Below are 121,896 nucleotides of genomic sequence, written 5' to 3'. Positions count from 1 at the left end.
TTTCCAGTGCTCACTAGCCTATGTGGCTAATGGCTACTATATTGGATTTGGAACGTGGAATATTCTCACCATCTCAGAAAGTTTGACTGCAGGCGAGCACTGCTCTGGACTCGAGGTAGGCATAGAGACATACCTGAGCGTGGAGTAAAATCACAAATCAAGAATGCGTGTGGTTCAGGACCCGGCAGCTTCAGATTCTGAATGACACCTGAACAACGGGCACTTTCAAAAAAAGACAGAGGCCCGTGGCTGGGCCAGGACTGAAAAGGGCTTGAGAGGCGTGCTAACTGAATGAGTGATTGAAGAGCAACTTGTCTTTTGCAATCCTTGCTGGTCTGACAGGCTCCTGCAGAATTACATCACTTCCTAAAAAACAGGCAAACACTTCTCCTTCAAGTTAGCACCTACCCAAACAAGCAGGAAACAGGAAATGTTCACGTCTCAGGGAGGCTGAAGCCAGCGCAGCATCGTGCTGGAGGGAGAGCCTGGGCGTGCTGACATGAAGGCTCCCTGTGCTGCCCTCGTCCTGGCCCTGATCATCGCGCTGCTTCCCGCTGGCCGGGCTCAGGGTAAGCTACCTCCACCCCGGGGAGGAGGATAATGAAGCCTTGTTTGGTGCCGGAGGTTACAGAACTCTGCCGGGGAGGCTGACACCCAGAAAATGTAATCTTTTTTGTGTGAAAGAAGTGGAGAAAATGAGAACTGCTTTTTTAACGTGTTGCGGTGGGAGGGTGAACTTGGCTTTGCCTGCAGCAACCGAATTGCACTCCAACCCGCTCACTTAATGTAACCTTCCTGCAATCTTTGTCTTCTAACATACGCGGGTCCCTGTAATTTACAGTTTTAGTAGGTGTATTAAGAAAAGCGTAAGGTCTTCAGCAGTTCATGTAAAAGGACATTTCATTCAGCTGAAACAGAGAAATAATAATAAATTTGCTTTTTATAATGTGGACTGAGAAGTCTGCTGGTTTCAGAAACTCTTGGAAAAGCTGGGTTAGGGAAATTTATTACTGGAAAGTATACTAAAGAACATAAGTTTAAAAAAATGTAAACAGGAAATTATCTGAGGAGTTCTTATCCACTTAACTTTTCAAAAAAGTTCTTTTATCTGTTTTTCTTTGATCTTGTTACTTCGGGGGATATTTTCTTTGCATTGACTGTTACTGATGAAAATTTGCTTAAAAAAGTAATGTGATTATAGCAAACCAGCGGTATTGGAAGAGGCAAAAGATTCTAAGTCTCATTTTTTTGAACTGTGGGCAGCTATTGGTTTATATCTTTGACAGTTGTTACAACAAGGGTAGTCACCCTCAAATGCCTCTTACAGTTTTGTTGACTTGCCCTTGGGTAAACACACTTGTTACCCGTGGTTTCTTCAGTGAACACTACCTGCTTCTAGCATAGAGAAGGACTTCAAGCAAAAAGAAGGGTTCCAAGCCACACTTCTCTAAATAGGATGGGGGCATCAGGCACTGCTGACCCATGCCACAACTTCCTGGAAATTAGCAGTCAGCATCCAACCACCCCGACCCCAACAACCTCTCTTCTCCTGGGTGCTCTCCCTGTGGTGTCTCTCCAGGCTGTGAGATGGAAAACGAAGGGCGACGGGCAAACCATTCCAAGTGGAGAGATGTTTGGTTGAAATTGAGGTTAGCATTCAAAACAAGTTAGCATTCACAACACATATTCAAAACAAGTGTGTTGGTTTATGCTTCAAGTTTTGGAGCTGGAAGGGAGCCTAAAGATTTTGAAGCTCAAGCAGCACTGGGGATGCAGGTGGAGAAACTGAGGCAGAGGAAGTCGAGATGTCTGAATCCCACTGCTAGCCAGCTCTACTAACCGGACTCCAGGGTCTGTCCTCTTCCCCAGGGGGCCAACCACACCCCCTGCCAACACCGTGGGACTAGTCTCCTTTTCCCTCAGGGCCGCCCCCAGCACACCCAAGGAAGTGGAGCCCAGTCCTCCCATCCTGCCTCTCTACCTCTTACAACTGCCGCAAACATGCCCCGCCAACAGGGCCCTGAGAGTAGTATTTAACCTTGCCTGAGGATTTTCTTGAGCTTCTTGACAATGATTGAATCAAGTATTTGCAATTCAGGAGATGGAGAAAGAAAATCTGAGGAGACTCAAGCCGTTCAATTTTCTTCTGAAGCCCATATCTGATCATGTGACTGCAGCACTTGAAGACCTTCAGTGGCTCCTCGTTTATGCTCCTTGGGCTGTCAGTTCAGTCTCCTTTCCAGTGGCACCTCCTTCCGCATGTCCCCCCACTCCCAGCCATGGCCCTCTTCTCACACTGAATGCAGCATGTGCTCTGTGCTTCTTGCCACAAGTGAATGACAAGTTCTCTTTTTTCTACTTAGTGAATTTCTGTATCACCTCTTTCTTGATGTCTCCCTTTACTTCACCCTCTCTGATGCTCTGCCTTTAAGTGCCCATAGACTGAAATGTATAATATATAAACTCAGCTTATCACTTTGTCGTTCCACTTATTTATGCATTCACTGTTTGATTCTTGTATGTGCCCTGACCGAGGATCGAACCCCCAAACTTGGTGTATTGGGGTGGCTAACTTACTGACCTGCTCTGCCAGGGCTTTCTGCTTATCACTTTGAATCATAATTGTGTCTATGTTCATCTCTTCCACCAGACTGTGAGCACTTCCAAGGAAAATCCTCTTTAGTATTTGACTTCCTAAAACCCAAGGGGTCAGCATAGATTAGAAACTCAGTAATTGTTAATAAATACTAAAATCACAAAATACAGTAGTATACAGAGATGTGTTGTAGAATTAGGCAATCATCCTAGAATGGATATGAGGCTAATTACTAAACACTGACGGGTCTGTTGATAACAGATAGTGTTAGCATGTCAGGAGAAGTCAAAGATTAAAAGCTGCAATTTAGAAGACCTCAGGGAATATCTAGCTAATTCAACACATTTATTGGGCCTTTCCTGGATTCCCAAGGTCTGAGAATTCAAAAATGCCACCTGCAAAAAAGCTGTATAATCAAAGCTTATTACTTTGAGGTTAGTCAAGGGAAAGGCTATTCTAAATTAAGGACTGTATATATATATATATATAAAATTAATGTATATCCTTTTGAGCTGATGGTGCCTAAGACTTCCAGGTATGAGTTAGTTTATAGGTGTCACACTTGAATTCTTCAAAAAACACCTTGGAGATGTTTGGTGGAAGAATCCAATCTACTGAACAGCCCAACTCTCTCCTTTGCAAGCATATTATGAGACATCTCTCAAATCAAGCCTTTACTAACCACAATCAGGCAACATTATCTGATACCTGCAGTTACCTGAGACCTACATCATTACCTCTGAGTCAGCACCTTTGTCTTTAATGTAGATTGAGAGCCTGATGCAGAATTGATTACTATCTCAAGTGAATAATCCACTTAGAAGTCACCAAGAGAGAAAGAGGAAACAGCTTTTCTGGGATTTTGGCCAAACAGACAAGCACAGCTAGAGGAAAGCTCTGGGTTGAGGTGTCTTGACCAGTGTAGAATGCTAAGAAAGTTCAGACTCCAGGTGACATTCTGCCTGTGGAGTGAAGGAAGGCATTCCCATCTCATTCCTCACTCTGGGCCCTGTCACTGTCAGCTTAGCCCTACCAGAAAGCTAAAGGCAACTTCCCAGATACCTGAAGCATGGGATTTATTAGCTGCTGCAAGCAGAGTGGTCTGTAGGAGGAAGAGTGACAGGCATAAGGCAGAAACAGGGTGACTGTTTGGGTGGCCAAACACTGGGTTTAACAGAGAGGACTGGGAAATTTTCTGGGCTGTTTCAGAAGAGTAAGAACCATATAATTATTGATTGATGAACCCTGAGGAGCTAAAGAATAGAAGGAAATGTTAGTTGCATAAGATGAAGTGGCACTTGCCGGCGCTGTTCTCATTTCAATGACCGTGACTGACTGCCACCTGCTATTTTCTGGGATAGTCCCAGTGAAGTAGTAATAATGACGACAGGGAATATATCCAGTGCTCATTATATGCCAGACACTGTTCTGAATACGTTCCCTATCAGAACTGATTTAATTCTCCTAACAACCTTGAAAATGGGGACTATTTTATCTGTTTTACATATGAGAAAACTGAGGCACAGAGATGTTAAATGACTTGCCCAGCTAAGTAAGTAGTAGATCTAAGTAAGATTCAGCTTCAGGCCTCCATGCTCTAACCGTATACTATTTTACCTCTGGGTTTTCAGGCTATGTGGCTTGTTTCAGGTTTGGAAAAATATGTCTCTGGTGCCTTCCCAACTGTAGATAGACACAGAAACTCTTGGCTGGACTCTAAGGTTATTTACCACGTGCAAATAAAGGAGCTGTATTTGGTGTGGTGAGAGTCTGGCTAACAGGAAAAGGAGTGGCGAGAGTTGGGTTAAACTTGGGCCTGAAGAGGGGGGAAGGGATGGCTGAACGGTGCAGAGTGAGCAACACAGAATCTGGGGATCAGCACAGTTCAAACCAGAAGTCACTGGATCAGAGGTTTCAGGGTGTGGGAACCAGGGCGAGGAAGCCCAGCCTTGCTGTGGGAGAGCCCTGCTGAACACTGACCCCAAGGACCAAACACACACACACACACACACACACACACACACACACACACACACACACCAAGCAGAGGGATTTATTGAGGCTTACAGTCCCTCTGTCTCTAAAAGGCTGACCCAGGAACCAGAAGAGGACAGGATCTTGGCTGGGATGAGCTTAGTTTTACAAAGAAACAATGCATCCTGCAAGTTGCCTACCTGTGTATTGTGGGTACTACCCTCAAATGTTGGCAGAGATGGGGAGAAAGGGAGCTCTGCACTGCTGGTGGGAGGGCAGATCAGTGCCCTCTCTAGTCTGTCTTTCTGCTTAACCCATCCATTGGGCTTTCAATTTCAGTTATCATATTTTTGCTTTAAGAAAGATCCTTTTTTATTTCTAGAAAATCCCTTATATATGTAATATACATTCTATAGATTGTCTTGGTTTCATTATTTTCTTATTTTCTGTCTTTATTTTAAACATATTATTATTTGATAACTTTTATCTGAAGGTTTTATAGACCTAATCTTGCTGCTTGTTGTGTGTGTCGACTCCCATTCATGAAAAAACTCACTCGGGGGCACGGAAGGCAGATCCTGGCAGAGGATGACTCACCCTATTGAGCAGAACCCCAAATTTTCTGATTCTATCACCAAGCTACTGTCAATGCTTAACCAATACAACCTCTGCCCCCAATCCTGTCATCATTTGCATTTGAAAGAAACTCAGACAAGGTATGTGCTGGGCTTCAAAAGAGCCAGTGCTTGGACCTCAGGCTTAAAGCTCACCCTGGGATGCTGTGAGGGCAGGCTCCTGGGGTCAGCCTTCAAGAGTCACATGAGCAGGTTCCAGAGCCTTATTAAGAGTGCAAGCCAGCAAGCCAGAGTTAGCAGTGGGGCCAAGTTGGTAACCAGAAGCAGGTAATCAAGGAGGCCAGACTGCCAAAGAGAAAGAAGTTGACAAAACCAAATTCAAAATCAGAGGAGGGGCTAGGGTCACGGTGTCGAGATGATGGTGAGGTCAGCTGGGGTAGTGCACCTGATTCTGACTTTGAACTTTGCCCAAATCATTGCAGTTGGGTTTTTTTTCTCTCCCTTTCTCTCTTTCCCACCCACCCACTCACCCTCCCTCTCCCTTTCTTTTATTTTACTTTATAAAGCTAGACTTACTCTCTGAACACTCCTATAACAACCTTCCTCTTAGTTCTCCCTGCCTCAACCAACTCTATAGTGACTCTATATTGCTCACAAAATAGTAACTGACCTTTGAGCTAAGAATGGTGTTTATATTTTAAGTAATTATATTTTAATAGTTATATAAAAATGTACATAACAACCTGTATTTTGCCTCTTGGCCTCAAGATCTAAAATATCTACTCTGTGACCCTTTAAGAAAAAATTTGCCAACTCCTGCTGTAGTCAATATGGAAAAATTTAATATAATTAGTGATGAATACTGCGTTATTCGTTACATGAATCTCTGTTCTTTTCGGTGGGTCTGTGTTCACAATGAAAAATAGTGCACGGGCCTGTGAGTTCGTCCCTAGCACTCCTGCGTCCCCGTCTCACTCTCCATCGTTCCTGCCCAGAGATTGTCCCAGTCTCTTTGGAAGACATGTCCATCATCATTTCCTCACTTTCCATTCATTTCTCAACCCACAGCAATCTGGCTACTGCGTCCACACAGCACCTGCTCTATCTAGGGTACCAGTGCCTCCTAATAGCTTAACCCACAGGATCCGTTTCTGTCCTTATTTTATGTTCTTCTCTATAGCATTTAGCATAATTAATCACTGAGACTCTCTATCCTTAAGTCTTACAGTGCCATTTTCTTCTTAGTCTCCTGCGACTCTGATGGCTCCTTTCCATTTTTTTGGTCAAGAGTCTTTCTCTTTCACCTGCTCATTTCACATTAATGTTGACCTTTTCTTCTCACATCGTTCCTGGGCCTTGACACCCACTTTGATGGCTTTCCTCTCACTCTTTGGCTAGTGATTCCCCAATAATCATCTTTAGACCTACCTGCCGAAGTCTAGACCCACGTTTTCATCGTCAATTCTCTGTGGGTACGTCCCAGGGCCCTACACTCAGCGTGTTGAAACAGAGGTCATCACTCCCTGCTAGTTTAGGTCCCCATTAGCTTTCTCGAGGCTACTTCCTGAACTTTTTGATTGGTCTCCTTGCCTTTAGACTCATCTCCAATCCATTTTCACATCTCCTCTAGAGTAATTGTTCTATAATAAATACATAATCCTTTCCCTCCTGCACTATCCCTTCAGTGGTTTTTTTCTTCCTTGGGATAGATCCAACCGCTGCCCCTGCCCCCAATCATCACAAATCCCTCGTGAGCTGCTCCCAGGCTCCTTTCCCACTTCACCCTCGACACTCCCCACTGCACAGCCTCTGATACAACTACTTGAATGTGCCAAGCTCTGTTGGGACACAAAGCTTTTCTCTCTGCTCTGCTTCTACTGTGATGTCTTGCCCTGACATCTGTGCTCCCTGAACTCCTGCACTGCAAAGATTTTCTGGTCCTTTATCCTGATGAATGTATTCCTTTCCCATGTCCTCATGGCACTCTGTTCACAAACACATTATATAATACAGTTTTTAGTAAACTATATTATATCTATTGATCTGTGTGCCATTGCACCTACTTAGTAGTCACTTCCCTGGGAGGTAGGGGACTGGTCCTATTCACCTTTATATCCCAGCGCCTAGAATAGTGCCTGACACATACTAGCCCCATAGCTGACTGACTGAGTGACATGAAATTTACCTTATAACCCAAGACTTGTATTCATGACAGATTATAGTCAGTTAAAGAATGAAGTCGGTTGGCTCAGCGGTAGAGCGTCGGCCTGGCGTGCGGGGGACCCGGGTTCGATTCCCGGCCAGGGCACATAGGAGAAGCGCCCATTTGCTTCTCCACCCCCACCCCCTCCTTCCTCTCTGTCTCTCTCTTCCCCTCCTGCAGCCAAGGCTCCATTGGAGCAAAGATGGCCCGGGTGCTGGGGATGGCGCCTTGGCCTCTGCCGCAGGCGCTAGAGTGGCTCTGGTAGCGGCAGAGTGACCCCCCCCCCAGGGGCAGAGCATCGCCCCCTGGTGGGCAGAGCGTCGCCCCTGGTGGGCGTGCCGGGTGGATCCCGGTCGGGTGCATGCGAGAGTCTGTCTGACTGTCTCTCCCCGTTTCCAGCTTCAGAAAAAAAAAAAAAAAGAATGAAGTGACACTGTAGTCATACCTGGATAAATGTGATTTTATATAACCCAATTTTGTTTCATTCAAAAAGGTAAAGTAACTACCATATTTGCCCATGTATAAGATGTACCTTAATTTGGGGACCTGAAATCTGAAAAAAGAAATGTATTACATAAAGTTATTAACTCAAGTTTTATTCATCATAAAATTCATACAACTCCTCATCACTGTCAAAACTCCTGTCCATTAGCTTGTCCTCATCTGTGTCTGATGATGAATCACTGTCATCATATATTGCCTCTTCCTCAGTTCCATCGATGGCATTTGAAATGCCACAACCACTGTATAAAACACACCCAGTTTTTAGACCCTAAGTCTTTCAAAAAAGTATGTGTCTTATACATGGGGAAATACGGTATTCCAAATATTAATCATGAATACTTTCCTTCAGCCTCCTCGCACCAAAACAGGCGACAGAATTGCTGCACTTACGGGCCGCATGCACAGAGGACCGCTGTACCCATCTTCCTCTGAAGGGGTGGCTGGAAGTTCAGCCCCACAATGCGTGTGTTGAGCTGCAGGACAAGTTGCAGAAAGGCCAGGAAGTTACAAACATTTTGGGGAGACTTTTGAAAAAAAAAACACAAAAAAACAAATGGAATACAGGTTCCATTAACACTAAAGTTCAAGCCAGTATAAGCTGATTTGAAAACTTGAAGAAGAAATAAAAATTACGTAAAACTAATAAAAAAGAAACCTGCCTCAGGTGATGAGAACAGCACTGAAGTGTTTCCTGAGAAATGACAGAAGATGATTAGAGGTGGTTTTTCCATTTCCTTGGGATAGAATGGAGTCTGAGATGGGAGGTGAGGGGGTAGGGAAGGTTGGGTTTCTTTTCCTTAAAACAAAACCAGGTAATCTAGTTTGGTTTTGAAATTTGACATTTTATACTATATCTCTTTATTTCATATGAATTAAGACAGATTTCTTAATTCCTACATCCCCACCCCGTTGTTTTCAGAAACGGGAGCCTAGTGGTCACAACTAGGGTCTCATGACACTTTTTTCTTCCTGACAACACTGTTTATTAACTAAAAAATTCATTTATTCTCTAAAAAATGTTCTTGTTTATTTGTTTATGATTATTATTGCCAGACTTAGCAAGGAAAAAATATAGGACACTCATCCAGTTAAATGTAAATTTCAAATAAACAAAATTTTTTTGGTATAAGAACATCCCATGTAATATAATATAAATATAGGACATACAAATATTGCATAGGACATATTTATACTGAAGATTATTTGTTGTTATACTTAAATATAACTAACTGGGCATCCCTATATTTTATCTAGTAACTATTCATCATAATGATTATCCTTTGTCAAGCAATGACCATCTCTAAACTAAGAATTCAAGAATGGACCAACTTTAGAGAATCTATTAATGTAATTCATCCCATTAAAAACTAAATGATGCCTGACCAGTCAGTGGCGCAGTGGATAGAGCATTGGCCTAGGACGCAGAGGACCCAGGTTTGAAACCCTGAGGTCGCCAGCTTGAGCGGGGGTTTATCCAGCTTGAGCATGAGGTCACTAGTTTGAGTGTGGGATCATAGACATGACCCCATAGTTACTGGCTTGAAGCCCAAGGTTGCTGGCTTCAGCCCCAGGTCACGGGCTTAAGTAAGGGTTCACTGGCTCGGCTAGAGCCTCCTGGTCAAAGCACATATGAGAAAGCAATTAATGAACAACTAAGATGCCACAATGAAGAACTGGTGTTTCTCATTTCTCCCTGTCTGTTTCTCTCTGTTTGTTACTCTTTCTCTCACTAAAAAAAAACAGCAACAACAACAAAAAAAACAACTAAATGAGAAAAACATCATAGAATTACATTAATAAATGCTGAAAAGAGGGTAATTAGAGTGAGACTAGCACAACCTCAGTGTTCAAGCTGCAGTACTGAAATTCGACTACTGGAGGCTGGTTAGCCATACAGGATGGAGGGGCAGGATTGATTCTCTCTCAAGATAAAATAGGACCAGAGGGAAATTAGCCTTGGAAGCCTGTTAAGGGACATTGCTGATTCCAGAAAATCTCACCCACCACTTCGCTTCCCTAACACCTCAGGAACTTGCTTCCTTCTTGAGGCTCCAAGAAGCCTTCCCACAATAAACAAACACTTGCTCTCTGTTCAGCCATAGTCAGGCGATGCGGAACTTTTGGTAGCACCCTCTCCGGTTCTTCCTGCAGCTCATGGTGAAGGTGCATTAGCCACTGAAACAACAGGCCTCGTCTTCCCTCCCAGCTTGCCTGCTCTCTGATCTATCACTAACATACTTCTACCATGTATATATTATTTGTTGTGTCTCTGTCTTCCAGTTGCCCATCCAGCAAGGCTGAGCTTGTGCTCATCTGAGCAAGGGTGCCATGCAGGACAGAAGGCCTAGGTGGGCCACACAGAGCCCACCCACTTTATCCCATGGGCAGTGTGCGTCCCTTCCCTACTCAGAGGGAGGCTGACATAGCAGGCCAGGGAGAGGGCAGGTCAAGGTGAAGAACATATATTCTCAAGCTACTCTTTTCAATTGTAATTGTTATTCAGGTGAGTAATGATCATAACTTCATTTAACAATCCTTGATCTTTTTGTTTGTAAAGCACTTTTGTGTCTGCTCTCCCACTGGTGGTAGGAAGGAGCTTTCAATGTTAAAAGTGTGTATGTGTCCTGTCCCATAGAAATACATTCCTTTAAACTTCCAGGTACTTCAGGTCAGAATAGGGTTCCAGGGCACAAAAATACAGTCGGAGGGTGAAAAAAGCAGCTTCCCCAGGTAGGTTTACCTTGAAATAAGAGATGGCCTTAGGGGCTGGGCAAGTCTGATTAGACATGGGCAAGCCTTCTCTGAACAGGATATCAGAATAAAATAGAAACAGACATCAGAGCCTCGCGTGCCCTCAATGTGGGGTGGTGGGTTTTTTTTGTTTGTTTGTTTGTTTTTATTCAATGAGAAGAGAGGAGGCAGAGAAAGACTCCTGCATGCACTTTGACCAGGTTCCTCCGGCAAGCCCACTAAGGGGCAACACTCTGCCCATCTGGGGCATTACTCCATTGCTCAAAAACCAAGCTCTTCTTAGAGCTTGAGACAGAGACTATCCTCAGTGTCTGGGGGCAACTCACTCCAATCGAGCCATGGCTTCAGGAGGAGAAAAGTGAGAGACAGAGAGAAGTGAGGAAGGAGAGGAGGAGAAGCAGAAGGGTGATTCTCCTGTGTATCCTGACTGGGAATCGAACCCAGGACATCCACATGCTGGACTGACGCTCTACCAACTGGCCAAGGCTGTGGGGTGTGTTTGATCTGGTAGTAACTTGCAAATACAGATGTACTTTCTCAAGGAAATGAGGTAAAAATACAACCTGGCTTCATAAGTCATTTCCTAGAGCAGGTGAAGGCATAAAAGCTGTCCTTCTCAAAAGGAGCAAAAGGAGCATTTCTAAACATTCTTTCGATATAAAGCATGGTCACTGTCAGATGACTGAAGTGAAAGTGTGTACAAAACATCGACACCACGTTACCCAAACTGCCCTTCAACACGTAAAATTCACCATTAACTTTCCAGGCTTTTGCCTTGCACCTGTTCAACAAGCTACTGATTCTGACCCTACCTTCTTCCAGGGACTGTGTCAGAAAGCATATTGAGTGAATACTTTTATTGAATTGAAATGGTCACACACAAAGTACAGCAGAGCTTACAATGGAACGAACACCCTCTCCACGTCATTCACCCTCTCCCCAGAGAGTAAACTCACTTGGCCTCTACCATGGCAGCCACAGAAAACATGACATCCCCCTGCCAAAATATCAAATAAGCAAAAAAACCCAACAGCAAATAGACATATAGTTTCCTCATTAGGAAGTCACAAGTTTACATTAAACAAGTCCTCTCTCAGACCTGGAAGGGGGTTGATAGAGGGAGGAGAATATCAGACTGTTGATAATAAGGTGAGAGGTGTAACATTTTGCTCAGATTAACTAGGCCTGTTTTACATTCCCTAAACTACCATCTGTGAGTGGCCACTGAGTAGCAGACAGGGTTCCAGGTGCTGGGGTAGACATAGTGAGAAACGGCGGAGGAGACAAGCAGTAAGCACTTACGTGAGTGATGGTTTCAGATAATCAGCCGTAAGTTAGTACTGTTTTGAGACCAAGTAAACCAGAGAACGGGCAGAGCACTTTGGTACATCCTCTGAGGTCCACGCAGGAAGGTGTCCCAGTGGCCCAACACCACGTGCCCTCTATCTACATTGTGTTAGCTCTCCCTGAATCAAACACCGTCACCCTCCCACAGCCAGGCTGGGACATGATGAGTATGGTAAGGTCTTTTGTTCCCGGTTTGTTCCAGTTTGGTCCCTGACCACATCATAGTCAGATTCCACAGATACTGAAAAACTGATTTTTAAAAAAGACATCAGAGCTGAATAGATAGACTATCTGATAGGTGCACATACCTATTCATTGTGCTCCTAAAGTCTTCTTTCTGAAGACAGGCTTCACTGATCACCTTTAAAGCTAATCAGGATTGCTTTCTTGAATAACAGCAAGTGAAAATAAGGGCAGTTGAGTTATGATTTAACTCAGGAATTCTTAGCACATATACTTGGTGGAATCATTTGGAGAGTTTTTAAAATACACTATTGAACTTGAAACTAATATAAAATAATATTGAATGTCAACTGAAATTGAAAAATAAAATAAAATAAACTGTTGCCCAGGCCAGAGCCACAGGTGCCCTCAAACAAACTAATTTGCATGAACCTTAAAAACCATCACGTGATGTTGGTGTACTGTAAATGTTAAAAACAACAACAGGGGTGACTGATGATGAAACACAACTAAATGAGATTGTTTGGCCAACTTAAACCAATGATTCCCAAGTATGGCTTGGGGATTAGCAGCGGCAGCATTTTATTAGAAATGATAATTCCTGGGCCCCATCCAGACAGACCTATGAAATCAGAAACTCTGGGAGCCATGTCCAGCAACCTGTGTTTAAGAAGCCCTCCAGGTGGCTTTGATGACACTAAGGTTTGAGGTCCACCAGTTTAAAAGTCCAAGCTATTCTGTCACCAGTGATCTTGACTGGAGATCTAGCATTTAAACTCCAGACTTGCATGGGAAGGCATGACTGTCGCGGTCCTCTCAATCCGTCCTGGCTAGAGTCTCTTAGGTGCTCAAGGCTTCAGTAGTGATCTTTATGCTATTGTGTTCTGGTGAAAGACTTGGCAGCTGCTGGATAAGCCGCTGGCACCCAGCTCCCTGACTGCTGATTCTGCAGCTCACTGAGGAGGGGCACAGAGGACAAGAGGGCAGAGTGACTTGGGCTTGCCCCAGGGAAGGCCAGAGTGAGTAGGGGTTGGATAGTGGCTGGCCACTTTGGCCGCCCACTGGAGTCACCCAGAAAGCTGTAAAAATACTGAGGTGTGGGTTAACCCCCAGATAGTTTGATCTAATGGTCTGGGGTATGGTCTGCTATCAGGAGTGTTAGACGGTCCCCACGTGATTCTAATGTGCAGCCAAGGCTGCGAACCTCAGGGAGAACTATAGAGGACACCTTGCTTTGCTGTTATCTCGTCCCTCTCACACTCTGGCTCTTTGTATGTGGAGGTTGGGGGTAGGAAGGAAGAGTAGGCAGACTTCTTGGGTTTGGTTTCTTGAGCATCCTGAAGTTCATATAATTTAATTCTGCCATAGAGCGGGACACAGTTTGAACACCTGTCACCTGACTTGTCTTTTCTTTCATTTCACAATCTGTATTATACAACCACTTAAATAATTTCTGTATGGAGTCTACATAAATGAAAGAATGGGGTGACCAGTGGAGGATATACTTCATGATATCCTGAATTCAGTAACATCCTCTCATCATTATTTTATTTTGTATTGCAATATCAGTGTGGCAATCTTTCAGTTGGTATAGAATACATTTTTTTTTAACCTTAAAAACTAGAGCTTGGTTACATATCTGTTCCACTTTCAAAAAATAAAAAAGAGAAGTGAGCTAGTTCGCTTCACCGGGAAGCAGAGTCATTTCCACTTAGTGACGATGCCCAGGGTGGCGGTCACGGTGGTCACGGCGGCTGTGCATCCGCTCTGCTGCTGGCTGTCAGGTTCACCTCACGCACCCCCCCCCCCTGCGCTTCCACTTACAAGGATTCCCGCAGGGTCCTTGCCAGATACACAACATATGAGTCCCAGATGTATTTGCATGGATATTGCCAATGATTACTTGGGACTGTGTACACTGTGCAGCTTATTATCTGGTAATTCTAGAAATTTCGGATTAAAAGTAAGTGAAATACGACAGCTTAGCTTCATCATTCACATGACCACTCCCATTTACCTCTTCTTAATGCTCCATGGTCTGAGCAGAGAAAGAGAAATGATGGGAGGGAGAACTCTCGGGAGAGTTTCCCCTGGGGCCACTTGAAAGGTAGAGAGAGCCTTGGCCAGCCAGCCTCACACCCCAGGTTCCACAGGCAGGTCACACACACCGTTCACGGTCATCCACACAGTTCACAGCCACACCTGGCCGGCCTCGCTCAGCCCTTCTGCTTGTAACGTACTGTCCTCGTTCTCTTGTATCTTCTGCACTTTTGCTTGCTGATGCTTCTCTCTCTTTACTCCCACATGATCCTTTCCACCTTTTCCTCTGCAGCTTCTTCTGTTTTTACCCTGAAATATGTCCAAATTTAGATAAGATACAATAAAATGAAGAATTTGCATCAGGCAGATGGATCTCCTGGGAAACAGCAGAGAAACAGATAAGTCTAGGTAGAGATGGGGGAAAGAAAATGGGTGGAGGACAGAGGAAAGATGGGGGAAGAAAATGGGTGGAGGACAGAGGGAATATCAAATCTACCAGCACCTGGTTTATGTGTGGCACTGTGTGGGTTACACAGCATTTTCACATTTGTGATTTCCTTTCTCTTCACACAAACACCTTGGGATAGACAGGGCAGCAGGCCTCTTTCTTGGCCTCTGGGAAAGGCAGGGCTGCAGAAGGGAGGGGCTCTTCCCAGACCCCATGGCTAACAGGGCAGCACCGAGTCTCAAGCCCCACTCTTCAGAATCCAAATCCTTTTCTTCATGATGCCATGGAGCTGTCCACGAAGTCCTCACACAACACAGGAATCACTCTGCACCTTCAGCAGGGTTCATGCTTCAACTCAATTACTTAAAGAGACTTCTGGTTCCGCCACAGCAGTGCTGGGCTCCTGAGGTTTTAAATGTCACTTCTATGTAAGAAGTGTAGGATGGCTCCTACAGGAAATCACCATTGACTAGCATGGATCTTAGCAAGTATCTCCTGAAAAAGTCCTGGTCTCTCCTAGTGTCTGAGGCTGCACAGTGTTAAGGGGTCCCATGTCTATTGGGTTAGGTTGCTGTTAGCCCACACACCGTGGGAGGAACTTGTAATGCTTCAGGAAAAGTCTGCCAGCTCCCCTCCTGTCCCTGCTCCTGTGACTCTGGCTCCTCTAATTTCCACTTTGGTTTTGTCTGCTTCCCGTTTTTTTCCTAACTCTCACCTCTGTCCCCTTGGTCCTCACTCCTGGTGACTGATTTGATCCTATTACCCACCTGGTTTTCCAGCTCCCCTTTGATGACATTTGATGCTCCTGGCACAATACTTGGGTCTGATCCCCATTGTTTTCAACTTCCTCCTCTTTTCCTATCATAGACTCCCTGCCTTCCCAGCTCATCCCTGACTTCCTCTCTGCCAATTCTCATCATATGAGGACTGAGCTAGGGTTGTCTTGGAGAAGTTGTGAGGGCAGACGGCCAAGCGTAGTTTGGTGCTGTCCCTCTTCCCCCTGCATCCAACCTCCTCTCCCCTGCTGCCCCCACTCTTGGGACACACTGCAGAAGACACCTGCACACATGTGGACTGAAGGATGTATACAGGGATGTCTGTTGCAGCATCTCAAGAAATACAAAAAAATGACCTAAATCTCCATTAATAGGAACAGGTTGTGATACTTTCAAATGATGGGAGGAAGACAGCTTTGTGTGTGCAGACATGGAAGAAGATCTGAGTCAAATTTTAAGTGAAAAAAAGCAAGAGACAGAACAATATTTAACTTTTTTTTGCTTCCATTTGTGTTAATAAAAGAAAACAGGAGAAGGTACTTGTACGTGGCTAGCGTTTCTGTGGAAGGCAGCAGAACAGTGGTTATCTCTGGGGAGGGTAACTGAGTAACTAGGGGAAGTGTGGTGGTGAAACTTCCCTGCTGAATTTAGTACCAGCTGTATCGCACCTATTCAAAGATTCTACTGACAAATGAGAGCTAGGCTTTGGAATCAACATGAAGATGTAGAAATAGATAGGAGCAAGGGGATCACTCCTGTGGTACAGATTAGAACATTAAGACATTAAAGGGGTAAATAATTTGTCCAAACTCCCACAATTATTAAGTGACAGAGCCATGACTAGAACCCTCACTGTCATTTGGCACCTATGTTTGAGGGAATGCAACTTCAAAACCCTATATGTCAGTAGAATTTACAACATAAATGACGGGGTTATCCTCCACGGCGAGATATTGGAGACTCGGTTTCTTCATCTGTAAAATGTGAACAAGAAAATTGTGAAGATTACATTAGGTAGTGCATGTTTATCCTAGCACCTGGCTTGTACGAAGCATCTCATCAGTGTCAGTTACTGTTGTTTATTATTTTGAATTGTTATGGAGTTGGTTGGGGCAGAGAGAGCTGTGAGGAAGGTTGTCATATGATGAAGGTTTGCAGAATAAAGAAGAGGGGAGGGAGATAGAATTGATTATCATTTACTTAAATAGTCATTGGAGAATTCCATTGAGTAAATGATGTTTAATGTGGAAAACATACTCAGAGAGGCCACTAAGAGCCACCTATGACCAGCATTGTCTCAACCAGACTGTGGCGCACTTCTTTGCATTTTTCTTTCATTCTCTGTTGTCAGAAAGCCCTCATTATTCTTGCTAGCTTATTCCCTTTCCTATTTTCTTTTCTTCTGGGGCCACGAGTCAAGTGGTGACTCAGAGTGCTAAGTGTTCTACTGGGAACTCGTTGGCCATCCTTGGAGAGGCGCTGAAAAGACCCTGCATCCTGGACAGCTTTGGTCACAGCTGCCTGGGCTGAGGAGCTTAGGGAGAACCGGGCAAAGTTAAAGTCTCTGGGAACGCTTCTCTGCTTCCTTCCCCTTTGGGCCGGAAAGCCGCCTCCTTATAAACTGATGGGCAAGAATATGAGGTCCTCTCTCTTGTTCACCCCCTCATGATTTGTAATTATTACATTCCAGCCAGGTTCTGCGATCAGCCCTCCTAGCTTCAAACCCTCACACCTCCATGATAGCTCTGTGATTGTGGGCAAGTTGTGTAACCTCTTTGAGCCAATTTCTAGCTGAAAAAAATGGTGAGGACAAAATGAGTTCCTTCAGGTAAAAGGCAGAGCGTGGGACTGGGCTCTTAGTAAATTTCTGATAAAGGCTAGCTTGAAATAGTAGCAGCAGCTACAGCAACAGCGAAAGGGATAAAAAGGGGATCTGAGTATTTGAGAAAGGTTACCGTGAGCACTGACCTCATGGAAAAGGGTCATTACCACCATTGCTCTTGTGTATGTGCCCTCCCTCATCCTGACTCCCCACCCCCTCATATTGTATGTTGGTGGTCTTCAGTGGCCTGGGCTTTAAGTAAGGAATGCTGTTTGGTCCTAGTAGTTCTGCAAGCAGGGTGACTTTAATGAAGGCATGTCCTGGTAGAGAAATATCTTTTCCTGACCCAAGATGATATGCTATAAACTGAAGTGTTTAACATGTGAGTGAATACAGTTTTGACTTATGTTATTTCACAGACATACCTATAGGACAAAGTCATTTAACCCAGAAGGAAGATGTCAATAAATGGTAGATTTAAAAAAAAATCCTGCTTTTGGTACATACAGGTGAGGAACCCCAGCAGTTTACCCAGCAGTTTGTAGTTGATTCTGATGGTCTGGGTTGGCATTTACTCAGGTAATGATCAAGTGGATTTCCTGTTCTTGGGAAAAACAAAAATGTTTATCTATATAACCAAAATAATTAGACTGTGATCAAACAAATAGCTTTATAAACCAAGTCAGAGGACTGCACTGGGACATAGGCATGCATCTAGATAAGGTATTACCATAAATTGGCTCTGCCAGTTACGGCCAGCTCAGTCATTCTGCGGAGCAGTGGCCTGACCTGTAGCAACAGGGCAGAGTTCAAAACAGCCAACTTCCCCATTTGCATATCACCTGAGAAAGAACTTTTACATAAATTATCTTGTTTGATAAGTTTTCTGTAGCCTACACTCATATTCTGTTTTGCTCAATGGGCCCCATCTGAATGATAGGCAACGGTATACCATGACAGGATGAAAACCTTTAGCCTGCCTTACCATGATCACCACATAGCCAGACGAGAAGAGGTTTTTCAGTTTATAGTCCTTTCCTGTCTTGTGATGAGCCACGGGATGCTTTCCCAACACAGTTTAAAGTTAAAACAGAATGAACTTGCTTATAGCTTATAAATAGGAAAAGTCCCAAAGATGCATTTTACTAAATAAATTTAAGTATTGATACAGATTTTTTTAGTCTCTAAATTCCCCTTGAGAGTTTCACTTTACAAATGAAATACATATTGTATTTTTATTTAGAATCCAGAAGGCTTTCTGTCAGATTATCTCAGAGGTAGACTCAGTTCTCCAGAATATGAGAGCTGATGCTGAACTCTAAGCAGCCACCCCAATTTCCAAGAATTCTTTTCCACTGATAGGTAACCTTTTATTAAAAATTAGGGCATGGTGCATTCCTTTATACCTAAAAGTGTTGGGTGGCAAGTATTTACCTTTCAGTATATATGAATTTTGATTTACTCAGCAATATTAGCCTGACCAGGCGGTGGTGCAATGGATAGAGCATCAACCTGGGATGGATGCTGAGGACCCAGGTTTGAAACTTGAGGTTGTTGGCTTGAGCGCAAGCTTACCAGCTTGAGCACAGGCTTGCCAGTTTGAGCATGGGATCATTGGCATGATCCCATGGTCACTGGCTTGAACCCAAAGGTTGCACCCCAAGGTCACTATCTTGAGGCCAAGGTTGCTGGGTTGAGCAAGGGGTCACTGGCTTGGCTGGAGCCCCCCACCTTGCAAATGCAAGTTGATGGTTCTCATCTCTCTCACCCTCTCTCTCTCTCTCTCGTTCACCCAACTAAACAAACAAACAACCAACAAAAGAACTAAAATGTTATTAAACTGTGATACCCTATGAGAGATGTATTGGAATATCACTCATGACATGGCAGAGCTTCTTAATGCCTTTGCTTAAACGTGTCTAAAGTATCAGTCAAGGTCTAAACTGCCTGCATTTGTGGGTGGTTTATCTTTGGGCTCTGATTCCCAGCTTGAGCTCTGTTTATGTTAAATCAATATTCTGTATCACAACGGACTGGAAGACCCAATACAGTGAGTCAAGTTGATCATTGAATGAATGTAGAATAAATTTAAAAATCATTGAAAACATAACATACTAGCTTTGTCTCCATGGCAATCTCAATTTTGTGTGTGTTCCCACAGGACATACTGAGGCGGCAGAAGAGTCAATAGAAGGGTCAGCAGATGCACCGCAGAGAGTGACCCCCACAGAGGAAGATCCTGCTATTATAAGCACAATTGCGGCAAGGACCCCAGAAACAGTAACTGTAAACACAACGTCTATCATCATTGAGGAGGAAGATACTCAGCTAGAGTTTATATTAATGGTTTTGATCCCGTTGGTTTTCTTGGCACTCCTACTCTTATCCGTGGTACTCATTGTAATAAAGTATAAAAGAAAAACAAACAAACAAGGTAAATAGTTTGTGTGTTCCCAATTCCAGACAATTGCTTCATGTGTCAATGAACAATCAATAAAACAAAATACTTTTTGTTTCTACACAGAGCCTTCTAGCCTGGGATCTCAGAGTGCTTTACAGACATGTGAGTATTATCCGAATGCTTGCCTGGAGTTGGGGTGGGCTAGGAGAAGGAACGGAGAGGTTTTAAGTTAAGCAACAAGGACTAAGTACAATAGTAAGTCATGAATGACATATTTCAATGAAATTTCCCAGAGTTTAAAATGCTATATTTCTTTCTTTTTTAAAAAAAGAGAATGTTTTCACCTGAATTGAAATTTAATATACACAGCAGCCAGCTCTTTACCTACTCCAGATGAAGAACCCGTATAATCTTGGTCAATTGGTCATTGTAACAAGTCCTTACTGTTGGAGGAAAGGTTAAGGCTAGTGAAGTAGTGGGTCAGATGGGTCAGGATGGGAGGGCAGAGACGTTGGGGTCATTCTAAAGAAGAGAATCCTTCCACCCATATTTTTGTCACAGATGTTATATTCTCCCTCACGCCACAACCCAATTTGATCTTGAAAAGGCCTGGGTGAAGCATTGTTCTTATTCACTCTGAGAGTCTTCAGTTCCAATTCTAGGAGCACCAAATACTAGGTTTTAGGGTAGTTCTGGGTCCAAAGCAAACTTGGATGCTTTTGTCTTGGGCTCATAAAAATGATTCCAATTACCCTGGCCGGTTGGCTCAGTGGTAGAGCATCGGCCTGGCGTGCAGAAGTCCCGGGTTCGATTCCCGGCCAGGGCACACAGGAGAAGCGCCCATCTGCTTCTCCACCCCTCCCCCTCTCCTTCCTCTCTGTCTCTCTCTTCCCCTCCCGCAGCCGAGGCTCCATTGGAGCAAAGATGGCCTGGGCGCTGGGGATGGCTCCTTGGCCTCTGCCCCAGGCCCTAGAGTGGCTCTGGTCGCAACAGAGCGACGCCCCGGAGGGGCAGAGCATCACCCCCTGGTGGGCGTGCCGGGTGGATCCCTGTCTCTCCGTCTCTCCTGGTTTCTAGCTTCAGAAAAAAAAAAAAATGATTCCAATTAGATGTTTAAGTTGAAGCTTGTAGTGACTCCAAAAATCACCCAAGGGATGAGAATTTCTGTAATAAGATACCTATTCATATGTGCATACACAACTCTCTGTAAGTCCCTCACACTCATTAACAGGGCACCTCTAACTTTGAGATCATGCCTCCGCCTGCAGGCTTGTGCCATGTCCTAGCACCAGGAGAAGCCTTTAGGCCAGGGGTCGGGAACCTATGGCTCGCAAGCCAGATGTGGCTCTTTTGATGGCTGCATCTGGCTTGCAGACAAATCTTTAATAAAAAAATAATGACGTTAAAAATATAAAACATTCTCATGTATTACAATCCATTCATTTCCTACCGCTCATGTTCATGGTTGCGGGTGGCTGGAGCCAATCACAGCTGTCCTCCGGGACAACACCAAATTTTTATTGGATAATGCTTAACGTACACGGGTCGTTGTATGGCTCTCATGAAATTACATTTTAAAATATGTGGCGTTCATGGCTCTCTCAGTGAAAAAGATTCCCAACCCCTGCTTTAGGCTCTCAGGAGGAACTGCAGAAAGTCATTTTCCATTATGCTCTCAGGTACAGCGACTGCGAGCTGGGGAAGAAGCGCTGAAGTGCATTACCTTTCACGACAGGGGCTGATATGATAGATTTCAGGGAAGTAAGAAATATGCATGTTTCTCCATCGCTTGAAATTTCAGGGTGATCTAATGACTGTGGTCATATGGGAGCTCCTTGGTAAGCTAAAGAAAAAGAAAAAGCAACCAGAGGTGCCTGAACCTCATTTTTTTAAGTGGAGAAAGTAAGAATTCGCTGCCCAAGCCACAGAGAGCCCCATAGCTGGTCTTACCGAATGGGGTCATGGGATTGGTGGGAAATTTCTTTTGGGGGGGTAATCCAGTAAATGGTCATGTTCTTAGGCTCTAAATCCAGAAAGGGATTTTTTATTGAACTTTCATATGTGAATTTCAAAGTTCAGAAGCCCTCCTAAGTGAGAACCAGCCTCCTCAGACACGACCCAAGCATCCTGCTCGGCAGCCACGCTCGAAGAATTTGCTGTCCCCAGAGCTTGGCTTGCACTTTCAGGATTCCTCCATGTCTGGTTGACACTATTGCTTCTGTCTGGGATTTCTCCCTTGTCTGCCTTCGCATGTGGCAGCCCCACTCTCCGATGCCCTGTTCTAAAGTTCTCATGAAGCCTTGCACAATCACTCGTTGGGCAAAATTACTCACCACCTCTGCTGTGCTCTTAGGCTGTGGTCACACTCACTGTGCGCACGTTGGTGACTTGCATTTTTTTTTTTTGTCTCTTTCTTAAGAGGTTATGTCCTCTTTCAGGTCTGAGAGAGCCAAGAATTTGTCTAATTTATCGTGTTTACCAGTGTGGCATGGAGGTTGCAAATACAGACTCTGGAACCACACTGCCTAGTTAGTCTTTGCATTCCCTAGTTCTGTGACCTCTCCAATCAGCTTTCTCATCTGTAACCTGGGCAAATTCAAAACCCACTTCTTAGAGTTGTTGTGAGAATTAAATGGATTCATCAGTGGAAATCACGTAGAAGAAAATAACACCTGGCATATTGTGTCAACTTATTAGTATTACTCCTCCCACCTGACATAGTGTCTAACCCAACACACAGATTAGCTGCTTCATAAATATTTGTTGAATAAATGAACCAATGTTAGAAATTATTTTAAAGGACACCTATTCTCAGAGATTAAAAACAAAATTTTTACACATCAATTGGCACATTCTTTTTGGTTTAAATATGCCTCACTTTAAGAGAACATAATATAGAAAACTTAGAATTTCAAAGCAGAGGCTTATCACAAAAGTTCTTGATAGAGAGAGCTTTATTTGAATAATTACTTTTACTATTCACTCCTTTAATGTAGATACAGCAGTTAACTGCTTAACAGTTGCATAGCTCTTCAGATAACCTGAATGCTAAAGGGTTAATGACCATTCTCCACTGAATTTCACTCATTGATATTTAACATTATAAGCAAGCCAGTAAAAGGAGAATATTTAAATTAACAAAATCTGATTTAAGTACATTTTTTTCCAGGAAAAATTAAACTTTCTGTGTCAGTATTTTTGTTTTATAGGAGGATGATGTCCCCTCATAGTTAGAAATAGATACGTTGTCTCCTGCCCCACGGGAATAGAGCCCAGTATAGTCTAGAGCAGAAAATAAGTCTTTAAATTTGACAACTGGGTCTCAAGGATTTGGCCAACGTTTTTAGGAAGAAGGCTTCGTGCATTTGGGAATTACTTTTTCTCTTTGGGCCTGCCCCATTCATGTCCAGAAAAAGGGTAACACTGTGTAGGAACTTGATGTCTATTGTCATTCTCCCCACAGCTGCAGGCATTGACTTTGCAGTTGTTATTATTTAACGTTTATTAAGTGTCTCGGTGTGCTCTGTCTGACAGAGCTGCAGGGGAAACAGCTGGCAGTAAACCATCACTTTAAACAGGCTGCGGCTACATGACACCTGGCTCTGCTCAGTAAATCTCTCGAAAGATACTGTCTCTCTTGCTCACTGTTCAGCATGGAAACAACATAAGCAAGCCAGCCTCCTGGTGGGCTCCCACCTCCCCACCCTCGCACCCCAGCAATCCCCCCATCCAGGCACAGAATAGCTGGGGGGCGGGGAGGAATGTAAGAATGGAAGAGGAGGACAAAGTGGGTAGAAGAATGTGAAATGGAAGGGCTGTGGGAGGAGAAATGGAAGCAAGTGTGGGTGAGGGGCTGTGTAAGAGCTGCATTTGCCTCCGGTTGCAAGGGTGTAGGTGGCTATTAATAACGAGATACCGGCCAGGTGGAGGGGAGGGGGAGGGGCAGGGCCTGATTGCTGAGGCCGGGTAATTGCTCTCCCTCTTGGTTTAATGCTCCGCTCTGCTGCGCTCTCCCAGATGTTTTCCTGTTGCCATGGCGGCTGGAGCGGAGGGTAATGGTCCTGGAGCAGGAGATGAGGCTACAGAAAGCTTTTTGCTCTGTTTGAATACTGATTACAGGAACTTCACATTTGGTGCATCTGGAGCACTTTGGTAATGGGGTTTTAAACTTTTCCATCATCTGCAAATAGGGCTAGCTTTTGCTCACTGTGAAGCCTGCAGGCAGGCTCAGATTATAGAGATAAATCCATGCCCTGGACAGTGGGGCTCTGGGGACACTTGCTCCCTGCGAAATTAGCGGGGGGTTATTAAGCAGGGAAAGGGGGCCAGGGAGGAGAAGGGAATGTCAAAAGAGGGGATTTTTATGGGTTACCTGTAGGGGGGGGGTTCAGGAAACAGCATGTAAAATTTAGATGAAAAATGTATCTATATATAGAATATAAGACGAACATACTCCTCTTCCCCCAAAGTTTTGAGGAGTCAGGCCTCTGCAGGAAACCTCAGATTTATTTTGGTGGTGGTGGGGGGAGGAGCACGGGAGGACGTAACCTACAACCCCTGGAAGGTAAGCGGTGATGGCATGAAACTTACATCTGTGCCCAGTGTTCTTGGATTAGCAGTGCCATTCAAGCTTGCCAGCCTACAGGAAATGACAGCGGGTCTCAGCTGCTGCCAGGGGCTCCATTCCAGGTGCCTGCTGGTTATGTCCTCTTGCTGGGGACCTGCATTTCTGCAGGCCAGACAAAAATGAGGCCTCTGATTGCCAAGGATCGGAGTGTCAAACTACTTGGTGGACTTCTACAAAGGGATTGGCTACTTACTGGTTTTCACATCATGAAAAGTGCAGCAGGCCTATGCAGATCACTCGCTTGACATCACTGCCTCGTTTCTCTGGATGCATTGAGCCCCTTGCCATACGGGACGGAGCCTGAACTCGGACACTGGGCTTTCGTTGCTGCCACATGTTCCTCTGGAGTTTGATCTGCATTAGGGCCACTTTGCTGTCATCTCACTCTTACCTCAAAAAAGAGCAGGGAAAAGCAGGCTTGTTGGAAGTTTCACTATTAGGATAATGCTGAGTCCAAAACACGGGCCGTAAATTGAACACCAGTGCTGGGACAATCCAGATCAGCATCTATGAGTTTATTCAGTGAATGAATACTGTGTGTTTGCCAGGTACTGTGCCAGATGGATGAGAAGCGAGGGGTGCTATGACAAACAGCACAGACGTGCCCCTGCTCCCGTGGAGCTATGGTCTAGTGGAAGAGACAGGTGCAGAAGAGACAGATGAACTGAGCAATGACAAATGGAGGCACATGGTATAAAGGAAGTGAGCATGGTGCCAAGCTGGGGAACAGTTGGGAAGAGGTGCCCCACTTCAGACAGAGGAGTTGGGGGGGCCTCCCTGAAGAGAGCCTGTAAGTTGAAAACAGAGGGAGGGGTCCAGCCGTGCAAAGAGCAGGTGCAGGGAGAGTACTCCGAGGGGAGCTCTGGATGGAGGACCTGCCATCCTACAAAGGGACAGTCACCGTGTTCGGTTTGGTGTGTTACAGGAGATGAAAAGCAACACTTTGAACTGGGACATTTTGGAGCAGGGAGGCAAGCAGCAAGCCCCCTTCTCAGACCCTTTTCTTCTTTGCTTTCCACTGTTTTTCGTGTTTTGTGGAGAAAACAAACAAAGAAGGGTGAATGCTGGAGCCGAAGCGGGCGCTCTCAGAGCACCATTGTATCTAAAAACAGATTTTGCAAGGATTGGAGCCTCATGCAATATGGCAATCAGCATGTGCTTGACTTAGAGGTTCATTGTTGCTCCTTTGAAAACGCAATTTACTTAAAGCCATTTTGTTCTCTTTGTAAAGCATGATTTAGCTGTGGTTGAAATGAAAAGCTATGCAGACAAAGCTAACATGACCTTTATATTCTTTCTCTTTTAGATGAACTGGGAAGCGACAACCTGAAACTGTAAGTCTTCCCCGCTCCCTGCAATCCAGCTCAGTGTGAACAAGGATGTTAGAGAGAGGAGCAGATTAGAGAGCCATCTGCCTTTACAAGAGTGTTTGTTCTTTGCGGGAACCTCTTGCTTCCTGGGCCCCAGGAGACAGCCACTCATTGCTTATAGTCTACTGAAGGATGTCCATGTCCTCAAACCTCCATCCAGAGGGGATCTGGCCTGAGGACAGGGTCCTCTCTTTAGAAAAGAATCATTTTCTGACTCCTGCTACCAATTCCAAATGCATAATAGTTAAATATATTCTGACCCTGGGTGTTTTCAAAGACATCAGTTCATTTTCTTTTTTTCTTCTTCTTCTTTTTTGTATTTTTCCAAAGCCAGAAACAGGGAGGCAGTCAGACAGACTCCTGTATGCACCCGGCCGGGATCCACCCGGCACGCCCACCAGGGGGTGATGCTCTGTCCATCTGGGGCATTACTCTGTTGCGACCAGAGCCATTCTAGTGCCTGAGGCAGAGGCCATGGAGCCATCCTCAGCACCCGGGCCAACTTTGCTCCAATGGAGCCTTGGCTGTGGGAGGGGAAGAGAGAGACAGAGAGGAAGGAGTGGGAGAGGGATGGAGAAGTAGATGGGGCCAGGAATCGAACCCAGGACTCCTGCACGCCAGGCCGACGCTCTACCACTGAGCCAACTGGCCAGGGCCAAAGACATCAGTTCATTTATTTGGATTAAGAATTTTATCACCAGGGAAGATACTTTGGTTGGCATTCAGGGATGAAAGCCTTGGTTAAAAAGAAAAAAGAAAAAGAAGAGAAAAGAGGAAGGAAGGAAGGAAGGAAGGAAGGAAGGAAGGAAGGAAGGAAGGAAGGAAGGAAGGAAGGAAAGAAGGGGGGAGAGGGAAGAAAGGAAGGAGGGGAGAGGGAGGGAGGGAGAGAGAGAGGAAGAGAGAGAGTGAGAGAGAAAGAAAGAAAGAAAGAAAGAAAGAAAGAAAGAAAGAGAAAGAAAGAGAAAGAAAGAAAGAAAGAAAGAAAGAAAGAAAGAAAGAAAGAAAGAAAGAAAGAAAGAAAGAAAAAAAGAAAGAAAGGAAAAGAAAAGAAAGAAAACAGAGGGGAGAGAAAGAAAAGTCAGAGGGAGGGGAGGAGAAGGAGGGAAATGGAAGATTCACCCCAGAAGAATATTCTAGAGCAGGGCCTCCCTCCTCCTGCCCCCCACCTGCAGCCGTATTGAGACACTAGGCCCCAGTTCCTCTGCAAGGTGTAGCTCCTTCACAGCTGTTCAGAGCTGGTGGCCCCCTGCCCCAAACCCACTGCCGTTAACCAGGGGCTTCTTTCCCCTAAACTCTGACCAGTGAGGGTGGTGGATTTCTGAAAGCAACTGCTCCCTTTCTCCAGGACAGAAAAGCGTGGGAATTGAAGGGAGAGCTGATGCAAGTTGTCAGTTGACTGTGGCTTCTCGACTTGGACTTGGGGGCTCTGATCAAAACCCCAAAGAAAGGGAAGTGAAATTAAGCAAGGCGAAAATGCTAAATGTGGCAACTCCCTGGAGGAGCGTCTACCTCACGGTGGCAGCGCTGTGTGTTTGACTTTCCGGGGAGCAGAGGCCCCTGGGCTCCCTTTCTGCCCAGGTGCTGGCTGGTGCCTACTCCATTTTTGGATCAGTGATGGGTGAAAGCTGGTTTGTTTGTTTGCTTTTCTCCCTATTAGAGTTTGGTACACTTGAACAGGGTGCACAGTCTACCGTGGATGGTTAGCCACGGAATCAAGTTCATCTTCCTCAGGGTCAGCATCATGGGCTCCCCCACAGAAATTCAGTACGCCCCACTTTTTTTTTCTTTCAACACGTTTTTGCTCTCTTTCTAGCCCTATTTTTGAGGAAGACACGCCCTCTGTTATGGAAATAGAAATGGAAGAGCTTGATAAATGGATGAACAGCATGAACAGAAATGGTACGCAGTAACGTTGTTTTTCCCTGTCCTCTCTAGTAAGGGAAGACTGCAACAGCATTCTAAATCCCGCAGAGATTCTGCAGTGTGACAGTGTGAGCCATGGCCACATCAACTCTAGAACATACAGACAGTGCCTTGGGTCTGGCCATCCTTAAATTTTCAGTTTAATTATTGTATCGTTGCCACCCTTGTTTTTCTTTTATACAAGTTTTTCAAATAGTTGTTTTTTCAAACAAGGAAATCTGAGTCTAGATAATCTGGAAAATGTTAGCATCTGGCATCACCTTATATTTAGAGATTTGTGATTTTAATCTGCGTATGGTTATAAACTTTATCAAATATAGTTGACGTAGATCAGTGCTGTCCAATATAATAGATACTAGCCATATGTCGATATTTAAAAATTTTAAAAGAAAATTTAAAATATTGTTCCTCAACCACTCTAGCCACATTTTCAGTGCTCAGTGGCCACTTGTGGCTTGTGCTACTGTATTTTTTTTTTTTAATTTTATTTAGAAAATTACATTTAACAGGGTGACATTGATCAATAAGAGGACATAGGTTTCAGGTAAGCATTTCTATAGCATTGAACTGCCGATTATGTTGTGTACACATCACCCAAAGTCAAATCATTTTCCGTCACCTTATATTTGCCCCTCTTTACATTCTTCCTCCCCCACCCCTTCCCCATTCACTCAAGTCCCCTACCCCCTCACCTACATTCCCTTCCCCCTGGTAACCACTTCACTTCTATCTATGTCCATAAGTCTCAGTTTTATATCCCACATATGTGTGAAATTATATAGTTCTTAGCTTTTTCTGATTTACTTATTTCACTCAAAATAATGTTCTCAAGGTTCATCCATGTTATTGTAATGTCCCTATGTCATTGTTTTTTTATGACTGAGTAGTATTCCATTGTATATATGTACACATCTTCTTTATCCAGTCCTCTATCTAGGGACATTTTGGTTGTTTCCATGTCACTGTGAACAATGCTGCAATGAACATGGGGCCGCATGTGTCTTTACGTACCAGTGTTTTCCAGTTTTGGGGGTAGATACACAGTAGAGGGATTGCTGGGTCATATGGTAATTCTATTCTTCATTTTTTGAGGAACTACCATACTTTGTTCCATAATGGTTGTACTAATTTGCATTCCCACCAGCAGTGAATGAGGGTTCCTTTTTCTCTACAGCCTCTCCAACACTTGTTATTACCCGTCTTGTTATTAATAGGCGATCTAACAGGTGTGAGGTAATATCTCACTGTAGTTTTGATTTGCATTTCTTGAATAGCTAATGAAGATGAGCATCTTTTTATATATCTGTTGGCCATTTGTATGGCTTCTTGGGAGAGTATCTGTTTAGGTCCTTTCCCCATTTCTTAATTGGATTGTTTGCTTGTTTGTTGCTGAACTTTGTGAGTTCTTTATATATTTTGGATATTAACCCCTTATCAGAGCTGTTGTTTGCAAATATCATCTCCCATTTAGATTGCTGCCTATTTGTTTTGTTGTCAGTTATTTTGGTGTGCAGAAGCTTTTTAGTTTGATATAGTCCCATTTATTTATTTTTGCCTTTACTTATGAACAAATTCATAAATTGTTCTCTATGGTCAAGGTCCAGGAGCTTAGTACCTGTTTTCTTCTATGTAATTTATTGTTTTGGATCTTATATTTAGGTCTTTGATCCATTTTGAATTAATTTTTGTCCTGGCTGGTTGGCTTAGTGGTAGACTGTCAGCCCAGCGTGTGGAAGTCCCGGGTTTGATTCCTGGTCAGGGCACACAGGAGAAATGACCATCTGCTTCTCCACCCCTCCCCCTTCTCTCTCTCTCTCTCTCTCTCTCTTTCTCTCTCTTTCTCTTCACCTCCCACAGCCATGGCTCTAATGATTTGAGCAATTTGGAATTTGGTTCCAGTCACTGAGGATGGCTCCATGGCCTCACTTCAGGCACTAAAATAGTTCTGTTCAGAGCAACAAGGCAGCAGCCCCAGATGAGCAGAGCATTGCCCCCTGCTGGGCTTTCCAGGTTGGTCCCAGTTGGGGTGCATGTGGGAGTCTGTCTCTCTGCTTCCCTGCCTCTCACTTAATTAAAAAAAAAAAAAGAACTTTTGTGCGGGGGCATAGTTTAGCTTCATTCTTTTGCATATAGCTTTCCAATTTTCCCAGCACCATTTATTGAAGAGGCTTTCTTTTCTCCATTTGTGTTTTTGGCTCCTTTGTCAAAGATGAGTTGTCCATATATATGTGGTTTTATTTCTGGGCTAACGATTTTGTTCCATTGGTATCATGCTGTCAATACCATGCTGTTTTGATTATTGTGGCTCTGTAGTATGATTTGAAGTTAGGTAGTGTGATACCTCCAGTTTCATTCTTTTTCCTCAGGATTGCTTTGGCTATTTGGTGTGTGTGTGTGTGTGTGTGTGTGTGTGTGTGTGTGTGTGTGTGTGTGTGTGTGTGTGTGTGTGTTTCAGAGACAGAGAGAGACAGAGAGAGGGACAGACAGACAGGAAGAGAGAGAGATGAAAAGTATCAATTCTTTGTTGCGGCACCTTAGTTTTTTATTGATTGCTTTCTCATATGTGTCTTGACAGGGGGCCACTGCAGACTAAGTGACCCCTTACTCAAACCAGCAACCTTGGGCTTAAGCTGGTGAGCCTTGCTTAAGCCAGATGAGCCTGCGCTGAAGCTGGTGACCTCGGGGTTTCAAACCTGGGTCCTCCGCATCCCAGTTCAATGCTCTATCCACTGTGCCACCACCTGGTCAGGCCCAATATTCATGTTTTTTTATAGTTCTGTACAAACCTGGTAATTTTTGTTCTATTTCTTTAAAAAATGACATTGGGATTTTGATTTGGATTGCATTAAATTTGTATAGTGCTTTGGGTAATATGGCCATTTCAACTATGTTGATTTATCCACTCCATGAACATGGAATATTTTTCCATTTCACTGTGTCGTTTTCAATTTCTTTCAATAATGTTTTGTACTTTTCAGTATATAGGTCCTTTACATCCTTTAAGTTTATTCCTAGATATTTTATTTATTTATTTATTTGTAATTGTAAAAGAAATTGTTTTTTTGAGTTCATTTTCTGAAGTTTCATCATTGGCATATAGAAAAGCAATAGACTTTGTATATTGATTTTGTATCCTGCAACTTTACTGTATTGGTTTATTGTTTCTAATAGTTTTTTTTGGTGGAATCTTTGGGGTTTTCTATATACAAGATCATGTCATCTGCAAAAAGTGATACTTTATTTCTTTTTTGACATGGGTGCCTTCTACTTCTTGCTCTTGCCTGCTCACTCTAGCTAATACTTCCAGAACTATGTTGAATAAGAGTGGAGAGAATGGACAGCTTTGTATTGTTCCTGACTTTAGAGGGAAACCTTCATTTTTTCACCATTTAGTATATTAGCTGATGGTTTGTCATATATGGCCTTTATTATGTTGAGGTACTTTTCTTCTATTCCAATTGTATTGAGTATTTTAAACATAAATGAATGTTGTATCTTTTCAAATGCATTTTCTGCATCTATTGATAGGATCATATGGTTTTTGTTCTTTGTTTTATTGATGTGGTGTATTGTGTTGATTGATTTGTTTGTTGAACCATCTTTGTACTCCTGGAATGAATCCCACTTGATCGTGATGTATTATTTTTTTAATATGTTGTTGTATTTGATTTGCCAGTATTTTGTTTAGAATTTGTGCATCTATATTCATTAGAGATATTGGTCTGTAGTTTTTGTGTGTGTGTGTTGTCCTTGCCAGGTTTTCGTATGAGGGCTATGTTGGCCTCATAAACTGTGTTGGAGAGTATTGCTTCTTCTTCTATTTTTTGGAAGACTTTGAGTAGAATAGGAACCAAATCTTCTTTGAATGTTTGGTAGAAATCACTAGTACAGCCATCTGGTTCTGAACTTTTGTTTTGGGGGAGGTTTTTGATAGTTATTTCTATTTCTTCCCTGCTTATAGGTCTATTTATGTTTTCCACTTCTCCATGACTCAGTCTAGGAAAATTGTATAGTTTAGGAATTTTTCCATTTCCTCCAGGTTGTTGAATTGGGTGGTATATAATCTTTCATAATATTCTACTATGATCCTTTGTATATCTATGATGTCTATGGTAATTTCTCCTCTTTCATCTCAGATTTTGTTTATATAAATCCTTCCTCTTTTTTCCTTAGTGAGTCTAGCCAGTAATTTGTTGATTTTATCAATCTTTTCAAAGAACCGGCTCTTTGTTGTGTTAATTTTTTCTATAGTTCTTTTTTTTGTGGTTCTCTGTTTCATTTAGTTCTGCCCTAATTTTTACTATTTCCTTTCTTTGGCTGACTTTGGGTTGCCTTTGTTCTTCTTTTTCTAGTTCCTTTTCTAGTTTTCTTTTTCTATGTTCTTTTATTTTAGTTCTGTGATGTTAGGTTGTTTATTTGGGATTTTTTTTATAAAATGAGGATGAGGATGTCTTTAGCTGTTTCTCTTGTTTCTTGATATAAGCCTGTAAAGATACAAACTTCCCTATTATTACCACTTTTGCTGCATCCCAGAATTTTTTTTTTTATTTTTTTTTTATTTTTATTTTTCTGAAGCTGTAAACGGGGAGAGACAGTCAGACAGACTCCCGCATGCGCCCGACTGGGATCCACCCAGCACGCCCACCAGGGGCAACGCTCTGCCCACCAGGGGGCGATGCTCTGCCCCTCCAGGGCGTCGCTCTGCTGGGACCAGAGCCACTCTAGCGCCTGGGGCAGAGGCCATGGAGCCATCCCCAGCGCCCGGGCCATCTTTGCTCCAATGGAGCCTTGGCTGTGGGAGGGGAAGGGAGAGACAGAGAGGAAAGAGGGGGTGTGGAGAAGCAAATGGGCGCTTCTCCTATGTGCCCTGGCCGGGAATCGAACCCGGGTCCCCCGCACGCCAGGCCGACACTCTACCGCTGAGCCAACTGGCCAGGGCCGGTATGTATCTTTTGATCTCTGCTTTTATTTCTTTTTTGACCCAGTTATTTTTTTAGAAGTATATTGTTTGATGTCCACATTTTTGTCGATTTCTTTTACTTTCATGTTGCAGTTGAATCTAATTTCAAGGCCTTATGGTCAGAAAATATGCTTGGTATAATTTCAGTTTTCCTGAATTTATTGATGTTAGTTTTGTGGCCCAACATATGGTCTATCCTTGAGAATGTTCCATGCACACTGGAGAAGAATGTATAATCTGACATTCTGGGATGAAATGTCTTATAAATGTCTAATATGTCCACTTGGTCCAGTGTGTCATTTAAGGCCAATATTTCTTTATTGATTTTCTGTTTGAATGATCTATCTAAAGCCATCAATGGTGTGTTGAAATCTCCAAGTGTGACTGTGTTTTTGTTTGCTCCTATTTTTAGATTAGTTAGTAGATATCATATATATTTTGGTGCTCCCTGGTTCGGTGCCTATATATTTCGAAGTGTTATGTCTTCTTGGTACAATGTCCCCTTTATCATTATGAAATGTCTATCTTTGTCACTGATTGCCTTTGTTGTCTTGAAGTCAGCATTGTCAGATATGAGTATGACTATACCTGCTTTTCTTTGGATAGTATAAGCTTGGAGAATCATTTTCCAACTTTTCACTTTTAATCTACTTTTGTCCTTGCAGCTTAGATGTATCTCTTGAAGGCAGCATATGGTTGAGTTTTGCTTTTTGATCCAATCTGCTACTTTGTGCCTCTTTATTAGTGAGTTCAGTCCATTTACATTTAGGGTAATTATTGACAGATGAGGATGTCTTATAACTATTTTATGGTTTGTTTTCTGGTAGCTCTGTGTCTTGTTTGGTTCTTCTCTTTTTTTGTTTCTGTCAGTTGTTTTTGTTTGGCGGTATTCCATATTCCTTTCCCCTGTTTATTCATTTCCTTAAGCTGTGTGTTTCATAGTGGCTTTTTTGTGGGTGGTTACCATTAGATTATTAAGAAAAAAGTATTCATATGTACAAGAGTTCTTTGTCTTATAAGTGCTTCTGCACTGCATCCTCCTTTGCTACTGCAGATCTTTATCCTCTCCCCTTTTATGTCATTGGTGTTATAGATTATCCTTGCTTTTATTGTGACCTGTGGCTACTATATTATATAGTGCTAATCTAGAACACTTCCATCACTATAGAAAAATCTACCAGACAGCACTAACATAGATAGTAATATAAATATCCCCATATAACTTAATTTCCAGTTGATATCTGGCGGCAGTAATTGTAGTATATGTTCCTTCCTTTTTATTAAGTTAATATTGAGTTTAAAAGTAATGACAGCTGTTATTTTTAAAATTTCTTTAAAAATCATTAAATTATTTTAATGCTCAGATTAAATTAATAAAATCTACTTTATATTGTCATATTATTTGTATTTTTAACACTTATCTTAAAAATTACCCTGGGGTCTATCAGATTCAACAATCCACAAGGGAATTTTTCTTATCCAAAGATTGTTAGTAGGATTATTGTACTAGAGGCTTATTAAGATAAGTTTTTCAAAGGATCAGAACCACTCAACTCACATGGACAATTGCAAACAGTTTTTCACAGTCCAATGCTAAGAATAGAATGTCTTTGGAAAGCATCTGAAGAAAGTAGTAGGTCACTGAAACAACCCTTGAAGTGGGTTCATTTTGTTTTTTTTTTGTTTTTTGTTTTTTTTTAATAATTTTATTTTTTTAATGGGGTGACATCAATAAATCAGGATACATATATTCAAAGATAACAAGTCCAGGTTATCTTGTCGTTCAATTATGTTGCATACCCACCACCCAAAGTCAGATTGTCCTCTGTCACCTTCTATCTTGTTTTCTTTGTGCCCCTCCCCACCCCCTTTCCCTCTCCCATTCCTCCCTCCCCCCCGTAACCACCACACTCTTATCAATGTCTCTTAGTTTCACTATTATGTCCCACCTACGTATGGAATAATACAGTTCCTGGTTTTTTCTGATTTACTTATTTCGCTTCGTATCATGTTATCAAGATCCCACCATTTTGCTGTAAATGTTCCGATGTCATCATTTCTTATGGCTGAGTAGTATTCCATAGTGTATATGTGCCACATCTTCTTTATCCAGTCATCTATTGATGGGCTTTTTGGTTGTTTCCATGTCCTGGCCACTGTGAACAATGCTGCAATAAACATGGGGCTGCATGTGTCTTTACATATCAATGTTTCTGAGTTTTGGGGATATATACCCAGTAGAGGGATTGCTGGGTCATAAGGTAGTTCTATTTTCAGTTTTTTGAGGAACCACCATACTTTCTTCCATAATGGTTGTACTACTTTACATTCCCACCAACAGTGTATGAGGGTTCCTTTTTCTCCACAGCCTCTCCAACATTTGCTATTACCTGTCTTACTAATAACAGCTAATCGAACAGGTGTGAGGTGGTATCTCATTGCCGTTTTGATTTGCATTTCTCTAATAGCTAAAGAAGATGAGCATCTTTTCATATATCTGTTGGCCATTTGTATTTCTTCCTGGGAGAAGTGTCTATTCATATCCTCTTCCCATTTTTTTATTGGATTGTTTGTTTGTTTGTTGTTGAGTTTTATGAGTTCTTTGTATATTTTGGATATTAGGCCCTTATCTGAGTTGTTGTTTGAAAATATCATTTCCCATTTAGTTGGCTTTCTGTTTATTTTGTTATCAGTTTCTCTTGCTGAGCAAAAACTTCTTAGTCTGATGTAGTCCCATTCATTAATTTTTGCCTTCACTTCTCTTGCCTGTGGAGTCAAATTCATAAAATGCTCTTTAAAACCCAGGTCCATGAGTTGAGTACCTATGTCTTCTTCTATGTACTTAATTGTTTCAGGTCTTATGTTTAGATCTTTGATCCATTTTGAGTTAATTTTTGTACAGGGGGAGAGACTGTAGTCCAGTTTCATTCTTTTGCATGTGGCTTTCCAGTTTTCCCAGCACCATTTATTGAAGAGGCTTTCTTTTCTCCATTGTGTGTTGTTGGCCCCTTTATCAAAAATTATTTGACTATATATATGTGGTTTTATTTCTGGACTTTCTATTCTGTTCCTTTGGTCTGATTGTCTATTTTTCTGCCAATACCATGCTGTTTTAATTGTCGTGGCCCTATAATATAGTTTGAAGTCAGGTATTGTAATGCCCCCAGCTTCATTCTTTTTCTTTAGGATTGCTTTGGCTATTCGGGGTTTTTTATAGTTCCATATAAATCTGATGATTTTTTGCTCTATTTCTTTAAAAAACATCATTGGAAGTTTGATGGGAATTGCATTAAATTTGTATATTGCTTTGGGTAATATAGCCATCTTGATTATATTTATTCTTCCTAGCCAAGAACAAGGTATATTCTTCCATCTCATTATATCTTTTTCGATTTCCCTTAACAATGGTTTATAGTTTTCATTATATAAGTCCTTTACATTCTTTGTTATGTTTATTCCTAAGTATTTTATTTTTTTTTTGTTGCAATCGTGAAGGGGATTATTCTTTTGAGTTCCTTCTCAGTTGTTTCATTGTTGGCATATAGAAAGGCTATTGACTTCTTTATGTTAATTTTGTATCCTGCGACCTTACTGTATTGGCTTATTGTTTCTAGTAGTCTTTTTGTGGATTCTTTGGGGTTTTCGATGTATAGGATCATATCATCTGCAAAAAGTGATACCTTTACTTCTTCTTTTCCGATATGGATGCCTTTTATTTCTTTGTCTTGTCTGATTGCTCTGGCTAGAACCTCTAGTACCACATTAAATAAGAGTGGAGAGAGTGGACAACCCTGTCTTGTTCCTGATTTAAGGGGGAAAGCCTTCAGTTTAGTGCCATTTAATATGATGTTAGCTGATGGTTTATCATATATGGCCTTTATCATGTTGAGATATTTTCCTTCTATACCCATTTTGTTGAGAGTCTTAAACATAAAATTGTGTTGTATTTTATCGAAAGCCTTTTCTGCGTCTATTGATAAGATCATGTGGTTTTTGTTCTTTGTTTTGTTGATATGGTGTATTACGTTAACCGTTTTACGTATGTTGAACCATCCTTGAGATTCTGGGATGAATCCCACTTGATCATGATGTATTATTTTTTTAATATGTTGTTGTATTTGATTTGCTAGTATTTTGTTTAGTATTTTAGCATCTGTATTCATTAGAGATATTGGTCTGTAGTTTTCTTTTTTTTTGTGCCATCCTTGCCTGGTTTTGGTATGAGGGTTATGTTGGCCTCATAAAATGTGTTTGGAAGTATTGCTTCTTCTTCAATTTTTTGGAAGACTTTGAGTAGAATAGGAACCAAGTCTTCTTTGAATGTTTGATAAAATTCGCTGGTATAGCCGTCAGGGCCTGGACTTTTATTTTTGAGGAGGTTTTTAATGGTTTTTTCTATTTCTTCTCTACTAATAGGTCTGTTTAGGCTTTCTGCTTCTTCTTGACTCAGTCTAGGAAGGTTGTATTGTTCTAGGAATTTATCCATTTCTTCTAGGTTGTTGAATTTAGTGGCATAAAGTTTTTCATAGTATTCTACAATAATTCTTTGTATATCTATGGTGTCCGTGGTGATTTCTCCTCTTTCATTTTGGATTTTGTTTATATGAGTTCTTTCTCTTTTTTCCTTGGTAAGTCTTGCCAAGGGTTTGTCAATTTTGTTGATCTTTTCAAAGAACCAGCTCCTTGTTCTATTAATTTTTTCTATAGTTTTTCTGTTCTCTAATTCATTTATTTCTGCTCTGATTTTTATTATCTCCTTTCTTCGGCTGGTTTTGGGTTGTCTTTGTTCTTCTTTTTCTAGTTCCTTAAGGTGGGAAGTTAAGTGGTTCACTTGGGCTCTCTCTTGTTTGTTCATATATGCCTGAAGTGATATGAACTTCCCTCTTATTACTGCTTTTGCTGCATCCCATAGATTCTGATATGTCGTATTGTCATTTTCATTAGTCTGTATATATCTTTTGATCTCTGCACTTTCTTCTTTGACCCATTCATTTTTTAAAAGTATGTTGTTTAGTTTCCACATTTTTGTGGGATTTTTTTCCTCTTTTTTGCAGTTGAATTCTAGTTTCAAGGCTTTATGATCAGAAAATATGCTTGGTACAACTTCAATTTTTCTGAATTTGCTGATGTTGTTTTTGTGGCCCAACATACGGTCAATTCTTGAGAATGATCCATGTACACTGGAGAAAAATGTATACTCAGTCACTTTGGGATGAAATGTCCTGTAGATGTCTATCATATCCAGGTGCTCTAGTGTTTTGTTTAAGGCCACTATGTCTTTGTTGATTCTCTGTTTGGATGACCGATCTAGAGCCGTCAGTGGTGTATTGAGGTCTCCAAGTATGATTGTGTTTTTGTCAGTTTTTGTTTTAAGATCAATAAGTAGCTGTCTTATATATTTTGGTGCTCCTTGGTTTGGTGCATATATATTAAGAATTGTTATGTCTTCTTGATTCAGTGTCCCCTTAGCCATTATGAAATGGCCATTTTTGTCTCTGAGTACTTTTCCTGTCTTGTAGTCAGCATTATCCGATATGAGTATTGCTACACCTGCTTTTTTTTGGATGTTATTTGCTTGGAGTATTGTTTTCCAGCCTTTCACTTTGAATTTTTTTTTTTTTTTCATTTTTCTGAAGCTGGAAACAGGGAGAGACAGTCAGACAGACTCCCGCATGCGCCCGACCAGGATCCACCCGGCACGCCCACCAGAGGGCGACGCTCTGCCCACCAGAGGGCGATGCTCTGGCCATCCTGGGCGTCGCCATGTTGCGACCAGAGCCACTCTAGCACCTGAGGCAGAGGCCACAGAGCCATCCCCAGCGCCCGGGCCATCTTTGCTCCAATGGAGCCTTGGCTGCGGGAGGGGAAGAGAGAGACAGAGAGGAAAACGTAGCGGAGGGGTGGAGAAGCAAATGGGCGCTTCTCCTGTGTACCTGGCCGGGAATCGAACCCGGGTCCTCCGCACGCTAGGCCGACGCTCTACCGCTGAGCCAACTGGCCAGGGCCTGAATTTGTTTTTATCCTTGTTACTTAGATGAGTTTCCTGTAGGCAGCATACAGTTGGATTTTCTTTTTTAATCCATTCTGCTACTCTGTGCCTTTTTATTGGTGAGTTTAATCCGTTTACATTTTGTGTAATTATTGATACTTGTGAGTTCCCTATTGCCATTTTATATCTTGCTTTCTGTTAGTTTTGTGTCTTGTTTGATCCTTCTCTTTTGTTTTTCTATCTTTTGTTTTTATTTGGTTGTATTCCATACATCTTTCCTCTGTTGCTATCTTTTTTTATCTCATGTGCTTCTGTGGTGGTTTTTTCAATGGTGGTTACCTTTGAGTAATGAAAAGGGTCCCTACCCTGTTCATTGTAGCGAACTATTTTGTGAGTACTTTTGCACTCCATCGTCCTTTGCTACTGTTAATCTCCATCTTCTCCCCCTCTTTCTTTTTGTTGTTGTCACAGTTTAAATTTGGTTTTATTGTGTTCTTCTTGGAGCTTTTACTTGTGGCTCTGTTTTTTTTTGTTCTTTGTATCTGATTGGAGAACCCCCTTTAGTAATTCCTGGAGTGGGGGTTTTCTGATGATAAATTCCCTCATCTTTTCTGTATCTGTGAATGTTTTTATTTCTCCTTCATATTTGAAGGATAGCTTTGATGGGTATAGTATTCGTGGCTGAAAGTTCCTCTCTTTCAGGACTTTAAATATTGGGGTCCACTCTCTTCTAGCTTGTAGAGTTTCTGCTGAGAAATCTGATGATAATCTAATGGGCCTTCCTTTATATGTTGTATTCTTCTTTTCCCTGGCTGCCTTGAGAATTTTTTCTTTGCTGTTGGTTTGTGTCAATTTCATTATGATATGCCTTGGAGTAGGTTTGTTGGGGTTAAGAAAACTTGGAGTTCTGTTTGCTTCTTGAACTTGAGGCTTTAGTTCTTTCCACAGGCTTGGGAAGTTCTCATCTATCATTTGTTTGAGTATGTTCTCCATTCCATTTTCTCTCTCTTCTCCCTCTGATATACCTATTATTCTTATGTTATTCTTTTTGATGGAGTCAGATAATTCTTGTAGGGCTATCTCATTTTTTAAAATTTTTGAGTCTCTTTCTTCTTCTCTCTGTTGTGCCTCAAGTTGCTTGTCTTCTATTTCACTAATCCTCTCTTCTATCTGACCTGTTCTATTAGCTAAGCTTGTTACTTCGTTTTTCAGCTCTTGAATTGAGTTTTTCATCTCTGTTTGATTTGTTTTTATAGTTTCAATTTCCTTGGACATATATTCTTTGTGTTCATTGAGTTGTTTTCTGAGCTCCCTAAATTGCCTTTCTGTGTTTTCTTGTATATCTCGGAGGATTTTTAGGATTTCTATCTTGAATTCTCTGTCATTTAGCTCCAAGGTTTCCAATATATTAAATTTTTTCTCCATAGATTTTTCCTCATCTAGCTGTGTTACCTCTCTTTCTTTTGTATCCATGATATTCGATTTTCTCTTCCTTAATGGCATCTGAGGGTGGTTTTGTTGATAGTATTAATGAGATTTAATAAAGAATAAAAAGTTTAAAAAAAATAATAAAAAAAATAAAAAATCGATGAGTTGTTTTTTTTTTTTAAAAAAATTAATAATGAAATAAAGAAAAATAAAATAAAATAAAAATTTTTTAAAAAGGAAATTATTCCTCCCCTCCTTTTTTCCTCTCCTCTCCTCTCCCCTCTTTCTTGAGAAAATCTTGTGTTGAACTGTGAATTATAACAAACAATGCCTGTGATGGAGGGCCTGAATTGGGGAAAAGTAATAAAGGGGCAAAAAAAAAAAGAAAAAAGAAAAAAAAAAAAAAGAAAAAAAAAAGAGCATATGGACCCACAAAAAGCAAATAAGGAAAAAATTTGGGTCAAGAATAAAATGATTTGCTTTTAGGTGTTGGTTGTCTAAGAGTTATGATGAGAGGAATAAGAGGAAAACGGAAAAATGGGGGGACAAATTAAAAAATTACTATTGTATTTAGTGGAACAAGAACTAGATAAAATGGAGAGCCAGGGATGGGAGCACTGCTAGTGTGTTAAAAAGGTGAAGTAACCCCCCCCCCAAATGCCACAAACATAAGTTTGAGTCCCAGAGAAGATATTGTTCGTTATTGAGGTTTGAATGAGAGGAGACGTAAAGGAGAAAGGAAGAAACTAATATAGAGGGAGAAAAGAAAGAGAGAGAGAAAAAAGAGGGAACCACTAAAAGAAGAAAAAAGACTAGAGAGAGAGAGTTAAGGGTTTTGGAGTGCAACCCTCATATAGAGAAAGGAAGAAGAAAGCAAAGATAATGGGAGATGTAACACTTATGGGTAGTGTAGTTCAAGGAGAGGAAAGAGTAAGACCGGCAGAGAGTTAAATGACCAAATTTGAGGAGGAATAAAAAATATCAAGAATGAAGATAAGAGAAACGAACAAATATAATAAAATGGGATAGGCTATGAAGTCTGTGTATTATTCTTGATTTTGAGAGGTTATCTTTTTGCTTTTTCTTTTCTCTCCCTCTTCCTGATCGGTGACTCTGTACCTCGGGTTCTGCCCCTTTGGCATGCTCAGGTAGATGTTTGCAGTTGATAAATCTCTATGGCGATGTCGTGTATTGTGCTTCAGTCTTGTTGGCAGTCAAGGCTCATTAGCATTTATAGGCTCCACCAGTGAGAGAGTCCGTGTTCCTGGAGCCTTTCCCCTAGTCTTTCCTTCCTCAATTAGTAGCCTGATAATCCAGCTATGGGGTTGCTGCTGCCTCTGCCTGAATAGTAAGAGGCTCAAAGAGCTGGCAACTCCCCACTCTGTTCCCTCTCAGCACAGGGCTCTGGGTAAGGCTCAGTCAGTCAGAGCTGCTAGCATAATCAGGCGGGCTTTCCGCCCACTCAAAGACCTCTGGCTCTGTCTTCCACTCTGTCCGGTAACACAGGCGGGCGCCCACTTCCGGGGTGCTTGGAGGAAACTCTCACTCACTGGCTGCGTGCGCAGACCAGGGTATCTGGCCAGCAGTCTCACGCTCTGAGTGAAACCCCCAACCGCAGGGAAAAGTTGCAGCGTTGGAATTGAGTCTCGCTCCGTCCCCATGCGTGGCTTTTGCAAGGCGCTGGGGCAGCCCGAGATTCTGCTTTGGCCCACACAAAGGCCCCTGACTCTGCCCCTCTGTGCGATAACACGGGTGCGCACTGTCGAGGCACTCGGAGGAATCTCTCATTCACTATCTATGCGCGCAAACCAGGATATGAGGCCGGCTGCGTTTCCCTCTGAGTGAAACCCCTCCAGCACGGAAAATCTCCACCGTTGGAATTAGTTCTCCCTCCTGTGCGTGGCTTTCCCAGGGCGCTGGGGCTGCCCAGAGACTCTGCCCTCGGCCCACAGAAAGGCCTCTGAACCTGCCTCTCCGTGGGGCAACACGGGCACCCACTCTCGGGGCCTAGGAAAAAATCTCTCGCCCACTAACTGCGCGCACGCCAACCAGGAGACCGGGTAAAATGGCTGCCCGCTTGTCTTTCTTTGTTTGGGTTTGGCGCGAGTGTTAGCTTGTATTGCCCGGGTTGCCACAGGATCAGTTTTTCCTTGGCTTGGATCTCCGTGCCACAGCCTGGTTCGGCCGTTTGTGCCGCGGCCTGGATCTATTCACCCCCTTTGCCCGCCTCAGTTTCTATATTCACAGTTACCAGAGAAAGCCGCGCTGTTTAGGTTAGTGAGGAAGGCGGAGCATTTCTTACTCCCTATTTCCTTCGGGGTTTGGTTATATATTTAGCCAATTTTTCACTCGACCATACCTTTGGGTGTATTGCGAAGCTTCTGGAGGCTCCAAGTATAGGTTTTTCTGTTTCTGGTTGAAGATCTTGTTGAGTTTTGGGGGAGATTTATCGGTATCGCTTCCTACCCCGCCATTACTCTGACATCATCTGGATTTTGTTGTTTTTAGTTTGTAAAAATAATATACACACACAGCAGAATTTGGAAAATTAAAGAAAAAGATAGAAAGAAAAAGAATCTCACCACCCATAGATAATATCTCCTAAAATTTTTGGTGTATTTCCTTTTGTTCCTGAGATCATTTTAATAGAAAATCATGATCCTGTTTTGCTCACTAAAACCATAAAATGATGGTGTGGGGGCATTTCTATTTGACACTAAAGCAGAGTTATTTTGACACATATGTGATAGATCCAATAGTTCTTTATTTCCCTTGAAAGTTGCAGTGGTATAATAGGAGAGAACTCTGATGATTATAAGGAGGGTAGTTTCTCCCTTTGTACCTGCTGCTTTTTGATCGTGCATCCTGATTGACATCATTCTGCCAGCACATTGAGACTTCAGGTGAAGCCATTTTATTCCAGCGTCTATCCCGAATCATGCAGATTCTGGCTTTTGGAGCCACAGTGGGGTTTGTCAAGGACTGAATGACTGAGCCATGATGAATTATGCCCTTTTCACCAGGGCCAGAAGCACCTTGAAGTCTTGTATCAGTGCTATTAGTGCTTTTTTTTTTATTTCAAGAGGCTTGCCACCATTAGTCTTTTAACGTCTGGAACTCCCTGATGAGACCACTTCTGCACAAGTAACCATTCAGACTAGGACAGCGTGATGTTCAACTGTATGAATTTTGTGGGTAGAATTCCAGTCACTAATAATGGCTTTGCTTTTATTCTGTTCTAGCTGACAGTGAATGTTTACCCACTTTAAAAGAAGAAAAGGAATCAAACCACAACCCAAGGTACTTCTAATTTCTACGAAAGAGTTTATGTGTGTGGGGAGTACTGATTGGAGAACACAGTAGAACATTTTTGCTCACCTCTCTATGCCTGCAAATTTGTGTGTGTGTGTGTGTGTGTGTGTGTGTGAGAGAGAGAGAGAGAGAGAGAGAGACAGAGAGAGGGACAGATAGGGACAGACAGATAGCAAGGGAGAGGGATGAGAAGCATCAATTCTTCATTGCGATACCTTAGTTGTTCAGTGATTGCTTTCTCATATGTGCCTTGACCGGGGGGCTACAGCAGACCGAGGGACCCCTTGCTCAAGCCAGCAACCTTGGGTCCAAGCTGGTGAGCCTTGCTCAAACCAAATGAGCCCGTGCTCAAGCTGGTGACTTTGGGGTCTTGAGCCTGGGTCCTCCACGTCCCAGTCCGACACTCTATCCACTGTGTCACCACCTGATCAGGCTGTGCCTGCATATTTTATGTGATGTTTTACATGGCTGCATATGTGTATAGTGTGAAGAAAAGGAAGGGTGAGTTATGGAAAATAGAAAAGTAGAAAGTAAACAGTAGCTCTTTATCTTTAGAAATAATTTAGTATTGACATTTTCTTGCCTGTCTAAAGAGACATTGACTATAAAGTCGCTTTCTGTTTAGTCATAAAACTTTCTGATTATAATAAACTGTAGGTTTGATTATCATGGATAAGTAGATGTTTGGGAAGGAAATGGATGGAGGTGATAGTCTCAAGTGGGGTAACTAAACAAGAGTGAGTAAAATGAACATATAAAAAAGGAAGAAAGAAGGAAAAGGAAGGGAAAGGAAGGGGAAGAGAAGCGAAGGGAAGGAAAAGAAAGGAGAAGGGGAAGAGGAAGGGAAGGGAATGAAAGGAAAAGAAACCCCATTTGGATGGGATCGTGGTATGATAGAAATTAAAGGAGAATTTCAAAAAACATTTTCTTCTACCACTAGGTGGCTCTGCTTGATAGAAAATTTTAGTGCATCAGGTCTTGGGTGTCTTAGCATTCCATGATCTTGTTTCAATTATCCTCTTTTGTGAGGATAAAAATGACCCTTTTGGGGGTGTTTTTGATAAGAGAATTGTTTGGTCAGGAGGTGGGAAGTGCTTGCAGGAAATAGGATTGACCATTCAACATGGTGGGGTCTTGCTCTGCAGAACACTTCTGTGATTTGGAAGGCATTGAATTGTTGACGGGGTGACTGGAGACCACCAGCAAGCAGAGAAATTGGCTGAGCCAGTGACTGAGAGATTACACTTCTGTCAGAATAAACAGAAGAAGCTTTCAGAGCAGGATAAACACCACCCACCTGCTCTCCCTCCGTGATAACCAGAGGTTCTGCACCAATCATCTGAAATGCTCCCAGAGTACAGTCACTCACCACTGGGGGTCCCTGAGGTCAGAGCATTGCAGCGAAAGACTGATTATTGGAGCTGCCAGATGTTTGTCTTTGGGACACTTATTCTGCATCTTCCCCTAAACCTTACCTAAGAAGTCACCATTCTACATCTGTCTCCAGAGCAAACCTAAGCAATCTTACTGAGGCAAATCTCCACTCTGATGCGGCAGTATAGATTTTATTGCAGATATCAAATATTGTTACCTCACCAGGTATTTGCATGTTAAAATTTATTAATGGTTCAGAAAAGATTCTATCTTACTTAAATGAAATACCAGATTTTAACAAGCAGATAAAAGAAAAAATGCTAGGAGGAGTATCTCAAAAGACATTACAAAGGAATATTTCCCCTGCATTTTATCGTACCTAGAAATGAGCCATTATGTATATCCAGGATAGGCACCAAAACTCTGTAAATACCTTATGACTGTATCTCTGATGGGTACTGTCAAATGATGTGAAATGTCAGTGGTTTTCACATACCTGTCTGTCTCTTGTTTTTTAAAATTAACAGCATTAAAGAAGCTTAATATTAGAGATTTGTATGATGGAGAAAGCTTCTGAGAAACCATATTTTGAAGTATTGAGAGGTCGGTCTTAGAAATGAGCTTTAGCTCGTTTCTGCCGATAAGGCCACTTATTTGAAGAGCTGCTTTATGCTAAAGTAGTGGGGGTTTTTTGTTTTGTGTGTGTGTGTGGTGTGTGTGTGTGTGTGTGTGTGTGTGTGTGTGTGTGTGTGATAGTGACACAGAGAGAGTCAGATAGGGACAAACAGAGAGGAAGAGAGAGAGATGAGAAGCATCAATTCTTCATTGCGGCTCCTTAGTTGTTCAGTGATTGCTTTCTCATATGTGCCTTGACTGGGGGGCTACTGCAGAGCTAGTGACCCCCTTGCTCAAGTCAACGACCTTAGGCTTCAAGCCAGTGACCCCACACTCAAGCTGGTGAGCCCATGCTCAAGCTGGCGACCTCGGGGTTTTGAACCTGGGTCCTCTACATCCCAGTCTGACACTCTATCCACTGCCTGGTCAGGCTAAATTAGTGTTTTTTTAAGGAAGTGTCTACATTTCTCTGTTGCTCCAGAACTGTATTGGCTTTAATTCACAGGATGACTGTCAGGCCTTCACCTCGCTCCTTCTCTGTGAAGCTAGCGTCAGAGTCCTAGAACCAGAGCGCTAAGTCCCAAGTTTGAGGCCATGGGTGCTTTCTGGTTACTTCAAGGGGTGTTACAATATCACAAGCAAATTTAATTTTTATTCAGTAAAAACGAAGAAAAGTGCAAAGCACTTAGAACAAAGCCTGGCATAAAAATAAACTGTCAGTAAGTGTTGGTTATTTCTAATAATAAATTAAAATTGATGTATATAAAGGCACTGTCTTTGGGCTAATGTGGCTGTGTCCTAAGGCCCAGATGCAGCTATAGTTTTGGGTGGGGTGTTATTTTTGCATCTGGTTTCCCCAGTGACTTCTTTTTGAATCTCGCCAATTTTGAGAAATCAGGGATTTGTTTGATCTTCTAGAAATGACCTGGAGACTTTCAATTCCTCTCTGTTACCAGCACAGGCCCATTAATGGTAATTTCAGAATAGTCCTGTTAGTATTCCGAGGCTTTTCAAAGGATATGCATATAGATTGGGTTATTTCATAGTTTAGATAATTTTTATTTTCTGTTGTGATTTTATTTACATTTCTTTCTCCTACTACTGCCTTAATTACATTGATAATTGGTGAAACTTTTACTGAACTTGGTCATCAGCCTACATTTAATGCACCAGAATGTGGACAGACTGCAACCTTCTCTTGTTAGGGTTCATAATCTCAGGTCTTTCAGAATTTAGAACATTTAATGTAGGACAGATGCAACCAGAGCCATTCTAGCGCCTGAGGCAGAGGCCATGGAGCCGTCCTCAGTGCCCGGGTCAATTTTGCTCCCATGGAGCCTTGGCTTCGGGAGGGGAAGAGAGAGACAGAGAGGAAGGAGAGGAGGAGGGGTGGAGAAGCAGATGGGCACTTCTGTGTGCCCTGGCCAGGAATCAAATCCAGGACTTCCACATGCCGGGCCTACGCTCTACCACTGAGACACCTGGCCAGGGCCTAAGTGGCCTATTTTATAAACTATATTTTGCGCAGGTTTAGGTTTGCAGTGAAATGAAGTGGAAAGTACAGAGATTTCCCATACACGCCCTGCCCCCACGCAGGCACAGGCTCCCCCACTAGTGACACCCCTCACCAGAATTATAACATGTGTTACAGTCAGTGAACCTACTTTGACACGTCATTACCCCCAAAGTTCCCCACTGTTTTTACCAATGTGAGTCATCCTTCCTCTACCATATAAGCAGTACACCTGGGACTCAAATGCTTCAGAAAGTATCTAAGAGTCACTGGGATTGAGCTCAGTGGAAAACCCACTTTCCCATCCTTCTGCTAATTAAGACTTTAGTTTCTATTTATAGGGTTCTGCCCTGCTTGATGCTAGAAAGTCACTGGCCAGCCATGTCCTCACTGAAGAGACATTTTTTTCCTTGAGCCATGGAATCTAAAATTTTGCATAAGATTTAAATAAGGGCTAGAGATGTACAAAGTACTATGGAAAGTGTATATTATGGTTTGCATGTTTTTAAAAAAACACAACAATAAAAAACACAAAGGACTTGTAGGGGAGGAGGATTTCTATATTTCTGTGTCTCACATTGACATTTTCCCCTGTAATCCATACCTGTTATGTGCCAGACATTGTCTGAGGTGCTGGGAACAGTGTCAGTGAAATCATGGCCAAGGTATAGGGCGGATCAATGGGAGAAGTCTGCCCTAGAGTTGAAAAGAATTTCAGCACTGACATTGTTAAGCATTGCCAGCCCATGGTGATAACAACAATAACAACAAAAGACCAATTGAGTTGGTTTTATTATTGTTTAAATTCTCTGTGAAGAATGCATCCCCTCATTGTCCACCCCACCCCCCACCACACCTTCCCCAGTGCCACTAGACATGAATAAAAGCAAAAAATATAGAGTCCTTTTTATTAGGGTGCTTACAGGCTAGCCAGCCTCTTGCTTCTTCCCGAGGCCTTTCTAGTTGAACAATTTTCTGAAAGCTCGGCCTTTTTGTCTCTGCAAGCTTAGGCAAGCAACCACAGTAAAGAAATTGCAAATATTAGCCAAGTGTCCATCTTCTTTCCCATTAGGCCTGTTGGCCACAGTGATGATTTTATATTGAGTAACAGCACTGGGAAAGATTGGGGGGAAATTAGATTAGGTTCCATCCAAGTGGATTTATAATTTTATAAGTACAGTAATAACAGCAACAAGACATTTATATAGCATTTTCTATATGCCCAATGCCTAGCTACTGTTACCTAGGAAATTAAGTCAGAGAAGATAAGTCACAGTACACTTGTTTTGGTTTTGTAATAACTCTATTGTTTATTCTATTGATCCATGGCTGAGATCAATGACATTATAAAAACAAATCCCTTCAATATTTTTCAGGAAAATCCAGGTTAGTTTAATAGAGCATATTTTAAAATTTCTTCTTGTTACTTCCCTTCCCTTTGTCTATTTTTTTCTTTTTTTGGAGAAAGTACAATCGATATCACTTTTCAAAATATATTTATTGGGCACCTAATACATGTCTGGTGCTGTTACATCATGTCAAGGCAGCCAGTTAAAAATGAAATAATTCGTCTAAGTAAACCTGCAACTCAGAGAGGTTAATTGACTTGTCCCAGTTTACACAATCCGTTTATGATAAAGTTTAATTTAGAGAAGAGTTTATTTTAAAACTGCATTTTTTGTTTTATTTTATTAATTAGTTAAAATAAAAGAGATTCCATAAATTAAAAGACAAATTAAAGACAAAAACCCCCCAACAAAAACACAACACTTAGCAGCAAGAAAGCTAGCCACCAGCCACTAAGGTCTATTTGGCAAAAAGGATTTGGTGAATGCACATCTTCATCATCTAGTGCAATCATTGCATTGACAGGACCCAAACCAATAAGTGCAAGAAAACAGTTGTTTTGTATGAACTGTTTTGGCTTCTCTGCTCAAGTTGACTCTGTGGCCACTTCCAATTATTTTCTTTGTTTACAAGTTCCTTTCCCCTTTTCCTTTCTAATCAATCCCTCAAAAGTCATGTATAAGTTAAGAAGTATTGAGTATTAAGTGTATTAAGCACCAACTGGCTTCTCTCAAATCTAAGCTAAGTATTATGAGGGATACAAAGTACCTATTTATAATCTTATAAAATGATAACCTCAAGTAACATTGTTAAAATGCAGGTGTGTGCAGGGTGGGGGGGTGGGGGGGGAGATGTATTAAAATTTAATAAACCACAGCATTGCTTGAATAGTAGCCCAGATTATGTCTACACTATGGGCATGATCTATGTGCCTTGGACTAACTGTAGGCCTGACTCTGATGTTAGCCAGATGTGTGACCCCTGTAATTTCACCCGGGCCAGCTCTCTTTCGGGAAAAAGAAGGGACATTATATTCATGCAGAGAAAGGGAGTATGATCTAATTGTTAAGTGACTTTGTGCTAAATTGAACACCGCACTCTCCAAAAACCAAGTCAGAGAGCATCCTGTCTCAGGAAGGTTTAGTGTAGGTTTCTTGCCATCTTCAGAGAGGGAGCATTAACTGTGGTCATAAAGAGGGATTGTTACAAGATAAACTGGTCAGGAGAACAAAGCTGGTTTATCTGATCCTGACAGCAACAAAAGGACAGTTATGAAACAAGGTGTCAGAGTTGCATCTGTCCTCATTTAACTGGCAGCATTCCAATTATGTGCTTTTCTAAAAATAATAAGATGCTTTTAAAATCAGTTCAATTCATTTTCCCAGTTTGTAGGTCTGGTACTACGCAGGCTTTGCAAAAAGCTGTTTCATATATTTAAAATATAACACTCCAAGAAAAATTACTCACTAGTGCCTCAGTCATAGAGAAGTTCTAGGGCCTTACCAATTAACATCAAGGCAAGCAATAGAGGTTTGAAGCAAATTCACTTATTTTATTTGTTGCAATTCTGGGGCAGTTGGCCAAGATAGTTTTAACAGGGAACTCTAGAATTTGCCAGAGTTAAAAGCATCTGGGCTTATTTGATTATTTCAGCAAGATGATGAATAGCCACAAGGACAGCAGGAAACACGTCTAACTAAATAAGGGAATGAGTGAGAACAAGAGAAAGCCTCTGGGCTCAGATGGCGGGCTGGACCCCAGGTCCTGCCTTCCTACGTTGCTGACTTACTAACAGGCCTAATGGCCACCGAACCACTGCTGAAGACTTGTGTGTGAGCATTGCAACACTAGAAATAACACGATGTTCCACAGCTGAAGCAACTTGTACTCACATTGGGACTGCCCCTGTGTGGCAGGATCTGGCACATTGCACTGTGTCCACAGAGCTGTATAGTGGGACGTGCCGTGTGTGCTTTAAGTAAGTGAGTTCTGATTGGTGGACAGTGTCACACGCTAGGCCTTCAAAATGCTCATATAGTATTCTAAACGAACCACATTCAGGTACACACTGCTCAGAAATTGCAAGTTTGTTTTGGAAGATGAGGTTGTTGTTTTTTAAGCCTTTGGATATTTGAAGCAATGTCCCAGATCCTGTTTCATGGACAAGTATTTGCCAGCGTAAACTCTTCTAAATAAAAATAGCATGCATTCCCGTGTCTGTGTGTCAGGGCCTCGTGCTTTACCTGCATTTTCTTGTTTATTCTTTACAACAACCCTATAAGGTACATGATGTTATTATGTATGTTTGCAGATGAGAGGAGAACAGAAACTAAGGCTAAGAAAAGTTAACTCGCCCAGGGTCACACAGCAAGGAAGTGGCTGAGCCCTGATTTAAGCTCTGGACATCTCACCCTGTGTTCTAGTAGGCTAAAAAAAGCCACTGTTAGCACATACTAGCATTAGTACTACCATAAAAGGAATACAAGGTGTGAAATACCCAGGCATAATTGTAACCAAAAAATGCATGAGGTAATATAAAAAGAAATTTCTCACATTTTAACTGAGGGACACAAAGAGGTAAACAAATGGAGAGAGACATACTGTATTCCTAAATGAAAGACTCAACAGTGTAAAATTTATCATCTTAAATTCAACTCAGTCTCTTAAAGATCCCAATGAGAATTTCATCTGGGAAAATCACAGTGCATAAATTGCCAGGACAATTCTAAAAGAAGGAAAAAGAGCAATTGTGAATTAGGGTCTGGGGCCGGGATTCGCAGAGAATGTGCTCTGCTAACGAAAGCTATGTGCACCCAGAACCACATAAGAATCATTAATGGAATAGAATTGAATAATAAAAAATAGCCTCAAGTGTACATGAACCTTTGATAGATGATAAATTTAGCATTTCAGAGCAAGTGGATTATTCATTAAATAGTCTTGGGACAACTAAAATTTGGGAGGAATATTTAGAACTCTACCTCACACTTTAGATTTAAATAGACCCCAGATAAGTTTAGAATTATTATAACTTTAATAAGTATAAAATAATTACTAATTCAAGGTAAATATTAATATAACCTTATGGTAGAGACTAGTTTGAAAGCATGACATGCAGCCAGAAACCATATCAGAAAACCATAACCTTAACTACATTAAAACTTCAAGTTTTCTTTTCTCCCAAAACTGTAACATATAAAATTAGAAGGAAAATGACAAACTGGAGAAAACTGCTTGCAATCTATATGATGAAAAGATAATATCATCATTAATATACAAACTAATAAAAAAGATATAATTGTCCCATTTTAAATGAGCAGAGAATATCAATAAGCAATTCAGAAAAAGAAGAAGTTGAAATTACCAATAGAGCTCTTAAAAAAAAGTTTATTCTACCTAGTAATAAAAAAAAATAAAGAAAAAATCAAGGTAAATACTACACTATTTCCACCTATTTGATTTACTAAAAAAGTGAAAATGATGATATCCAGCATTGAAGAGGATGGGGGGAAAGGATATTTCCCTAAAGGAAAGTGTTAGGAGAAGGAAATTATACAAAATTTCTAGGGAAGGGGGTAACGTGACAGCAGGCTAGTCAAGCTTTAAACTCACGTACATTTTAACCTAGCAGTTCCTCTTCTAGATATTTGTGCAAAGGTTAATTGGAAGTGTGCAGCAACTTTATAATAAATCAAAACTAAAAATCGGAAATAGTCCAAATGTTTGGCAATAAGGATATGGGTAAAAAATATTTTTTTGGTCTAATGGGATAATGGACTTCTCTGTTGCCATTAAAAATATATTTTATATTTATTAGCAAAGAAAGATGTTTGTATGTGAATCAGAGTGAGTAAAGCAGATTATCACATAATATGCATAATATCATCCCTTGTTTATACAGAAAGAATATATACCATCATCCCAGAAAAAAGTTTGGAACAGTAAATGGCAAAATGTTAACTGTTGTGAGAGTGTTAGTATTTTTGTTTTGCTTATTTGTATTTTCTATTTTTTCAACACTGGATATGGGTTGGTGTTATATATAATTATTATTTTTTTTTTTTTTTTGTATTTTTCTGAAGCTGGAAACGGGGAGAGACAGTCAGACAGATTCCCACATGCGCCCGACCGGGATCCACCCGGCACGCCCTCCAGGGGCGACGCTCTGCCCACCAGGGGGTGATGCTCTGCCCCTCCGGGGTGTCGCTCTGCTGTGACCAGAGCCACTCTAGTGCCTGGGGCAGAGGCCAAGGAGCCATCCCCAGCGCCCGGGCCATCTTTGCTCCAATGGAGCCTTGGCTGCGGGAGGGGAAGAGAGAGACAGAGAGGAAGGAGGGGAGGGGGATGGAGAAGCAAATGGGCGCTTCTCCTATGTGCCCTGGCCGGGAATCGAACCCGGGTCCCCGGCACGCCAGGCCAACGCTCTACCGCTGAGCCAACCGGCCAGGGCCTATAATTAATTTAATAAATCACTTCTATTATAATTGCTGGACACATATCAGTGTTGTGGACAAAAGAGACACCATGCCCTTTCCTATTCGGTTTTGTAATATACTCTGCTTAGAGTAGCAGAAATTTCAAGGTAAGACCACAGATGGAAAACACACCATTCAGAAACTATGCTCTGTAGAGATGAACTCTGGCTCTTAGAAATATTATCTTGCTACCACCCATTTCTACCTACCACCCATTTCTACCTACCACCCATTTCTACCTACCACCCATTTCTACCTACCATTTCTTGCTACCACCCATTTCTACCTACCACCCATTTCTACCTACCATTTCTTGCTACCACCCAAGAAATGAAACCTCCATTTCTACCTACCATTTCTACCTACCACCCATTTCTACCTACCACCCATTTCTACCTACCATTTCTTGCTACCACCCAAGAAATGAAACCTCCCTGTCCAATTTAAGAGTCATTTCAGGGTGATTTAAGTGAAGTGGGTTATTACATCTATTCTTCAGACAGACACACACCTACACAAAAGAAGGTCTTAATCTTCAATAAGGTTTCCAATTTAAATAAGTTTCGCTACAGAAATTGTCCTTTTGACAACGTTTGCCCCTCCTTTCCCATTGATCACCCCTCTTTACAGTTTCTTCCCCATCTCCACCCCACAAGCACAGAGACACAGACATGCATGCAACGTCGCCCTTCCTCTTTGTGGATGTGCCCAGCGGTATCTGTCAAGTTGCTCCAGAGTCCTTTCTGGAGACGCGCGTGGGTGTCCCTGAGTGGGAGAGCAGCACTGCAGCAGGAGCCAGAGGAACGGAGTCTGCTGCAGACTGTACGTGCCCGTGTGCTAAGGAGACACCCGGCCGTGTTGATTATTGTCGTTCAGGCACTTCTTCGGAGACAGAGGTCACTTCCAGCAGGGATGTACTCGGATTTGAGTGAAGGATCACCACACTCACAAGAATGCAGAGGAGGAGAGCACAGAGTAGGCTGGCTTCCAAGAGACTTGGGTGGTGGCACGGTCCTACTGGGAAAAAGTCGCAGAGCCAGATATGTGGCAAAGATAGCCACGTTGGAACAAAAGCACAAGTTAGCCAGCCACCAGTTAGTGCAGATACCACGGCCATAAGTTTTGGCTGCGCACACCCCAGGATGACGGGTGACTGGATTCTAAATGGCCCTGAGAAGGCACCGCCAGGTCCTGTGGAGATGAACAGAATGGGCTTTTGAAAACATGCCAGGACCACAAACACTTCAGGGAAAACAACACATGAAAACTTTTTAGAAAGAGGGGGGGAAAAGGCAATTTGGTATTTATTCATAGAGAATGGGATTAGATTTAATTAAAGGGGGGAAGCCCCGATCCATCTGGTTCTCTCCAAGTCGGCACTAGGGAAGGATGTTAGAGCAACAGTTAGGGATTATCTCTTGGCCTGCATGGATTTTCTTCTCAGGGATCAAATACAAAACCCAAACCGACCTTTTGTTTTAGAAGTTGTAAGTTGGACGCTGTTGGCTTTCTGACTGTGCTCTTTTAAGTCACTTCCATAGTGGAGTGACCAGCTCTTGGTAGCTTCTTGGAAACACATTATTGTTCTGTTTTTTACAGTGAGAATGAATCCTAAAACTGAATGGTGCTAATGTTTTCCAAGAGAAGCAGCCCTGGAGCGGGAAGCCTGCTGGGCCTGCCAACAGAGGATGAAGAGGATACAAATTTAATTAATTTCAAATCAACATCGACACAAGAACCTTCCGCTGTTTTCTTCCAGTGCCCACTCTCTCTGACGGCGGCATCACCTGTACTTAGAAGAACGTGCTATTGAGAAGTCGGAGGAAAAGGCCTGGCTGACAGCCATCGCTGAGGGTGGAGGAGCCCTGGGATACACTCACCTCTAATCAAGGGGTGTTCCCTCCTCTCAGCCGCCTCTCCCAGACCACACTCTGGCCAGACTCTCTTCCGCATCCTGTCCTTGTTACCTTTCTGCTCCATTCCTCAGGGCTTAAGTCAGGAAGCTGTTTTATCTATGGTTTCCTTCTGGGTCATATCGTTACCTAATTAGCTTTGGATAATTTCCTCTGATTAGCCAAGTGCTTTGATAGGTCAGTTGCCTTCAGCAGGAACTTTTTCTCAAGGCGAGTATGTCATAGAAAAGACAGCAAACAAAGCAAGTGTTTTGCTGTACACACCATTCCAGGAAGTTGACAAGCTGGTTTCTATCAGTCAGGAAGACACAGGGAGAGTCCACAGTCCTGACGAGATGTTGTTTGGTGGCTTGTGGACCCATGTTGGCCAGATCTGGTCAAACTACGGGACTTCTGGGGGGAATAGGAATGTGCAATGACAGAGCAGATGCTTTGTTTCTCAGCTAAAATCACCTGCGTGCTGACATTTTCCCAACTCATTCTTGTCCTCACTACAGCTCCCATGCATGTGGTGTGTGCGTAGGGGGTGTGCGGGTGTGTGTGTGTGGGGGGGCTATCTGTCACCCTTACATGTCTCTGAGATCTTTAAGGTCACTAGAAACAGGATGGAAATAGGAAATATCTGTGCCGGTGGCAGATGTCACTGATCACACTTAGTATTCTTTCCTGCAAAGCGAGACAAGCCTCATGTCCTCCCCAGCAGTTCTCCAGGAGGTCACTATCAGCCCATCAGAGAGGACATTCTGCATGATTTCTACGTGATGTTTGTTGACATACTCGCGCTAGGAGCAATTGCGCAAAATGCAGAAGGGCCTGTTTATTACTCCCACTCACGTAAAATCAATCTCATTTAATCCCTAATTTTCAAATTCTGACCTTTAAAGCAATCTAGCAAAAGGAAAGTCCTCAGGTCTTCTGCGACACCTGATATTTGACTCCAGTAAAGAAACAAAGAATAAAAGCTTTATTTTATTCCTCACATCTAAACTGAGAGGAGATAAGGTTCCCCAAACATTTGCTGCTGAATTCTGGGTCTCGTGTAAGAAAGGCCACCTTAACGCATATCCAGAAGTGGCCCCTCCTCCCTTTCAGAATCCTGGTAGCTAGTCCTTACCTTCCGAACTGTTCCCATAATCTTAAAGGCAGGGTTCCAAATCAGGAAGGTCTCACACAGTGCAAGGGAGGACTGTCTGATTGTGTTTAACCACTACTCTTAGGCTATCCTGGCGCTGGACTCAGCTTTGGCAAAGGACAGTCTTCACTGCATCTAACTTCAACAGATTTATCTGCTGCATCTCTTTGGGACATCCTAATATGGCATTTTGGTTTCCACTGCTGTTTTTCATATTCGTATTCAGCTTGTGATCCACAATGCCAAAATGACCACTGTTGAGTCACCATTTCTGCCTGTTTAGTTACTTTAAGTTTGTTTCTCATCAATGTTTGACTCTCAGATGAGTCTCAGTTCTTTCTTTCTCTAGGAAGCTAAGATTTTTTTTTTCCTGAACACTTTGACCTGTAAACTTTACCCAACTCCATCAAATAATGGACTTTAGAAGTTCTGAGAAGTAGAGGCGTCTTGTAATCTCACTTTGATGAAACAATATATTATGATATGATAAAAATATTCTTGTGTAGTATTTACAATGACTTCACATTTCAGAACAAGCCAGTCTTCAGCATCATCTCATTGAGTTTATATCTGAAAAATGTACTCTGTAATTGCACAGGGTACAAGGCACTTTTTAAAAGTATAGTTAATTTTGGCAAGATATAGGAAATTTGAATGAATCAAAACAGTCGGAGGTCAGTTCTGGCCCCCTGAGGTTTTTTTTAAATTACTATCCAATAAGTAGGCATCATAGATATATGGTAATTTCAAAAAAATTTTAAAACCCAAACTTAATTTTATATTTCATATTATTGTTATTAAAAATTTCATTCATTTGCCTGAACTGGGTAGCTAATCAGAGTAAATCTGACTTTAGAATATCTTAAGCATGCATCTTTTATTAAGCACTTTTGTACATTTTAAGCACCCTGGGTTAATAACATTGACTACTTGAACACATCAGGAAACTTGTTTTAATAAGTATGTAAAAATGTCTGTCTTAACTCAGTGATGTGACTTCTCTCTCTGGGAAGGTCATTTTCATCCAAACATGAGCACACAGCATGGATCAGCCTCGATATCTATGCAGTGACAGATGTTTCTCCTAACACCCTAGTAGCTCTAGCAATGTAAACGGGTGCTTTAAACTATCGGTTCGCACCAGCTCTGAAAGAAGGCTCTCTGTTGAGTAAACATAAAATGTAGGCTCTAGTTTCAACCTCTGTCAGAATTAGTACAAATTCTGAATATAGTAGAGTGGTAAGACCTGGTTTCACACTGGGAAAACCCTGCTAAAATTCTCAGTGTGGCTAAGAGATTGAAATTAAAAAAAATTTTAGTTTACACATGATACTTTTTCACACTCAGAAGACACCCAGAATGAATTCTGGAGTTTCCACTTAGTATCTACAATAAGTGGTCCAAAGTAGCTTCACTCCTAGATTACATTTTTTGATCTTACAATAACCAGAAGAGTCACTGTATATTAGTGTAGAGTGGAATTATTAGAAATTGGTTATTAACAATTTTATAATCCCAAAACTGATTATTACTATTATTTTGAGCAACTCTTTGACCTTGCCTTGATACTGTCTTGCCTAGCACCAAAAGTTTACCACTTAGTCCTTTCGGGGGTGGTTATTTTTAGATACCTGATGGGTTTTTTTGTTTGTTTTATTTTTTGCCCTATTACCTTTTTGAAATAATATGTTATGTTCATGAGATAACAATCCATACAGTTATATAAAATAAAATTTTTTTAAACCAACTTTATAGATGCTTTCAGCTCTTTTTGAAATGGTATTTTAAGAAGTTAAATTCCTAAACCAAAGTGATTACAATAACATGAATACTTTAATTTTAGTCCTGTACAAGATTAGAAATATAATGTTGAACTTTCTAAGACAACCAAAGGTGGATGCGTTCTTTTTACAATTGAACTTCAAGTACAGAGGGTCCCATTAATCAAACTGCTGAGTTCCCATCACATTATCATCATTGGCCTTTGTTACTTCATAAATAAGTAACTAGACATTTTATAAAAGGCATAGTCTTCTTCACATTTTTCACCTCTGTGGTCAACATGGATGGACTAAATGAATGATATGTGGATATTAAAAATGGTAAGCAACATGTGAGAGTGACCCCTGTATTACTCTGACTTGGGTGAAACTCCTGAAACTATAAATAACATCAGAAACTTGTGAAAACTCAGCAAGTTTAATAACTGCCAGCTTGCAGAAAGAGCAGAGATTGTATTCAACAAATCAAAACATAATCTGGTAGATCAGATGCACATTTAATACATGTGCATCTTGCTTTTAAAGTTAAGAGAATAATATAAAAAACAAACTCCACTATATTAGACTCTCTCACAAGCAATGTAAAATGTTTCCTCAGGAGATCAGTAAGATTATCAGACGTCATATTTATCACTTGGCCTATGTCCCAGCAACATATAAATTCTACTTTGTAATCCTCATATAAGAAATGGTCCCGTTGTTACTGACTAGAATTAATTAGCCCTGGCTGGTTGGCTCAGTGGTAGAGCATTGGCCCAGCATGTGGATGTCCTGGGTTTGATTCTTGGTCAGGGCACACGGGAGAAGCACCCATTTGCTTCTCCACCCTTCCCTCTCCCTTTTCTCTCTTGCCCTCCTGCAGCCATGGCTCAATTAGAGCAATTCTTGGCCTTGGGCTCTGAGAATGGCTCCATGGCCTTGCCTCAGGTGCTGAAATAGCTCGGTTGCTGAGCAGTGGAGCAATGGCTCTAGATGGTCAGAGCATTGCCTGGTAGGGGGCTTGCTGAATGGATTCCAGTCGGGGCACATGTGTGAGTCTGTCTCTCTGCCCCTGTGCTTCTCACTTAAGAAAATAATAATTTATTAGCAAAACTATCAAAGTTTTAAGACTGATTGAAGGCTTTAGTTTCTTATCTCCTAACTTGCATGCTGAGGATAATATATATATGTATATAAAACTATTTTTTCTTTATGACTTAAGGCTTTATTAATGCCAGGTGTATATTTTTCTGTTATTAAATTATTCTATTCTCAGCTTTATGGTTTTTAATAAAAATAAATAAAAACGTATATATTTGTATGCTAAATTACACATTCAGCAGTGACAGACTGAAAAGTATTTCTAAATTTAATTAAAAATGAAGAAGAAAGAATATCTTCTACATTAATTTCCATGAATTGATATATATCAATATTTAGAACAAATGTTTACTTGAAAATATTTGCTTTACTAAAATGCTGATGACTAAGAGTAAAGGAGTGCTATACATCCTTTTAAAAGAAAATTCTTTCAACTTCTATGACTATGAAAAAGAAGGATTGCTACTTTCTTTTTTTTTTTTTTTTTTTTGTATTTTTCTGAAGCTGGAAACGGGGAGACAGACAGACTCCCGCATGCGCCCGACCGGGATCCACCCAGCACGCCCACCAGGGGGCAACGCCCTGCCCACCAGGGGGCGATGCTCTGCCCCTGGGTGGGGGGGTCGCTTTGCTGCGACCAGAGCCACTCTAGCGCCTGGGGCAGAGGCCAAGGAGCCATCCCCAGCGCTCGGGCCATCTTTGCTCCAATGGAGCCTTGCTGCGGGAGGGGAAGAGAGAGAGAGGAAGGAGAGGGGGAGGGGTGGAGAAGCAGATGGGCGCTTCTCCTGTGTGCCCTGGCCCGGAATCGAACCCGGGACCTCTGCACGCCAGGCCGACGCTCTACCACTGAGCCAACTGGCCAGGGCTGGATTGCTACTTTCTTAATGACACTCTTTGGTCCATATACCTCTTTAAATAAACAAGCAATATCAATTAAAAAAATTCTTATATACTTGGACCTGTTTTGTACAAAATTGTCCAGACTAAAACTTAGTTGGGTTTTCTGAATATCTAAAATATATTATTATGCATTCTTGTCTTTTTTCTTCCATCCAAAATATTTCTAAATTGAAGGATAAAATTTTAATTATCTAAGGGAATGTAACTAAAAATATTTTTAGTAAAAATGGGAAAATCTTAGTAACAAAACCTCTTTTTTTCTGATTACTCATTTTTCTTTATGCCTTTGATTCTAATTTCATTTCCACACCTTGACATTGTAACAGAGCAGGGCTGACTGGCAGGTTCATGACCTATGGAGAACATGAAGACTTCCTGACTGAGGATATATTCTTTTTTTGTTTTGTTTTGTTATTTTTTCCCTTCTTTTCCAAGTGAGAGAAGGGGAAATAGAGCCAGACTTCTGCATGCACCCTGACTAGGATCTACCTGGTAACCCCTATTGGGTCCGATGCTCTGCCCATCTGAGGCTGTGCTTGCCACCAAGCTATTTTTAGCACCTGAGGTAGAAGCTCAACAGAGTCAACCTCAGCACCTGGGGCCGACACACTCAAACCAATCAAGGCATGGCTGTGGGAGGGGAAGAGAGAGAGAGAGAGAGAGAGAGAGAAGGAGAAGGGTTGGAGAAGCAGATGGTCACTTCTCTTGTGTGCCCTGAGCAGAACTGAACCTGGGACATCCACATGCCAGGCTGAGGCTCTGCCACTGACCAAACTGGCCAGGGTTGAGGATCCATTCTTGCAGGTCATCAAAACTAGTCAGTGTATTGACAAACAATGGGCAGAAAGATTACTCCTCATGGTCCCAATGGAAGAAAAACCTGGCTAATTGTGGCACTAATATGCCTGGTGAGTCTGGTGCAGTGTGTAGTTCCCGTCCTGCTTTAAGTGGAACAGCTAAGAGACTAAACTAACATGGTGAGTCAGATCAGCCTGGCAATCACCACGGAGAGTCCCACAGGTTAGGGAAGGGATGTGAAGAGAGAACAATAATCTTGACCAGAATTATTACGTGTACCAGTTAAGAGTTATGTTCAGCCTCTAATATTAGAGACAAAACAAAATTGTTTTAATCAAAACTGGCTCTTTTGCCCTGGCCAGTTGGCTCAGTGGTAGAGCGTCGGCCTGGCATGCAGGAGTCCTGGATTCGATTCCCAGCCAGGGCACACAGGAGAAGCGCCCATCTGCTTCTCCCCCTCTCCCCCCCTTCTTCTTCTCTGTCTCTCTCTTCCCCTCCCGCAGCCAAGGCTCCATTGGAGCAAAGTTGGCGCGGGCGCTGGGGATGGCTCTGTGGCCTCTGCCTCAGGCGCTAGAGTGGCTCTGGTTGCAACAGAGCGATGCCCCAGATGGGCAGAGCATCGCCCCCTGGTGGGTGTGCCGGGTGGATCCCGGTCGGGCGCATGTGGGAGTCTGTCTGACTGCCTCCCCGTTTCTGGCTTCGGAGAAATGCAAAAAAACCAAAACCAACCAACCAAACAAACAAAAAACTGGCTCTCTCCCCTGGCTGGTTGGCTCAGTGGTAGAGCGTTGGCCTGGCGTGTAGGAGTCCCAGGTTCGATTCCCCGCCAGGGCACACAGGAGAAGTGCCCATCTGCTTCTTCACCCCTCCCCCTCTCCTTCCTCTCTGTCTCTCTCTTCCTCTCCCACAGCCAAGGCTCCACTGGAGCAAAGTTGGCCCCAGGCACTGAGATGGCTCTATGGCCTCTGCCTCAGGCGCATGCGGGAGTCTGTCTGACTGCCTCCCCGTTTCCAACTTCTACAGAAGTAAGCTGATATGGCAGCTCCCTAGTCACTGGGACCTGGGTTCCTGCTAACTCTCCCCCACCTCCTTTACTGCAGAGCTGCCTTTTTCAGGGTGGCCACATGACCCAAGAAAGTTGCTCTAGCTCCAGTATGATACTCACAAGGAGAAAGAAGATGCCAGCATGGGGTGAGCCTCCCAACTAGGTCACCTACCCAATGAAACAACCTGGCCTATATCTCATTGGCCAACCTATTCACAAGGCAGCAGCAAACTGTGGCTTCCATGGTTGGTACATCATCACTTCCACCAATAAAGGTTCTGTTTCTCAAAGCAATAGAAGAACATTAAACACCTGATGAGGTAGCAATTCTGGCTATAAGGTGCTAAGCACTTAACATATGTCATCTCATTTTAATTCTCAAAATATACATTGAAAGCAAGTGTAGAGAACTTATCAACTTGTTTCTGTCTCCCAATTCCAAAGCACATGCTTTTAAATCACTATGCTACACTGTCTCTCCAATAATAAATAATAGGAAAGTATTTAAGAAGGTGTCTGTCATTGTCAAGGAGGCCTGAGAGTGGGCACAGCCTGAGATAAGAAGTAGCAGAAGCTACAGGATGGCAATGAAGCAGGACCCCAGGGCCAGTGGGAATGGTGTATCATGCTGAGAAAAAAAGCCAGGGCTTGGAATAAGGGTAAAAAAGAAAAATCTAGTTTCTGGACCTAGGTGCTGAAGAGGGTTTGGTCACTAAGCAAAAACGAAAATTCCCGTTCACTGGAGCAAAAGCCAACAGGATAGTAGTCGTACTCTTTAAGGCTGCAGTGGAGAGGAGGGGCACACCAGGTACTCTCAAGAACAGGTGTTCAGTGCTGGAATCTGGAAGAATAGAGTAGCCTGCAGTATCACCTCTTTCACAGACATAGCGATTCTGCCTTTCAGAATAGCCGAGCCTAGTATGTACATAGGACTTGTGTGGAAGAGGACAAGCAGCATTATTTGGGATTCAGCCTGAGTTCAAGTGGCCCACCTCTGGATGCATTCATACTTCCCCCCCAAAAAAATTTGATTGGATTGGTGTTTGGGCCATCTATGGATAACCAATGAACCACCTTAAAACTTAGTGGCTTGATACAGCAACAATCATTTATTTTACTCATGAGTCTGCAGTGTGGATGGGGTTTAGTGGAAATGGCTTATCTCTGTTACAGATGGCATCATCTGGGCACCTCAGTTGGGGCTGGGGCATTGACTTTCAGATGTCTCTCTCACATGGCTGACAAGTTGGTGCTGGCCATTGGTTTGGAGCCAAGTAGGTCAGTGGGGCAGGGTCTTGGTTCCTATTATACAGATCTTTCCAGGGACTTCTTGGGCTTCCACACAGCATGGTAGTTGGATTCCAAGAGCAAGTATCCCAAGAGAACAAAGTCGAAGCACATGGCATTTTTATAAGCTAGACACAGAGGTCACATACGATCACTTCTGGCATACACTGTTGTCTGAGACAGTCACAAAGGTCAAGGGGGAGAAGACATAAACCCCACCATTCAGTGGGGTGGGGTGTTAAGGTCATGTGAGAAAAGCTACTGGGATAGGAGATATGTTATTAGCATCTTTGGAAAATAGGATCTGCCAAAATTGGTGTGGCCCCAGGCAGTATGGAGGAACTATATTAAGCAATCTCACATCAAGTGTCCTTAAGAATATTTGACCTTCCTTGAGCCCAGTGCCTGTGTGGTTGTCTTTGGCTTGACATACATCCCTGGTCCAATAATTTTTGGTAGGTGGTAGAATTGGTTTCATCCACTACCTGGCACAGAACAGGTTGTAAGTGGGTCAGATACATAGAAATTTATGGCTACCTAGTACATAAGATTATAATGGAACCAGCTCAAGTGTGAGCACCTTGAGGATAGGAATAAAAAAGACATAGCATCTCTGTATCTGAACAGTGTTTGGCACAAGTAGATGATCATGGAAAAACCAATCACCTGCTGAGTTACTCTTATGCAAGAACGTAATTAGCCTTCATTGTCAGTGAGAGCAAGACCCGAATAGAGAATTAGTCATTTTCCATCACCATTGTCTTCCCAAGTTTCCTGGTTTAATTATGTTTTTTCTCACCTTCCATTTAATGGATTCTGATATCACTTTTTTATACTTATTTGAAATTGTCCTATTGTATGTGCATTTTATTTTTAGCTGTCTTAAATCCACTCTGGAAGGGCGCAGAGAACAATCATAATGGAACTAAGAAGCAGGTGGAGATGGAGGAGATAAGGTGGTCCTGATTTGGATGGTGAAGGAACACCTAGGAAGAAGCCCAGCGGATTGTTAAAACACTCCCAGCAGCTCTTTCGACCTCAGCTCTGGGCTTCTCTTTTTTGTTCTTTGGAGGGTCTACGGAGAAAAGAAATACAAGTTTTGTCCATAAACAGTGTAAATAATCTATTCTAGGTGATGACACAAGCACAAGATGCAGATTGTTTCTTCTCTGGGCAGGAAACTTCTCCACCTTGGTACCAGTGGGGACTGCTGGCTTTCGACATCATATGACCATGCCCTTCTGTTCATAACAGCCCGATGCCATTCCAGGTGGACCCCCCGTCCTCCCTCTTTGCTCATAATGCCCAACCTTCTGCCCTCAGGGGTAGATAGATCTGGGGAAGCAGCCGAATGAATTCATGTCAAGGTTTGTTTTCAGAGTGGGGCTGGAGCACAAGCGAGGAGAGACCTGCGGGCTGTGTGGAGTGGGGAGAATGTGGGGGAAAAGTTCTCGGGGAGTTCTCTGGTAAAACAAGAGAAACCAAGGTTAGTTGTGAAGACCAAAGGGTCAGGAGAGAAGTCAAAATCTGAACTACAAAGTAAAGGAAGGAGTTAGGAGCAGACTAGAGAGGGTTGGGAGTGAGGTGAGCAGGGTTCTGGTGATTTCCACAATGGAGCTGAGCTACCCAAAGTCTGCCTGTACTGGTGGCTGAATGCACAAAGAGCGCTGGTCGGCCTGGCCTAATGGTGGAAGGGCAGAAAGGACACCAGATAACTAAGGCTTGCTCTTTGTCAGAGTCGTCGTCCCCCATTACCTCGGAAAACCCAGCTCCAGAGAGACAGCATGGATAACCGAACCGGGCTGGGACTCGGCTCCCACAGCCTCGGGGCACACACTGACCCCCGTCACAGGCTGGGGCACACACACTGACTCCTGTCATAGAGCCGGATCCCCGTCACAGGCTGGGGCACACACACTGACTCCTGTCATAGAGCCAGATCCCCGGCTCCCACAGCCTCGGGGCACACACTGACCCCCGTCACAGAGCTGGGGTGGCACCCGGCTCCCACAGCCTCGAGGCACACACTGACCCTCGTCACAGACTGGGGCACACACACTGACTCCTGTCATAGAGCCAGATCCCCGTCACAGACTGCGGCACACACACTGACTCCTGTCATAGAGCCGGATCCCCGTCAAAGGCTGGGGCACACACACTGACTCCTGTCATAGAGCCGGATCCCCGTCACAGACTGGGGCACACACACTGACTCCTGTCATAGAGCCGGATCCCCGTCACAGACTGGGGCACACGCACTGACTCCTGTCATAGAGCCGGATCCCCGTCACAGGCTGGGGCACACGCACTGACTCCTGTCATAGAGCCGGATCCCCGTCACAGGCTGGGGCACACACACTGACTCCTGTCATAGAGCCAGATCCCCGGCTTCCACAGCCTCGGGGCACACACTGACCCCCGTCACAGAGCTGGGGTGGCACCCGGCTCCCACAGCCTCGAGGCACACACTGACCCCCGTCACAGACTGGGGCACACACACTGACTCCTGTCATAGAGCCGGATCCCCGTCACAGACTGGGGCACACACACTGACTCCTGTCATAGAGACAGATCCCCATCACAGACTGGGGCACACACACTGACTCCTGTCATAGAGCCGGATCCCCGTCACAGACTGGGGCACACACACTGACTCCTGTCATAGAGCTGGGGTGGCACCCGGCTCCCACAGCCTCGGGGCACACACTGACCCCCGTCACAGAGCTGGGGTGGCACCCGGCTCCCACAGCCTCGGGGCACAATCCCGACTCTGAGTGGAGCTGTGGGAGCGGTGGGAGCTAACTGGGTCACCTGAGGAAGAGGGCAAGCCACCTACATCTCTGGCCAGATCCACAGTAGACAATATGAGGCATGACCTAGGCAAGGCCCAGTGTCTTCCCTTAAATAAGGAAAAAAATTATCCTAAATAAATATGCTTCTCCTAATTTTCTCTCCTTAAATGTCATGTTGGTATGTTTGTTTAAATGAAACACTTGGTTCCAGTGAGAAAATGTCCAATTCAAACCAACCGAGACCTAAAGAAACTTATGGGCTCATGTAACCAAACTGGACTAGGGCAGGGAGTCGCTGCCCCCAGGGCCGGCCAGGCCAGGGGCTCAAACGTAATAATGCTTCTTGAGATTTTTGTCTTCCCTTCATTCTGCAACCAACCTCCTCCGTAAGGCTGTCGCTATTGCAGCTGGTAGCTCCAGGGAGCTCATCTTTCTAGCTTTGCCGTCAGAGTGGAAGGGACCCTGTCTCCTTGAATCAAATTAAGAAACGTTGCTCTCAGGAAGAATTAGATTAGACAGTCTGGATTTTTTGTCTCATCCTGTGAAATAGGTATTGGGATGGATGGGGATTAACATTTGTCTCTATGGCCACAGGTGTGTGTGTGGATGTATGTGATTGGTTGGCCAGGTAGGTGTGTGGGTGTTTGATTAGTTGATTGGTTGGCTGTTTATGGGAGAGAGGATGAGGGGTGGGTGGTGGACGTGGAGCAGTTTATAAAGGGAACCAGTGTCATGACCCGATGCAGGGCATTTGGGACCAGCCACGTTCACAGTTATCCACCACTATATACATCCATATTCCCCTTGTCCTCATTCAGCGAGTCGGAACCCCAGAATGGGCCAGGTTCTCAGGATGGTAAATTTACCGATGCTTTTTATTTCCTTATGTGAACTTTTAATATTTTCTAAATGTTCTGTAGTAAATATGTATTCCTTTTGTATTATATGCTATTACTTAGCATATAATACAACCAAGACATTATCATTAACCAAGACAGAAATATTAAGAAGCACAGCATAGAAAAATCCCAATTTTAGGTCTAATGTTCTTGAAGCATAAACATTATTTAAAACTAACTTGTAAAGCTGAATGAATATATTTAGGTGTGTGTGACAAGGCCTTTTTTTTTTTTTTACAGAGACAGAGAGTGAGTCAGAGGGAGGGACAGATAGAGACAGACAGGAAAGGAGAGGAATGAGAAGCATCAATTCTTCTTTGCAGCTCCTTAGTTGTTCAGTGATTGCTTTCTCATATGTGCTTTGACTGGAGGGCTACAGCAGAGTGAGTGACCCCTTGTTCGAGCCAGTGACCTTGGGCTCAAGCCAGCAACCATGGAGTTAGGTCTATGATCCCATGCTCAGGCCAGCAACTCCGTGCTCAAGCTGGTGAGCCCGTGTTCAAGCCGGTGACTTCGAGGTTTTGAACCTGGGTCCTCCACGTCCCAATCTGATGTTCTATCCACTGTGCCACCACCTGGTCAGGCACAAGGACCATTTTTTGTAGGAAGAAGGAAGGGTTCTGAAGGAAAGGAAAGAAGCCCTCAAAAACTTGCTCCAGAGTGGAGAATATTCCATTTTTTTTCAAACGCATTCCGGTAACCCAGCCTGAACTTAGGCACACTTCGCCCATTTCCCTTCAGGGACTATGAGTAAAGCAGGGCAGTTTTTGGCACTCTGTACGTATTTAATTTGTTGGCCAAGTCACCATTTAAGACAGGAGCAGGCCCTGGCTGGTTGGCTCAGTGGTAGAGCGTCGGCCTGGCGTGCAGGAGTTCCGGGTTCGATTCCCGGCCAGGGCACACAGGAGAAGCGCCCATCTGCTTCTCCACCCCCCCCTCCTTCCTCTCCGTCTCTCTCTTCCCCTCCCGCAGCAGAGGCTCCATTGGAGCAAAAAGATGGCCCGGGCGCTGGGGATAGCTCCTTGGCCTCTGCCCCAGGTGCTAGAGTGGCTCTGGTTGCAACAGAGCACGCCCCAGATGGGCAGAGCATCGCCCCCTGGTGGGCATGCCGGGTGGATCCCGGTCGGGCGCATGAGGGAGTCTGTCTGACTGCCTCCCCGTTTCCAGCTTCAGAAAAAAAAAAAAAAAAAGACAGGAGCAGAGGGTATTAAGGTTGTTCTCCAAACCCTGAGGCTAAAGGAGAACAAGGCCAGGTTGAAAAGACCTCTCCCCATAAATGCATAATGTCTAATCACTTGGGCTATTTTCATTTTCTTACTGTAAGGATCATTAAACATTAAAGGGGAATTTGAACAAATAGCAAAAATACCCTTCATTTTAAATTCTTTTCCTTACGTACTTCTTTAGCTGTCAAAGTTGCTACGATTAATGTGTACATCTTTCATAGAGTAAAACAAAAAAAATTATTAAAAATAAAGGCCAGTTAAAATCCCCTCCCCCCAAATCATTCTTAACTCCACCAGCCTAGTACAGCAATTTCTATTTTTAGCAGTTTTGGAGTCTCCATCTATCTCTTTCTAAGAAAGGGAAAATGAGAAGAAGGCTGGACCTCAGTTGCGGTCACATTGGGTGACTTCCTCAAGCAGCCTGGGGGGGAGGGGGCAGTATGGTTTCCTGAACAGACAGAGGCACTATCAGCTGCTTGGGGGTAGGGGTGGGGGTTGAGAAAGATCAGTGGGAGAGGAAGCTAGTCAGAAATCCCAAATAGACAATACTAGAAGGCTTCCCTGAAGATGCCACAGGGAGCCATCCATTCATTCAGCAAACATTTATTGAGTTTTTATATTACTATGCACCAGGTGCTAAAGATACAAAGGGGAGGTGGGGTAGTAGCATAGGAGAGCTTATACCTGTCAGCCACACTGACCGACTTTAAATGCTGGCCTGTGCCCCTGAGCAGGGTACCTAAACTCTCTGTGCCCTAGTTGACTCACAACATATTTGGGAAAAAAGTTCCCACATGAGTTGATCCATGTGAATGCTCTGAGCGGTGAGTACTTAGTGTGTGGTAGCACTTGTGTAGTGCTGTGTATTATGGTCTCTGTCCTTACGGAGTTCACAGTCCAGAGGCTGAAACCATGCACACTAGAGATCTGTAACAAGAGAAGGGCCTTCCGGGTTCATTTTGTTAAGATACAGAGTTGTTGGGAGACTCCCCTGCTGAACAGCTTGTAGGAAATTATCCTGCCCGGCACTCTGGACCTAGGTGCCATTTTGTAGTCATTGGGTTACAGAAGGCATACATGTTAACTTCTTGCCTGGTGAGAGTCCTAAGTGAGAATGAGAGGATGATGACTGTAAAGCCAGTAGCCATGGCCACCATCACAGCCGCCTGGCTCTTGCAGGTTCGCATTGGATCCAGACAGACGGTAAAGAAACTGCGGAGTCAAAAACTGGTGGGCCATTTTCCTTTATTCTAGACTTGCACTCACACTCAGCAAATGAGTAAAAACACACAGCGGGAAAACACTTCCCTTTCCATTCAGGGCTCCCAAAGTCACTGACTCATCTGAATTTTTCTAGAATCAAAGGCTCCCACCTCTTTGCCTCCATTTTGGCTGCCTCCTCTCCTCCACGTGGCCTCTCTCTCTCCCCCTGGAACAACGTGGTCTCTCCAAAATGGCCTCCTAGCTCCTCCTTTTAAAACTCTGTGGTGCAAAAGCCCTCCCCCAACATACATTAACATAACCAAGTCCCTTCCCAAGCAAGAAGGGCAATTAGCTGTATCACATGAGAGCAGTGGCCATCTTTAACAGAGTGAGCAAAAAATAACTTTACTGCCCAACAATGATCAAGACTTTTATTGAGGCCCTGGCCTGTTGGCTCAGTGGTAGAGCATCAGCCTGGCGTGTGGGAGTCCCAGGTTCGATTCCCGGCCAGGGCACACAGAAGAAGCATCCATCTGCTTCTCCACCCCAACCCCCTCCTTCCTCTCTGTCTCTCTCTTCCCCTCCCACAGCCAAGGCTCCATTGGAGCAAAGTTGGCCCCGGGGCTGAGGATGGCTCTGTGGCCTCTGCCTCAGGCGCTAGAATGGCTCTGATTGCGGCAGAGCGACGCCCCAAGATGGGCAGAGCATCGCCCCCTGGTGGGCATGCCCGGTGGATCCCGGTCGGGCGCATGCGGGAATCTGTCTGACTGCCTCCCCATTTCCAACTTCAGGAAAAAAAAAAGGCTTTTATTGAGTACTTATTATGTAATAGGTACTTTTCTAAGTGCTCCATGTGAATTAACTCACTTGCCTCTACAAGTAGGTATATTATTACCCCATTTTACTGATGAGGAAACTGAAGCATGGAGAGATGAGCTAACTTGCTCAGCATGGTCATACAGGTAGTATGTGGTAGAGGTGGGATTTGTACCCAGGTATTCTGTTTCTAAAATCAGCCTTCATGTTACCAGGCCACCATGCAGACATGCCATTTCCATGGACCACAAAGAATCTGTGCAAAGTATAATCCTGGGTGCAATTTGCCCACTTTTTTTTTTAATTTTAGTATTACTTACTTGACCCTTCAGTTGAAAGTTACCAAGCTCTTTGCCCTAAGTAGGGCACAGCGGGACCTATCCGCTGCAGAAAGGAAGCCAGGATCCTCCTGTCAAGCTGTTCCTGGAGATAAGCTTGTGCAGAAAGGCAGAGAGTCATGAATTCCTGGTGAGGAGCAGTTACAGGGCTCAGAGACACAGAGGAGGAAAGACAAATGGGTTGGGGAGACCAGGCAGAGTTTCAGGGAGAGAGTTGGCTCGGAGCAGAGTCTTAAAGGACAGGAGATTTTGACAAGTGGGTGATCCAGAAGATGGCATTCTAGTGCCTTGGGGAGAGCGTGAGGACAGGCAGGGCACAGGGAAGCACAGTACAGCACGACTTGGTTGCAGCGCAGGGTGTGTGAGGGACAGTGGCAGGTGATAAAGCCTGCCCAGGAGCCCAGGCACCCAGGAGCCCAGGCACCTTGTGCTCTGGCTTGGGAAGTTGGCTCTCATTATCAGGAACTGAGGAGCTCTTGAAGGCTTTTGAAAATGGTAGCACAATAATCGGCACTGGAATGTGTAAGAATGAGCCTCAGCTCCTGGATGGTGGGTTTCAGGAAGAGAAGCAGATGAAAGGGAACGAGAGTAACAGCAGAGGGAATTAAGAAGAGAAAAGAAATAGGAAGGGTGCCCCAGATAGGATCAGGTCACTGCCCACCCTCCCGCTGCCACTGGACACCCTTCCCATTGCTTCCCCTTGCTCGATGTTAAAATGAAACGGAAAGCCCTTCACAAGGTCTGAGCCTAGTACTTTAGCCAACTGCCTTCTTTCAGCTTACGGAGCATACCCTGCCCCTTCCTTCCTCGGGCTTCCTGCATGCTGTTTCCCCCACTTGCAACACTATGCTGCCACTCCGCACCCCTCCCTGCTCTCTGCCACATCGGGTCCCACTCAGCCTCCAGGTTTCGCTCAGGCAAACCTTCCCCGGCCCCCACCATCTATTCTCAATCCCTTTTCTTTGTAGCAGGTACAAGTCCCTTCAAAGACCATTCCCTTCATTATGGATCTGAGAGTGAGGGGGAGGTGCTTAATTTCCCCTGACCAGGTCTTCTTACTGATAATTTAGGAAGATGTATATGATTGGTTTGGCATTTATATCAGGGACTGCTTAGCACAGTAAGTTGAAATAATAACAGTGACTAAAACTTTCTTTGTGACAGGCAGTGTTCTTAGTAATTCACCTGCACTAATTCATTGAAACCTCCCAGCAAATCTCTGAGAGAGCTATTATGATCATACTGGTGTTCCAGAAACTGAGACCCAAAGAGGTTCAGCAAGTGGTTGAGGGTCACGCATCTAGTAAGCAGTCGACCTCTGCAGCCCAAGCTCTTAGCCGCTTGGCTCTGTTGCCTCTCCTATGTTTTGAGGAGTCTCAGCTCTTCCTCAGCTGTGGCCTGCAACCCCAAAAAGCCATCTTTGCATCTTTGTTCTGTGGAGGGCCGGAGGGCTGTGCGGAGGAAGGACCACCCCAAGAGGGACGAGGGCTCTGGGGCGGCTTGAAGGAATGTTGCCTGAGGGCAAACATTCAGAAAAACCTAGGGAGAGCAGGGAGCCTGGTGGGCAGAGAAAATGCAGGAACTGCTCAGCACGGATGTTTGGACCCTTCCGGGCCCTGGTGTAAACACACAGACAACTCAGAGAGAGGCACAAGCCCCCTCTACCCTGCCCCACAACTCTTAAGATAAAGGTCTGGAGCATTTTCATTTGAGGGTTGTGTCTCCTCCTCCCCCCCCCCCCCCCCCCTCCACTAAGGAACTCTACTCCGCCTCTTATTCTTCAAGTGATTAGATAAAAAAGATAAAATGCCTTATGCATATAAAATTTCCTCCTGCAGGAGGTGAGCGGATGGAAGAGATTCACTGTCAGGATGAGTCACTGCCTGGATTTGGAACAAACACACCTACGGAGATACACAGGGCGTAGACTCAGTAAATAACCGGCTAACTGGCACTTGTGAAGCCAATTACGGCCCCTGATTCGTTTTCCTAATTCCCCCCACCCCCCTTTGTTTTTCACTGCTTTGGAGCTGTCTGAAGCTGCCGCCTGCTCATGCACTCCATTAAGATGCAGGGCTCTGCTTCCTCGGCCTGCCTTCAGAGTCCCGGGAGCCAGACTCGGTACAGAGGGGAGAAATGAGGGCAGGGTTAAAGAGGAACGTATAAAAAATAAATGAGCCATTCATAAAAATGAAGATTATTACCAAAAGGAGCTGTCTGCCAACATCGCCACGTATACATGAGCTCAGCTGCTGAGCTCCATAACAACACGGCATTAAGCCAGTGCATCTTCTTTTTAGAGGTGGCTCCGCTGATTTACTATTAACTTTAAACAACCAATTGTGACGTGAGCACTTCTCTTTGCTGTAACGATGATGAGACTGTGCCTGGTACTATTTTTTTTTTTTTTATCATGTAAGTTTGAGAATTGGTAAAGTAAATTCAACTGTGCTTAGTACACTCTTATAGCTCTCAAAACAAAACACCCCCCCCCCCAACCACAGATATTTGGGTGGGTGGAGGGGTCACTGCTTAATTCAACCAGCTTCATGAAGTCATTTGCACAATTTCTAAAAACTGACTTCAGTCTTCTGTAACTTATCATATTTTTCCCTGAGATTTCGAAATGCCAAGAAGCGGGGCCTTTCTGCTGTCTGCATGAGCAACTGCAGATGGCTTCTTTTTCTTCACACTGAAAGACATGCATATTGGATGCCCATCTTTTCCTCTGAGGCCCTCAAGTCTATCTAGGTGACAGTATGAAGTAGGCGCAGAGAGCCTTCACGATGACAGCGCTGTCGGGGAGACCGCCTGAGCGCCTGCGCCTTGTTCTTGCGGGGCGCTTTGCCGAGTCGCGCGAGTCCTTTTCTTCTGTACCCCCCCTCGCCCCCCCCCCCCCCACTTGCGGTTGTGCTCGGGCCCCTCGTGGAAGCTGGGACTCTGAAGAAGAGCGACTGATTCCCACACAGGGCTTGTGGCATTACTCTGCAGCCACACCTTGTAAATCTCAGAGGCTACAAGCTTGCGTCTGTTCCCTGCAGTTCCGAGAACAATCTGCAGCCAGCGCTGACAGGAAGGGCCATTATGGGCGCTGATGTTCTCACCATCTGGAATGGTTACAGTTGTCAGGATCGGAGATGACTCACTGTGCTGAGGAATCATTTCTCTAATGGTAGCGCTAATCAGGAGGGATGGGGACGTTGCTAAGTGCCGCTGCGTGAAGAAAATACCCTGCCAGATAAAAGGAAGGGCCGTTGATTTGCTTTTTGGCCCCTTTGAAAATAAAGTGACTTGGAATGTCGTCCTTGGTCCCGACTAGTAACAGTCCATCCGTCAGGACAGGAGCCAGCACCTTGGGCCAACCATCAGGAGTATTGGCTGTTTCTATGGGCAGCAGACCTGCACAGGGCTCTCTGTCCTTCTTCTCTGTGGCTCACTGTGCCCTGAGCAGACTGGGCAGTTCCCTGATTGAGGCTCAGCACTTTGGTGTGGAAGGGGCAGTGCAAACAGGTGTGAATACGGTGTTTTACACAACCCCTCCCTCTGGAGCAGTGGTAGTCAACCTGGTCCCTACTGCCCACTAGTGGGCGTTCCAGCTTTCATGGTGGACAGTAGCAGAGCAACCAAAGTATAAATAAAAAGATAGATTTAGCCCTGGCCGGTTGGCTCAGCGGTAGAGCGTCGGCCTAGCGTGCGGAGGACCCGGGTTCGATTCCCGGCCAGGGCACACAGGAGAAGCGCCCATTTGCTTCTCCACCCTTCCGCCGCGCCTTCCTCTCTGTCTCTCTCTTCCCCTCCCGCAGCCAAGGCTCCATTGGAGCAAAGATGGCCCGGGCGCTGGGGATGGCTCTGTGGCCTCTGCCCCAGGCGCTAGAGTGGCTCTGGTCGCAACATGGCGACGCCCAGGATGGGCAGAGCATCGCCCCCTGGTGGGCAGAGCGTTGCCCCATGGTGGGCGTGCCGGGTGGATCCCGGTCGGGCGCATGCGGGAGTCTGTCTGACTGTCTCTCCCTGTTTCCAGCTTCAGAAATATGCAAAAAAAAGATAGATTTAACTATAATAAGTGGTTTCATAAAGATTTATTCTGCCAAACTTAGCGAAAATCCGACATAAAGTACTTGGTAAGTAATTATTATTATATGCTTTAACTTGCTGTAACTCTGCTTTATAAATTTTGTAAAGTAAAGTTACTTCCCTACTTTATAAATCACCATTACTGTGGAACGGGTGGGCGGTTAGAAAATTTTACTACTAACAGAGATACAAAAGTGGGCGGTAGGTATAAAAAGGTTGACTGCCCCTGCTCTAGAGTTTGCCCTGGTGCTATTCTGTGCAAGCCCTACCCTGGCAACAGGCTACCACCCCACATTCAGTCCTGTGGAAATTCCCACTGGTGACTAGAGGATTTGAGGACTCGCCAGCTAGTCCTGAACCCCAACTGTGGCCTCCAGAAGGAACCCTGGCAACTCCTTGATTTTAGACTTCTAGCCTCCAAAACTGTGAGAGAATAGATTTCTTTTGTGTTACGCCATTCAGTTTGTGGTGGTTTGTCATGGCTGTCCTAGGACACTAGATTAGTGGGGGAGCAACAGACCTTGTGCGTCACCATTGCAAGAAGAAAACACCAGATGAGAGCCAAACAGACTCCCTTATGACTAGAAGTTTTCATCAGCTCCTCTGTGAGTTGCTGCACAAATAGCCGTAGAGTCCGTGCTTCAGGTCACTGTATTGTAAAACAGAGAGAGTTTTCATGCCATGTGGGGTTGACTCATTAGAATCCACTCCTTTTGTTACCATCCGGGAGTCCTAAGTCCAAGCTGAGAGCTCAGCCCTGCCCTTGGCCATGTGGTGGCCACATTGTCCTTTTCTCTGGCCCTCTTCCCAGCCTTCTTTTCCTCGTGGCCTTGCCTTATGCAGCTGCTCACCCATTTCCCCAGTGATCCTAAGAATCCTGTAAGAAAATCCAACAGCATCTTTTACCTTAATATAAAAACTAACACTCATCTAGCATTTCCACCTAAATGAATGAGCTCATTTACTCCTCACAACCAACCTGCTACTATTCCCCTTTCACAAAACAATAAAACCGAGGCCCTGAGAGGCTAACTGGTCCAAGGTCAACAACCAATAAGTGACAGAACTGCGACATGGACCCACAAAGTCTGACTCAGGAATAACTACTTTGCATAACTGCTATGCAAATTGCCTCTAAAGTTGGCAACAAAGGAAGAAGCATCCCCAGGGCTAGCAGCCAGGTACCATCTGCTTCCTGGTGTTCTCCATCCCTTTGGGATCACCCCACTTGAGACTGAGTCTCCTCACATAACACACGGACCTCGGCAAAGACTCACAACTCTAATTCTTCACAGCACAACCATGACTGGGCCGGAATCCATAAAGCAATCCTGAACAAAAACCTCAGAGAATGACAACACGCTACAACATCTACTTTGCTCTCTGGATGTGTCTCACCATCTACCTTATTCCCAGGCTGTCTCTGCAATGGAGGGCCATCTTTTACTCTCCCAACAGGGAAAGTGTCACAAAATTTTGTTTAAGTTTTGGCCCAAGGACAGAAGGAGACTGTGAGGAGAAAGGGTTGCCCTTCCTGTCTGCCTGCCCTGCTCTCCCACTGCCCTACTGAAGTCCAGCCTCCTTCCCCAGAGTGACCCCCCTACACACACTCACTGCCGGGAATATTCCTCCCTCTGCCCACATGGATGTGGTCTCTCCCTGTGATCTAAATGAGACCCATGCCTCTTAGTACAACACAATAAACCTGGTGTCACACCTGAGACCTGCAGGTCCAGGAGCAAAAGGAGGGAGTGTCCCTTACACCCTCTCTACAACGAAGGGGGGAGTTTCTGGTGCATGCTTATCTCTGTGAGCCATGTACTCACTGCTACAATCAAAAATACATTTCGGTAAAGAAGTGAATAAGAAAAAAGAAACTGAATTTCCCAAGGAGTACAAGGAGCATTTGTTTCTTGCTTTGTGCATCACTACACTGTGAAGGTGCAGAGGCCACAGTGGACTCACAGCAGTACCTACTTAGCCCACAATAATGACGCTGCAGTAAAAGTTGCCACGTGCCTTCCAGGAAGCTGTCCTGAGTCTCTGTGCTTTATGTTATCTGCTCCTCACTGCCAAAAGCTGGCTTCTGGGTTCTGCCTGTGCCAATGACTCCAACCATTAACTCAAAGTGAGGGTGTGATGGGTTAGAAAATTATTTCAAATTTAATGACATTTCAGCGCTGGTCAAAGGCTGTGCTCATGGAAGAAGTGAAAGTATGGCTTTTGCTTTGAGGACAACCTGCAGGATACTTTCTCAAACCACCGCCTGAGGAGAAAGAGAGGTTGTTGTTGTTGCTTTTTCCCTCCCAGTTGAAACCTGTTTTAGATTTTGAAGTAAACACAAGTTTATGCTATGTGCTGAAAATGAAGTTATCTAATTTTTTTTAAATACTTCTGGTTCGAAACAGCTACTTGCTATAGTGATTATGGTAGTCTTTTAGGGTCAAGTTCTTCAAAAGACAAATTAGATGTTCCCAGTTGAAAATGAAAGTTATCGATTTTCTGAGTTAAGGAGTAGGAAGATAACAATGATTCAACTTATCTTAAAGATGAGGGAGATGCCTGGCCTGTGGTGGTGCAGTGGATAGAGCATCCACTTGGAATGCGAAGGTTGCTGGTTCAAAACTCCGGGCATGCCTGGTCAAGGTACTTACAACGAGCCATCAATGAACAACTAAAGTGAAGCAATTATGAGTTGATACTTCCTGTTTCCCCGCTCCTCTCTCTCCTTTCTCTGTAAAAGCAATAAATAAAAAAATAAAAAAAATGAGGGAGCAAGAGAGGTTTGTGGGTAAGTTTGGAAAAATTCATCAACCCACCAGAAGGGACACCTTCTAGCCCTGTGAAGCCTTCACATCTGGCCTCCGAGTCACCCAGGCTAAATGCGGAGCCGTGGGTCATTCTAGTGACTGACCTGAACCAAATACCACAGTGAACCAGACAAGGGCCTCTTCACCATTTTAATACCTACCCTGCACTTAGCTCCCATTCAGCTCATTAGATGTTGGAGGTATTTTACATTTTTTGCATTTTCTTTAAACCTTAGCGCTGACTGGTTGCACTAACCACAGCAACCACGTTCCTGTTCAGTCTCGCCAGTGAGAGCAGAAGTCTGGTATTTACAGCATCTGTTTGTGTTTTCTTGCTTACTCTCTCTTTTTGTTTTTGTTTTGTTTTATTGCTAGTTAAATTCCTCTTAACCTTCTGACTGGCTTCATTTCAGTTTATTTGCTAAGCTAAGGACCAGAAGGTCTGGATTTGAAGCTTAATCCCACTGTTAGATAGTAGTCTGAATGGAGAGATGTCATTTAAACTCCTCTGAACCTCATTTTCTCATTTGTAATGTGGAATTCATGAACCAAAGAATTTTTAATTTCATGAGATCTTAGATGCTTTTTGCTATAGTACAGCAAAATATTTTTCTGTTTTTTTTTTTTTTATTATTCATTTTTAGAGAGGAGAGAGAGAGACAGAGAGGGAGAGACAAACAGAGAGAGAGAAGGGGGGAGGAGCTGAAAGCATCAACTCTCCTATGTGCCTTGACCAGGCAAGCCCAGGGTTTCGAACCGGCGACCTCAGCATTTCCAGGTCGACGCTTTTATCCACTGTGCCACCACAGGTCAGGCTGTTTTTTTTGCAGATAAAGAAGTTGAAGATCAGAGAAGTTAGATGAACTTCAGAATCTATCACCTAACAAGATTGAGAATAAAAAAGAAGTAATAAGCAAAGGATATAATAATAACTTATTTAATACTCTGAATTCATGATTGCCTTTGGCAAAATATTAAGGTAGATAAAGCCTATTTTCCTGTCTTTCCTTTCAGCTCTCTACTTAGCTCTGAAAACCATTTAAATCTATAGCTACTTTTTGCCGGAAAGGTCTGGTAACACAATCATAGCATGTCTGCTGTGACCTGTGACATTACACTTTAGGACAGCTCTGTTTGTCTACCTCAGCAAACTTACTATAAGAAGTATTGGTTCCCTCTACTGGGTATATACCCCAAAAACTCAGAAATATTGATACGTAAAGACACATGCAGCCCCATGTTTATTGCAGCATTGTTCACAGTAGCCAGGACATGGAAACAACCAAAAAACCCGTCAATAGATGACTGGATAAAGAAGATGTGGCACATATACACTATGGAATACTACTCAGCCATAAGAAATGATGACATCGGATCATTTACAGCAAAATGGTGGGATCTTGATAACATGATACGAAGCAAAATAAGTAAATCAGAAAAAACCAGGAACTGCATTATTCCATACGTAGGTGGGACATAAAAGTGAAACTAAGAGACATTGATAAGAGTGTGGTGGTTACGGGGGGGGAGGGGGGAAAGGGAGAGGGAAAGGGGGAGGGGGAGGGGCACAAAGAAAACTAGATAGAAGGTGACAGAGGACAATCTGACTTTGGGTGATGGGTATGCAACATAATTGAACGACAAGATACCTTGGACTTGTTATCTTTGAATATATGTATACTGATTTATTGATGTCGCCCCATTAAAAAAATAAAATTATGAAAAAAAAGAAGTATTGATAATTAAGTAAATGTTTAGAGGTATGGGGGTTGCATGCTGGCAGCTTCTCAGTCTTGGCCTTTATTACTTGTACAGAATCTTGAACATAAAAGATTAGTGAGCAATAAGATAGTACCTGGAGAAAAATGGACAATACGTTGGCAGCTGAGAAGACAGGTTCTGGCTATGAAAATCATTCTCTGTTCTTTCTTCCTTAAAAGCTTGATCATTTGAAAGGCAACCCAATATGAAACAAAGTTACTTTAGAAATTTCTTGTGAGTGAAATGTGATTCATTTTCACGTGCCTTCATTTCAATGTACTTTGGGTATTTTAGTTAAAAATGTTGGCCTAAATTCTTACAGCAGACCTAGAACTACACCTTGGTTCAAGGCTGCAAACAAGACTACCAAGGCCAGGGATTTATGTTAGACCTTGAAACAACAGCTGGAAAATGTCCTTAAAATGAAATTTTTCTAGGGCATCCCACTAGATATTTTGAATCAGTTGAAATGGCATGGAACCTGGGCACCTGTATTTTTTTAGATTTCCAGATGCTTATCACTATCTACTGATGGAATGCATGGCGATATGCCCAGGTACTCTTTGAGAGGTATTCAGTTGATTCAGGCCTCAACTAGAGTAACAACTAAAGTACTGCATAGAAACCTTAATGGTTTACAGCAGAAGTTCAGTGGAAGTCAGAATCCCAGCAAGGAATAGGTAGCACACTCAAACTGGGCAGTTCCAAGAAGATTAATAAAGAGAATTACAGTCATGGATAGGCTGTAAGGAAAGCCACAAGGGATAGTTTGTTACCCCAATACTAGCAACAGAAGGGAACTACTATCCCCTCAGCCTAAAGGGTCAAGGAAAGAGAATGGTTATTGGAATAAACAGAGAGGGTAACCATATGAGCAGGACCACCTGACAGGATTTTTGGCCTTGAAAAAGGATGTAGCCATTGTACAGCAATATTCATGGCAGCACTATTCACAGTAGCCAAAAGGTGGAAACAAGCCAAACGCCCAGCAACAGATGAATAAATGACAAAATGTGGTGTATACACACAGTGGAATATTATTAGGCCTTAAAAAGGAATGAAATTCTGATACATGCTACAATGTGGATGAACCTTGAAAACATTTTGCCAAGTGAAATAAGCCAGTCAAAGGACAAATATTATGTGATTCCTGTTATAAGAGGTAAATAGAATGGACAAAATCCACAGACACAGAAAACAGAACAGAGTGTACTGGGGACTATGGGGTACAGTAACAAAGAGATATTATTTAATGGGTATGGAATTTCTTTTGAGGATGATGAAAGTTCTTGGAATAGATAGTAGTGATGTCTGCACTCTGTAAATAAATTGTATACCTAAAAATGTTTGAAATAGTAAATGTTATGTTACATATATATACATTTGTATATATATAAAACCACAATTTAAAAAATGCAGATAAGAGCCTGACCAGGTGGTAGGGGATAGAGCATTGACCTGGGACACTGAGGACCTAGGTTTGAAACCCCGAGGTCACCAGCTTGAGCATGGGGTCATCCAGCTTGAGAATGGATGACTCCTCATCCAACTTGAGTGCAGGATCGCTGGCTTGAGCATGGGATTATAGACATGACCCCATGGTTGCTGGCTTGAGCAAGGGGTCACTGGCTGGGCTGGAGTCCTCCAGTCAAGGCACATATGAGGAAGCAATCAATGAACAACTAAAGTACTGCATTTCCAAGTTCATGCTTCTTCTCTCTCTCCCTTCCAGTCTGTCTTTCTCTCTTTCTCTCTCTCTCTCTTACACACACACACACACACACACACACACACACACACACACACACACAGAATGCAGATAGATAAAAGGATGCAGCCAACCCACAGCAACTCTTCAGAGAGCTGTCTGGGGGATAAAGATTCAACATTTTCATCCTTGCTCCCTCCGATGGTGGCCAGAGTCTCTTACAAGTTGAACCTACAAAAACACACACAGTGAGCGAGCCCGTTGATGTAGTTCATGAAGATCAGCCTTGCAGGGCACAACACAGGGTGGAGGGGAGAAGAAGAGCTGAAGGGACAAAAGGAAGCCAGACAGTGTGGGTCCTGTCATTCAATGGTCTGGTCTCCAGAGGAAGTGTCAAACCCACCCCCAGACTACCAACAACAAAGTGTTGGTGTGAGAAAAACTGGTGACAGGTGGTTTTTCCTTACCCAGAAATAGCCGTACACACCAGTTAAACATAGTGGTGTGTTTTCCAATCTACCTAGAAAATCTTTGTTGAAATACCATGCTGTTGTTCATTTATATCATTTGATCTAGAAATCCCACTTCTAGGAATCTACCTTAAGAAAATAATGAGAAATGTAGACTAAAAATTACATCCAAGGAGATTCACCAAAACATTCTTCATCACACACACACACACACACACACACACACACACACACACACACACAGTCACTAACTGTCCAGCACGCACAATGTATTGAGGGAGAAAGCAGGCTGCAAACTGAACACATGGCGTAACAACAGTTGTGTAAGAGGCTGCAGAGCATGCTAAAACATTAGAGTGGTCATCTTTGAAAGACTGAATTACAAATGATTTTTCCTCCTTTTTTCAAGCTTTCTTATCTTTCAACATTTCTTCACTGAACATGATTTACTTTGATAACCCAGAAAAAAAAATACATGTTATTTTTTTAAAACCTCGCGTCTGCCTTCCATGATAAATACCCCCGACACAGAGACCTGCAGAATCTTCTCTGCCAGCCTATAGAAAAGGCATTGATTACCTGCTGGCTGCCATTAATTTGAAGGGAGGTAGCCAGGGAGAGGGCAGCCACATCCTCTGAAATAGCGTATGTGGCTGAGGGTGCAGCTTCCTTTGAAGGAATATTGCTAAACAATGAAATTCTATCTCCTGCAAGAAATTATTTCTGCTGGCTGTGCAAACGTCAGGCTGGAGCCTGCCCTTGGAGAGGCGGCTGCATTGCTATGCATTTGTAAAATCAGCAGAGTCTATGCATGAACCGTCACAGTGGTTGGTTTTACAAGCTACTCACGACCCGGCAGCTGCACATAGAAAGCCGTAGCTCAGAGTAGAGTTAACCTGTTGTGATTCCTTCTTATTTCATGTTTTGCCATTTTGAAAGGCTGTTGTTTTACCCAAGAGAAAATGCTCTTTGTGTAAAATGAGTTCATAAATGTATGAAATGACAATATATTAACCTAAACTTGGTACCGTGTTGAACCACTCCTCACCCTTGCACCACCCCCTCCCCGGGGCAGCCAGCACCTCACTCCTCAACAGGACCAGGTGTGTGCAGGGATGCGTGTTTCCAGAAGGAGCTGAGCGTTGCTTGGGAATGACAGCTTTGGAAAGTCCACTCCTTGGGTGTTCTTTATTCTCCCCCAGGCTTCAGGAGTCCTCCCTGGGAAAAGCGACTCCTCCACAGACTAGAGACCCTGATGGGGCTGCTCAGTGCTGGGCCTCTATGCTTAAGACTGCCTGTTAGTGACAAGGGCCAAACCAGAACTTGGTGGCAAGAGGCACCTGTCTGCTGCTGTCTTGACGTCATGTCACTGCACAAAGTTGGCAGACGGCAGGCGTTTTTAACCCATACAGACTGTGCTTCCTTTAGACTGAAACTTGGTGAGGTCCCCAACCTTTTCATCCCATCTGCCTTTCCCAAGGATCATTTGCTGTCAACCTTAGTCTTCAAATCATCTGCTGGAGTTGTGATGTTTTATTTAGCTAGGGAAATTAATTTTGCCATTAGTCAAATCGATAAAATGTTACAAAAAGTGATGACAGTGCTTTAAATTCTTAAAAATTAGAATACAACTGTGAACCATGGAGAGAAGTCAGTCTTCCCCACTTAGGTTAAACACAACAACAACAAAACTTGTGAAGTCTTTCAACACACTGCTTGGGTCAACATCACAAAAGATTCTGACCTAGTAGGCCTTCAGTGGAGACTACACATCTGTATATTGAAAATGCTCCACTTCAGAGAAATTGCATTAGAAAAATTATTGGATAAAATGAGACAATTCTAATGGCATTTATTGTTAGTGAATATATTTTTTTCTATTATACTGGTTGAATTCAGACATTTACCCACTGCATATTCTTGTCCCAGACTACTGACTTAAGAACTGAATGAGATTGAAGAAGATAGCCACCTTAACATAAAGCAGAAGGATTATCCTCCTATGTTGATAATATTTTTCATAATTGAGTGTTTTACTTTCCCTATAATTTTTCAAGTTATACCTGAGAGCTCCCTGGTCTCAAGCCAGACTGAGAGGGAATGAATGCATATTTCTTAATGACTAATATGGCATTATTTCTAAGGAGAAATTAAATGTGAACCTATATAACTTGGCCAAGTATGCAGAAGATGAAGGCAGGTATAGCTGAAGATGCCCAAAGATGAAAAACATATTACTGTGGTTGCATTTGACTCTAAATATAATGCATCTATTTATATAGAAGATGGATTTTTTAAATCACTATTGGACCAAAACCTTCCTTTCTTTCTTTTTTTCTTCCTTTCTTTTCTTTTCTTTCTTTCTTTCTTTCTTTCTTTCTTTCTTTCTTTCTTTCTTTCTTTCTTTCTTCCTTCCTTCCTTCCTTCCTTCCTTCTTTCATTTCTTTCTTTTTCTTTTCTTTCTTTCCTTTCTCTCTCTCTCCTCCCTCCCTCCCTCCCCCCTCCCTCCTTCCTTCCCTTCCCTTCCCTTCCCTTCCCTTCCCTTCCCTTCCCTTCCCTTCCCTTCCTTCTTTTTCCCTACATAAATGTATCACACCATTGAAGTGATTAAAACAAGTATCCGACAAGGCCAGAAAGGGAGGCAAGGATGCCTAGGTATTTTTATGTCTGTGATCAGAGTTCCTAAAAAGTTGTTAAACTACCATGCCAGGTAGTCAGCCTTCAGTGAACACAAAAGAAAGTGTTGCAATCAAAGAATCATTTCTTTATTAGCTTAAAAATACAGAATGGTAATTGTATGTTACTGTTACTTCTTGGCCAATTATTCCATCGGGCTGGTTTGAGCCCTTAAAAAAGCTCTTGATAGTGCCTGCTGTGAAGGAAAGGACACAGATTCACTTTCAAGGAGAGGACACAGATTGGTTTCATGTGGCCAGGCTTGCAAAAACAATGACGCTTTGTGGGGCTCTCTGCTAATACAAAGTGATCCACACAGAAGAAGTTGGGGATTGATTTATACTCCCCGAAAAAAGAGAGATTACCAACTCGCATGACCCTTTGAAAATTTCTCAGGTGGTTTAGGTTGTCTGTCCCCTCGCTTATGAGGGATGAGTTAGAAGGAACAACTTCCAAACACTATCCAGGGTGAACTAACAGTAAGAGCGGGGCAAGAAGCTTGCTTGAAGACAAGCTAATTGAGACAAATTGGTGAGCAGAGCTCCCCTGCAGCCTTGATTCGAGGACTCCCCTGTAAGCATGGCACTGTTGTCTGGGAGTTTATGTTTAAAGCTCTGCAGCATCTGCCCTAGATCTTTCCAGAGAAAGGATCGCTAAGCAGGAGTGAATGATCACATCATTCACACTTGAACTCAACGCGATGAGCACATTTGTTTGTCCTCATTAAGTGGCGTAGCAGGCACTAACCGACATGCCGAGGCAGCGTGCTGGGGCAGGGCCAGGGAGCCCGGAGCTGGTCGGGAGAGCTGGGCTCTGCCCGCGGTCTGCCCGTGACAACAGCGACAGCCTGGTGAAACTAGCTGCTTCTCTGAGGTTTTTGATAGCTCATCAATAAGAAGAGGCATTTAGATAGAGTTTTCCCAGAAGCCCCTGGGGTCCCAGAAAATGCCTCCGACCACTGCAAGGCTCCAGAGAAAAGTCAAACAGGCACAAGGACTACAGGCCCTTGTCCCTGTTTCAAACAGGGCATCTCTGATTGGACCCTTTATATATGTGAGTTCTAAGTAAAATTGATTTTAAAGGGGCGAGAACCATAGGACTAGTTAACCTTCACATAAAGGGGCAAAATGAGGGTCTGACACTTCTTTTCAGGGTGAGCATAATGGTGCTCAGAAGCACGGACCCTGGAGGAGCCAGATTGCACACATTCGGCCCTCATCTCTTCTGTGTAGAGTTGTGTGAAACTTTGGTAAGTCTCTTAACTTCTCTCTGCCTCAGTTTCTTTCCTCGTCTGTAACATGAGTGTAATAACAGTCCTTGTCTCCGAGTGAGGATTAGATGAGGTAATAGAGATGGAGCCCGCAGAGCAGCGCCTGGCACAAGGACAAGTGTTTCTTATTATTATTGGCGCCAGCGAGCAGCGAGCTTCGGGGCCAGTGTCGTTAATAAAGCCGCAAAAGGAAACGCAGAAGAGCTCACTCACTCCATATAAAGGTGCTTGGGGAGCATAATTGGATTGGTTGAAAGTACCTTTTTAAACGGGGCTGTTGGTTCCTGATTCACATGGGGGAAGAAAAGCAGAACAGAAGGTGATAAATTCCTTTATGGGAGAGCTTGGCAGGAAAGGCAGATGCGCCTGTAAAGTTAATTGGTATTCGAACGGGAGGTGGAACTCCCGGACCAAGACAGGCTGACGGCTTGAGCATGTTCTCCCTCTCCTGCTCGGGTTTATGGTGATTAACTCATTAGGGATTCTGAAAGGCCATTCTTGGGTGGCTGCTGGTCCTGTTTTCGCCCAGACAGGGATGATGTCAGCATACAGTTTATGGAGTTCTGCAATCCTCTGGAGGATTCCGAGAGCTTAGAGAGCGCCTCCAGGCTGCTGGCCAGTGTGGTGAGAACGGAATCCCACTTAGTCCTGTGTATCCCGACTTGCTTATCTCTGTCATGATTTTTGGTGTTCTCTGTACAAGCAGTGGGACATGAGAAGTAACCTCGAAAGTCCCTTACATAAGATGTATTTTTCTAGTCCTGCTGGCTTGAATCTCTGAGAATTCAGCTCTGTTTCTTAGCTCCTTCTCTAATTCACAAAGAGTGTGGAACGAAAGGCGCCAGGAATGTTCTGAATTTGAGATGCAGAATTAGAGATGGTAAGATGTATTACTTTTTATTACCACTAAGAAAGAAAGAAATATCTGCTAATTAAACTCTAACACAAGCTTTTTGAAAAAAATCAATTTGAAAAGACTCCTTCAGATTTTGACACAGATATTAAAGATCATATATCACTCTTGTGCATACATTAAGAGGAAAATCTCAGAAGAGGATATTCTTAAAATGTTTTTGCCTGCAGAGTCTGTGTCTTTTGAATGACTTTTTAACTCTTGGTTGATAATATCTGTGTTTCTTCACATAACATCTTCAGTGCCACCAGGAACAATGGGCATGTAGAATGCCAAAGTCAAATTGTAGCATAAGTTTCTGAAGACACTGTAAGTGGCCTGGGGACTCAGCACAGGTGGTGCCAACCAGGCACATGTTTCAATTAAAATGACCAATGAACAGCTCTGACAGTGTTGTGCCTATCCCAGCAATAACCATCTTTTATGACTGCCACCATGTCAGCAGTGACTGTAAGATGCACTCTAATTGAAGGGACATTTAAATGTGAACAAAATGTGCATCTTAGAATCCATGAAATTGGTCTTAAGAGGATGAATTTTATCCTCAGGACACTTTTCAAGGATTATTGAAAAACTGCACCTCTTCCTATTAGTGAGAAGGCACATCACAAATTTTTGGCCTTTACCAAGAACTTGATCATTCCTCCCATCAGAGTATGCTGCCTCCCACCGATTCCAAAGGGAGAGCCAGCTTTGGGGAGGACAGTCGCTCAGTGATGTGTTTTGCATTCACTCAAAGTGTCTTCCCTTTAAATAAGAGTTATTTATTTGTATGATGGAATTGTTATTTGCTGTTAAAATACAAATACCCTTAAAAAGGTCACTCAGTGTTCCCCCTGCCTGATTAATGATTTCTCCCTTCTAGAATGGATTTTGCAAGAGATTTATTTAAAGGAAACAATCTTTTAAAAAGAAAAATCTCTGAGTGTTCTAATAGCATAAAGCTTAGATCACAGAAGGCCACATATTGTATGATTTCATTTACATAAATGTCCACAATAGACAAATTTATAGAAACAGAAAGTAGAACAGTCGTTGCCAGGGGCTTAGCAGCACTTGGGGAATGTTAATAGATACAGGTTTTGCTTTTAGAGAGACAAAACTGTTCTGAAATTAGATTGTGGTGATGGTTGCACAACCCTGTGAATATACTAAAAACACTGAATTGTACACTGGGCAAATTGTACATATGTGAATTCTATCTCAACGAAATAACAGATTGTGTTGTATGTGTACTAAATAACCTCAGTAAAAGTTCTTTTACACTTATCCCAGTGATACTTATTTAGTAAGAACTTAGAATTTTCTTCAAAGCAATTCAACAGACTCAGCAAAGTGAAAAACTAGGGGTTGTGGCAAAGAAGAGTTGATCCCTCCTTTGAAGACCCCACAATTAAGGAGGAGCAGGAGAGAGATGGATGCATAAATAACTCTGTGGCATAAGGGAAATATTTAGAGGGGCTTTGAGGCTGTTTTTTGGTGAGCTTAGGATTTGACTTGGACTTTACTAGGTTGACATGGAGGGATGAGAGAGAGGACGTAAGTGGAGTAGAAAATGTCTCAGATCCTCTGCAAGCTGCGAGAGGGTTTCTTGGAAAGAGGCCTGAGTCCTGGTGAATTTGTGGGTCACAACCACCGAGCACATCTGAAGGCAGATTTTAAGGGTCAGTGAGCCATGAAGAATGAAAGGAGATGGAGTCAAACAAGAGAGAGTTCTGGGTCTGAGGAAAAGAATGTTGGCAGCAGAATTAGATCATGAAAAGATGTGAAAGGACCAGAGACTTGAGCAGGGTCACTCAGCTAGATGCTAGCACACACCGTGAACTCAAACCCAGCTTTCCTGACTCCGAGCTCAGTCATCGTTCTTCAGATTGAATGGCATCATACACTGTGCCATCCCCAACCACAGCCACCAGTGGTCCTATGAGAGTGGAGCCTAATGGATAATCACAGGCTTTAGAAGGATGAGAGACAGAAATCTAAGAGATGGTAAAGTAAGAGCCTACCATTAATCCTTTTTCTTTATTTCTTTCACCTCTCATCTTCAGATCAGAAATGCTTGTATTCCATTAACATCTATTCCTTCAGGTGTAAAGTTAAACCTACTTTAGCAGGAACAAACCCCCTCAGATGCCCATCTGGGCTAAGGCATGCTGCTAACCCAGTCTGCACACTCTGGGACCTTGATTGCAATTAACAGCCGGATTTGGGGAGGTCAGCCTTCTTTCTTTAACAAAACCCTGAGATTAAAAAATATATATAAATATATATATATATTTATATATTTTATATATATAAATATTTTTTATATATTTAATATATATATTTTATATATATATAAATAAATAAATAAAATTCAGGTCTGTATACACACCCCAAAAATAGTTGAGATTGATTGAGTCTACACTCTGGCAACTAACAAAATGGAGTTGACCAAATGGTTGACATAGTTCAAGTTTATATGTATTGAACATATAAAAATATACAAAACAGTGGTATTACCTTTTTTTTTTTTTTTTTTTTTTTTTATTTTTCTGAAGCTGGAAACGGGGAGAGACAGTGAGACAGACTCCCGCATGAGCCCGACCGGGATCCACCCGGCACGCCCACCAGGGGCGATGCTCTGCCCACTAGGGGGCGATGCTCTGCCCCTCTGGGGCGTCGCTCTGCCGCGACCAGAGCCACTCTAGCGCTTGGGGCAGAGGCCAAGGAGCCATCCCCAGCGCCCGGGCCATCTTTGCTCCAATGGAGCCTTGGCTGCAGGAGGGGAAGAGAGAGACAGAGAGGAAGGAGGGGGTGGTGGTGGAGAAGCAAATGGGCGCTTCTCCTATGTGCCCTGGCCGGGAATCGAACCCGGGTTCCCCGCACGCCAGGCCGACGCTCTACCGCTGAGCCAACCGGCCAGGGCCAGTGGTATTAACTTTTAACCCCCCCTCAGTAAGTAGTTCGTGTGATTCTTGATCAGACCTCTCTGAAGTCCCTGTGTCTGTGATGCCCTGTTGGGATCTTCTGTTCTGCTCCTGGACAAGTGGTCCCCCACTAGGCTCCACGCTGTTCCCCACCCATGCTTGTCCTCATCAATATGGTTATTTCTTTGCATAAAGGCTTTTTGTTAATTTTCTTTCTCCATCTACCATTGCCCAAAGTGCTCCTATTCAGAACTGAAGTGCTCCTTTTCATCAGCTGTGTCGCTGTTGTGGGCCAGAAATGTGCGTGGAGTGGACGGGAAGTGTTTCCTCCATCAATACATGTGCTCAAGGGCCTGCAGTGGCCACCTGTCGTTCAGAAAAGTCTCCCTTCTCCCCGCTCCTTCTCAGCTGATGCTTTGCTCTGTGTTGAGCTGATACTGTAAGCTCTTAGAGAGGCTGTTTATAAATTCTAGTTTTAGTACCATTTAAAAAAATTCTCCTATCCTGCTCATAAGTCATTGGCTGATAGAAACACCCTGGTTTTTGCTGTCCAACCTTCTCTGCACAGGCTCTGCTCAGCTTCTGTTCTTAGAACAGGCCTCTTTGCTCCCCGGGGTGGCAATGCGGCACAGGCATGCAGATGCACCTGCCACTTCTGCTGTGCACATTGTTCCATTGAAAGGACAAGCTGGGAGGCTCTGGGAAGGCCTGTTCGGCCTCTTGGTTCAGCTCTCTTGAGCCCTGATTTTGCGTCTGAACTATTTCCTTTCTTGATCAATTGATACAGGTTGGTATAATGTTATAACCAAAGAGAAGGAATTCATCCAAACAGTAAATATTTCCTGTCCATCTCTACCATCATGGTGGGTAATCAATAATTTGCACTCATTTTTATAGGTAAAAATAAACAAAAGAGTAGTATACTATTAACTTGCCTCTGGTTCCACAATGTCACTGAAGCCTGCTTTCCTTCAAAATATTTGAATACACTGGCTAATTCAGATGTTGTGATATTTTAAACTGCTTACCAAATTGACACATGGAAGGAATCCAAACCAGATGTTTTCTTTAAATGCGTTTATTTCATAGACCAGGAATGGATCCTAAACTCTGAGGGAATCCCAGGTGTTTAAATGTTTCATCTGAACCAGTTCCACGGTGATCAAACCCTCCTGTCCCGCATTCTGTCAGATCATATGACTTCTTTATCGTCACTGACACTGAACAAGAGCAGCCCTGGCTAACGTCATTACTGACACAACCTCTTCCCCTGAACACCAGGAGAGGAAAATTCTGAATTCTTAAGGATAATCGTGCCCTGTGATTATTTCCACTGGCGTCTTCAATCTTCAATGAAACATCCCCAGCAAATCTACAGATGAACACCTCTCTGTCCTTGTAGGCCAGTTCGTGGAGAGCACTGTTGCTTAAAATTATTTTATTGGCTTAAATTATCAAATGATTATAAACCTCAGGACTTCAAGTCAATGGAAACCTTTTAAAAGTTATTTCTAATTGAATTTACTGGGGTACAGGTTCAGGTGTGTAACTCAACAAAACATTGTCCGCACACTGCATCATGCACCCATCAACCCAAGCAAAGCCTCTTTTGTCCCCATTCCCCTCCCCTGTGCCTACCCAAAATGAAATTTTTAAAAAATTTTTTGAAAATTTAAACACTCCCTCCTTTAAAAACCAATTATCTTGTGTCCACAGATTGTAAATTATTTATTCAACAAGTATTAATATACTAAGTAATGGAAAGATGAATGACAAGAAAAACAAAAGAAACAAGGAAGACGGAGGGGAAAAGGATAATTGGCAAAAGCATTTGATGGTCAATAAACAAAAGATGCTTAATTAAATATTGAATGAATGCTACCAATGAAAAGATGCAGTGGGATATTGACTGGATGTGTGAGTGTGCGTGCGTGCGTGCGGTTAGGTAGAGGGAGGCCCCTCAGAGGAGGTCACACTAAAGCCGAGGCCGGAAGAATGAGCAGAGGGGGCACGAGCAAAGAGAGGGAGGATGGTCCCAAGCAGAAGAATCAGTAAGAACAAGGCCTTAAGGCAGAAAAGGGGTTCGTATATGCATTGAGAGAAAGGAGTTCAAGATGTATAGGGCCAGGGAACAGGTCGGACAAGACTGGAAAAAGAGAAGAGGCCAGATTATGTAGTCAAAAGGTTAGACTTTATTGAAAGTACAGTCCATTTAAGGTTGTCAAACAATGGTCCATCACGATTCAATTTGTGTTTTTAAAAATATCACTCCAGCTATCCTTTGGCAGGAAGCAAGAAGGGAAACAGAGAAGTCAGGCCACCCTGCAGTGGCCCAGGAAAGAGTGGAGAGTGGCTTAGGGCTGGAGAGAAACTGAAGAAGGTGAGCAATATTCAAGGAAGTAGAAATGGCAGGATTCACTGGAAAACGTGAAGAGATTAAGAAAAAAACACCTTCATAGACACAGATGACAGTAGGGTGATTACCAGAGTGGGGGGGGGGGTAGGAGAGGGTATAGGAGGAATAAATGGCCATAGAAGGAGACTCAGCTTGGGGTAGTGAACACAGAATATACAGGCGATGTACTATTGAATTGTACGCCTGAAACCTACATAATTTCATTAACCAACGTGACCCAAAAAAATTCAATAAAAAAGAAAAAGAAAGTGAAAGAAAAGATGAAGGGAGGGTTTAAGCATGATAGGTCCTGCTAGATTGAGTGACTGTATGAGGAATGGCCCCACTCACTGAGATAGAGAAAAACTAGGGCAGGAGTGTCCTGGGCTGGGAGGGGGTTGGGTCAAGATTTTCATTTTGAAGATACTGAGCTTGAGGTACCTGTGAGGAAAGTTCTGAATTCTTAAGAATGGTCACATTCTTAGGACTTGTCTGTGATTATTTCCACCAGCATTTGTAATCTTCAGTTAAACAGGGAAAATGGTGAAGAGATACTTTTATAAGTAAGGTGACTACATGGCGTAGATGAGCTTAGAAGAGGGGCTAGGGGAAGTATTTAAAACCAGGGAATAGACGAGCTACCCATCAGATCGGATACTGTGAAAGAAGCAATTAAGGCTTTAGGTTGGACCCTGGAAAAGTCCAACATTCAAAGACTGTTCAGGAAGAAGGTGGAGACGGTTACTCATTTCAAGAGGACCAATTTTAATGGAGTGCTGGAAGCCAAAGCCACATGGAAACTCGGGAGAACCCAAAGGTCATGGTGGTTTTAAATGCTCTGTTGACTCCAACTGTGTATAAAGTTTAATTTAGAAGTAAAATCCCACTGACAGCACAAGTCCAAAAGTCAAGCACAATGTCTCATGTCATGCAGGATATTTCATTCGTGAAAGGAAAGATGAATGAGAGAATTTATGCAGAACTTGTGACATAAAAGATTTGGCAATGTATATGGTAAATTTCAGTAAACAGATCAAGGACCAGGTTTTTGTTCAAGCAGGTGGATTTATTTATTATTAACTATTTCAGTATAAAATGAATGTACAACTATATTTGAACCATGCATGTGGGAGTTAACATGCAAAATGAAGTTTTCTTAGAGTTATAATCTTTACATTAAATTTTTTTTTTTTTATGGTTTAGGTAAAAGTGGTCCTTTTGAAATCAAAATAAAATACTTACACTACTTAATTTTAGGGGGTCCAATGACATGAAAATAATGTATTTCTAACAATGATATTAACTAAATTTATATTTGAAAAACTACTATTGAACCATTATCATGTTATTCAACTTAAATATGAGCCATTGCAGGATCAACAGCAGTTAGGCTGTAAGGACTAAAAGACTGAAGGAGAGAAATCAAAATAACTTTTATAGAGAGAAGACACAAGCATATACCTCGCCACGGTGGTGAGTGCTCAGGCCCAGCTGCTGTGAAAGATGAATTAAACCTCCATGGGACCTTCAGTCCTTCCAGCATGACCTTCCTCCTTCCTGAAGCACCTAGTGACCCAGGGGATCCCGGAACTTTTGGACCTCTGTGGGCTGCACATGGAACATCAGGAGCAAAATCTCCGCTTGGGAAAGGACTGGACTTGAACTGGACGTTGCCCAGTATTTGACTGGATCGTTTTCCTTCCTTCTCTCGTTGAACTGTCTCTCGGCCGACAGAGTTGCCATTCACCATCCACCTGTCTTGAACTCTTTTCTCAAAGAGAATCTTCCCTTGACAGGAGAAGATGGTTCTCTCTGATTCTTTTTCCCTGTCCTCCGCCATCTTCTGGTGCACTTCTCGATGGGTATAGTCCGTGTTTTCATACACCTTGTGAAATCTCCTCTCAATTTCCAGGCAGGGCCCTTCCTCCTTGATTGACATTCTCAGAAGCTGCTTCACATGCTCTTGATGTAATTCTAGCAGCACTTGAAGTTTCAGCCAGAGCTTCCCAGCCCAGCCTCAATGTTGAGCTGCGAATATTCAGACTGTAAGGATACCTGCTGTGTTGAAATGAAGGTCGAGGTGGGAGGGAGGGCTTACTTTTCTGTCCTTTCTCAAGGAAGTCTGCCATGTGAAGTGACTTGTTGAGGTTTTTATTCAGTGCCACCAAGCACAGGGTTTGTAACGGGGAGCACCGGCCTCTACCACAGGGGTCTTGAGGGCTTCGTAGGTTTGTATCATCAGTCCGATCTTCTCCTTGACTTTGCCATAGAGTTCTTCCTGGTCAGAACACCTTCTGGCTAGCTCTCTTCCTCGTCTTACAATGTGTCGGCTCTATACTATAAAAATCACCAGAGCAGCACAGAGCAGGATCTCCCAGGGAAACTCCGAGACACCGGGGCCTTGTCTCAAAGTTTCAGACAGCACCAGCAGGACATCCCACAGCTGCTACAGGAACAGCGGGGAAGACATTTTGGTAGTGGCAGCAAGCCCTCCCCGGCTCCACAGGGCACACGGCTCAGCCTCTGATCGCCAGTGCCCTCTGGGCACAACTGACCACACAGAACCCTGCTGAGTGTTCCATCTCGAACACAAACCAGTGCCAGGCAACCAGAGCAAACCATCATTAGGGCTGGGGGGGGGGGGGGGGGAAGGGAGGCCCGGCAAATTCTAGAAAATAGTGTTCTTTAACTGCTCTGCTCATGGCACACATAGGAAGTGACATTACTTGTACAGTGCCTTTAGGAAGTGGGGAGGGCCATTGCACCCTGGAACTGTTTGGGGCCACACGGCAAACCTAGAGGGTCAAAGCAGTGCCACGCCACACCCCCTGCTCTGCACATGAGCGTATCAGAGCAGAGTGGCGAGGTCCTCTCCCCAGGGTGAGGCTCGCTCTCCTGCTTTTGAGTTTCCTTTTATCGTAGGGAAGGCTGATCCTGCTTACAAAATTCCCAGGGAGTTCCTTTTCCAAGACTTCCTCCTCTGTCCTTGTGTTTGGTCAATGGTTGGGCAGGAGCAGAGGACTGAAGGGTTTCCCCAAATAGACTCAAGGACCTGGGCTCAATGGTGAGAACTCAGCAGAAACCAGTGACAACTGGCAGGTCTCACAAATTCAGGGATTTTCTGGAGCCAGTTTGCCCCCATTCAAATCAAATGTTCCTGAATGGGGTGACTCAGGGGACCCACGTTCCTTCCCAAATGTGGCCCTGCCATCCTAGGTCATGGCCCCCAGGGTTGCCTTAGGGATGGTCTTCTGCCCACCGAGTCATCTTCAGCATGTGCCTCTGCAGAGGGAGGGTCCTTCTTTGGTTGGCTTTGCTACCTTTTGCTTCTTCAAGCCCCGTCTCCCTCTCCTAGTGTCTCTCTACTGAGTCAGCTTCAGAGACTCCTGGTCCATCACCCCGGACTCTGCCATGAGTGGCTCTTGGAGGGATTAAGCATAAGAGTTATATAATCCAATTTATAGTTATAAAAAATGGGAAGAAGGGATTGGAGCACGGGGTGAAGCAGATAAAGGGATTTGAACACCATTGCAGTTAGTGGACCAGGTCCAGGCAGATGGAGGTGGCAAGCCTAAGGAGGTGGCCACAACATTTGAATCAGGGATTGAGTTCAGGATTGCAGAAGGGATTGCATACAGGTGACAGCCAATAAACATACTGTGATGTACAGTTTCTGGGTAATGTTTCCCGACCATGTGGTGTCTGGTATAACCATGCCTCTGTGGCCAGCTCGCCAGGAAGGATGCATATGTTCCCAGCACTCAGCCCCACACTGTCTGCCCCAGGGCCCCTTAGAGACAGTGTGGAGCAGCTCAGAGAAGTGGGGCTAGGAGTGAGCATGCCTGGGAGGGCATTGTGCCAGCCTGTGTCCACTGTTCCCACTAGGCCTCAGCGTTCCCATACAACCGCAACAGAAGACACCTCAACATCTGAGACTCCATCTGTGTCCATTCCAGAATCTCTGGTCATACTTTGCTTTAGTTTGGATGTGGCTCATCCAGAGCTGGAAGCCTGGGAAGACCAGGCCAGCAGCTCAGATGGGCCTCGATCCCTGACTCCGATCCCCTCATGGACGGAACCACGTCTGTGTGGGATCGGAACTGGACGGTGAGCTGGCTGGGTTTGCGGCTGGTGGAGGGGCAGAACTGACATTCTTATGGCTGCTGGTCAGAAGCATCTACAGGTGCTTCCTCAGGCTGCTGCTGTCCACAGCGGCATGGTCACGCAAGGGGTACTCGCGGGAGACTCCACGTTGGTGTGGCACTGCATGTGCACGGTCAGGTAGTCTTTCCCGTGAAATCACTGTCACAGAACTCACACTGGTGTGGTTTGTCTCCCATGTAGATTCGTAGATGCGGTCCAAATCTTCCAGACCATGAACAGTTTTGAAGTGGCAACCTGGATAACCGCTGTTGGATGACCTCTCTCCAAGGGTCGCCGTTTGTTCCTTTGACTTGGAGGGAGGAGCCATGACAGTGCCTTTCTGGGCATCACTTCTGTCAGTGGAGGGACAGGTTGGTTTTGGAACATCATTATCTATTTCTGAAGCCAGCTGCTCCGCTACCTTGCAGGCCACCTCCACCAACTCCTGGGGCGCCGGCTGCAGCTCTTTGGCGTGAAGATGCTGGGGCTTGGTTTGCCAGGGCCGTGACACGGCTTAATGGCTTCCAGGAACCACTGCAAGAGGCCTAATTCACACGACCAGTTCCTCAATTTCGGAAATTACTCCCTGTGTGCCAGAGCGCGCATGTCCCAGCAAGTTGATATGTACATGTTTTCTTAAAAAATTTATGTTTATGCTGCTACTGTAGGGTTGTTCTCTAAATGAAAACCATTTATTTCACATGCATGGAAAGAAACTCAGCCTTTTGTGGTTTCTGCTCAACAGGTACACACTTCTTTCTCTTTTGGCAGAGGAGGACTCCTCAGGCCAGAGAGGTATGAAACGACCTCGGGCCACATAGTGAGGTGGTATGGGAGGACCAGTAATGGGTCTTCCTCGCCTGTGTGTATTCTTTTCCCTGTTTCTTTAGTATTACAAAATAATCAACCCCTGTAACTCTTAAATCCATTTCTCATCGTATCCTCTCACTTCTCTGTGATAAGATCAGATTTAGCCATCAAAGCAGCATTATTTGTCTGCGTAACTTCCCACTTTGATTTTTATACCCAAACACGATTCTGTAGGTTTGTTTCTCTCGTGGCTGGATTGCCATGGTTTCCCTGGCAGCTGTCCAGGCCCCAGATGTACTGGCTACAGACGGAAATCAAGGGGGCAGTTGCCTTCATGTTCTCAGCTGATAGCTTGTTACCTAATTATTGGCATCTTCCCACCAAGAGAGGGTAGAAAGCATCTCATTCTAGTTCGTGAGGTCAAAGGTGGAACTGAGCAAGGAAGGGAAGAGGCAGAAGGAAGTAGAAGGAGCACCCATCAATTGTTCATCACCCTCTCGGGGTTGGCAAGGGTGGCCTCAGCCCCAGGCTTGCTGAGGTCAGTATTGATTGAGTGCTTTGGGGGGGGGGGGGGTGTCACAGTGTTTGTTGCTGGCTCGATTCTTCAAGGAATACACTTTGATTATCAATTATAAGAGACCGAAAAATCAGAATATGTGTCCTTTTGAAATGCAAGTAACTCTGAGAAAAGTAATAACAATCGCCACTGCTTTTGTAAAATTCAGAGAACTCAGACCAGGTTTCTCAGAGCCCCTTTTAACACCTTTTGCACATTCTACCCACTCCAGTAGAGAGAAGTGATAAGATGAGAGACAGAGCTTTCAGTTGAAAATAAATCTCAGGAACACTTTCCAATCTCCAAAGTAGAAATTATTCATAGGGTTATAGATGAACAAAATCTCCCTCCTTTAAACCTTTTTAATTGATTTGAGAGAAAAAGAGAATGAGGGAAAAGAGAGAGAGAGAAACGCATCAACTCACCATTCCACTTAGTTGTTCCGTTTAGTTGTGTATTCATTGGTTGCTTCTCCTATGTGCCCTGACTGGGAACTGAACCTGCAACCTAGGTACACCAGGGACGATGCTCTATCCACTGAACCACCCAGCCAGGGCCTCCCTCTTTTAACTTGAAAAAACTACTTAGAACACCTTTTAAAAGCCATACTTAAATTCTTTCTTATTCTTCATTTTAAAAGTTGTTATATTTTTAAACCTCCTCTTTCTCTCAGTTCCTGTGATATCCACTTATATTTTTGAAAGACTATAAACTAAAATCAGGCAGTGATGGTGTTATTTGAAAGGTTGTTCATTTACTTGCAGTAAGAAAAGACAGATTTTTTTTAAAAACTTGTTCACAATGTAAGTGAACATCTTTGTGGAGCCACTTCATTATGACATTACATTCTTTTTCAGAATAACCTGATTTTAAAGCTCATTTCTCTTCTTTGACATCTCTTAATGATCCCATTGTACAAAAGATTCTCATAAGAATGGAGGAAAAACACACTTTTTAAAAAAGATAAGGTGTTTCTGTTGTGAGCAAGGGAGCATTCCTGAAAGAAGTCACACATGTTTGTGCCCATCCACAATGCCAGGTTTATTAGGGAGACCTGCTCAAGAGGCTAATAGTCACATGCATGTGACACACAGGTTACACACAGAGATGGAGAGCTTATGTGAAAGAAGGGAGAAAAGAGAGCTTCTGGCAGGAAGTCCCCGTCACTGGCATTGTCCACAGGTGGAGAGGCAGGCATTGGTCTCAAGCCAGGTGTCTGCAGCGGCGGAATGCATCTGGTGTTACACATCCAGTATTACGCATCCAGTGGAACGCATCAGGTGGAATGGAAGTCCAGCAGCACTCTGAGTGTGAGCTGTGGTACAGCCAAGCTCCAGCACTGGGTTGTCAAAGCTCTGAGTTCTCATAGCCCACCATGGTGGGGGCCCCACTTATATCAGTGACCAGATGGAGTCCTTCTCCAAGTGGTTTTGGGCTCCTCCTAAAGGCATTCCTATTATACCCCATTACCTCAGTCTTGACATAGCAGGGGACATAACTGTCATGACTGATGGTGATTCCATATTGGACTGTCAAAGGTGTCCAAAAAGTCCACTCTAGTCTTGCTCTATACAGTTTCACAAAAAAGGTAGCATAAAGGCAAAAAAGGCACATAGAATCTAGAGACCTAGATTAAGCCTTTCTGACTCAATTTCTTCTTCTGTATAATGAGGGATAATATAGTACCCACTTCTTCAAGTTATTGTGTGGGTGCAATAGATGGCAGCTATTAGTGGTAGAAAGCTACCTTGGGGGTTGGGTGCTCATATGTATTGAGGGGATTATACCCCACCTGGAATCCTAAAAATAACTGAAACCTTTAGGACTGTACATTTAGTTTTTGATTTAGTGACATATTCACATTTGGTATTCCAGTTTATAAGACATGAGAGAAAGTTCAAAGCCTTTGTGGAAAAAAGTAATCTTACCAGAGTCTTCTTAAAGGAAACATTCATTTGACTCATTCAAGAAATATGTATTAAAACCTACGATATACCAAACATTGTAGTTTCTGATCTTATCGAACTTGTAATTAAAGAACTACAAATAAATAATACAATCTATAATAACAGCTATGAAGAAAAATTCTGACTTTTTAAAAAGATTGGAGAATAGACCAGACATTGAAAACTATACTTGGGAAGTGTTATTTTGCCATTTCTCCATCTCAGTCTCTTTCGTAATTGATCACGATGTTAATACTTGGGCTCAGTTCTTTGTGTGGGGTGTTATTGGTTAAGATAAACTGTACCATATACATCTTGAATGTTTGAAATTGGACTGAAACATAGAATTATTAAAAAGGCAAACTGATGAATCTCTGAAGCTACAATTTTGTATCATGGCCATGTACACATTTTCACGGGGCAGGAAAGACTGGACAGGAAGCCTGGGGTAGAGCTGGGGAGTGGAGGCCTAAAGAAGGCAAAGAAAAGCTTCCCAAAGCAGCTGTCAGGTCCTTTCAGAAAAACCTGAGTCAGACAACAAAAGGAGTCAGGCAGGACCAGAAAAACCAGGTCAGGGTACCCTGGCAAGCAAGCCTTCAGGAGGGCCCATTTTTTATATTTCCATTTGTATTCAAAGAATTTATCCAGAAAGCCTTCTCTGAGAAGCATTTTCAAAGAGTTGGTCATGACCCATTCATAGCTCACAAAATAAATTTACTGGGTACCCACCACGATTTTTTAGTGAGATAGAAAAAATTAAAGTAGAAAACATCACCTATGCTTTGGGGGGGGGGGTGTATATATGTACAAAGTGAGCCTCTGGGACCCAGAGCCTGTTCAGTGGTGGCGATTCTCTGAGCTATAGCTGTACCGTACTTTTGTCAGGATATGGTCCTTTTAAACTAAACCCCTCTCCCTAGCAAGTAAGGCGGGACAGAGGCCACAGAGTAGAGCTTCTAACCAATGCTGAAGTGCAGGGATCAGTCTGGATGTGGGGACTGGTGCTGCAAAGGAACAATCTGGAAGAGATGTCCCTTAAAAGTGAACGAGGTAGAGAGCACGTTCAAGGCCAAGGTGTCACCTCCTGTGCCGGGAAGGAAATGAGGAGGTTGGCATTGCTAACATTTTTGACTCGCGAAAGTGCAGTCTCGGATATTGAATCTAATAGTCAGGTTGGCCCAGCCTTGGAGGTGTCTCCTAAGAAGGAGGCTTTCTTTGGGACTTCAGTGTGAGTGGGGAAGGTGCTGATAACAGAAACCATTGGGAGTGGATGAAACCAGGAGTTTGCGTTCACATTTCTTCGCTAGTCTCTTTGCCCTTGAGCTACTGCTCCGGGCACCCGTCACCTGTCTGAAACCGAGGCCACAGTGTTTCAAACCAAGTATGTTTAGAAGTTACTTCCTTCTCTCCTTAGCACCTTTACTAAGACTGCATTCCAAATATCGTAAATATTTTCAGCTTTATTTTTTCCATTTGATATATTTTCTACTCTAGTAAAAACAATAATTTATATAAGGACTTTTCTCTTTTCAGAAGGACCAAGGGGGTCAATCATTTTATTTGTGGACATAATTTCTAACTTCACACATTCCAAATTCCTACATTGTTTTTGGATAACAGGATTCTCAAGGGAAGTAGTATGGCTAGTTGGTCTTCTTCAGTTTTTAGGGCATTCCAAAACGGACTACTGCATGATGAGAAGAGAGTGAAAGCCAAGAGGTGACTTTGTATAAGTCTGGAAAACTGCTTGGTCACTTTTTGCTGAAAGTTAAGAGTTGGTGGAGAGATCAGAGAGAGGATATATAGCCTTTTAGCCGGGGATGTGGACAAATAAGCTGTGGGGGAGGAAAACTACCACAGTAATGAAAGATGCCAGCTTCCCCCTGGGTGTGTGTGGTAAGGGGCAATGGTGGGTGTCTGCACAGGTAAAGGAAGCATCTCAATCCAGGGACCCCAAGTATTCAGCATAAACTGTTAAGACAGAGATGACAATCTCTAGAATGACCACTTCTTTTTTTGCAATGACCCACTCTGTAGTTATTACCTTAGCCTAAGTCTCTGACCTATTCTTTTTTTTTTTTTATTTTTTTTATTTTTTATTTTTTTCATTTTTCTGAAGCTGGAAACAGGGAGAGACAGTCAGACAGACTCCCGCATGCGCCCGACCGGGATCCACCCGGCACGCCCACCAGGGGGCGACGCTCTGCCCACCAGGGGGCGATGCTCTGCCCATCCTGGGCATCGCCATATTGCGACCAGAGCCACTCTAGCGCCTGGGGCAGAGGCCACAGAGCCATCCCCAGCGCCCGGGCCATCTTTGCTCCAATGGAGCCTTGGCTGCGGGAGGGGAAGAGAGAGACAGAGAGGAAAGCGCGGCGGAGGGGTGGAGAAGCAGTTGGGCGCTTCTCCTGTGTGCCCTGGCCGGGAATCGAACCCGGGTCCTCCGCACGCTAGGCCGACGCTCTACCGCTGAGCCAACCGGCCAGGGCCGTCTCTGACCTATTCTTTAAGAATTTGAGTTCTTCCAAAATTTTTCTTGGTCAAGTGCAAAGGTGTCTTTATTTCACATATAGGGAGAGAGAGAGATATTTAACTCTTTAAAAGTCAAACACAAAACTTTTATGTTGTAGAAAAAACCTGTGTGGTTAGAAATAAGATAGACCTGGGTAAAACTTTTTTTTTTTTTTTTTGTATTTTTCTGAAGCTGGAAACGGGGAGAGACAGTCAGACAGACTCCTGCATGCGCCCCACCGGGATCCACCCGGCACGCCCACCAGGGGCAAGGCTCTGCCCACCAGGGGGCGATGCTCTGCCCCTCCGGGGGCGTCACTCTGCCGCGACCAGAGCCACTCTAGTGCCTGGGGCAGAGGCCAGGAGCCATCCCCAGCGCCCGGGTCATCTTTGCTCCAATGGAGCCTTGGCTGCAGGAGGGGAAGAGAGAGACAGAGAGGAAGGAGGGGGGGGTGGAGAAGGAAATGGGCGCTTCTCCTATGTGCCCTGGTCGGGAATCGAACCCGGGTCCCCCGCACACCAGGCCGACGCTCTACCGCTGAGCCAACCGGCCAGGGCCAAACTTTTTTTTTTTTTTAACTGCTTACCACAGACTGTGAGCCCTTGGGTAAAATAGCAAGTTAGAAAAGTAAAAAACCCCTGCAGTTTCTTAACCTGAAAATAAGGGAAATAATACCTCTTTTTGAGGTTGTTTGAGGATTACATAAGACAAAGTTTATAAAGTTCAAGACCATTGCTGGGTGCTCAATAAATGAAGTTAGTGTGTTACTATCTTTCCAGTCCAACAAACTGTTAAAGGACAACCACCGCAGAATTTGCAACTCTTTTAGAACACCAGTGTTGATCACAATATAAACACTTGGGGCACATTTACAGAATTTATAATTCAAGATGGGTTTTTAAAAGGCTTTTATGTAAGTGTTGCATGAGGTTACTTAGACAGTTATGTAAAAATTTTATGTCAAAATCAAAGGAAATGTATTCAGTTTTAATTCTTGAGTGATTATCAAGTCTAAGAATTATCCAAGCACTTGCTTTCATTTCTTCCCACTTCTGCTGTTTAACCTTCATCAGTTTTATTTAATTTTGGCTTTTATGGTTGATATGAGCAAGATTTGGAACAAGGCTTAAAAATTATAGACATTTTAGACTTAGAGCTAAAACATGCTTTAGGGATTATCCAGCCTAATAGTTTCCAGGTATTACTCATTCAAAAATAATGTGTCACTACTTTATCATATCCTTATATCACTTACTTAATTTTTTACATTACGTTGATTGGCCTTAAAAAAACAAACTTTACTTCTAAGCAGTAATATGCATAAACATTATAGGTTTGATAGGCTAGAAAAATAAATATATAACTTAAAACACCGATTCATATACCACCTAAAATAATCTCATGTTCTACCAGGGGCATGGGTGTACTTGGGTACGTACTAATCACATACATCCCTCATTTTATAGGGCAACACATACCTTAGGATAGGCATGGCCAACATATGGCCCGCGGGCTGGATCCGGCCCGCGTAATGAGTTTATGCAGCCTGCGATTAAATTTGTAATATTCTCCGCTACTTTAAAATCTCAGCTACTCAGAAGCAGAAGCATCTTTGATTATTGGAAATCAAGATATTTAAGAAGATAGTGATAGGCGGAAAATAATTCTGCGTGTGACTAATCTAATGTTAACTTCCAATAATTGGTCGAATGGATTCGCGATACTTCTTTATATTAAAAAAAAAATTCCATTATAAAGATTTACAACTTAAAAAAAAAAAGATTTACAACTTTTGTACTCATCTGTACTTGAGATGAACTGTTTGACATTTAGTGGTGATGTGAAACCCACATTCTTTTAGGCGGAGTTTGCCAGTGCTCACCCAAGGTCAAACAATTCATTATTTTTGTGGTCAAGTGTGCTGAATCAAGTGGCATTATAGCATAGACAATTGCTGCAGTTAATAGCTGAAAATGTGTGCCTGACCGGGCGGTGGCGCAGAGGATAGAACGTCGAACTGGGATGCGGAGGACCCAGGTTCGAGACCCCAAGGTTGCCAGCTTGAGTGCGGGCTCATCTGGTTTGAGCAAAGCTCACCAGCTTGGACCCAAGGTCGCTGGCTCAAGCAAGGGGTTACTCGGTCTGCTGAAGGCCCGCAGTCAAGGCACATATGAGAAAGCAATCAATGAAAAACTAAGGTGTCGCAACGAAAAACTGATGATTGATGCTTCTCATCTCTCTCCGTTCCCGTCTGTCTGTCCCTATCTATTCCTCTCTCTGACTCTCTAAAAAACAAAGAAACAAACAAAACTGAAAATGTGTCCAGGCTGTTTGTAAAACGAAATAATTGTTTTATTTGCGATATAACCCCTTCAAGCTCATTCTATTAATTAAATATTGTTTCGATTGATTGAGATACAGTTTGGATAGTTATACGGTATGTAATTATATTTTTATTAAAATAATATTGTATATTAAAATTATTTTCACTCATTTACATTTATTCATAAATTACATAATAAAATTTTGTTTACTTAAACGAATCATTTTTGTATTTAACATTTTTTAATTTTAATATTTTGTCCGGCCCATGAAAAAAATTTTTTTCTAATGTGGCCTGGGGGCAAAAACTGTTGGCCACGCCTGCCCTAGAAGGTGAGTGACATGCCCTCTCTGAATCTCTCTGGGATTGCAGCTACACTGAAAGTTTTGACATATATTGAAGAATTTGGTAATTAAAAGCCATCTAGGTGTTTCAGTTGTACCAACTCTCCCTTCCATGTTTCTCATATAGTTCCTAAGATTTGAGAGAATAGGCAAAATAAGGATTGGCCACAGTGAAAGATAAAACATTCTTATCTATTGCTCCTTCAAAAAAAAAAAAAAAAATTGAGATGGCCAGAGGACAAAAAACTAGATTCAGTAAATTGTTGCTCTCTCAAAACAATTTTTTTTTTGGTATTTTTCCGAAGCTGGAAACGGGGAGAGACAGACAGATTCCCACATGCGCCCGACCGGGATCCACCCGGCACGCCCACCAGGGGGCGACGCTCTGCCCACCAGGGGGCGATGCTCTGCCCCTCCGGGCGTCGCTCTGTTGCAACCAGAGCCACTCTAGAGCCTGGGGCAGAGGCCAAGGAGCCATCCCCAGCACCCGGGCCATCTTTGCTCCAATGTAGCCTCTGCTGCGTGAGGGGAAGAGAGAGACACAGAGGAAGGAGAGGGGGAGGGGTGGAGAAGCAGTTGGGCGCTTCTCCTGTGTGCCCTGGCCTGGAATCGAACCCTGACTTCTGCACACCAGGCCGACGCTCTACCACTGAGCCAACCGGCCAGGTCCCTCAAAACAATTTTAATAATCATCTGAACACATCCAACAGTTAAAGCACATTTACCTTTTTGCTAATACCTGTTTATGGAATTTACTTCTACTGACCAGATTAAGGTCGGTAACATTGGCCTTCTCCTGACCCTAACTGCCTTGTTCATTCAAACCCGAGTGTTAGTTCCTGTTTGCACCATTGTACCTTGTTAGAGAAGGTATTTCTATTCTCCAGAGAGTGAACAATAAGTTACTGTATGTGTGGTCTCTAGAGTTCATTTCTTCATGTTTTCATTAGTTTTATTCATAAGATTCTATTAGAGTCAATTGTTAAATTGCTGGAAACATCCCCAACAAAGGACAAAAAGGTTCTTCTATAAAACAAGAACAGCCCATCCCCTGCCCAGACTTGAAGGACCATAGATTAGTGTAATAAATTGCAGAATACAAGCAAGTAACTTTTCTTCCTACTCTCCTAGGGGTCTGGGATTTGTGAGTCCACATCTGAAACTAGGTCAGTAGCATAGGGAAAAAAACAATCTTATTAAATACAGCTTGAAGTTCACTGCTTTGAAAATTGTAGTCCCATCTGTTTAAATCAGAGCCCATTATATTCACTTTGATATTTTAAGGTTATCACATATAGCTTGATAAAATGGAAGTGATTTTTATAATTGTTAAAAATATCTCATTTGAGGCATTCCTCTATTTTTTAAAAAATTCTCCTTCCACCTCTAGAGTTTATGGCGAGGAGGACATTCTTCAGTTCATTCTGGCGGTTTCCTCTGACACAGTTCCACTGCAGTCACATTCCCCTAACATTACGAAGATCCTCGAATTCCTTTCTCTCTATTTTAAATTTAAGGAAGCATTGGAACATAAATCTATTTTGATTCACTATTACAAAAAGCACATTATCCAAAAAGGTGCAAAACTTGAGAGTATGCCCAGTCACAGAATTTCTAGCCAAGAACACGGAAGCAATACATCACTTAATATTGATATTTATTAACAATTAAGTACGCAGAGGGGGTTAGTCACTAACAAAGACAGAAGCACATATAATTCTATGTCATATGAGAAATTTGAGCATATTCATGGGAGCAAGCCTTAATTTTCTATGAATTATGCAATTTAAAATAAAGCAACATGGGTAGAAACAAATAGAGTGAAGAAAAGAGGTAATTTAGGGGAATTATAATGTATTATAAAAAAATGCCAAAAAAAAAAAAAGAAAGCCAAATACTCCTCTCAATACTGATGAATGGGATCAAGCCATTTTCTGTCTGAGAGTCACATTGTTTTTCGATCCTATATTCTAGCAAAGTCTGGGAACAGAAACGTAAGGAAGCAAGAATGGAAATCTTGTAATAAATATTGTTTTACAGTACAACGGCTATTTATCTTATTTTAAATTCATTGTTTTCTAACAGACAGCTGATCCCGGGTCTCATGTGCTCTTCCTCCCCCTCCTCTTCTGTAATTTTTGCTCACAGTTTCCCCCCAAAATGATCAGAATGGCTTTTGCTATTCCTTGAATTCTTTAAAACAAATGGCCAACCTTCTCTCTAGCACAGTGGTCATGTTCTCAGAACAGTTGTAAGTTCCTCTATTACACATTATTGCCTTGTTCAATCTAGGAACTCCAGGACATTTCCCAACTACCTATCTGCTTTTAGCACTTTCCCCTGCAAACTCAGAAACCAGCTACCTTTCTCTTTATACCCTTAAAATTAGGGGGTGTGTGTCAAACAATGAATGATATAAGGAAAGGCCCCCAACACTCTCCATTGTACCTGTGGAAGAACTCCCTTAGAAACTGAGGGACCCTCAGGGGACACTTCCCCCTGCCTGGGCTGCAGCCCCAGCCAACCGCACCTGCACAGTCTCATCTTGCTGTGGACGAGAACACACCAGTCAGGTTACACCAGCCTTCATTGCTTGCCTTTAAAAATAAAACAGGGGGTGAGACCTGACTTAGAATCAAGAGTCATGCTCTTACAGTGCCTTTGTGAATTGTACAATTTTAAATAAGCAACATGGGATTTTATATTACAGTGAAGAAAAAAATCAATTTGGAGGAATTATAATACATTGAAAACACATGGCGAATACTACCTCCAATGCTTACGTGTAGGATCAGATATCTCTGGCTATCCTTCTGGTCCTTTGAGCTGAACATGTCTTTCATCTATTCCTAGGATCTTGATCTTGGACTTCAAGCCTACATTTGCCTTCTTGTCAAGCCTACCTTGCCTTGCTTTAGTAGCTAGTTTACCAGCTTAGAGCCCACAGTTGGTCATTTCCACTAGTCAGTCAGATATCTTACATTGGCCAATTCCCCACTCTTCCTCTTCCTGTATGGCCTCTTTCGCAGCCTGCTGAGCCAGGTGAGCCACGGCAAAGTCACCCTGGAGCGTTCTCCATCCCGGTTCCTTCAAGCCTCCCCCCCCCCTTACTTCCTGTAATCTTATTATACTAAAGTCTGTCCAATTCCTAAATGTATGAATTGAGGAAACCAAAGGTAATATAAAATTCTGGCCCCAAGTTAAAAAGAACAATGTAGTTTTGTTTAAAATGTTGAAAATGTAAAGTACTTAAGTAATCAATATCCTTTAAAGTTGCCATTTACTCAAATGAATCAGTAGTTTAAACCAATGAGTATTTCTTGGTGTTATATTCTGGAGGGAAAGTATTCAGAGAGTGGCAAAGGCCAAAAACCTGTGAAAAGGGTTGGAAAATGGGACCAATTAGAAAGAGGAGAAGATGTGGGGTATTTACTTGTGAGAAGAGAATTTTTAAGAACGTAATGTTACTACATGAGCTTTGGCTTGTATTATCTCATTATTGTCTCATTTCTTCTGTTCAGAAAATACTACCAAAAAGACAAAAAAGGAAAAAGAAAAAGGAAAAAAAGTAATGGAAAGTGTATTAATTCTAGTGCTTTCTGGGGGTGAAAACATGCAACGACTTAAAAAGCATATCGTGGAGATAAGGAAGAGTTATTTCAGAGTTGCCAGACCAGTATTTCCCAAAACCCTTATTTCCTCTCTTGTCGTCAGCACAGACCAACTCACATCATCTAAGGATAAGTTAGGAACTGTTCCTACTCTGAGACCTCGTAATCCTACTTTGAAGAACATACGCCAAGCGCGCGCGCACACACACACACACACACACACAGTCCACAAACTTGTTCATAGCATATTATTCAAACAGTAGTTACTTCTTTTAGGGCTCAGCCCAGCCCGTGAGCCATCCTGGCCCCCATCCACAGGGATAGGGCATGGGCAGCCATGTCAATGTGGAATAATATCACCTCCTAAACTACAGCTCAATCAAAGATGGATCTAATGCAAGCTAGGTTGTGGAACTGGGACAGAGAACTGGAGGTTAGTCTTTGTATATGGCCAGGGTGGTAAAATAAAGTAGTAACTCTAGTTACCAGTAACTCTAGTCCCCAAGAAGGAGAGACAATCAGATTAAGGAAAAGAAGAATGGAGCAGATTCGCCAAGAAAAACAGAAATAAACAAAAAATGGACCATCAGCTTTCTGGCTCCTTCCAGATGCCCAAACTGCATTTCTGCTCATTAACTTCATGACACACCCTCTATCTTAAAGTAACTTGAATCACTTTTTGTTACTTATAATGAGAATCTTAACAGAGATGTAATAAAAAAAAATCAGAAGCAAATCAACCCCACATAAGAAAATGATTGAATAAATTATTATGTGTTAAGCATGATTGAATATCTCTTAAAGTGATGAGATTTCAAACCATCTGCATGGAAAAACAGAGGCCATAAAGCAGAATGAACTTATTGCTTGCAACTTTTAAGTTGTAGACTTAGCCAACAAACACTGGAAGAATATACAAAGTATTGTAAACAGTTACTAGGTGGGTGGGATTTTTGGAAACATTGTTTATATGATAGTTTTAAATTTTAGACTACTGGTATTTTGAAAGAGTGATTTAATATCCCACTTCAAGTCTTTCCGAGAATATTCCTTATTCTTTTTTTTTTTTTTTGTATTTTTCTGAAGTGAGAAGGGGGGGTAGGATAGGGGGTGGAGCAGAGAGACAGACTCCCGCATACGCCTGACCGAGATCCACCTGGCATGCCCACCAGGGGACGATGCTCCACCCATCTGGGGCATCGCTTTGCTGCAACTGGAGCCATTATAGCACCTGAGGCAGAGGCCATGGAGCCATCCTCAGCACCCAGGCTATCTCTGCTCCCATGGGGCCTTGGCTTTGGGAGGGGAAGAGAGAAATAGGAAAGAGAGGAGGAAGGGTGAAGAAGCAGATGGGTGCTTCTCCTGTGTGCTCTGGCTGGGAATCTAACCCAGGACTTCAACACGCTGGGCTGACGCTGTACCGCTGAGCCAACCAGCCAGAGCTCCTTATTTTGATATTGATATTCCGCTCAGTTTTCACCAAAAACGTGTAAGTTGTTCTTGAGAGTCGTTTTGTTTTGTTTTTCCTCCAACAATCATATTATTGGGAAACGGTATTTTGAAGTCACAATTCTTGGTGTGATACAAAATCAACTTTGCTTTTACTGTATATAGAGAATGGGATAAAAACCAGTTGAGTGGAATTAGAGAAACTGGTTAGGAGAAGGTATGGTAATCCACCTGGTCTACCAATGAAAGAAGTCAGGTCTCCTTGGAAAATAAGCTGATTACAAGTCTGGGGCAAGAAATATAAAAAGACTAGCCTGGAATGTCTTGCCGTACATAGCAGTGAGGCTATCCAAGACCACTGAGGACATGTCCAAAGTTCTCAAGAATCTACTTGAAGTGACTCCCACTGGCTCCATATGGGATAGTGAGATATTGATAGAAATAATTATTGTAAGAGACTGAAACAGATTAAAATGTTTAAATTCATGAATTCTCAGTGATGCATATATTTTAAAGCCTTTGAAGGATAATAAATTATTATCTATGTAGAAAATTCCAAAGAATCATTTAAACTCCTAAAACTAAGCCTTGGCCAGATAACTTGGTTGGGTGGATCGCAGTCCTGAAGCACAGAGGTTGCTGGTTCAATCCCTAGTCAGAGCACATACAGGAACAGCTTGATGTTCCTGTCTCTTTCTCTCTCTCCCTGCTTCTCTTTAAAAAAATAAAAATAAAAATAAATTCCTAAAACTAATGATTGTAGCAAAATTATGGGATACAGATTGATATAAAAAAGTCAATTGCTTCCTTATATATCAGTAATGAATTTAAAATTAAAAACATAATGCCATTTACATGAACACCACAATAAACACTTAGGTATACATCTATAAAATATGTTGAAAAGCTATAAAGGAAACTTATGCAACTCTGATGAAAGAATTCAGAGATCTAAATAAATAGAGAGAGAGAGTCCACCTTCCTGGAAGAAAAGACAATATTGTCAAGATGTCATTTTATCCCAGCTTAACCTGTAGTTCTAACACAATCTCAATCCGAATTTCAGCCAGTTATTTTGTGAATGTCAACAAACTGATTATAAAGTTCATATCCTTTAGAGACTAAGGATATAAAGCAGTAAATAAATGGAAAGAATGAGCCTGACCAGGCGGTGGTGCAGTAAATAGAGCGTTGGACTGGGATGCCGAGGACCCAGGTTCAAGACCCAGAGCTTTCCAGCTTGAGTGCGGGCTCATCGGTTTGAGCAAAAGTTCACCAGCTTGGACCCAAGGTCGCTGGCTCCAGCAGGGGGTTACTCGGTCTGCTGAAGGCCTGCAGTTAAGGCACATATGAGAAAGCAATCAATGAACAACTAAGGTGTCACAACGAAAAACTAATGATTGATGCTTCTCATCTCTCCATTCCTCTCTGTCTGTCCTTGTCTATCCCTTTCTCTGACTCTCTCTCTGTCTCTGTAAATAAATAAATAAATGGAAAGAATGAGGCAAAAATAAAAGTAAATCACTTTTATTTTATAAAAGATATGTCACTTTTTAGATTAAAATGTTGCAACTGTTTCAATTTTCACTTTAAACAAAAGCCAACCTGTAGGTTATGCTTGATCTAACCACATATTGTATTTCTTGCCGCTTAGTCCCTTGCTTATGCGTCCTTACAAACCTTCAAATAAACTATGCTTGTTCCCACCCTCAGCCGACTCCTCCTTGTGATTCAGGTCTCAGTTTGCTTTGTCAGAGGAACTTTTCTGACCATCTTAGCAGGAAATCCTATTTGTATCTTCCCTAGAACTTAACCAAATTTTGTGTATTTATATTTTTGTTCACTTGTTTTTGTTTGTTTCTCCCAGTAAATTGTAAGTTTCAACAGGGGAGAATGTCTCATTTCTGCCCAAGATCAACCATATGTGGGCACTTTGTAACTATTTGTAAAAAAAAAAAAAAAAATGAATGGTGTTATCTATCAAATAGAGATGAGGTGGTTTAAAAATAGGTGAAACTCCCACATAAACCAGTGAGGGAAATTGTGGGATTGTGGGATCTCTGGGAGGGCAGAAGTGCCAAGGTTCATGTGTCAAAGAACCAGGAGAGGACTGAGAGTCAAGAGAAATGTGATTTCATGAAGGAGGAAGGTCACTGCAAATTTTAAGACACAGATGAGATCACCTTAGGCTTTGGGGATATTTTTATAAAGTGTTAAAGTTTTAAAGATTGTAAATAAAACTTTAAATGTAAAATCTGTGGAATTCCTAGACTGTAGCCTTTTTTTCACAATTAACTATTTCCATGTTGCAGATAGGAAAGAAAGGATCCTTGTCATTATGCACTCGACTATGGCATTGGGACAGCTAATTCTAAGAACTTGTTACTGTATCTGATCTTGGCATGTCTTGATGTGAACTTATGTGTAGGTATAGAAAACCTATCACTGTTCTGTTTTGTGCTTTGGCAGTTTAAACAATGACCCAATATAAGTTTATCTTTTATGATTTGAAGCACTGTCATACCAAATTCTCCTTTGATTTATTTCTTCTTCTTTTTTAACCAAAAGATTTTTCTGAGGCCAGTTGTTGTTAGAAGCTATTATTATAGTTTCTAAAAATTAAGGCTGAGGTAAGCAAAATTCTTTATAAAAATGCTAGGAAGCTAGTGGTTTCTGAAGTGTGTATGACTTTTTTCTATCTGTGTCTGAATTAATTAAACAGATCATACATTATAGAAAATATGAAAACATTTTAAAAAGATTAAAGAAATGAGATATGATCAGTTTGTCCCTAACTGATACATTTTCTTGCATGCTTATTGTTTCCTAGTAGTAAGCTAATTTTTTTTCATTCTCAAACAAAAGGCAAATAAATGATTTAAGATAGACATATAATAGATACTGTGAAGTAGGTAAAGGAGAATAATGTAGAGTAAATAGCCAGAAGAGATCTCCAAACACGTTACTTGAAACGGAACCTGATTGACAAGAAAGAGTCAGCCTTGTGAAGGCCTGGGCAAGAGCATTCTTCACACATGAGATAGCGAGTTCAGGGACCCAGGATGCCAGGACAGGAGTGACCTTTCCTTGAGGAGCAGAAAAGTGGCCAGTGCAGTAGAGTAGATGAGCAAAAAGAGAATGGAGGGAGCTGAGACGAGGAGAGGATGGTGTGTGTGTGCGTGTGTGTTGGGAAAATCAATAGGATATAGTATGGAGATTATTGCTTGGTCTAAGAGCAATGTGAAGCTATTGTAAGATTTTAAACAGGCAGTGACATATCTGATCTAGATTTTTAAAGATATTCTGGTCACCAGAAACACTGTACGGACATTATTTCTGCATGAGTAAGGACAGAAATGCTAAGGACTCAATCCCAACTCATGCTGCCTTAACCATTCAAAACCATGTGTCAGGAACGCTTATGTAAATGGGAAGTATAAGGGGTCTCCTTAGGGCTAAATCCAGGAGTCCAGAGAATGTCCTTAGAGCTTTCTTTTCTGTCTCATTCTCTTCATATGTTGCCTCCATCCTCTTCTTCTGCACTTCCTAATCCAGCCAGCAGGGGGTACAGCTGCCTATAGCCCAAAGTCATCCAAAAGGAAACAAAAAAGCGTAGCCTTCCTTTGACCAATCACCATGCATAGGGCAACGCTAAATTGTCACTAATTCAATCTGAGTCATATGTTCACCAGTTAACAGAGATGAAGTTAGGCCAGGATAACACAAGGTTGGGAAAGATTCTCCAAAAGGAAAGGATGTTCTTGTCAGAAGGAAAGTGGTAAGCATGCTGGACAAAGGAGGGGAAGAAACTCAAAACAATAGCTGCCGTGCATGGTCTTTTGATTTATGTAGTGATCTCATTTTCTGCTGGCTAATATTCCACCATACGTTTTATTCATTCATTATTTTTGTTCAAGCCACCATTTGACAAGTTCTAAACCAGTTCCTTATTGTTATATAATTGGTTGCTTCCAATCTTTTATAATCATAAATAATATACTATATTACAACTATCCTAGTGCATATGGCTTTTTCCTTGCATTTTCTTCATTTCCAGAATAAAGACCCTGGATAAAAAGGGCATGAGATTTTTTAAATAAAATTTATTACTCTCTAAAAGGTTGTGTCACTAGAAATACATAGCATATTTACTTTCCTGTCCCCTGTACATTAATGATATAACTCTTTAATATTGCCAATCAAATAAGTAAAAATGATGTATTTTTGTTTTATATGTTTCTTTTGAAAATCACAACTGCAGGTGAAAATTTTTGTTTAAAACTAATTACAGGAAGTCTTCTGTAAATATTCTGAACATGCCCTTTGCTGATTTATCTATTAGGATCTTAGTTATTTTTATATCTATTTATCTGAACTCTTTAGAGTTAATAGTCCCTTCCCATAAATTATTATTTTTTTTATTAATTTTATTTTTTTAATGGGGCGACATCAATAAATCAGGATACATATATTCAAAGATAACAAGTCCAGGTTATCTTGTCATTCAATTATGTTGCATACCCATCACCCAAAGTCAGATTGTCCTCTGTCACCTTCTAATTTTCTTTGGGCCCCCCCCCCGCCCCCTTTCCCTCTCCCTTTCCCCCCCCCCCCCCCCCCCCCCCCCCCCGTAACCACCCCACTCTTATCAATGTCTCTTAGTTTCACTTTTATGTCCCACCTACGTATGGAATAATGCAGTTCCTGGTTTTTTCTGATTTGCTTATTTCGCTTCGTATCATGTTATCAAGATCCCACCATTTTGCTGTAAATGATCCGATGTCATCATTTCTTATGGCTGAGGAGTATTCCATAGTGTATATGTGCCACATCTTCTTTATCCAGTCATCTATTGACGGGCTTTTTGGTTGTTTCCATGTCCTGGCCACTGTGAACAATGCTGCAATAAACATGGGGCTGCATGTGTCTTTACGTATCAATGTTTCTGAGTTTTTGGGGTATATACCCAGTAGAGGGATTGTTGGGTCATAAGGTAGTTCTATTTTCAGTTTTTTGAGGAACCACCATACTTTCTTCCATAATGGTTGTACTACTTTACATTCCTACCAACAGTGTATGAAGGTTCCTTTTTCTCCACAGCCTCTCCAACATTTGCTATTATTTTTTTAAAATATTTATTTTTATTTTATTTATTCATTTTAGAAAGGAGAGAGAGAGGGAGAGAGAGAGAGAGAGAAACAGAGAGAGAGAAGGGGGAGGAGCAGGAAGCATCAACTCCCATATATGCCTTGACCAGGCAAGCCCAGGGTTTCGAACCAGTGACCTCAGCATTTCCAGGTCGATGCTTTATCCACTGCGCTACCACAGGTCAGGCTAAATTATTATTTTATAGTTTGCTTTTTTAAAATTTAACTTTCAAAATTATGGTTGTTCTTATGTTGTCAACTTTCTGTTTCTTCTATTGTTTTCAAGCTTAAAAATTCATACTTTTCCTGAGAATTGAAAAATATTTAATTGTATTTTCTTTTAGCTCAAGTAAAGCTTGACTTTTTTTCCATCTTTTAACATATTCTAAAATTTATTTTTTATTCATGATGTGAGATGAAGATATGAGTTGAGTTTTCTCCCAATGGCTAGCTCTTCAGCCCATTACAATTTATGGAATGATTCTTCCCAATTGATTTGTGATATAACTTTTAACATGTATTCAACACATCCTAGAATCCATTCAAAGGCAGGTGTTCCACTGAGGGGTCTGTCAATCAAGTTCCTATCCCAGTACCACAGACTTTTACTTCTCGTTGCTTTATAAGGTTTTAGCATCTGGTAGGGTTAGTTCACTACCTCATCTCTCTTGAAACTATCCATGGTGTTTTCATTTGTTCTTTCAGATGAATATTAGGATACTTCCAACCTAAAAAAAAGAAAAGAAAGATTCTATGGAGCTGTTGACCGGAACTGCATAGACTTTGCAAAAATTTCTGGAAAATATCCAAAGGCTACAACGAGTGTCCCTGCCATCAAGCAGATCAGGGTTCTTGTACCTGTTCCCTATCCAGTTCATTCTCTTTTTGAGAACAAAATTCACTTGTACTTCCTGTTCTCATAAAGCTGTTTAAAATTTGTATTTTAGGAGACCCTTTTTTTGTCACTGTTCTCAGAATTGCAGTGAAGACTTAAGTGGGTTTTTGAAGGACCAAAGTTCTTACACTTTTTGTTGTCCCTTTTTAGTTTCCGTATTTGTATATATCTCATCACTTAAAAAAGGACTTAGAGCTTCAGGATGGGAATTCCTTTCATTCATTAATTTTATTGTGCTTCTCAGATTTATTGAAAATTTGAGGTTCATGTACCACTTGTTTGCATAGCTAGCTACCTGGTTTGCCTAATCATTTGTGAGTGTATGATAGATAGTGGCATCTAAAATCTTTACCTACTAATCCTTAGTTTTCAGCTGAAGGTCCTGAATTATATAAATGATTCCCCTTGGGGTTGTGCAGTGTATAACTCACATGGCCATATGGTACAGGCCTGGTGATAACTGTTTGCTGAACTTGAAAACAAGTGTATATATGTCCCGTCTTCCAGGGTCACACCAATGATTAAATTATACCCTAAAAACATTTAAACACTTTCCTGGGTACCTTTTGGACAACCTGTAATTTTCCAGAGAGGGAAGGAATAATGACAACAATGACAGTGTACCAATAACTTTCATTTTCATTATCTCATTTTATCTTCATTATAATTGTTTATTGTGAAGGGCATGTTATTATTATTATTATTATTATTATTATTATTATTTTGTGACAGAGACAACAGGAAGAGAGAGAGGGACAGATGGGGACAGAGAAGGACAGACAGACAGGAAGGGAGAGAGATGGGAAACATCAATTCCTCATTGTGGGCACCTTAGTTGTTCATTAATTGCTTTCTCATATGTGCCTTGACCAGGGGGCTACAGCAGACTGAGTGACTCCTTGCTCGAGCCAGTGACCTTGGGTCTAAGCTGGTAAGCCTTGCTCAAACCAAATGAGCCCATGCTCAAGCTGGCGACGTCGGGTTCTAGAACCTGGGTCCTCCGCATCCCAGTCCGCAGCTTTATCCACTGCGCCACCGCCTGGTCAGGCGAAAGGCACGTGTTATTAAACACCTATCTTAGAGATGTGGAAAATGAGGTTCTGATAGACTATGTGACCTTTTAGGCTAGAGTCTCCTGATCATAAAGCCCTACCTCCACATTACCTCCTCCCTTAGGGGTATTCAAGGAATGCCTCCCAATCATGCTTTTTTGTTTGTTTTTGTTTTTGTAATCTTTCTTGAGTAGCTCATAGCTCCCAAATGCTATATTCAGGTTTGGGCTCTCCTGGTATAGGAGAGAAGTTAGGGAAAATCACGTAGCTTTCTTGACCACTTGCATTGCAATTTGTGTACAGATAAAACCAGGTTAAAAATAAAACAGTCTACTCACAGGCCAGATTTGAAGACTAAAGGAAGTCACTAAAGGTCAGCCAGAGGAATGGGTGTGGAAGCAGGAATGGGCAGCACCACCTCTCTGCCGTTTTGGTGGTGAGAAAGATGTCCTAATTGTATAAGCCTGTGTTTTGCTTTGTTTCGTATTAAACATCAAATGAGACTCCCTGTCCCCTACCTCCCATGGCTGCATTCAACTGTTTATGGCTTGGAGATCCTTAGAAAGAGTACTGCCAGTATGTGTGCGCATGTGTGCATGAGAGAGAGACTCCAAGTGAATCTAGCATGTCTCAGTTGACCTACAAAATCATACACAAGTTTTCTGACTATCTCAAGAAATGGTGATTCTTGTATCCCCTAATTTGCAGCATGGACTCTTACACCTTTATTGCGTTGTTATTAGGATGCTTTCCCCATTTTCATACATTTACCTAGCTCTTGAAACTCTGGTAGTTTTTCTCCTTATTTGGCAGGTGAACATTTTTCTCCTGAAGAATCTTGTGGTCAGGAGAATGAAAAAGCTCTTCTTTGTAGTTCTCAAAATAAGGAGCACTTTTCTTTCTTTCCTTGCTGTACAGTGCTTAGTGATGTTTTAGTATGCACTCAATAGATATAAATATTTATTTATTCAAAATAAAACATACTCTAAAGAATATTCCCTCAAATATCTCATTAATTCACTTGTATCCTGGTAGCTCATTTTATATTGTCCTCAAGTCAAAGTCAGGGGCACAGAAAAGCTCATGGGCCTGTTAAAAATAATTAGTAGATTTTATTTTTTAGAGAAGCTTAGATTTACAGAAAAATGAGCGGAAAGTAAAAAGAGTTTTCATACATCTTTCCCCTCACCCTTGTGGCCCCTTATTAATGTCTTGTATTAGTGTGACACATTTGTTATTACATTGATAAGCTAGTATTGATACATTATTATTAACTAAAGTCCATAGTTTATATTAGGGATCAATCTTTATTTTGTAATGACATATCTAACATTACAGTATCATATACAATAGTTTTTGCTGCCCTAAATATCCTTTGTGCTCCGCCTACTCATCCTTTCCTCCCTCCTTGCCCCTGAATTCCTGGTAACCATTGATCTTTAAAAAACTTTTTTCTGAATTTATTAATTTTAGGGGGGGGAGAGAATGAAGAGGAAAACATCAGTTTGTTGTTCCACCTATTTATGCTTTTATTGGTTGATTCTTATATGTGCCCTGACTAGGGATCAAACCCACAACCTTGGCATGTTGGGAAGACACTCTGACCAAATGAGCTACCCTGTCAGGGCAACTACTGATCTTTTACAGTCTCTGAATGTTATACACTTGAACTCATACAATATGTACCTTTTCAAACTGACTTCTTTCACTTAGCAATATGCATTAAGATTCCTTCATGTACTTTTAAGGCTATAGACTTTTATTTTATTTTTTTTAACTTTATTGTGGTGACATTGGTTAATAAGGTTATGTACGTTTCAAGTGTACAAATCTATGATACAACATCTGTATATTGTATTGTGTGTTAACCACCCCAAGTCAGATCTTGTAAAGCTATAGACATTAACAATCTCATCAAAATGTGTATTAAATACCTACTATGTGCTAGGCAGAGTCATAGGTGCTGAGTATACAGCAGTAGAGAAGACAGGCAAGATGGAAGCTTCAAAACTGTCAGATATTCGACACCAGCAACAGCAGCTTTCCCTCGGCAACAAGTTCTGTGTTATTTTAAAGATCTTCTCTTTCTTCCCTGAGGGAAGTATTTGCTGACACATCAACTGTGAGGAGACCAATGTTACCCACAAGTGAGTTACCATGTTCCTGATGAACCAGTTCCTTCTTTTTAGTGCCGGTCCTGTTCTAGCCTTGCTTATATAAATATAAATAAAATCTGATGAAGCCAGAGAAAGGTAGCTGTCCCGAAAGGGGGTCTCCACCCATTTTTTCATCCTGGAGCATATCTGGATCGTCCTTTATAGCAAATGACTGGCATATAGACATTTATTTCTGCCTATAATCAGTAATAAAATCCAAAGCCTGACCTGTGGTGGCGCAGTGGATAAAGCATCGACCTGGAAATGCTGAGGTCGCCGGTTCGAAACCCTGGGTTTGCCTGGTCAAGGCACATATGGGAGTTGATGCTTCCTGCTCCTCCCCCCTTCTCTCTCTCTCTCTCTCTATCCTCTCTCTCTGTCTCTGTCTCTCTCTCTGTCTCTCCCTCTCCTCTCTAAAAAAAAAAAAAAAAAAAAAAAAAATCCAAAACTAGGGTTAAACTTTCAAAAGATAATTTATGAATCACCCCTAATATTGATGCAAATGAAAATAGAAGGCATCCTCCAAGCCACCAGCTGGTTCCTTCCCCTGAGGTAGTCAAGATGCATGTTGTATGTGCTGTTTTTCTTTTCTTTTCTTTTCTTTTTTTTTGTATTTTTCTGAAGCTGGAAACAGGGAGAGATAGTCAGACAGGCTCCTGCATGCGCCCGACAGGGATTGCCTAGCACGCTCACCAGGGGGCGACGCTCTGCCCACCAGGGGGCGATGCTCTGCCCCTCCGGGGCGTCGCTCTGTTGTGACCAGAGCCACTCTAGCGCCTGGGGTAGAGGCCAAGGAGCCATCCCCAGCGCCCGGGCCATCTTTGCTCCAATGGAGCCTCGCTGCGGGCTCCCCGAAGTTCTTTGACTTGGAGACAAAGAGAGGGGAAGAGAGAGACAGAGAGGAAGGAGAGGGGGAGGGGTGGAGAAGCAGATGGGCGCCTCTCCTGTGTGCCCTGGCCGGGAATCGAACCCGGGACCTCTGCACGCCAGGCCGACGCTCTACCACTGAGCCAACCGGCCAGGGCCTGTATGTGCTGTTTTTAATTGGATTAACAAAGTGAGGAAATCTGGTCCCATGCTCAAATCAGTTCTATTTCATGAAAAAATATTTCACATTTTGAGGGTTTTTATTGTTATTTATTATTGTTCCCTCTTAAGATTAAACTAAATCTTTCTTGTAATAGTACTTTTAAGTTTTCAGTGAATATGGAGCCTAACTTACTCTCATTTAAGGAGCAAGAATTTGTCCTTTTGAACAGGGAGTATTTTAAGCCGTTTGAACTCTGCTTGTATTTATTTTCAGATAAGAACAAATGATGTTAAAAATAGACTATATTATCAAACAAAGCAGTATTACATATACAGGTAGAAACAATACTGCTAAGAATATGAAAATGCACAGCAGATCAGTAAGTTATGTTAGGTTTTTTTTTTCTCTTTAAAACTTGAGGTTTTCTGTATTATAACATATTTAGAGTCATGAGAACAAAACCGGTTTTAACCAGATTAGAAAAGACTACATATGATGATATCATGAAGCTTAAAGAATTGAAATGAATAATTCTCTGATTAATCCATGAACACAATGGTAATACTGAGGTACACAATTTGTCACTGAATCCTTTCAGAGTTTATTTTAAAGTCTGGCCCATAAAAGAGCAATGTCAAAACAGGCTAGTCAGTCACCAAGAACGTGAGTGCCCACAAATTGACAATTCTTATCATCTTTACTGTAAGAAAGAAATCTATAACTGGAAGATAAGAGAATCTGGAAAGGGGCTCGATATACTATATTAATTTTATATCAAGAATGCGCATTTTATGACAAAATAATTCTACATGAAGGCTAAGAAGGGGCTTGATGATTTCAGGATAATTTATTATTGTATAAGAGAAAGAATTTGAAAATGAGAACAATCTCAGATAATACTTCTTTTTGCCCTTGTGGTCTGTCTTTATGTGCAGAATGCAGCCGAAGTTCTTTGACTTGGAGACAATCTGTACTCTCTTTTATTACAAACCTGTTACGTTTTTTTTTTCATTAGTCTTCTAACACAGATGTCTTAACCATCACTGCTGTTCTCCCCCCCCACCCCCCCCCCCCACACACACACACACTTCCTTTAACAAGGGAAGTAATACCTCCTGGAAGGAGCAGAAAATTGTAGTCATATGAATGGGTGCCCAGGATGTGCCAGGCCCTAGAATAGGTGCTGCAGGGCGTACCAGATGAGTGAGTCCTTTACTTGGGGCAGTGTGGGAACAAACCAGGGCCGCCTAGAGCCATATTGGAGCCTGAGGCTCAGGGAAAATCAGCCACACTAATCTTGTCTTTATTAAAAACTTTGATATCATCAAATATTACCATATACGTTGTACACTAAGTTTGATTCTTTACAATGTTAACATAAAATATTATATAATAGAAATATAAACTATGTACTGGATATGATAATACTGAGTAATGTGGGTGGAGCACAGAGCGCATTCCTAGCAGCTGTGGCTGATGCAATGCTGTGAGAATACTCCAGCTCCCAGAAGCCTCCTGGGCATACCCAGGAAGCAAGCTCGCCCGCTATAAGGAAGTGACTCAGCGCTAACCACACAGTTCCCTGATCTTTTCAGCCATTGACTTTGAGGAACACGCTATTACATCCTATTGGCTGAACCCATGTATATAAGCTAGCTTACTTCCTGAATAAAATGGTTCTGCGTCACTGAACCTGGTCCCCGTAGTAGTCGTGTCTTTGCGTCTCCGTTGTCCTCACCCCCAGCAGGACTTGTCCACAACTGGCGCCCATCTTGGGGCAAGGACCTAACAGGCATCCAAGGGACGGGTGAGTGACCCTCTGCAATAGCAAACCTTCTCCCCCACTCTCGAGCCCCACAGGCTCAAGCCCTGCACGCCCTATTGCAGAGTAGGCAAGTTGAAGTTTGTGAAAAGGATCTCTGTACTTACTGGGAGATTCTCTCTGGTCTCAATCCCTGGATTGAGGACGCGCCCCTCTGGAACCTGGATTCTTGGGCCCGAGCTCTTCCACGCGTTCATTTGGCCGAGGTGCATGGGGGGCAAACCTTCGCTCTCGTCCTCACTCCTGCCTTATTGGCAATACGCGCCTGCTTGGGGACCCTCCGCTGGTCCCTAAGGTCCTACAGGCTACTCCTCTTTCAGAGGAACCCCTACCTCCGTTTTCGCCTACCCCTGTAGAGGAAGAAAAGGGTTGGGCCATCGAGTTTGATGGACTTGCAGCCGAGAGTGCAGAAACGAAACTAGATACATTAGAAACCGCGCCATCAGCTCTGCCACCGAAGGAAGTCGTTACTTCCGCATTCCCTGCCGGGGCTCAGTGCCCCACCCCAGCCTCTCAGGCGCCATTTTCTCCAACACGTGCTGCAGACCCATGGGCCAGCCTATATGCCCCATGTTCTTTTTTCTTTCTGTCTGTCTGTCTTGTCTATTTTTCTGTATCTCTCGCTTTCTCTCTTCCCCGCCTCTCTCTCTGATATGTCGCTGGAAGGACCCAGCCACGGCACAGTGGTGGGGATCACACCCTCTTCTAACACAAGGGAGAGGTTATGCTTGTGTTTTTCAGCCAATTTAGATCCCAGGAACCCCCCAACCTGCTTGACAGGGTTTCTTGGGCACCCACTAAGTGGTTTAGTCTTCACCCATCCAAAGCCACAGCCCTGGCCTTCTCCACACCGACTACGCCTGAGGGGAGGAGGTCCTCAGTGCTCCAGAAGAAGACCTCGTGGCCGGTGTGTGCGCCCCATCACCTGGGGGGATGTGGAGGCTTTGGCGGGGTGGGCCCAGAGAATGCCCGACGGGCCCCCAGGCCCTGGTGCTCTGCTCTTGCTTATGTGTGCTATAGTGACCGCTGACTCCCAGATGCAGGCGGTGGCAGCCCAGGGCTCCAGCCCGGCAGCGCAAGCTGGTGTTTTCAGTTCATTTTTGGAGGATGAGAAGAATTGGGCTGGAATTGCGATTCGCAGTCTCCAGAAGGTAAACAGCAGCAGCTGCGGTGGAAGGATGAATGGAAGCCAGGCTTGCATCACTGATTGGCCGCTGGAACAGCAGGGAGTGCCTAAGCTGCTGGTGGGTTCGCTGACACTTTGGGACATAGGGGTGGCTGCCATCATGCTCTCCAGAGCAGAGATGGAAATGCTGACTGCCATTGCCACGTGCTCCTCCTTGGGACAGTG

At 42.9% G+C, this 121,896-nt stretch overlaps 1 protein-coding gene across 3 annotated transcripts; it reads left to right on the top strand.

The window, feature by feature from the left end:
* Window positions 1-333: 333 nt before the first annotated feature.
* TMEM154 (transmembrane protein 154) lies at window positions 334-77,830 on the top strand. Of its 3 annotated transcripts, none has more exons than XM_066386553.1 (7): window positions 334-569; window positions 19,381-19,653; window positions 19,744-19,782; window positions 25,554-25,581; window positions 27,431-27,516; window positions 43,160-43,217; window positions 77,478-77,830. In XM_066386553.1, exons 1-7 carry the CDS (start codon window positions 500-502, stop codon window positions 77,479-77,481), a joined length of 558 nt encoding a protein of 185 aa, XP_066242650.1. In that variant the 5' UTR covers window positions 334-499; the 3' UTR covers window positions 77,482-77,830. The 3 variants fall into 3 exon arrangements, with proteins under 3 accessions (XP_066242650.1, XP_066242648.1, XP_066242646.1); XM_066386551.1 differs by lacking the exon at window positions 77,478-77,830 and adding an exon at window positions 44,375-45,072; XM_066386549.1 differs by lacking the exon at window positions 77,478-77,830 and adding an exon at window positions 54,153-57,171 and having other exon boundaries at window positions 340-569.
* The last annotated feature ends 44,066 nt before the right edge of the window (window positions 77,831-121,896 follow it).

This window comes from Saccopteryx leptura, chromosome 1 (genome assembly GCF_036850995.1).
Source record: "Saccopteryx leptura isolate mSacLep1 chromosome 1, mSacLep1_pri_phased_curated, whole genome shotgun sequence".
Classification (NCBI taxonomy): domain Eukaryota; kingdom Metazoa; phylum Chordata; class Mammalia; order Chiroptera; family Emballonuridae; genus Saccopteryx; species Saccopteryx leptura.
The sequence above is the reverse complement of the archived record's forward strand: the minus strand, read 5'-3'. Positions and strand labels throughout refer to the sequence as shown.

Excerpts from the sequence above, each read along its gene's own strand:
- TMEM154 (XM_066386549.1), top strand. The coding sequence starts at position 500 with ATGAAGGCTCCCTGTGCTGCCCTCGTCCTGGCCCTGATCATCGCGCTG. Across the intron at positions 25,582-27,430 it reads GGAAGCGACAACCTGAAACT|CCCTATTTTTGAGGAAGACA; the intron begins GTAAGTCTTCCC and ends CTCTCTTTCTAG. Across the intron at positions 27,517-43,159 it reads GAACAGCATGAACAGAAATG|CTGACAGTGAATGTTTACCC; the intron begins GTACGCAGTAAC and ends ATTCTGTTCTAG.